The sequence below is a fragment of the Choloepus didactylus genome, chromosome 13, assembly GCF_015220235.1.
Source record: "Choloepus didactylus isolate mChoDid1 chromosome 13, mChoDid1.pri, whole genome shotgun sequence".
Lineage (NCBI taxonomy): Eukaryota > Metazoa > Chordata > Mammalia > Pilosa > Megalonychidae > Choloepus > Choloepus didactylus.
In genome coordinates this window covers 34465997-34610175 of record NC_051319.1, presented here as the reverse complement: position 1 = coordinate 34610175, position 144179 = coordinate 34465997, and the positions used below count along the sequence as shown (strand labels likewise).

At 38.5% G+C, this 144179-nt stretch overlaps 1 protein-coding gene across 1 annotated transcript; it reads left to right on the top strand.

The window, feature by feature from the left end:
• The first annotated feature begins 45621 nt into the window (after window positions 1-45621).
• Window positions 45622-83762, top strand: PCSK1 (proprotein convertase subtilisin/kexin type 1). Its single transcript, XM_037801439.1, has 14 exons — window positions 45622-45801; window positions 48974-49078; window positions 52256-52366; window positions 53969-54115; window positions 55386-55462; window positions 60674-60762; window positions 63196-63368; window positions 64348-64560; window positions 67036-67136; window positions 74746-74979; window positions 75919-76076; window positions 77402-77535; window positions 79083-79244; window positions 80711-83762. Exons 1-14 carry the CDS (start codon window positions 45622-45624, stop codon window positions 81086-81088), a joined length of 2262 nt encoding a protein of 753 aa, XP_037657367.1. The 3' UTR covers window positions 81089-83762.
• Window positions 83763-144179: the final 60417 nt, after the last annotated feature.

Here is a 144179-nt window from a genome sequence, read left to right as displayed (position 1 = left end):
CTGACTTTGAAGCTTATTATAAAGCCACAGTTGTCAAAACAGCATGGTACTGGCACAAAGATAGACGTATTGATCAATGGAATTGAATTGAGAATTCAGAGATAGATCCCCAGATCTATGGCCAATTGATCTTTGATAAGGCCCCCAAAGTCACTGAACTGGGTCATAATGGTCTTTTCAACAAATGGGGCTGGGAGAGTTAGATATCCATATCCAAAAGAATGAAAGAGGACCCCTACCTCACACCCTACACAAAAATTAACTCAAAATGGATCAAAGATCTCAATATAAAAGAAAGTACCATAAAACTCCTAGAAGATAATGTAGGGAAACATCTTCAAGACCTTGTATTAGGCGGCCACTTCCTAGACTTTACACCCAAAGCACAAGCAACAAAAGAAAAAAGAGATAAACGGGAACTCCTCAAGTTTAGAAGTTTCTGTACCTCAAAGGAATTTGTCAAAAAGGTAAAGAGGCAGCCAACTCAATGGGAAAAAATTTTTGGAAACCATGTATCTGACAAAAGACTGATATCTTGCATATATAAAGAAATCCTACAACTCAATGAAGATAGTTCAGACAGCCAAATTGTAAAATGGGCAAAAGATATGAAAAGAGAGTTCTCTGAAGAGGGAATACAAATGGCTAAGAAACACATGAAAAAATGTTCGGCTTCACTAGCTATTAGAGAGATGCAAATTAAGACCACAATGAGTTACCATCTCACACCAATTAGAATGGCTGCCATTAAACAAACAGGAAACTACAAATGCTGGAGGGGATGTGGAGAAATTGGAACTCTTATTCATTGTTGGTGGGACTGTATAATGGTTCAGCCACTCTGGAAGTCAGTCTGGCACTTCCTTAGAAAACTAGATATAGAGTTACCGTTCGATCCAACGATTGCACTTCTCGGTATATACCCGGAAGATCGGAAAGCAGTGACACGAACAGATATCTGCACACCAATGTTCATAGCAGCATTATTCACAATTGCCAAGAGATGGAAACAACCCAAATGTCCTTCAACAGATGAGTGGATAAATAAAATGTGGTATTACACACTATGGAATACTATGCGGCAGTAAGAAGGAACGATCTCGTGAAACATATGACAACATGGATGAACCTTGAAGACATAATGCTGAGCAAAAGAAGCCAGGCACAAAAAGAGAAATATTATGTGCAACTACCAATGTGAACTTTGAAAAATGTAAAAGAAATGGTTTATAATGTAGAACGTAGGGGAACTAGCAATAGAGAGCATTTAAGGAAGGGGGAACAATAATCCAATAAGAACAGATAAGCTATCGTGGGTAAATTTAAGGTTCTGGGAATGCCCAGGAATGACTATGGTCTGTTAATTTCTGATGGGTATAGTAGGAACAAGTTCACAGAAATGTTGCTGTATTAGGTTACTTCTTGGTGTACCGTAGGAGCATGTCGGAAGTAAAGTAGTTATCTTAGGTTAATTGTCTTTTTCTTACTCCCTTGTTATGGTCTGTTTGAAATGTTCTTTTATTATATGTTTTTTAAATTTCTTTTATTTTTTTTATTTTTTATACAGTTGATTTTTAAAAAAAAGTTTAAAAACAAACAACAAAAAAAAAAATGGAAAAAAATATGCAGAGCCCCCTTGAGGAGCTGGTGGAGAATGCAGGGGTATTGGCCTACCCCACCTCGATGGTTGCTGATGTGCTCACAGACATAGGGGACTGGTGGTTTGATGGGCTGAACCCTCTACCACAGGACTTGCCCTTGGGAAGACTGTTGCTGCAAAGGAGAGGCTAGGCCTCCCTATAATTGTTCCTAAGAGCCTCCTCCCGAATACCTCTTTGTTGCTCAGATGTGGCCCTGTCTCTCTAGCTAAGCCAACTTGAACGGTGAAATCACTGCTCTCCCCACTACATGGGATCGGACACCCAGGGGAGTGAATCTCCGTGGCAACATGGAATATGACTCCCGGGGAGGAATGTAGACCCGGCATCGTGGGATGGAGAACATCTTCTTGACCAAAGGGGGAAATGAAAGGAAATGAAATAAGCTTCAGTGGCAGAGAGATTCCAAAAGGAGCTGAGAGGTCACTCTGGTGGGCACTCTTACGCACAATATAGACAACCCTTTTTAGGTTCTAATGAATTGGGGTAGCTGGTGGTAGCTACCTGAAACTATCAAACTACAACCCAGAACCCATGAATCTTGAAGACGATTGTATAAAAACATAGCTTATGAGGGGTGACAATGGGATTGGGAAAGCTGTAAGGACCACACTCCCCTTTGTCTAGTTTATGGGTGGATGAGTAGAAAAATGGGGGAAGGAAACAAACAAACAGACAAAGGCACCCAGTGTTCTTTTTTACTTTAATTGCTCTTTTTCACTTTAATTATTATTCTTGTTATTTGTGTGTGTGTGGTAATGAAGGTGTCAGGGATTGATTTTGGTGATGAACGTACAACTATGTAATGGTACTGTGAACAATCGAATGTACGATGTGTTTTGTATGACTGTGTGGTATGTGAATATATCTCAATAAAATGAATATATAAAAAAAAGTTAAGTATAGAACTACAATATGACCCAGCAATCCTCGTACTCAGTATATACCCAAAAGAATTGAAAGCAGGGTCTCAAACAGATATTTGCAACCGCTGTTCATAGCAGTATTATTCACAATTGCCAAAAGAGGGAAGCAACCCAACTGTCCATCAACAAACGAATGGATAAACCAAATGTGTTATACATACACAATGAAATATTATTCAGCTATGAAAAGTAATGAAGTTCCAATACATGTGACAACACTGATGAACCTTGAATCCCTCATGTTGAGTGAAATAAGCCAGGCACAAAAAGACAAGTATTGTATGCTCTCACTGATGTGGAATAATTAGAAAAAGCAAAGTCATAACAGTCAGAATCTAGATTATAGATTACCAGGGGAAGGGATAGGAATAGAGAATAGAGAGTTAACGCTTACAATGTACAGATTTTTTTTTTTTATTTGGGACAGTGGTAATGTTTTGTCAATGGATGGTAGTGATGGTAGCACCACACTGTGAATATAATTAACAGTGCAGAATTCTACATTTGAATGTGGTTAAAGGGGAAATTTTAGATTGTATATATGTTATTAGAATAAAAAAATTTCAAAAGCCATGGAACTGCACAATATGAACATTAAACCTTAAGTTAAACTATAGACTATAGTTAATAGTTCAATTATAAGAATTTTTTTCATCAATTATAACAAATGTAGCACACCAATAGAAGGTGTGACTACGGTAGTATATGGGAATTCTGTATTCTATGCATGATTGTTGTCTAAACCCATATCTTCTATAAACAAAAATTAAAATTAAAATCTTGGGTCTTGCTTAAGAGGGACTCAGTGAAAGTCTGAGATATAATGAAATATACTAGTTATATGGAGAGAACAAATCACATATAATATTGATTCATTAAAAATTAATATTTAAGATTTACATTTTAATACACACCATCTTTATAACAATTTTAAAGCCATGTGTGTCATCCTTGGAAATTTTGTATAAACAAAAAATACATATATTTATTTGTCTCCTCCCTTTCTATTATGTTTGGGATGCTTCTTTACATAGATGTTTTTCAAACAACCACAGTTATGTCATCTCAATGCTAGAAAACTGTATCTGATGTAAGTGATATGTATATCATGTTTGTGTGAGTGTATGAGGGTATATATTATTTATACAGCATCTTGCCAGTTATTTTTCAATATATTCTATTTCCCCCATTGGAAAGAAATAAGGGGAGTAACTGACTCTTCAAGGTGACCCATCTAAGAAATGATTCTGCTGGAATAAAATGACTGAGTCTTCTAAATCACCAAAATATTGTTCTCTAATCTTAAAAAATTCCTAGACATAGAAAAAAAAATCACCTTGGCAGTTGAATCTTAATCAGAGGAATGAGGCCCCATCACAATGTACTTTTCAGCCAAGAGCCTAAGCTTATTACACACGATCCCCACCACGCGAAACATAATCATGCACGGTGTATTGTGACAGGTGTTTTTGAACATCTAGACTCTCAAATTAGAGTTGTACGAGCTACATGATGATATTGAGAAGAAACACTTGTTCTTGTGGGAGTGAGTGCATTTAATCATGCTGATGTTCTTTACCATGTATTTAGAAATTCAAAATCACTCAGTGGTTGAGCTGCAAAAAAATTACTTTTAGACACAATACTCATGATTGAATCATAGCTATGGTCTCCCTGTCAAATACTGCCTAAACAGTATTGGAGTAAGAGACCTACAGACAACATTCTTCTGTAATGGATTCTAAACAGTAAAAGTGCTTTTATCCATCAATTTATTTATTAAAGGCAGTTGCTGGGGAGAGATTTGCTGGCAGAAAATTTAAGTTTATATGTAAGTTAAGCACATACTATCTTTAGTTAAACTGGAACTCAGAAAGATGCCTATTTTCCAGAATAGATTTCCCTTATCTTTTATTTTCTCCAATTAGCCTTGGAATGCCAATAAAAAGATCTTTCTTTTTCCTTGGTATTTTCAGATTCTAGGGGAGGATGTTGCAGTGTGAGCAGCATACTAACTTAACCAAGAGCCATTAAATACACAAACAAAACTGCTCCCTTTCCATCCTCATTACTAAGTTTCTTCATGATCTGTCTTTAAATTCACTTATTCAAATTAACTAACTTTTAAAATCTTAAGTATTTTTATCACAGACATATTGTTCTCCAACTGGTGTCAAATAGTTTTATGAATATGGTGACTTATGACTCTAATGGGATTATAATCTTTGCATACTTGTAGCAATTACAGTGGGGTTGGAAGAGAAAGGCATACCTTTAGGCTAATGCTCCTCAGGGTGTGGTCCCAACATCATAAATGAGTCTGGTTATGATACAGATCCCTAGGTCAGACCCACTGAATCAGAATAACTAAAATATAGGTCCAAGCAAACTGCATTTAACCAGCTGATTTCTATGAATGTTACCGTTTGGGAACCTCTACTCCAGAGAAATGCCTTTCTCATCTAGAAACTCTAAACCAACATGTAATAATTATTTAATGAGAAGGAAACTAGCATTTACTAAGTACCTACTATAATATATAGGCTATATTATTTAAATTGCACACCACTATTCTGAAAAAGATAGTATTATACACACCCTAATGATGACAACATTGAGGCTCAGACACTAGTATAATTTTATGTTCCAGGATCCAATCCAGGGTACTACATGGAAAGACTTTTTAAGAAATGGTGATGAGAAAACTAGGTAGCCATTTGGAAAAATATAAAATTAGATCCATACACAAAACCAAACTCCAAATGGGTTAGGGATCTAAATGTGAAACATAAAACCATACAAATACTAGGAGAAAAACAGGAGTGAATTGATCTTTAATCTCAAGGTAGAAGTCTTTCTAACTGTGTTTCAAAATCCAGAGGCAATAAAATAAATGATTAATAAATTCGATTACAAAAAATAAAATATTTATGCATGAAAAGTCAAAAGATGACTGATGCACTGAGAGAAAATATTTGCAACATATATCACAAACAAATGACTAATATCCCTAATATGCAAAGAACTCTTAAAAATTGAGGGACAAACAGCCAAAACCAGTAGGAAAATGGGGAAAAGACATGAATAGAGAGCTCACAAAAATGATGTGAAAATGTCTCTCAAACATATGAAAAGGTGTTCAAAATCACTCATATAGATGAGTAAAAGTTAAAATGAAACTGAGATAACAGTTCTCGCCTTTCAGGTTGGCAACTATTAAAATGTATGACAACACATTCTTTTGGCAAGGCTGTGGGGGAAACAGCCTTACACGTCGCATGTGCAAATGCAAATTGGTGCAACCATTCTAGGGGAATTTAGCAATTTCTAACAAAGTTATATATGCATTTAAATTTTGACCAAAGAATCCTACTTCGAAGAATTCACACCTCCCCCAAAATACAAAAATACACATGTACAGGGTTATACATTGTTGCATTATTTGTCATTGCAAATATTGGAGATAATATAAATTTCCATACAAAGGAGAGTGGCCAAATAAACTATTGAGTATTATGCAGCAGTAATCAAAAGGATGAGGAAGATATTTATGAACTGATATGGAGTGATCATGATTTCCATGATATATTAGGTATAAAAAAGCAAAACGAGAGAGAGTATCTGTGGTAAGCTATCTTGTAAAAGAGATGGATATGAGACAAAATAAATATATCTGCTAATTTTTGGAAAAAAAATACAGGAAGGAGAAAACAGAAATTAATGAGTCTGGTTACCTACGAAGGGTGGGTAGGAATGGGGTGTAAAGAAGGGGAGAACTGAAACAGGGCAGAGGAAAGATCAGAGAGTGATACTACTCTGAGTGTATCCTTTTGTATAGTTCTGACTTTAGACTCTGGTAATGTTTCAAATCTCAAAAATAATTTTTAAAATTAATTAAATTCAGCTAGGATATGGGGGCATTCCAAAATGGAATGCAAACATTAACAGATGTACCTAATTTAACACAAATCAACAGCATAATCATACTGAAAGGGGTGGGGAAGAATAAAGGATAGAATGAAACTAATAATTTTGTAAAACATTATTTTCACTATATACTCTAAGACTAAGGACAAAAAGAACTATAAACAAATTATAGTACTTTAGTTAGTAAATCTGTTTTTCACATGGGTATGGGTTAGAAATTCTGAAACTTCTTTATGTGTATTCCAGGGCTGAGCAAATATAACATGGATAATGAGATCTGGGTTTCTCATGTTGGAGAAAGAAGTTACAAATAAGGAAAGAGGAAATGCTAGAATGAACGCTGTGGCGTTGAATTGGAAGCAGAAGTGTCATTATAAACTCATGGGTACACACACACACACAGAGATGGGTAATAGAAATCAATATAGATCTGTCCTATGTGTGTAAGTGTATCCACACATATATTTCCTAGAAGTATATTCACTAAAAATGCCTAGAAGCAATAACATTCCAGCAGCAATGAGTAGCCTTGCACCCAGATCTTGACAAAATTCAATATGCATCATGTTCAAAGCACAAATCCCCGTAACAAACAGGATTGAAGGAAATGCCCTTAATTGGACAAAGAGTATATATAAATCACCACAATTTGCATTATGCTTTACGGTAAAAATACTGATAGTTTTCCCTTTCAAGACAGGATATCTACGATCAACACTTTTATTTCACATTGTACTGGAAATCCTAATTGTTGCTGAAAGGCCAGGCAAGGAAATTAAAAGTATAAGGATCAAAAAGGAAGAGACAAAACTACCATGATTCATAGATACATGGTATGACATATTAAAAATCTAAAGGACTCTACAGTTAGGTTATCCAAATTATTAAAAAGATAGTCAGGCAAGTTTGCAGGATAGAAAATCAATATACAAAAATAAATTTTATTTGTATATGAAAAAACATAAAAATTTAAATAAAGATAGCATTTACCAAAATATTAAATACCTAGAAAAATCTACCAAAGAATGTCCAAGATTTCTGCATAGATAATTATAAAATTTTATAAGATAATCTTTATAAAATTGAATACCAAGAAATGAAATAAATCCACCAAACAGTGTGCCAGACCTCTTCAAAGATAGTTAAAAAACTTTATTTTAGGCTATCTCCAGATTCTGAGATGCTCATCCCTTTGTGTATAACCTGATTGATCCCTGGAACTTTGGGGATCTGTGTGACACCTGAAACTCAGAGCTAGAACTTGGCAGATATGAATGTCATTATTAGTGCATATACCAGCTGTTAAAAAAGCTGAAAAAGAGTCCAGACTTCAATTAGAGATATGAATAAAGCAGATGTGGTTAGGACTACAGCAAATCAGGCCAAAGGGTAAAGGACAATACTGACTGTGTTTTAAAACTTCAAATTACATGTGAGACCGAGGGAAGGGATATTTAGTTGGTGCAGGATCTATATTTCCTAAACAATTAAACTCATACAGTTTGTTCAAATACCATAATTACATGGACTTTGAATAGGAATTGAGACCTGGTAGGTTTGTATAGGTTAGTGTGAAATAGCAACACATCACAAAGTAATTTGGGCAGAGAATAAAAACACATATGCAGGGCCCCCCTGAGGAGCTGGGGGAAAATGCAGAGGTGTTGGGCTTCCTTACCTGGATTGTTGCTGCTGTTCTCACAAACACTGAGGACTAGTGGTTTGATGTACCAAGCCCTCTATCTCGGGACTTACCCTTGTGAAGCTTGTTACTGCAAAGGAAAGTCTAAACCTGCTTGTAATTGTGCCTAAGAGTCTCCCCCTGAGTACCTCTTTGTTGCTCAGATGTGGCCCTCTCTCTCTAGCTAAGCCAATTCGGCAGGTGAACTCACTGCCCTCCCCAGTACATGGGATCTGACTCCCAGGGGTGTAAATCTCCCTGGCAATGTGGGATATGACTCCCAAAGATGAATCTGGACCCGACATCATGGGATTAAGAACATCTTCTTGACCAAAAGGGGGATGTGAAATGAAACAAAATAAAGTTTCAGTGGCTCAGAGATTCCAGATGGAATCAAGAGGTCACTCTGGTGAGCACTCTTACTTACTATACAGATAACCTTTTTAAGTTTTAATATGTTGACTAGCTAGAAGTAAATACGTGAAATACCAAACTGCAAGAAAGTAGCCTTGACTCTTGAAGACGATGTATAGCAATGTAGCTTACAAGAGGTGACAATGTGATTGTGAAAGCCTTGTGGATCACACTCTTTTTATCCAGTGTATGAATGGATGAGTAGAAAAATGGGGACAAAAATTAAATGAAAAATAGGGTGGGGGGGATGATTTGGGTGCTCTTTTTTACTTTTAGTTTTTATTTGTATTTTTATTTTTTCTGGTACAAGGAAAATGTTCAAAAAATTGATTGGGGTGATAAATGCACAACTATAAGATGGTACTGTGAACAGTTGATTGTACATCATGGGTGACTGTGTGATATGTGAATGTATCTCAATAAAACTGAATTAAAAAAAAACACCTTTATTTTAGTTTTCTAGGCTGCTGAAAGCAGATACTATGAAATGAGTTGGCTTTAAACAATGGGAATTTGTTTACAGTTTGAGGTTGTGAGAATGTCCAAATCAAGGCATCATCAAGACAATGCTTTCTTTCCAAAGATCCTTGGCTCCTCTGTCACATGACAGCATCTACTGGTCTCTCCCTTCTCTTCCAGGTTTCATTGCTTTCAGCTTCTTCTGTGGTATTCATTCTCTCTCTCTCTCTCTCTCTCTCTCTCTCTTTCTCTCTCTCTCTTTCATTCTGCTTATAAAGGACTCCAGTAAGAGCATAAAGACCCATACTGATTGAGGTGGGTCACACCTTAACTAGAATAGCCTCCTCAAAAAGTCCTACTTTCAATGAGTTCACACCCACAGGAATGGATTAAATGTAAGAGCATGCCTTTCTGGGGTACATACAGCTTCAAACCACCACAAACTTTACGAGGAAAAATAAAGATTTAAATAATTAACTGACAAATATATTATGTCCATGGATTAGAAGCATCACTATTAAAACAGAAGACAATCCTCTCCATACTGATCTGTAAATCTAACACAATCCCAATCAAAATCTTTAGCAGGAATTTTGTTTGAATTAGATCAATTGTTTATAAAATTCAGTTGGAACAACAAAGGGTGGAGAAGAATGCAGCCACAGCTGAAGAAAGAGTTGGGAGTACCTGCTCAATTAAATGCCAATATCACCATAAAGCTAGAGCTGATTCTCTTGTGTTTCTTGACCTATGTGATGACCACACAGGTGTTTACAACCTACATTAAGTTATACATTTACTTTATTCACTTTTTTAGTGAATAGACCATTTTGATTGTTATGTTTCACAATGAAAGGGGTATTTGAAAAGAAATAAAAAACAGTTTTTTCTTTCCATTATTCAAACCAAATACATTCATGGGCATTAAGTGTTTCGGCTAGAGATGGCTCAAAGCCATGTCATATATGATGTGCTCAGTGATAGTTTTATCTGAGTAAAATTAGCTGAGGAAATCTCAGGTATACTGATGTCATCATGTAAGAATGGACTATGTAAAACCTAGGCTTTTTTTTTTTTTCTAAAATAGATTTGTATGCACATATTAAGCCTGCCGCTTGAATTCAATTAAATAAATACTCTTTATGTGAAATCCTACTCACACATGTCAGAAACAGTAAATACTGAAATTTTTGCCTGGATAAAAGAGCTCACAAGTAATAGTCGGAGGGAAACAATATAGAAAAATACTTTGTCTATAATTGCCTATTTCAAAAAGGAGGAAAGTTTATTAAAAGCCATATAGCATCTTTCTTTTACCAGAACACTTTCTGTAGTTCTTTTTCAATGTCAGCACATGAGTTCATATCCAGCTTGGGTAACCTTTCCTTAATCTCATTAGATTTAGAATTAGCTTTCCTAGAAAACATATCATATGTGTTTCTCAAGGTGTTTGGGGAGATTGTTGTCGCTTTCATTTTATCTTCCTCAATCACAATTATCTTCTTTGCTTCCACATCTTCCTCCAGATTTTTCTCCTCATCTTTCTACTTTGTTCTCCTTGTTCTCTCTTATCACTTTCTATGTCTTCAGGTCAAAATACAGAGGTAGAGGTGCAAGAATTTCAGAAAAAGAACAAGAGATACAAAAAGAGTCAAAGGATCATAGAAGATAAAAGAACGGAATATAAAGGAGAAGAGACATGGCGAGTTTAGTCTTTGGTAGGAAAAATGGAGGAGGAAGCAGAAACACAAAGACATATTTGGGGGTAGGTGATCTATTAGTGAGGTTTAATTTAATTGTGGGGGGGGCAGTTACCATCATCCATGCCCTATTACTTCAAATATGACTGACAAAGCCATTAAGAAAGCCTTTTAAAAGTGGGAGGGTACGAGAGCAACACACAAAAAATCAATTATATTCATATACATGAGAAAGTCAACAGACCAAAGAGTAAATTAAGAAAACAATTACATTTATAATAGCATCTAGAAATAAATTTAACCAAGGATATAAAAAGATTGAGGGCGGACTGGTGAGCTGTATGTTTTAGTTACTCCTCCAGGAAAGTAGGTAGAAAGCCAGGAACTGCGTGGACTGGACACCACAGAGCAATCTGACTTTGGGCATACTTCACACAACACTCATGAAAACGTGGAACTGCTGAGATCAGCGAAATCTGTAAGTTTTTGCAGCCAGGGGACCCGCGCCCCTCCCTGCCAGGCTCAGTCCCGTGGGAGGAGGGGCTGTCAGCTCCGGGAAGGAGAAGGGAGAACTGCAGTGGCAGCCCTTATCGGAAACACATTCTACTGATCCAAACTCCAACCATAGATAGACTGAGACCAGACACCAGAGAATCTGAGAGCAGCCAGCCCAGCAGAGAGGAGACAGGCATAGAAAAAAAACAACATGAAAAACTCCAAAATAAAAGCGGAGGATTTTTGGAGTTCTGGTGAACATAGAAAGGGGAAGGGCAGAGCTCAGGCCCTGAGGCTCATATGCAAATCCCGAAGAAAAGCTGATCTCTCTGCCCTGTGGACCTTTCCTTAATGGCCCTGGTTGCTTTGTCTCTTAGCATTTCAATAACCGATTAGATCTCTGAGGAGGGCCCTTTTTTTTTTTTTAATCCTTTTTTCTTCTTCTAAAACAATTACTCTAAGAAGCCCAATACAGAAAGCTTCAAAGACTTGCAGTTTGGGCACGTCAAGTCAAGAGCAGAACTAAGAGAGCTCTGAGACAAAAGGCAATAATCCAGTGGCTGAGAAAATTCACTAAACACCACAACTTCCCAAGAAAAGGGGGGTGTCCGCTCACAGCCATCATCCTGGTGGACAGGAAACACTCCTGCCCATCACCAGCCCCATAGCCCAGAGCTGCCCCAGACAACCCAGTGTGACGGAAGCGCTTCAAATAACAGGCACACACCACAAAACTGGGCGTGGACATTAGCCTTCCCTGCAACCTCAGCTGATTGTCCCAGAGTTGGGAAGGTGGAGCAGTGTGAATTAACAGAGCCCCATTCAGCCATTATTTCAGCAGACTGGGAGCCTCCCTACATAGCCCAGCAGCCCAGAACCGCCCTGGGGGGGACGGCACTCACCTGTGACATAACACAGTCATCCCTCAACAGAGGACCCGGGGTGCACAGCCTGGAAGAGGGGCCCACTTGCAAGTAACAGGAGCCATACGCCAATACCAAGGACTTGTGGGTCAGTGGCAGAGACAAACTGTGGCAGGACTGAACTGAAGGATTAGACTATTGCAGCAGCTTTAAAACTCTAGGATCACCAGGGAGATTTGATTGTTAGGGCCACCCCCCATCCCTGACTGCCCAGAAACACGCCCCATATACAGGGCAGGCAACACCAACTACACACGCAAGCTTGGTACACCAGTTGGACCCCACAAGACTCACTCCCCCACTCACCAAAAAGGCTAAGCAGGGGAGAACTGGCTTGTGGCGAATAGGTGGCTCGTGGACGCCACCTGCTGGTTAGTTAGAGAAAGTGTACTCCACGAAGCTGTAGATCTGATAAATTAGAGATAAGGACTTCAATTGGTCTACAAATCCTAAAAGAACCCTATCAAGTTCAGCAAATGCCACGAGGCCAAAAACAACAGAAAATTATAAAGCATATGAAAAAACCAGACGATATGGATAACCCAAGCCCAAGCACCCAAATCAAAAGATCAGAAGAGACACAGCACCTAGAGCAGCTACTCAAAGAACTAAAGACGAACAATGAGACCACAGTACGGGATACAAAGGATATCAAGAAGACCCTAGAAGAGCATAAAGAAGACATTGCAAGACTAAATAAAAAAATGGATGATCTTATGGAAATTAAAGAAACTGTTGACCAAATTAAAAAGATTCTGGACACTCATAGTACAAGACTAGAGGAAGTTGAACAACGAATCAGTGACCTGGAAGATGAAAGAATGGAAAATGAAAGCATAAAAGAAAGAATGGGGAAAAAAATTGAAAAAATTGAAATGGACCTCAGGGATATGATAGATAATATGAAACGTCCAAATATAAGACTCATTGGTGTCCCAGAAGGGGAAGAAAAGGGTAAAGGTCTAGGAAGAGTATTCAAAGAAATTGTTGGGGAAAACTTCCCAAATCTTCTAAACAACATAAATACACAAATCATAAATGCTCAGCGAACCCCAAATAGAATAAACCCAAATAAACCCACTCCGAGACATATACTGATCCAACTGTCAAACACAGAAGAGAAGGAGTAAGTTCTGAAAGCAGCAAGAGAAAAGCAATTCACCACATACAAAGGAAACAGCATAAGACTAAGTAGTGACTACTCAGCAGCCACCATGGAGGCGAGAAGGCAGTGGCACAATATATTTAAAATTCTGAGTGAGAAAAATTTTCAGCCAAGAATACTTTATCCAGCAAAGCTCTCCTTCAAATTTGAGGGAGAGCTTAAATTTTTCACAGACAAACAAATGCTGAGAGAATTTGCTAACAAGAGACCTGCCCTACTGGAGATACTAAAGGGAGCCCTACAGACAGAGAAACAAAGAAAGGACACAGAGACTTGGAGAAAGGTTCAGTACTAAAGAGATTCGGTATGGGTTCAATAAAGGATATTAATAGACAGAGGGGAAAAATATGACAAACATAAACCAAAGGATAAGATGGCTGATTCAAGAAATGCCTTCACGGTTATAACATTGAATGTAAATGGATTAAACTCCCCAATTAAAAGATATAGATTCGCAGAATGGATCAAAAAAAATGAACCATCAATATGTTGCATACAAGAGACTCATCTTATACACAGGGACACAAAGAAACTGAAAGTGAAAGGATGGAAAAAATATTTCATGCAAGCTACAGCCAAAAGAAAGCAGGTGTAGCCATATTAATCTCAGATAAAATAGACTTCAAATGCAGGGATGTTTTGAGAGACAAAGAAGGCCACTAATACTAATAAAAGGGGCAATTCAACAAGAAGAAATAACAATCGTAAATGTCTATGCACCCAATCAAGGTGCCACAAAATACATGAGAGAAACACTGGCAAAACAAAAGGAAGCAATTGATGTTTCCACAATAATTGTGGGAGACTTCAACACATCACTCTCTCCTATAGATAGATCAACCAGACAGAAGACCAATAAGGAAATTGAAAACCTAAACAATCTGATAAATGAATTAGATTTAACAGACATCTACAGGACATTACATCCCAAATCACCAGGATACACATACTGTTCTAGTGCTCATGGAACTTTCTCCAGAATAGATCATATGCTGGGACATAAAACAAGCCTCAATAAATTTAAAAAGATTGAAATTATTCAAAGCACATTCTCTGACCACAATGGAATACAATTAGAAGTCAATAACCATCAGAGACTTAGAAAATTCACAAATACCTGGAGGTTAAACAACACACTCCTAAACAATCAGTGGGTTAAAGAAGAAATAGCAAGAGAAATTGCTAAATATATAGCGACGAATTTAAATGAGAACACAACATACCAAAACCTATGGGATGCAGCAAAAGCAGTGCTAAGGGGGAAATTTATAGCACTAAACGCATGTATTAAAAAAGAAGAAAGAGCCAAAATCAAAGAACTAATGGATCAACTGAAGAAGCTAGAAAATGAACAGCAAACCAATCCTAAACCAAGTACAAGAAAAGAAACAACAAGGATTAAAGCAGAAATAAATGACATAGAGAACAAAAAAACAATAGAGAGGATAAATATCACCAAAAGTTGGTTCTTTGAGAAGATCAACAAGATTGACAAGCCCCTAGCTAGACTGACAAAATCAAAAAGAGAGAAGACCCATATAAACAAAATAATGAATGAAAAAGGTGACATAACTGCAGATCCTGAAGAAATTAAAAAAATTATAAGAGGATATTATAAACAACTGTATGGCAACAAACTGGATAATGTAGAAGAAATGGACAATTTCCTGGAAACATATGAACAACCTAGACTGACCAGAGAAGAAATAGAAGACCTCAACCAACCCATCACAAGCAAAGAGATCCAATCAGTCATCAAAAATCTTCCCACAAATAAATGCCCAGGGCCAGATGGCTTCACAGGGGAATTCTACCAAACTTTTCAGAAAGAACTGACACCAAACTTACTCAAACTCTTTCAAAACATTGAAGAAAATGGAACACTACCTAACTCATTTTATGACGCTAACATCAATCTAATACCAAAACCAGACAAAGATGCTACAAAAAAGGAAAACTACCGGCCAGTCTCCCTAATGAATATAGATGCAAAAATCCTCAACAAAATACTTGCAAATCGAATCCAAAGACACATTAAAAAAATCATACACCATGACCAACTGGGGTTCATTCCAGGCATGCAAGGATGGTTCAACATAAGAAAATCAATCAATGTATTACAACACATTAAAAACTCGAAAGGGAAAAATCAAATGACCATCTCAATAGATGCTGAAAAAGCATTTGACAAAATCCAACATCCCTTTTTGATAAAAACACTTCAAAAGGTAGGAATTGAAGGAAACTTCCTCAACATGATAAAGAGCATATATGAAAAACCCACAGCCAGCATAGTACTCAATGGTGAGAGACTGAAAGCCTTCCCTCTAAGATCAGGAACAAGACAAGGATGCTTATTCAACATTGTGCTGGAAGTGCTAGCCAGGGCAATCCGGCAAGACAAAGAAATAAAAGGCATCCAAATTGGAAAAGAAGAAGTAAAACTGTCATTGTTTGCAGATGATATGATCTTATATCTAGAAAACCCTGAGAAATCAACGATACACCTACTAGAGCTAATAAACAAATTTAGCAAAGTAGCGGGATACAAGGTTAATGCACATAAGTCAGTAATGTTTCTATATGCTAGAAAGGAACAAACTGAAGAGACACTCAAGAAAAAGATACCATTTTCAATAGCAACTAAAAAAATCAAGTACCTAGGAATAAACTTAACCAAAGATGTAAAAGACCTATACAAAGAAAACTACATAACTCTACTAAAAGAAATAGAAGGGGACTTTAAAAGATGGAAAAATATTCCATGTTCATGGATAGGAAGGCTAAATGTCATTAAGATGTCAATTCTACTCAAACTCATCTACAGATTCAATGCAATCCCAATCAAAATTCCAACAACCTACTTTGCAGACTTGGAAAAGCTAGTTATCAAATTTATTTGGAAAGGGAAGATGCCTCGAATTGCTAAAGACACTCTAAAAAAGAAAAACGAAGTGGGAGGACTTACACTCCCTGACTTTGAAGCTTATTATAAAGCCACAGTTGCCAAAACAGCATGGTACTGGCACAAAGATAGACATATAGATCAATGGAATCGAATTGAGAATTCAGAGATAGACCCTCAGATCTATGGCCGACTGATCTTTGATAAGGCCCCCAAAGTCACTGAACTGAGTCATAATGGTATTTTCATCAAATGGGGCTGGGAGAGTTGGATATCCATATCCAAAAGAATGAAAGAGGACCCCTACCTCACACCCTACACAAAAATTAACTCAAAATGGACCACAGATCTCAATATAAAAGAAAGTACCATAAAACTCCTAGAAGATAATGTAGGAAAACATCTTCAAGACCTTGTATTAGGTGGCCACTTCCTAGACTTTACACCCAAAGCACAAGCAACAAAAGAGAAAATAGATAAATGGGAACTCCTCAAGCTTAGAAGTTTCTGCACCTCAAAGGAATTTCTCAAAAAGGTAAAGAGGCAGCCAACTCAATGGGAAAAAATTTTTGGAAACCATGTATCTGACAAAAGACTGATATCTTGCACATATAAAGAAATCCTACAACTCAATGACAATAGTACAGACAGCCCAATTATAAAATGGGCAAAAGATATGAAAAGACAGTTCTCTGAAGAGGAAATACAAATGGCCAAGAAACACATGAAAAAATGTTCAGCTTCACTAGCTATTAGAGAGATGCAAATTAAGACCACAATGAGATACCATCTAACACCGGTTAGAATGGCTGCCATTAAACAAACAGGAAACTACAAATGCTGGAGGGAATGTGGAGAAATTGGAACTCTTATTCATTGTTGGTGGGACTGTATAATGGTTCAGCCACTCTGGAAGTCAGTCTGGCAGTTCCTTAGAAAACTAGATATAGAGTTACCGTTCGATCCAACCATTGCACTTCTCGGTATATACCCGGAAGATCGGAAAGCAGTGACACGAACAGATATCTGCACGCCAATGTTCATAGCAGCATTATTCACAATCGCCAAGAGATGGAAACAACCCAAATGTCCTTCAACAGATGAGTGGATAAATAAAATGTGGTATATACACACGATGGAATACTACACGGCAGTAAGAAGGAACGATCTCGTGAAACATATGACAACATGGATGAACCTTGAAGACATAATGCTGAGCGTAATAAGCCAAGCACAAAAAGAGAAATATTATATGCTACCACTAATGTGAACTTTGAAAAATGTAAAACAAATGGTTTATAATGTAGAATGTAGGGGAACTAGCAATAGAGAGCAATTAAGGAAGGAGGAACAAAATCCAAGAAGAACAGATAAGCTATTTAACATTCTGGGGATGCCCAGGAATGACTATGGTCTGTGAATTTCTGATGGATATAGTAGGAACAAGTTCACAGAAATGTTGCTATATTAGGTAACTTTCTTGGGGTAAAGTAGGAACATGTTGGAAGTTAAGCAGTTATCTTAGGTTAGTTGTCTTTTTCTTACTCCCTTGTTATGGTCTCTTTGAAATGTTCTTTTATTGTATGTTTTTTTTCTGTTTAACTTTTTTTTCATACAGTTGATTTAAAAAAGAAGGGAAAGTTAAAAAAAAAAAAAAAAGAAAAACAAGGAAAAAAAAAGATGTCATGCCCCCTTGAGGAGCCTGTGGAGAATGCAGGGGTATTGGCCTACCCCACCTCGATGGTTGCTAACATGACCACAGACATAGGGGACTGGTGGTTTGATGGGTTGAGCCCTCTACCATAGGTTTTACCCTTGGGAAGACAGTTGCTGCAAAGGAGAGGCTAGGCCTCCCTATAATTGTGCCTAAGAGCCTCCTCCCGAATGCCTCTTTGTTGCTCAGATGTGGCCCTCTCTCTCTAGCTAAGCCAACTTGAAAGGTGAAATCACTGCCCTCCCCCCTATGTGGGATCAGACACCTAGGGGAGTGAATCTCCCTGGCAACGTGGACTATGACTCCCGGGGAGGAATGTAGACCTGGCATCGTGGGACGGAGAACATCTTCTTGACCAAAAGGGGGATGTGAAAGGAAATGAAATAAGCTTCAGTGGCAGAGAGATTCCAAAAGGAGCCGAGAGGTCACTCTGGTGGGCACTCTTATGCACACTTTAGACAACCCTTTTTAGGTTCTAAAGAATTGGGGTAGCTGGTGGTGGATACCTGAAACTATCAAACTACAACCCAGAACCCATGAATCTCTAAGACAGTTGTATAAAAATGTAGCTTATGAGGGGTGACAATGGGATTGGGAAAGCCATAAGGACCACACTCCACTTTGTCTAGTTTATGGATGGATGAGTAGAAAAATAGGGGAAGGAAACAAACAGACAAAGGTACCCAGTGTTCTTTTTTACTTCAATTGCTCTTTTTCACTCTAATTATTATTCTTGTTATTTTTGTGTGTGTGCTAATGAAGGTGTCAGGGATTGATTTAGGTGATGAATGTACCACTACGTAATGGTACTGTAAACAATCGAAAGTACGATTTGTTTTGTATGACTGCGTGGTATGTGAATATATCTCAATAAAATGAAGATTAAAAAAAAATAATAATAAAAATAAAAAAGAAAAGAAAAGAAAAAGATTGAAAACCACAAAACACTGCTGAAAGAAATTTTAAAAGACCTCGATTAGCAAGATATCCATGTTCATGGACTGGAAGAATTATTTGTCAAGATGTTAGTATTACCCAAAGCAATACATATATTCAATGTAATTCCTATCAAAATTCCAATGACCTTTTTGCAAAAATGGAAAAACTGATCCATGAATTCATATTGACTGCAAGGGCCCCAAATAGTCAAAAAGATTTGAAAAAGAACAAAGTTTGAGGGATTGAATTTCTCAATTTAATTCAAAATTGTACTACAAAGTTATAATAACCAAAACACAGTGTGCTACTGGGATAAACATATACAAATAGACCAATGGAACAAAATTGAAAGTCCAGAAATAGACTCAGATATCTATGACCAATTGAGTTTCAACAAAAGTGCTAAATACATGCAGTGGGGAAAGAAAAATAGTCTTTTCAACAAATGGCGTTGGGAAAACTGGATAGTCACATCAAAAGAATGAAGTAGAATTTTATCTCATGTCATATACAAAAAATCAACTCAAAATGGATCAAGGACCTAAACATAAGAGATAATGCTATAAAACCCTTAAAAGATAACACAGGAACAAATCTTCATGATCTGGGATTTGGAAATGGATTCTTAGATATGACACCAAAAGTATGAGCAACAAAAGAAAAAAATAGATAAAAGGAACCTCATAAATATTAGAAACTTTTGTGCAAAGGAGATTATCAAGATAGTTAAAAGACAACCCAGAGAATGGGAGAAAACAGTTGCAAAGTATATATCAGATAAGGGCTTAATATCCAGAAGTTTTTTTAATAAGGAACTTTTACAAAACAATGAAGACACAACTCAATTTAAAAGTGAGCAAAGGACCTGAATAGACATTTCTCCAAAGAAAATATACAAATGGCCAATAAGCATATGAAAAGATGCTCAATATCATTAGTCTGAGGGAAATGCAAATCAAACCCACAGTGAGATACCACTTCACATCCACAGGAATGGTTATTATTTTAAAAATAGAAAAGAACAAGTGTTGGAGAGGATGCAGAGAAATTGGAACGCTAGGGCATTATTGTGGGAATGTAAAATGGTGCAGCCACTGTGTAAAGCAGTATGGCGGTTCCTCAAAAAGTTATATATAGAATTATCATGTGAGCCAGCATATACCCCAAAAATGTGAAAACAGAGTCTCAAATAGATTCTTGTACACCAGTGTTTATAGCAGTATTATTCACAGTAGCCCAAAGCTGGAAACAACTTGTGTCCATCAACAAACGAATGGACAAACAAAATGTGGTACATACACACAGTGGTATATTATTTGGTCATAAGAAAGACTAGAGTTAGGAGCCCTGCTTCAACATGGAAGAAACTTGAAAATGTTATGCTCAGCGAAATAAGCAAGGCATATAATGACAAATTTTGTAGTTATAGGAGATGACAAGAAATAGCAAGTTTTCAGAGATAGAAAGTAGATTAGAAGTTCCCAGGGGATAAGGAGAGGGGAGAAGGAGTATTGTTTATTTGGAATAATAGAAAAAAAATTTTTAAGTACTTTAACGTAAGTTAATATCAGATAGATTTGAGTCAATCTGAGTAATAGGCATTCTAAACAGAGGCTTACTTTTAAGAATGTAGTTTTAGAACAGGAATTAAGATAGCATTTTTTTCCTGGATAAGATCAGGAAATCAAGTTTGGAGTTTCAAAGCACAATTAGAAAAGCAGAAAGGGCTAGTACATTTCTTGTAATGTAGTTCCTCCAAGAAGCACTGTATTCCGAAAATTACAATTGAGAACCTGAAATGCTCCACAACAATGACATTTTCTCTGTCAAAAAGCAACCAACCCACAGTATTTGATTTCACCAAAAAGGACACTTGACATTTTCTGAAACTTTTCTAAACCCACCTAATATTTCACTGTGCACCATCAATTTACAAGAGAAAAATAAAAGCTGAGTTTCAAGTCACAAATCACCCAAAGAAAAATAATAATTATTAAATGTAATTTGATCTCCTTGAATGAAACTGGACAATCCATTGTTATCAAGCTCCTGTATACACATATCCGCCTGGGACACTGTACCACCTTCCCCAGAAATGGAATATTCATCAACAACATGGATATGGGTTATCATACTAACAAACATCAAAATGTTGGATTGTAAGACACATTAAGGAAAATCTCACTCGACCCTTTTTCATTTTTATTGAGAAACTGATACCTGGGAGTGAGAATCAAAATATGATGAATATTTATTGATTGTTTATTATGTACTGACCAATTCAAGTGTTTTATTATATTTAGTGTAGTTCTTACAATAAGGCTAAGTGATAGGCACTGTTAAAATCCCTATTTTACATTTTACAGTAAGGAAACCTCTATAGAGGGAGGTACTATTTGGGCGAATGATTACATTCTAAACTAATGTGCATTGAAATTGCAATTTGGTGACTTGTACAAGATCTCCACAGTATTTAATAACCAGTTACTTTATGTCAGGTACTGGGCTAAAGTGCTGAAAATGTAACGGCAGGCGAAACAAATGAGATTCTCTGAACTCGTGGAGCTTACAGTCTGGGATCTGAAGGAAGTCAATTAAGCAAGCAATAGTATCAAAACTTTTAACTGCACTGTAAAGGTAAGTGCAGGCAGACTATGGAAGGCAGGTAGCAGGCACATCTTACCTGGCTGGAGGGAGTCATTGCTGGGAAACAGGGCTGGGTATAGTTCATTCACAGAACTGGAACCCAGACTCCTTGTTTCCCAGATCCCTTGAAATCACAGAATGTGATGCATCCATATGATGGAATAAAGGGCTCTTTCCAGTACCTCACACTGTACCTCCATCGGGAAAAGGCCTACGCAGACATTACTAGGGCTGTGTACCTGTAATGCTCTGTTTAGATAATAAGCAGTTACAGTCAGTGGTGATCACGCTCCAGCAAATGGAGGGCTTATCTACTTCAAGCTAGGATTAAATCACTTGGGTACATCAGCCCTTAACACAAAACTTGACTTTGCAAATAAAAGCATGCATATATTATGCCCATGATAAGTATTAGAACATGGCCCATGTTAAGTGATATTCACTGACTGATGGTTAAGAGGGTAAAACCACCCCTGGATTCGGATAAAATATGTATTCTTGGCTTAATTGATTTAATCTGCAACCCCAAAATAAGATGGAAGAGAGAGAGAATCACTGGATAGTAAAACCATATGAAAGATCTAGGTCCTTTTACCAGCGCTAGGCCACTCCGGCATCATGCTGTCTAACCACTTCATGCCCACTAGGATGGCTATAATTAAAAAGATGGACAATAACACGTGTGGGGTGAAGATATGGAAGAATGGGAACCCTCATACATTGTTCGTAGGAATGTAAAAGTGTGCAGCCACTTTCTAAAATAGTTCTGACTGTGCCTCAAAAAGTTAACTACAGAGTCATCACTTGATCCAGCAATTCCACTCCTAGGTAAATAACCAAGAGAACTGAAAACATACATCCACACGAAAACTTGTATATGGATGTTCATAGCAGCATTATTCATAATAGTTCAAATGTCCAATGACTGGTGAATGAGTATACAAAATGTGGTGTATCCATACAATGGAATATTATTCAACAACAAAAAGGAATGTGGTATTGATACATGCTGCATAATGGAGAAACCTTGAAGACATTATGCCATGTGGAAGGAGCCAGACATAAAAGGCCACATATTGTATGATTCCATTTACATGAAATGTCCAGAATAGGCAAATCTTTAGAGACAGATTGAAGATTGACAGTTGTCAGTGGCTAGTAAGAAGGGTAATGGAGAGAGACTGCTAATGGGTATGGGATTTCTTTTTGGGAAGATGAATGTACTAAATTTAGATAGTGGTGATGGTTGTATAACTCTGTAAATATATGAAAAACTACTGAATTGTACACACTAAATAAATGAATTTTACAATACGTGAACTATACCTCCATAAAGCTATTATAAAAAAAATCTGAGGACATCCAGCTTATACAGAAAACATGAACATGGTTAATATTTTCATATATTCTGTCCCTCCAAATTGAGGAAAATATGACATCATTCAAGCCTAAAATATACTTTTGCCATAAATATGCAGCTACTTTACGCACATATTACTTTTTCCATTCCATTACCTGTGTTCTTCACTTCATTTCAATTTACATATAAAAATAGTTATTGCGTATCACTTTTACTTCTAACTTGGCTCTCTGGATTTGAGTTTTATTTCTCCTCAAACCTTGCTCTCTTTGCAAGTCTTTTCTCAGTTTCTTTTTCCATGTTTTCAACTGACTCTTCCCATTCTCTTGTGAATCTCCTAATATCCTTCTTCTTGGTTAGATAATGAAAACACTTTTCAGAGGGCAGCTGATAGGCTTGATGCTGAAACTCCAAAAACTTGAAGTGCATCTTCCTATTAGGTCAGCTCCTCTTCTAACTCTGTGGCATTGGGCCTACTTGTCGGTGCTTTTGTTGTCTAGCTGTTGACCCGTGTATTTTCCACCACTTTTGGTTGGATGAGTCTGGAACTGTTAACAAACAAAAGAAACCTGGTTGCTAAGCCTGGAAAGACCAAAGCTGTTCCCCGACTGCTTCCTGTTTGCACTGCACGGTGTGAGCAGAGAGGATGGCCAGGCCTCATTTTGCTTACGTCTGTTGGTGCAGAAAATGAGGAAGGCTTTTTGTATCTTGCTTACCCAGACACACTTACGCAAAACTGCTTTCAGGATCCATCTGTGGTAAAATCTGAAAATGTGCTATGCACAATTACACAAGCAAACACAATGTCCCAAGACAAATATGCCCTATTAGTAAGCAGGCCAGAATTGAAGTAAAAGCAGGTGTTTCCTATATTGGTTCTGATTGCCTACATGTGTGGCTACTCTGAAATTATTTCTTAATTACTCTGAAGGGTTAGCTCCAGCAGAGAGGGAAAGAGGGAAAGCTCCGCAGGAGTTTTAAGGCCTCTTTGGTCCTCTGCCCAATTAAAGCTTAAGCAGCTGAATCCTGTAATTGCTTAATTTTTTTTTTAATGAGTCATCACAGGTCATTTTTCTAAGCTGGCAAATTATATATTTCAAGTATTTTATTAATTTTCCTCTCTTAGTATTACTTATGGAGGATCAAAAGCTTTATTAACCCAGTTCATCTTTTTGATGAGACCCTATCTTGACTTTGTGCCACATGGTTGGTATGTAAAATGCTCCTGAAATTGTAACCATTATACCGTCATAAAAGAAATGAATTATTTAAAGAGATGTAATTTCCTCAACATGAGAAGGGATTCTGCCACATTTGTATTGCCAACACTGTACCAACCTAACCAGTCCTGAGATACAACCATTCATTTCTGGTAAATAGAAAAGATTGATAATTTTATTTATTTCTCAGCCTTGGTATTTACCATTGACAGGGCAGATGGGATAATGTTGAGAGCAAGGGTAATGCTCAATCAAGGAGACTATATTGGCATCACATTAGGTGCTACACAGATGAAAAAAATTACAAATTATAGTCCCTACCTTCAAAGATATTATAATTAACTTGGTAAGAGGTCATGTTTAGATAAAGGTGATGAAAAATATAAAGGAATGTATGCTAAATGCCAAAAAATATGATACATTTCCATGTTGAAGATATTCTTAGTAGGGTGAGATCCGTGAGGATGCGGACTGGATAACAAATGGCACAGGCGGGATGAGGTAACCTAGAAACTGGTCAATTTATTGAAATAGTACTATATGAGGAATAATTCTGAAAATTCTCCTGCCATCTGTGAAGAGTTTAAATTGAAGAAATTAAGGATTAAAAGAGGTAAACAATGTGGCCAACTTCCTAAATAGAGAAAACTGGAGTCTGGACTCAAACCTATATTTAACTCTAAAGCCTGTTCTCTTAACTGCATCATATGCCCTTGATTCTGAGATTCTGTCCATTCTTACATCTTTGTGCTTTCAGACAGTTTCTCTTATTACAATCTGGTGATAACATAGCAAGATTTGCTTAAGTATATTTATTTGGCAACAATTCAAAACTGGCAACTCTTGGTTTATCCTCTTCCCCACTCCTTGAATTTTACTGATCCATAAAATCCCAAAATCCAGGGGTTGGCAAACTTTCTCTGTACAGGACCAGGTGGTACATATTTTAGGCTTTGCAGATGTTGTGGATTGAATTGTGTCCCTCAGAAAGATCTGTTGAAATCCTAGCCCTGGTACCTTATTTGGAAATAGGGTCACTGCATGTGCAATTATTTGGAAATAGGGTCATTGCATGTGGAATTATCTAAGTTAAGATGAAGTCACCCTGGAGTAGGGTGGGCCTTTAATCCAATATGACTGGTGTCCTTACAAGGAGAGAGGAGATACAGACAGGCGCGGAGAGAAAAGGCAGCAGAGTTTGAATTATGCCACAAACCAAGAAACCCCGAAGATTGCCGACCACCTCCAGAAGCCAGGAGAGAAGCAAGGAACAGATTCTTCCTACAGACCTCAGAGGGAGCATGGCCCTTCTGACACCTTGATTTCAGACATCTAACCTCCAAATATACTGTGAGACAGTACATTTCTGTTGTTTTAAGCTGTCCAGTTTGCGATACTTTGTTATGGCAGCCCTAGAAAACTAAGACAGTATCTGTGGAAACTACTCAAGTCTGTTACTGTACTGCACATGCAGCCACAGACAGACATGCAAAGGAACCTGGTTGCAGTCCAACAAAATTTTACTAACGGGCACTAAAATTTGAATTTCAAAAATGTTCATGTGTCACAAAATATTGTTCTTTTGATGTTTTTTTCAACCATTTATAAATGTAACCACCATTGTTAGCTCTCAGGCTGTCCAAAAGCAAGCAACTGGGTGGGTTTGGCCCTGGGGCTGGTTTGGCAACCCCTGCTTTAGATGACAACAGATGGGGCAAGCCATTCACCCATCAGACAGCTTTATGAAGTTCACCAGAACCTGAGGATGTCAGTTTTTGTATAACTGTGGCTAATTTATTTAATTTTCATACTGATGACAATGACTCATGGAGGTAATTTGAGTAATGTTATAGAGAGTCTTTTAGAAATCAGGGAAGGGTAAAAACATGATAGAAGGATTTCTTTCTGGAATGATTATATAAAATGAATTACAGGAGCTTAAAGTGACAGGTTTCATTAATTTAATCAACAAATATTCAGGACTGTTAACCCCATGTTCCAGTAACAGGCAAACAAGGTCCCCACATTCACAGAGCTGACCTGGGAGTGTCAATATGTGGAAGGTGTTTAAAGCCACACTGTGGGGTGAGATCACCAAGCTCCAAAAGTGGGACATTTGCACTCTGTGGAATGTCCATTCTCAGTGATGTTGGGCTGGAAGGTCAATGTCTGCCCATCGCCGTCCTTGTGATATATTTACATCGTAAGGGGAAACGCAATACAGAGGCAGGGCTCTAAGTAGCAAATGTGTTACCTGTTTATTCTGATTTTATCTTCTCAAGTGAAACCCCTTTAATTACTAGAACCAGGATGTCAAGATTTGTTATCTTATATCTTTTTATAAACAATTCCGCCTTTTTTTCCCAATCTGCCTGGGATAAAAAGTCACCTATTGGTCATTCTATTTATCAGAGCATCTAATTACTGAGAATGAGGCTTACATGAGTGATATTTTAACACCCAATTTCTCTTCCATAGAAAAGGAGTTTCCACTCTGTTCATTCTTCACAGAAGTTGGGGACAAATGCGCAAGAGCAGAGTCTAGTCCGAGACAGGCTGCCTGAGACTCTGCCTGTTCTCTTTTGGCAGGATTTCACTCCTTCAGCCAGGTTTGGCTATTTTGCCATATCTTTGTAGTATGTGTATTATTATTTTTAAAATGGCTGTTTCAATTGTCTCACATTTTAATTTAAATTCATTTTGAAGGGAAACTTTATATCACTACCATAAAAGGAAAATTAATGTCACTTGTAGTAAGTAGAAGACACCAATAAAATAAATGCTCTGTTGCTTGCCAAAGGCTCTGAGCCAAATGCTTGCTTTCACTTTACTGGCAAAAGAGATTAGCAGGAATTTTAAAAGCATGTTAGCACGAAACTGAGCCATTCTCCTTGATGGTTATTGGGAGGATAAAAAAGGGAACACATCTTTCTTTCAGATTCAATATTACTTAATTCAGGTGATGGTGAAGTTATTTCAATTGCTACTGGTGGTATGCTTGGGAAATACCTGAAAATAAATTCTGAACGGAAACAATCTGTTTGGTTTATCAAAAAAGGGGACTGAATCTTCCAGAGTTGTGTATCTCCTTAGGCTCAGCACAGAGCTGGGTGCAGGACAGATGCTCAGGTTGTGATTGCCAACTTGATTTCTACAGCCACAACTGCACCTCTTCCTCTGCCAGATACCCACAAAATTGCTTCTTCAGTTTACAAGGAATAAGGCAGGGTGGGATGGCTGAACTGAAAAATAGTCCCATAGTGCTGAGATGACTGACAGTGAATCACCATATTAAAATAACATAAAAGTATTTAAATTGTATTAAAATGACATAAAAGTAGTAATGTAACATTTTTAAAGAGGAATTGCCTTTGGACCTAGGCTTAGGAACTCACTAGTTTCAGACCTCGGACTGGTTATTTTCTGTCTTGGGTTTCGGTGCCCTTGTCTGGAATACGGGTCTGATAATTTCTTTCTCCTAGGGATGTTGTCAAAATTAATGAGGTAACATAAACTGTCACATAGTAGGACAAAATAGGTCTCAGTAATTTGGACCTATTTTTGAGGACAAAACATAGATGGGCTACAGTAGTTCTAAGGTTAAGTCTTATATTTGAGAGAGAAAAATTATGTTTGGAGAATTAGGCAAGGTAAAAAAAGTCATTTATATAGACAAACTAGAACCCTTGAGGAAGTTATACAGGCAATTTAAATAAAAAATCCATCTCATTAGAACTAACCAAGGCCAGTTTGTATTGATTTGTTTTTGTCTTCATTCATCTGGATAATTCCTAAATCCTTCTCTTTGTGCCATGCGGATACAGGTTTAGTAAAGTTGAATAGAGGCAACATTGTGCCAACCTTGTTTCAAGGATGTAATTTCTTCATATTAAAGGATTATTTTTAGACTTAAAGTTTTTACTAGATGTCAAAGCATTTCTTCTGATCTGATCAATATACCAAAATTTTTTATTGAGTCTAGTTTACTGAAAAGTCATTGGATCATATTCCATTTGTACCTTGGAAACAATAACCACTTTCAGACTCAGTTTCCCACTTTAAGTGGGAAACACTGCCCACTTAAAGCAGCTCAGACTGTCATGGTCAATAGGAAAAACCACACCTGGATCTCCTTCCACAGTGCCTCATGCCCCAAATAACTCCTGTAGCTCCATTAGCACATTATGATGATATACCCAGGATTGCTGTGATAAATTGAATGTTGTGCCCCAACAAACACATGTTCTTAATCTGTGTCCCTGTGGGTGTGAACCCATTGTAAATAAGACCTTTTGAAAATGTTATTTTTAATGAAGGTATGACCAACTCAGTGTCTTAATCTGATTACTAGAGGCTTTATGAAGAGAAAGAAGAAGTTAAAGTCAGCAGAAATGGGAAGAGCAGGCACAAAAAAAGGCGAAGACTTTGCCTTTTGATGTGAGGCAGAGATGCAAGCCAAGGAACCCCAGGGATTGCAGCAAGCCAGCACCAGAATGCTACCAACTCTGGCAGGAAGCAAATCTTCTAGCTTCTGAAACTGTGAGACAATAAATTCCTGTGGTTTAAGTCAATCTATTGTAAGATATTTGTCATAACAGCCTGGCAAACTAAGACAATTATCATTTTTCTTTTTACATCATTTCTGTCTTGATTGCATAAAGAAATTCCATTCCCTTAAAATTCATTGTTTTTCTTACTTATAGTTCTCTCAAGAAGCATTGCATTATATTAACCATACATAGGCAATGGCAAAAGAAAGTTATCTACAAAATAATTTTGTATACCAATTATAAGTCTTATTGCTTGTATAATTTCCTTAAACACAATTAACAACTATGCTTAAATGAATGCCAATAGGACTAAAAAATGGTTTTACATGTATGCATAGTGGGGAAAATTAACTGCAACGACGACAAAGCAGTCAATGCATATTTGAATAACTGTTCTTCCTGTGTTTTGAGCCTCAGAAACAAGACTTGAGGCCCTACTTATCGTCAAACCACTCAGGCCTGCTTCTCTGTGTGTGTTCTTCCTTGACAGAAAGAACTGTTGGGGGTTATGCTTGTTCATTGGCTGAAAAGTCATTCTTTAATTACTCGAAATTTCTGTGACACCATTTTTAGAAGGCAAGTCAATTTCCTCTTATTTATTCAATATACATTTATTAAGGACTGGGTCATGGTAAGAACTGGGTTAGATTCTTGGAGGTAACATGGGAATGGTTGATGGTACACAAAGAAGTGTTATACCTGTTCGCTACTCTCCAAGGATTACCTGATGCATTAGAATATGGTAAGAGGAGATTTAGACTAATGGGTGATAACTTAGAGATGAATTGATGATAAGTAAATACAAAACCAAGAAACAAATACCAATAGCAATAATTAAGTCCCAGGAAAACAGGAAGTGTATAAGAAAGGAAAGTAACTATAGTAGACAATATGCCTTCTCCTCTTGCCTATTTTATCCCTGAATAACATTTAAATTCCAGAGAGGGCTTATACAGTTCCACAAGGGTGTATGTGTGTGTGTGTGAGTGTGTGTGTATGTGTTGGATATATATGGTCAGTAGGTGTTCTTGCCCTCTGCTGAGATCAGCTACTATTTAAATTGTCTTGTGTACACTTCGGACAATGGCCTTTATGCTCACTACTTCTTCTGCTAATGCTTGAGATCCTAACATGGGTTCAAACTTCTTTGAGACCACTGGTGCTCTCTCAACCATTTCCTTGCATCCTTGGGGCTGCATATTTTCAGATATCCCCATCCCACCTAGAAGCCTGACAGAAACTCAAAGGGGAGCCTCATGCCTGCTCAAGATTTGGATCATTTTATTTTACTGCTACCTTGCCATTGTGCTGTGATGCACATCTGTAAGGCTGCTACCACCTTGAATTCTCATTTTTAAGGCATTAGTCCCCTCTCTCCAAGTGTATTATTTAGCAAGCATGCACTAGAATGATCATTTGGATTGATTGGGCTTCTCTTCTAATTGGCCAACGTCTGTGCTATTCTGGTTGTCAAATATTTAGAATCCTGCCTCTACTTTCAAATTCCTCAAATTATAGAATAGAAAGTGCAGTATCCCTTCTTCCCCAAAGAATTTGGTCTTACAGGAACAGGGACTGAAGTTCTACACCTATATTCCACTGTTGCTTTTTCTTCAAGGTAACTCTTTCCCCCTAGCCTAGGCAGCCTTATCTAGCGTCCAGGATATGGAGACCTGACTCTTCATCTATTTTCTTTCCAATCTATTGTTTATGGCACAAACCTTAAGTCTGGCTTCCTTAGGGGCTTGGCCTCTAAAAACCCTGGATCTTGAATATTAACACCCTGTGCTTTATAGATTAACATCTCTGCATTGAGCCCCAATTTTTTTTTATTTTTAGAGATTCAAAAGTTGAGCATGCGCTGCTTATTTTCTTTTTGTGCCCCTGGCATAAAAATCTGCAGCCTCCCTGAAGCAATGCTTGCTATTGACTTAATAGGAGAGAAGGTTAAGGAACTCTGATTAATATCATGAAATTTTTTCCAGCCACATACACATATAAGTAGTGGACCTGTCCAGCTACTGCCTCCTGCAGACCCAGAAGAAAGCCCAGAAATTAGAGAGAAGCAATTGGCCAAGGTACCCTACAAAGTCACATTAATGGAAGAGTAGTTTGTAATGTAAATCAGGATTATGAGAAAATGGTTCTTTCAGCATAATAAAGTCAGTTTACATTAACAATAGGAATATGAACTTCTCATATAGACCCAAAGAGGGGTTTTGGTATCAAAGTAATCCTTGGAGTGAGCAATGTGTCTGGTGTTCTTTTGGACACTTAAAAATTACTGTGATAAAACAGTACAACACAAAGAGTGAACCCCAATCCAAACGATGGATTTTAGTTGATACTGATTATTTTTGGTTCATTGCTTGTAAAAAAATGTACTCTATTACTGCAAAATGTTAATAAATAGGGAAAACTAGGAGTGGTGGAAAAAGGCATATAGGGGAACTCTGTATCATCTACTCAATTTTCTGTAAACCAAAAACTGCTCAAAAGAGTCTATTAATTTTAAAAAACTGTTAATTAAAAAATCCAAGTAGAAGATTCTCCACCCCCACCCCCACATACACACCAATGGTATCTGGAGCTCATCCTTCCTCAGATCCCAGGATAAAAAAGGCGGGAAAGAGTATGCCTTGGACCTGCAACAAGTACACAAGGCTAAGAAAATTTAAAAAACAAAAACTGGCCTAATTCCAGGATAAGAGATGGCATGTTCCAAAAAATAGAGAGAAGAGTGGAACTTTGAGTGAGGAGATGGAGTTTAAAAAAGAAAAGGACTGTAAGAAGAAGAGAGGAGAGATAAAGTTGTAAAAACAGTAACCACTCAAAGTGACAGCCCCTAGAGGCCCAGAGCATCAGAGAGGGACCCATTGGGTATTATTAAGGCAATGAGGCCAGTTGTCTTCTCTGGGACAGGTTAGATGAGGCACCTACAAATAGCCTTATTTTTCAATCCTCCACCAGTCTCACTCTGCATGTTTTGGACTTACCACCAGAAGTCTGTATTTATGCTAAGTCTGGGGACCAGTGGTCAAGATGTTTCTTTAAAAAGGAAGGGAAGAGTTTCCTTCCTCCAAGGACATTGGTAATTGTCTTCATTGTGGTCTTCGGGCCCATGGAGGGCAGTATACAAGAATGGTGAAACTGATGACACTTATACAACAACTTTTGCTTATTAATTACATAAAATAGGCTGTGGACAGACCTAGGTGTGCATAAGTGGAAAATTCCTGCAGTTCAGGTGCAGAATAAAGTAAATTACATAAGTGTGTCAAAATAAAAATCTCGGGACAAGAATCTGGACAATAGGCCCAAATGTCAGGGTTGCTGAGTTGCAAAATTATTACCTTGATGTATGTTTGGGAGCAGTGAAATAGCCTGGATAGCAGAAAGAAAACAAGCTGCCCACTTTTTGACCTGGCCCTCTGAGACTTGTCTGATTTATCAACCCCTCAAGCTGTGGACCACCATCTTCTCCCTGGAGATATCCCTGGGGAAAGACATAAAAGAACCCAGAGGCCTTGCTTGGTCAGAAGCATCCTTGTCAACACTGCTGTTAAAGCCTTCTGAGGCTGGATGTGGCTTGTGACTAGAACTGATTAGTGTCTGTGAGATCTATTTCTGTCATTTTTGAAACTAGTTTCAGTCTTCTCAAATCTGGGCCAAAGATACTGTGATCTTGGGCAAACTGCTACATCTCTCTAAGCCTCAGCTTCCTCGTCTATAAAATGGAAAATAGTAATTTCTCATAGATTTTTCTGTAGGCATTAAATAAAATAATCCATTTAAAGCATGCATCAGATGAGTGAGGACAGAGAAAAACCATATAAGGACATGGGAACCCTTAGTTTACTCAACTAATCAAATATCGGGGGTCATTTAGACTGTGTCTATTTTTGGCTATTATACATTTGCGTAAAGTTAGCTGATTAAATATTCGTGTCTCCTTTCACTCCCTCCCCAAACCCCACAAAAATTGTGCAGGGACTTTTTAAAGGCATAAGCTCACAGAATGGGGAAAACAGGAACAGAAGAAATAGCAACAAAATTACAGAAGAAGAAAAGCAAAAAATTTAGCAGACCCTAGAAAACTGAAACTGTAGCCAACAGCAGGGAAATAAAAAAATAGCCTTTTCTATACCTCAGTCCCCAAACACAAAGGATTTGGCTGCACCTAATACCTCTAGAAGTTGGGGTGAATTATATAATCCAACCAGCAGCATGACATAAAATCAGAGAAGAATTCAATTTCTAAAAGGCCTTTAAACACTAAAACATGAAAAGTAGGAGAAGCCTATCACCAAGTGCCAGAACATCAAGACACAGACAGCAAGTACTAGGACATTATTAGTGATCTTTCTAAATTAAACAATCTTATGCCTAGCACTAATAAAGTGAAAAATCTGTTACATGAGGCTTATTAGCAAATCATGATCTCAATGCACCTGTTTCCAATGAGAACTGAAACGGCATGAGCCAGAAATGCAATCCAGTGCAAAGCACATCCTCTAACACCGTGGCAGCTTCTGTGACTACTCTGATTCAGCCAATAGAAATTGTTGACCAGCAGAATTAACTTTCTTTTACATTCATTTCTTATATTGTTGATTCATTTGGAATAGCCTAGAAGTTCTCTATGGTATTAGATGCTAAGAGTATTTTGATAAGATCAAAAATAAATGGAGCACTGAGACAAGAAGAAATCCTAGACCTAATATTTCACATTCTCTACAATAAGCAGATAATCGAGACTTAAAGTGTTCTTAAAAAAAAAATCTGCTTTATTTTACGTCTAATCTTAAACTATGCCTATGCCTTTCAGAGGTATGCAGAGGGCAGGCAATTTTCAAGTGAACTTGATTTATGTATTTCAAACAATCATCTCTTAATGCCCAATAGAATCACCCAGCAGACATTTAAAACATGATCATGTCGCAGCTATAGGCCACACCAATTAAATTACAATCTCTGGATTTAGGGCCAGGGAATCAGCATTGTTTAAAAGCTACTCACATGGTTCTAAGGTGCCATAAGAATTGACAATCACTGATAAAAATAATCAAATATATAATTCAGGGTAAAAATACTTCAAAGTCTGTGCTTTGGATTTGCCATTTCTATTTCTTAAAAAGCTGATAATTGCAAAATATCTACTGGATTCTAAATTATGTAGGTGCAGTATAAAAATAGGTGACCACACCTGGTTAACTTGACTGGTTTCATATTTGGCAGTTAGCTTTCTTGTCTACTTTGCCAGAACTTAGGTGTAATAATTTGGGGGTTGAGGTGGAAGTGGGTAATGATAACATCTTTCCTGGAATACCTGACTGGCCTTGAAGCAAAAGATCAATAAAAGTAAGATTTCTATTGACTTGCAAGGATAATGATCCTATATTTGCTTCTGCATTTTCGTAGGAAAGACTTTAAAACTTACTGTCAGGGCATTAAATTTGTGGCTAGCTCTGGAAGCAAGCATGGGTTATTTTACTCTTTGTGAGAGCGCTGTAGTCCAACAGCAATGCATGAGCAAATGAGCACTTCAACCTAATAATTATCTTCCTAATTGGCCCCAGGGAAGTTACATATTTTTTTTCTTTGAGTAATTACTCTTGTTTTTTCCCAGGTTCAGTGGCATTTTGTCTAAGAGATAAGAATACAGCCAGCCTAATAGTGGAAAATAACCTCAGGCAATCTATTTGAAATGCTAAAAAATGAAAAAAAAAAAACAAAAACAAAACAAAAAAAACAGTGAGAGGAGGAGAAAAGGATGCAAAGGAAGAGGAAGAAGAGGAGGAAGAGGAAGTAGAGTAGAACAAGGAAGGGAAGAGGAAGCAGGAGGGTAGGAGCCAACATTAGTTAAGGGCTTTTCACACTTTCTTATGACTCCAAAGGCATTTATTAAACTTTGTAGATCCTTGGGCCCCACACCATTCTAAAATCAGACTGGAGGATGGTGCTGGTGCTCAGGAATCCGCATTTTAAATCAGCACCCTGGGGAGCACAATCAAGAGCTTAAAACTTATTGGGCCTACAATATGCTGCGCACTAATGCCAGGGATGCAATCCATTTTAACTCAAATTATTCCACATAAATGGAAGGTAGAAGCACTGCAGACCCAAGTGAGTTCTAGTTTTAGTTCTATTAGATTAACTGAACTCCAGTGGCCTAGTCTGCCTGTGACTTAGTTTACTCACCTGTGAAATGGGAATGGTAATAATGGTGTAGTGAGAAGCCTTTATGCCAGTAGATGTGAAATCCCTGTGAAAAGTATAAAGTACTATATAAGTGTCAGGTATCATTATACTCCTGCAATCATAGCTTACATGGACTAGATTCAAACCTTTCTCATGAAATTACAAAATGGAAATGAAGTAATTGTTTCACTAGTTGGTCACATACAGGCAGAATTACAGGTTGGTTCTCCTGCCAGGAGGGCAAGGTGGAGGGGTCAGCACGTAAAAACGTGCTCCCTTTGGCTGCTTTTGCTCTGTGCCTCATGATCTGACTCTGCTGATGTTGACTGTTGAACACACTGACTCCTCCCTTCACACTTAGTATCTTTCTGGCATACTCAACAATGTCCAGTCAACACAGGACATTATTTTGTTTCAATGTACCACTTTTAAAGAAGTGTTTAGATGGAGCAACTCTCTAGCTCTCCACCCTTTCCTTAGCTCAGTTACTGCTTATTGTCTGCTAGGAAATCAAATGCAAAGTGCTCCAGAAAGGAAGTATCCGGTACCCAAATCAGACATTTGAAATTAGCTCTTTAAGCCCTGGGTAAATTACTTCATTTTTCTGCTTTTAAGGGAACAGGGACTAATGAAATCTGTGCTGCCTCTTTCAACAGGCTGATGGGGAAAATCCATAGAGAACACGTAAGACTATGGCAGAAAGAAGGAATAGAAGGAGCACACTGGAAATTCGTGAGTAGGAAAAGAGGAGAGACAGATGTGTGAATTGGGAACCTGAGCTGGGCAATTAACCTGCACCCATAACCACACTACCTCCTCCGCATTCCAGGATTTGAAACACTATCTTAAAACAAACTGTGATGTAATCAGGATGCTATTCTTTCAATAAAAATAAATATCATTTACTTGCTCCAGACAATGTTGCAAGTATGCTACATATAATAACTCCATGAGGTAAGTCACTATTATATCCCTGTCTTATAAATGAGGAACCTAAAGCAAAGATGTGTAGGAAACATACCCGAAAGTCCCTAGTAATAAATGGCAGAGCTGGGATTCAAGCCCAGGTAGTCTGGATGTAGAGTCTGCTCTTACCTCTATGCTTACTGCTTTTTGAAGTGGTGCTCATCTAGAGTTTAGGCCCAGTTTGGCAAACGGTGTCAGTTTTTTTTTTGGTCAACTCTCAACTAGCCCTGCTAATAAAATTAAAGCCACTGCCCTCAGTTGCCTCTGCTTTGTCCAGCAGCATAAGAGCTAAGAAAGGAGAAGCTGGATTGTCAGCCACTGCATGTATTAAACTCTCACATCCATTTCTTCTCTAGTTTTCCAAATGCAAAACCTCCACATTTCCTTTTCTGTAGGTGTGGTCTCATATTCCTGATTAATCCAGACTAGAGTGTCTGGAAGATTTGAGGAGGCTTAAACTGACCCCTTCACCCTGCTGTCATTCTCACCTTTCCCCTCCCGTCCCCAACCCCAACTCCATGGCACACCCACCAATCCTTCTCCCAGTTTCATGGGCTTGGAATGAACTCTTGCTACCTGTTTGTTTCCTCCCAGGATGTAACAACCCAGACCTGGCCAATGCACTCCTATGTTTGCCTGAGATGGGGGACCGACCACTCGTTGCCTCTCCTGCTGAGAGTAAACAGCTATGGCTGCGGCACATGTAGTATAGGAAAGTGCCTGTGGGAGGCCCTGGGGAAAGGGTTGTAGACACATGCTCAGAGGAGTCAGGCAGATGATATAATCAAATAGTAAATCAGGCCTAAGAGAATATTTTCTTTAAATACTTGATCCTCTCTGCCATGTGTTTTTTTCTCACTTTGGATAAAATTAAGGATTCTTGAATTTTACTAAAGGAAAAAAAGAGGGGAAGGGTAATGCAATTGCAGAAATTGACACTTTGTCTCAGTGTCTGAGAGTTGTGAGGACAACTGTTGCCTTAAGGGAATTTGGACCCATCTTTTTTCCAGTTTTCCAAGAGAAGCCATAAATCAGATTTATAAGGGATCTGAGTTTACCATAAACTAATTTAGAATTTTTTAACTAGTGGACAGGAATCTGCTTTAGCAGATTTGTTTTCTCGTTCCATTTGGTGATGGCCAACAGAGTCCAAGAGGGCAGAGCAGAGATAAGCAGCTGAAAACTGAGTTGTCTCTGCTGAAGTGTGAAACTTGAGTGGCTACCTCAGCATCAGTTGTAGGATCAGATTTTCTTTCTAGATGGTGCCACTGAGGGACGAATGCTGGACTGAATCTAAATTCAATTTTGCTTCTCCTCACTCATCAGTGAATACTGGAATTAATCTGCTTATTGTTTAAATAAATATAAAACTTGAAGGATTCATTGAAATTGTTGTTAACAGTCAAGGAAAACAGGCTTTCAATAACTATCTCTAATTGTGGTTAGAAGAGTGGGCAACCTTGATTCCAGCTATGACCAGCAAGACATACAGTCAGTAAGACTGAAAAGCAAGCAATCTCCAGATGTGTGGAATAAGTAGTGAAGGTTACAAACACAAATGTTCACAGAAGTGAAATTATTTTCATTTTCTCCCCAAAAATATAAATTTGAAGAATACTAATATGTTAAAGTTTCTCTTTTCATGATTCAACAATTATTTTTTGCATTGAAATTATCTTTTTCAATAGTAACTTTATAGTGGAGAAACTTGGCAGATACCACCTTAATTAATCAAGTGATCAGAGATAACATCACCAGTAATTAGACATTAACGTGTACCACTTGATACAATGCAATGAAATGGCATAACATCATTTCTTGTCAAAAAGGTGTAAGTCCAATCTAATCATGAGAAAAAACACCAGATAAAGCAAAATTGAGGGACATCCTATAAAGTAAGTGGCCAGTATTCCTCAAAAGTATCAAGGTCATGAAAGACGAAGAAAGACTGAGGAAATGTCCCAGATTGGAGGAAACTAAGGAGATATAACAACTAATTGCAATGAGAAGTCTCAATTAAATCCTGGGCCATCAAAAAAAAAACTATATTATAGTGGGACAGTTGTAAAAATGTGAAGAAGGTCTGTAGATTAGTTAATAGTATTGTATCAATACTAGTGTCCTGATTTAGTGAATATAATGTAGTTATTAAATGTAAACCTTTGGGAAAGATGAATGAAGGGTATATAAGAGCTCTGCGTTGGAACTTTGAATAGGAAGTGAGATACGGTAGGTTAGTATAGGCTGGAGTGAAATAGTGACACATCCTAGAGTAATTTGGGCAGATAATAAAAAATATATTTACAGGATCTGGGGGAAGGTGTGGATGTGTTGGACATCCTCACCTGGACTGGTGTTGATGTTGTCACAAACATTGGGACTGGCGGTTTGATGTGCTGAGCCCTTGAGCATGGGACTTGCCCTTATGAAGCTCATTACCACAAAGGAGAGTCTAAACTTGTATGTAATGGTGCCTAAGAGTCTCCCCCTGAGTACCTCTTTGTTGCTCAGGTGTGGCCCGCTCTCTCTCTAACTGAGCCATCTTGACAGGCGAACTTGCTACCCTCCCCTCTACGTGGGACCCGACTCCCAGGGGTGTAAATCTCCCTGGCAACGCAGAGTATGACTCCTGGGGATGAATGTGGACCTGGCATCGTGGGACTGAGAGTATCTTCTTGACCAAAAGGGGGATGCAAAATGAGACGAAATAGTTTCAGTGGCTGAGAGATTCCAAATGGAGTCGAGAGGTCACTCTGGTGGATGTTCTTATACACTATATAGATAACACCTCTTAGGCTTTAATGTATTGGAATAGCTAGAAGTAAATACCTGAAACTACCAAACTCCAACCCAGCAGTCTGGACTCCTGAAGACAATTATATAATAATGTAGATTACAAGGGGTGACAGTGTGATTGTGAAGACCTTGTGGATCACACCCCCTTTATCTAGTGTATGGATGAGTGGAGGAATGGGGATAAAAACTAAAGGACAAATGCGGTGGGATGGGGGATGATTTGGGTGTTCTTTTTTCACTTTTATTTTTTATTCTTGTTCTGGTTCTTTCTGATGTAAGGAAAATGTTCAGAGATAGATTGTGGTGATGAACGCATAACTATGTTATCATACTGTGGACAGTGGATTGTATATCATGGATGATTGTATGGTGTGTGAATGTATTTCAATAAAACTGAATTTAATAAAAAAAAATAAGAGCTCTGCATACTATTTTTGCAACTTTTTTTTTGTAAATCTAAAATTATTTTAAAATTAAAAAGTAAAAAAATAATCTTTTTTCATACCCTATCTCTAAATCTATTTGAAACAATTTAAAAGGATTTAAATCTCTTACATGCTATATTCATACTAGTTTTATTTAAATTACTAATTTAACACTGATGTTTGCTTTTAAATTTTGAATGATGCTTGAATGCATAAGCTGCAGGAGGGCTAATGTTCAGAAAAGGAAAATAGGATTGTCAATAGCTGTTCTTTGCTTGCTTTCTACAGCCAAGGGGCACAGTGTTTGTTGTTAATGTTCCTCAATACCTTTTTCTTACCTTATTATAATAGACCTCCAACCCACCCTTCTTTTGGGGAATTGCTTTTTCTTACTGAAAATACTGAAGTAATGATGTGGCTGCAAGTCACAGTAAAACTAATACCCTCCTCCTTCTTTCAACCATATGGTCGGCTACATGACCTAAGTCTGGCCAATCACAATACTACAATTCACTGGCTACAGTGATTGATCCAGGGTGAACAAATGGTCCCAGCCTAGCCTTTACAATTCTTCTCTAGGATTCTTCAGACTGAGCATGGAAAGAAGGAACTCATTTTAAACCTTTTATCACAAACTGTAAAGCTATCTCAGAGGTATCAATAGTCATTTACTTTACCCTGTGGATAAATTTGCAGATGAGATCTGCAAATGTGTAGAACCTGAGAAATAAGGAAGGGGAAGGGCAGAGAGAAGGAGAGGGAACTGGAGAGGAAGAGGAGGAGAGTATCAGCTAATATTCTGTTTAATATCTGGGCCCAGACTCCTTGACCAGATCTATATTTCTTTTTCCAGAAAAAATTGCCAATAAATTTCCACCAACTCCCTTTCTTGCTTAAGCTAGTTTTAATTAGGACACAGATAGAGTGGCAGAAGGATAATTTCCAAAACCAGGTGAAATTCCTGCTCTAATAAGCACAGGTTTGACCAACTATACTGCAATTAATCCTGATTGCCATTTTAAAAAGAATGTTTAAAAAGATCCTGGCCAGGCAAGAGGAACAAGAATGCAAAAGTACTGAGGATGTTTAGCCTAAAGTATAAAAAGTCAAGGAAGACATAATGATCTGTATTCAAAGTCTAAAGCACTGTCACGTAGCAAAGAGATTGAGACTTGTCAGTGTGGTGCCAAAGGACAAAATTAGCATGCTTGACTGGATATAGTTAATGACAGAAGATTTATGTGATTATAAGAAAGTACTTTGTAACCATTTGAGCCAATCCAAACTAAGGAATGGCTGCATTGGGAGCATCATGAATTACCCAACCATTTGATAGGACTATCATAAAGGGATGCCATACATATAGAATGATGTTAACTAGATATTTCTGAAATTTTAATTGCATGTGAATAACCAGGGAATCTTATTAAAAATGCAGTTTCTGAACCAGTGTATACTGGGGAGTGAATCATGTCCCCCCAAAGACATGTTCAACACCTAACCGAGGTCCTGTGGGTGTGAACTCATTTGTAAATAGGATTTTTGAGTATCCTATTAAGATGAGACCAAATTGAACCTGGTTAGGCCTTAATCCAATATAACTAGAGTCTTCAGGAGCAAAGGAAATTTGGACACAGAAGCATAAGCCACAGAAGGAGGTAGAAGGAGACAGATCTCCATGAGAAGGAGGATTTCCAGCGAGCTGCCATCAGAATGCTACAGCTTTGGAGAAAGCATGACTTGCCAATACCTTGATTTGGGACTGCTAGCTGCCAAAACTGTAAGACAATAAATCCCCATTGTTTAAGTCACCCGGTTCTGTGGTGTTTGTTATAGCAGCCCTGGCAAGCTAAGACAGTAGGTCTGGGATGGGGACTAAAAGTCTGCATTTCTAACACACTTCCAAGTGATACCTATTATGCTGATGCATGAGCCACACTTTGAGAAATAAGTACTAGATAATTTTTCAGGTCCCTTTCAGGACTGCAAGTCTATAATTCTTATATTAAAATACTCTTCAGGTATAAAGAAATCAATTATATAATGAGTTTTCCATATGAAAACGACAGTGTTTGTGAGCAAAGAGGAAGCAGAAGAATTGTCTGGAAGCAGAAGGAGAAGCAGAAATATTCTAAAATTCACCTAGCAAATGCTTATTTTAAAGGACTCTGCTGTAAAGAAAAATCGCTAATAAATGCTTATAAATAAATACATTTAATTATTTATTTTCATTAGAAATGTCCAATCATTTTCAACAATAGAAACCAATAGCACTTATTGCTTCAATTCCAATAATTCAGTTCAATTCTATATCAAATTCAAGATTTTGAGTGTTTGCCTAGTTCATTCAACAAAAATTCTCCGTAATTATTGTCCACTCTCAGAGTCTTCCAATGTACTGACTCTGCTTTGTTGGTCTCTTACAGCTATTTGAATAGATCAGAGCTTTCCAACCGCTGGAGTTATAGATGTTCCTCACGATATTTGATTTTATCCTTCAGGAGGGCAGACAAACAGCTTGATCCTGGGTTCCCAGAAAGAAGACCCAATCAGATTGGCAATTATTCTATCATGATTAGTGACACTGGACACTTATTCCTCTAGCCTCAAGACACTGAGCTCAACCAAGCAGGGTCCCTACCTTTAGATACCAGTTCAGTAACCTGCTGCAAGCATGTCCCTTTCTATAATAGAGTTGCTGGAAGAGTTCATATTCTGGGTACTTAAGTAGCATAGCATGTTCAGCCATGGGAGGAAGGATAATGAGAAAGCAAGTCAGGGATGCTTGACAGATTTATCTTTAGGTTTGGCCCCAATATCAATCGTCCCATATATTTGATGCTTTTATCTATTTGTGGTAAAGTAGGTGCATGGTAACATCTCTAAAAATCATGTGCATTCTTCAATTTAGAATTTCAATAATATTTTGTAATTCTTGATGTGTAAAATTTAGGTGGACTCTAAATCTATTTGCGTCTCAAATACCAATGGTAAATTTGGCAAGAAAATAAAAAATTTAAAATCAAATGTTGCAAATTTTTCAATGGTTGTAAAAGTGTTTTCATATATGTTATTTCCAACTTTGCACACAAAATTTATCATAAAGAGTAACTATCAAGAATTTGAAAGGGTCTTCAATAAAATGCCTTGATCAGAAATGGTATAAAGCCTTTCATGCATCATACCTGAAATTAAAAATTTATGTCAATATAAGCATGTTCACACTTGTAAATTTAAAGTTATCCATACTCAATTTTAATATATTGTCAAAAACGTTATACTTTATTTTTCTCAGCATAAATATGTAATAAAATATAATGATTTCTTCACCAAGCCTATGTCCCCAAATCCCCTTTGGTTTACCCCAGGGTTCCACACAAAAAGAATGATTTTTTATGTTGGGAAACACTGCCATAGGAAGGTTTGCCTCTATAATATGTTCTGCTACCCAATCTCTTCTAGTTTAATTACAGATTAATTAACTAATTACAGATTTGGCTTAACATATGATCTTTAATTTTGCTGCCTACAGGAAAGGAATGTCTACATAATAACTAGAAAATGTTAAACCTAAGTTATTTCCTCAACCCTTCTCTTATGCCTCTTGACAATCTTGGCATATTATTAGGAGGGCTAGAAATGTTCTCTTTTCTGACCTGAGTGGTTAAATGGTGTTCACTTTGTGATAAATTATTGCAAACACTGTTCAGTGTACTTGAGAGTACATGCGTCTTACTTAACAGTAACAAAAGGTTTAAACAATTTGTGTCTGAGACTAAAGACATATGATGGTCTATAGATTTCCTCTATGGAGAACATATAGCAAAACATATTCTATATAGCTGAACATATTCTTGCTTCCTACTCATTCTATCCTTGCTCTTACTACTCCCCAAGAAAAATAAATGATTATCTGTATCACTGGGAAATTGGAAACAGTCATGAAAGTCATGATACTCACTTGATAATTCATAACAGAAACACAGTCCTCTTTGGTTCCTGAATTATCATGTTTTCTACATAAGTTAATCAGATGAGTAAAATACTATTAAAACCAGTTTAAGAGTAATAATTGGTTCTTCCAATTCATAATATAAAATATGACTCTGATGTACATAGAGGTTATTACTATGATCCATGTAGTAGGATGGATATGAAACCAGCCCTTGCTATGAAGTGCTTTGATATCAACCAGGCCTTAATATGAGAAAATAAGATGGATTCTATATTTATTTGAGCCCTAGCCATGGCAAACATTTATTTTTTTCCTGCATCCTAGAAACTGTGACAGATCAGATTCATAGGACAAAATTTAGGCAATTTCAGAATAAATCACAGATATATACTGTGTGGATAGAGATATTGTCTTCTCACTGTTAGAATTTAATTGGCTCTGTTGAGTGTATCACTCAAATGTTTATTCTAGCTCTGTGTGGTGTTCCTTTTAAGACAAATTTCTTATTTATAAGACATTGGCCTTCTTGCCAATACTCAGCTAAATGATTTTCTTGGACAATAATAAGAAAGGAACAAACATGTTCCTGTTCTAACCACACCTATCATTAAGCATTTGTCATGGGTCTCATTGGCCTTGCTGGCACGCAGTTAACATCTGTCTGCTCTGAGAATGAAACACCCTAGAGAGCTTGAGGCCACAACTCAGGCTGAGAAATGAAGTGAAAAGAAGACAGCTCACGAAGCCATTAACACACGCATGTGGATTTACAGAGCAGAGAGCAGAGCAATCAATCTGAACCTATTCCATAACATGTCAATGAGATTTACACACATTGTAAAAGACTTAACTGCACATGGCTTAGTTAAGAAACTTTAAGTTGAAAGAAATTTTTTATATAGTTCATATTTCTTCAAACATGGAGGCAAATGAGGAATTATTAATACTGAGTCCCATCCCCTGAAGTCCTGTCTCATTTACTTCCTGTAGAGAATATCTCTTGCATCCTTTCTTCACATCCTTAACATGCCTTCCTCCCAATCTCTGTCCTTCTTTCTTTCTCTAGAACACTGTGCCCTCTTCCTCCACCCCTCCACCTGGCGGATGGGAGCTTTAAAAAGGAGAAGGAGAAGAAACCGTCCTTAGACGCGACACACTTGCTCACTCTCACCCCGCTGCAATTTTACTTCAGGGCTAAGTCCAACGCGTTCCCGCGAGCTCGACACAAGATCATGAGCCTAACCACGTTTCTCCCTTGCAGTCTTTTGAAATTCAGAAGAGGAGGAAGGCACAGATCAAAAGGAAACTAGCTTGATTCTGGCCAGCTGCAGAAGGGCCGCGTTCCTTGGTGCACGGAAGGAAGCAGCAGCTTAGGCAGCTGCCCCGTGCGTGTCGCTGTCCAGTCATCGGTGCTGAATCCTAGACCCTAGGGGCATCTCCCATCAGGTTCGATCCCTCGAAATCCGAATAGGTTCCGCCATGGTACGCAACTCATTTCCCTCTGGGAGCTTGATTCAGAGGTTTGCTTATTCTCTTTCCACAGGATGAGAGTCTTCCACAGACAGACATGGTGAGTCTAATGGGAAAGTAATGGCACAGCTTAGCTTCAACACCAAAGTGAAGAGCTCTTTCCCTTTCTGAGTCAATACAGCATTTGGGACCCTAGACCTCCCTGTTGATTAATTATTTTTCTGATAAGCACTAGAAAGGTGGTGATTTTACAGTGCTCTGCAATACCAGGAATCAAATTTTAATACTTTGTGACTGAGGGTGAAAAATAGTGGAAGAAGTAAACTTGTAAACTAAGACGGTTGCAATGATTAAAAATAAATTTTAAAAAGGATTGCTTTAACCTTGTCTTGGAGATGCACTCATTTTCTTAGGCAATTTACAACAGAATTTGGACAGTAGTATCTTCCTTCTCTGCTCTCCCCACTTCTGTCCGATTTGAAAGACCCAAGAGTCCTGTTCATCATAGCTGATGCTGATAACCACAGGATCATTATAAGAATCCTTTCTCCCCTCCCGGCCATGGAGAAAAGCAAATAAATATAAAGAACGGACAGAAGGGAGGGGAAATGCCCCACCCCTCCCCACCCCACAGCCTTTGCTTCTCGGTAGTTATATTCAAATGGGGCACTTCTTTTTAAAAAGGAAGATGTTTCTCAAGGCTACAGAATGTACTGGTAGACAGGGAGCAGAGTTAACCGATCCCAGCAAACGGTTCCTTCTTTTTCTTTATCTCTCCCCGTTTATTTTAGCCGCTTCTCCGCCCCGCCGGGAATACCATTCAGATCTCAGTCCAGGTAGATCTGACGTCAACAGATGGCTTTCGTCGATTTGACGTGTAAACACTCATTTCCATTCCAGCTTGCAAGAGCTGGGGCTCCACTCAGCCTGTAGACCAAAGCGCTGCACTGAGCGCTCGCCGCCGCCCAGCCTCTGCTCGCGCGCCTCCTATCTCCTTCCAGAGCAACCGAGAGCTAGAAGTGGTCCAGAGCCCGACGGTGGGAAGGGCGAGTCTTTCTGGCTTTTTTCCTATCTTGCCTTTCTTCCCTTTCTCATTTCTACTTGTGTGCTAGCGAGTATGTGTGCCATGGAGTGGAAAGCCTGGACTCTACAGTGTACTGTTTTCGCCCTCTTTTGCGCTTGGTGTGCATTGAACAGTGTAGGAGCGAAGAGGCAGTTTGTCAATGAATGGGCAGCAGAGATTCCCGGGGGACCAGAGGCAGCCTCGGCCATTGCAGAGGAGCTGGGCTATGACCTTTTGGGTCAGGTAAGAGTTTGCACTTTCAAGAAACTTTCTGGGGCTCGAGAAGACCGGAGGGACTGGAGTGCGCTCCTGGGGGCAAGCCCCAGGTTGCACTCCCCTGCGCCCAGTGTGGCAAAGAGCAAGGAGCTTCTCCAGCTTTTGTCCGTGGCGCGCTTGGAGAGAGAGAGGCTTGAAATATTTACTGCTTGGGCTGGGCGCAGCCAGGCAGAAGGAAGCCGCTGCAGCTGGGTAGAGCTTATTCTTGCCGTTGTCTGTTTTAGAATTGAAATCCGTTCCCGCGCGATTTGGAAAAACGATCCCTCCACACTTGTTCAGGGAACTTGAGGAGCACGCAGGCTCTCGTCACCCAAGTGTCCCCAGGAGAGGCGGTGCGTTCTGTCCTCCAGGACCCAGCCGGTCTGCGTCAGGAACTGGCTATTTCCTTCTTTTCAATATGGCAGTATCAGTTTCAAGTACTGATGCAAGGAGCCAAGCAGGCTTGGTTGGGGGTGTCCGCGATCAAGCCTTTCGGGGGCACACCCAGGGTGGTGGGAGAGAGTCAGCGGCCAGGACACGAGTCCAAGAAGCTGGGGGTCAGTGGAAGGCCTAGGGAGCCGGCGCCAGAAGAGGTGGGTGAAACACACCGGGACCGACTCTCCATGCCTCTCCGTGGAGTTCCAGGATTTCACCGCAACTTGTTCGACCAGTCCCACTGCAGAGTCGAACTCGCGAATTAACTGTGAGAAAGGGACCTGTTTCTTTCTTGTTCCTTAGCTAAGTGCGTAATCGCTTCCCCTGGGGTTTCAGTCTGTGATGGTAACTGTTGCTGGTCCAAGTGGAGGCTGCGCTAATAGATCGCTGGAAGGGGGATGGGGAGGACTCTGAGAAGGCAGGATGAAGGGGCTGCTTAGCTGCGCAACCCCGAGGAGACCCAGCGGGTGCGAGTTTTAATCGAGAGCTTTCCCTTTCCTTGGCTCAGATTCAAGCCCCCTCCCTTGCCTTGGAAGTTGGTGTGCGTCGAACAAGGGGAGGGGGGAGTTTTAAAACATTTTGGCGCGGTTTTTTTTTTTTTTTTTTTTTATGGGGGTAGTGGTAGATGCAGCTGAAGTCACGGATGAGTAATCAGCGTGGGCGTTGGTGAGTCCATAGATCGAATTCATTGAGGAATGCGCCTTTCCTTGCCAGAGGCTTCATTCTTCAACTTTATGAGCCATGTTGTCTTTGAAATGCCCGGCAGGAAAGCCAGTACACAAACTGAATTCCCGGTGTCCCAGTTGCAGATGGAGCCTTGTGCTTTTGCCCGACCATTGATCCGTTCCAGATTTGGTGTTAGGGGCTGAGGAATGAAAAGAAAGGAAAGAAACATCCTCAAGGAGTCGTCTAGAGGAAACCGGTTTAGAAACAAATGATTGGAATTGAATGCCATTTGTGTAGTAATAGAACTTGTACCTGGTGTCTCAGTTTTTATTGATTGAAGGAATCAAGATGGAAGGGGATTGGAGATGGATGAAAGAAGACTGCCCAAAGGAGAAAATATTTGCACAAGGTTTAGGAAGAAGAGTATGAGGTTACCAGGGGAACATGGTGAAATTGGAGAAGGTACCCCAGGCATAGGAAACAACTTGTATGAAGACAGGTAGACACAAAGAAGCTTAGTAATAAATGTAACTGCAAATAATTTGTTGGGAATTGTTGGTACCTAAAGAGAGAATGAGTAGCAGATGGAGCTGTACTGGTGGGTACTATAAGCATATAGAAACTTGTGTGTCCTATAGAATCAAATCTGGGGATTTAATCTGATATCCCTTGGGCAGCTACGATAAGGCTCAATATCATGAATGGTAACTGTGGAAGGAGATTGGGGAAGAGAACAAAACATAAATCCCTCTTCCCATACTCACCTTGCCACAGACATGTATCCAATGATGGACCATCCATTATGGAAATTTCCTTTCAAAATAAGCAAATATAAATCCCCAAACTAAAAATCAATACATCAGTATTTTTGCTGGGATCTTTGGGGAGGAGATGGCATAGTCACAGAAAGCTTTAAAGCAGTGGAAAAAATCTATTTACATATGATTTCTCCAGCTATTTCCAGTTAAAATGGTATTAATAATGAAAATTTTTAAAATAATAATTCTTTCCAAAAGACTGTTAGTATTTTCTTAGTTTTGCTTATTTCCTTTTACACAAACATAGCATCGCTGTCTTGGGATCTCTTATGTCCTAAGGATAAAGCTAAGATTAAAGAGTGACCAGTGACCAGGAGCAAAACAAGTTGATAAGAGAGACAGAACCAAGCATTGGTGACCTCCTTCCCAACTCTGCTTATAGCTTATAGCACATTCATTTCCTTAAGTTCAGTAGGCTTGGGGCAGGGCCCAATCATCTCTATTTTGAAAATTCTCTAAATGATGAAAACCACAAATTTAAAGAACATGCTTGTTCTGAAAGAACATGTTAATTGACTGTCTCTTAATTTAAAATATACAGGGACTCTACAGGACTTGATAGCTTTGAATGAAGTACTATTTTGAGTAAAGGAATACTATTTTAAGAGAATAATGAACATAGTTCTAAATGGACTGAATGGTACTGATAGACTCCCGAAGAGGTCTGCACACACTCAAGTGGAACACTTGTCCTAAATGTGGCATGCTTTTTCCCAAAAGCCTTGAACTAGTGGAAAATCACATAGTCACTGCTATTAACTGACGATAATTATCACCATGGACTTGATGGCCTATTTTATAACAACAATGAATTGTTTTAGCTGAATGTGGCACAGATCCTATATAGTGCTGAAGGAGTTTGCTTGCATTTACAAATTCTTGTTCTCTTCCAGAATAAATTTGATTAAATGGGTATTTTTAAAGAAATGTCTACATAGGCTACACTGATACATAGAAAAACAAATACGGTTCCTGTAAAAGGTGTGAAACAAAGGTACCACCAGCCCCACAAGTACACTGTGAGCCCAAGTGATAATATCCTGAGAGTTGTCTCACTCAACACATTGACAGGAGATAGAAGGCCTCTATCATTGCCTTCCTCATGGAGGAAAAAGTTAACTTTGAATTCAAGCAATGGGCTTAATAAAAGTTATCTATCTCAAAGTTAGTTGAGTTTCAAACTAAACCATATATACTTCTTTTAGAAAGTGGATTTTTATTTTAATTTCTTTCTTTTATAGATTGGATCACTTGAAAATCACTACTTATTCAAACATAAAAACCATCCCCGAAGGTCTCGAAGGAGCGCCCTTCATATCACTAAGAGGTTATCAGATGATGATCGTGTAAGTGCTGTGCATTTGTCTTTGATCTAGTACCTGACTTAACTGCTTTCTCTAGGATTTCCAAAAAGAGCAAAAACATTTTCCAACTATTATCCTCTTTTATTGTGATCAGGATTATTTACCTGTAGTGTTTCTCTCCATAGGGTTGTAATTTCACATAATATTGAGGTTAGACTAGATAGGTAAGAGTATGAAAGTGAATACTGCAAACTAAGTGGCAGCACTAATGAAAATGTTGATACAATCAATCAACAACTATTTATTAGGTGCCTATTATTTACCAAATACTTTAATATCCAATGTAGGGATGCCAAAGAAGTATAATATATGAACCCTGCTTTCAGTAATATTTCATTGGAACTGAGAAACATTCTGCCATTCCTATTTTGTTTGGTTATATAGGGGACTAGTATTTATGTAAAAACTCTAAATCTGTAACTTCATGAGGTAAATACTAAGCATTGTATCGTTTGATACAAAGCATTTGATCCTCTTTCATCCTGGTTAGTGTACAGAATCAAGGTTTAGGCAAAAACAGTAAATGTCCAGAACAAATACAGTATAGGTAAAAAGGGTGGGGTCACTTTGAATGCACATTTAACGTACATATTTACTTTTGAAGTCTATTTTCAAGGCCAGTGTACATATTGGTAGAAAATGTTGATTGTGTTGAGTACTGCAATTTGCAGACACAATGTTGCCTTTTTTGAAAACGTGCCAGCTATCATACTGCGAAAGTTTCTCCTGGCTGGCCTGATATCTATACACATGATTTGTGTTGCCCAGGACACCTAGGGAATTATGGAAACATGCTGGAAGAGAGCACACATCCTCTCAACTTCCCAGAAAAAAAATTATAAGTGGCAGAATGGTGATTGAACTGTTGAAAGTATTTGGAATTCATGAAGCCTGTGAAATAATTTGCTGTTTTATTTCTTGTTCAACTGATAGATTTTTTTTTTTTTTAAGGACAATTGTTGAGGGTGGGGAAAGATTAGGACTGACTCATCAATATCCTAAGAGAAGCAACCACACCCAAATAAGTAGTGCTATATCAGGACCGCAGTTAGCGACCCATGTAAGCGTCCTTGCTAGGCTTTTGAGTCAGATTATTCGATTATTCCTAGATGTGGGAGACCAGGTTGGAGGTCTTGAATTTTACATTACAAGTTTCTTGTCCCATGAGGTCTTGCCTACCCCCTTTCTAAAAGACAGGTGGCTTATTGTATGAGGGGTCTGAAAAGTAGGACGACTTCCTGTAAACCTAGATGACTTGCCTAGGTTTAGTCCTTGGGCAAAGCAGAAGAGAGATTTCCTTCTCTTTCTAAATAAGTGCATGTCAATCATTAATGCACAAAAAATCAGACTGACCTCACTTTTCGTCTCCATAAGAGAAAATTTAGATAGAGTGAAGCATATGTGTCTGTTATTCTTACTCAGTATCTCACTAAAAAGAGCAGATGGCACAGTTTTATTCTTTAGATGTCTCATTGAAAGTTAATTGATTTGGGCAGGGGGTGGAGACCACAAGACATAATGAAGAAGAGCTAAGAATTTTAAGAGCTTACTTTGCAACATAATTTCCTACAAAAAGGAGTCTATATAATTCTAAGAAATATTATCCCCCAGAATACTTTTATTTTAGCTTGGGGCACATAAAAGCTTGCAGTGGAATGCTGGAGTAGATGATCTCTAATGCTCTCCCCAGATCAAACGGATTATTTACAATTAAGTACACGATCCCTAGTATATACATAATAGAAAGACACCACCAATTTGCTCTGTCCCATTTTATCTGCTTTTCTAGAGACTAATATGGGTTTCTGAGTAATGACTATTAATCATAACACTGTTTCCTACAATTGGATGTTTATCTGATCATATGGCAGAGTGCCTCTTCTAATATTTCATTTTTTAAAATTGCCATTGATTTTCATTTTATTGTTCTTTTTTTGTGGGGAATAATATTCTTTCAAATTAGCCCTGTGGAATAGGCTATCTTTACAAGTCTGTTAATGAAATCTCCAAATGTAAGTGACCCATTTCTCCAAAAATTAGTACTTGTTCCCTAGCAGCTGACTTCCAAAAGACCAACCCAGATGACAGTGTATTCCAAGCATTGGGGTATTTTAAACCAAAACAATTAAGCTTGAAAATACAGACACTTTAAAAATAAATTATACTGACTAATTTCTAGCTCTCAAGTCCGTCCCAATGTTTATAATAGGTTTGCAGTGTATTTTCTAATTGAAAATTCAGGGCAGTCATAGTGGATGGTTTTATTCCATAGTTACTAATTATTTTTTGGTTTTTATTTCTATATCTGGCTCATGAAAACTCTCCCATTAACAATATCTCACCACACACTGGACTGCCATCATGGATACAACAGGGAAGATGTGTTTGGGGTAGGAAATAGTCATGTTGCCCAGCAAAATAAGAGCATGTCATTATCTTGTCGTGAATATAACCACAAGGCAGCCCCTCGCCCTCCCAGAGCCTCAAGTATAATAGGATTATGCCATAAATGCAGGCAGGTAATTTTCATATTGTCAGATCTCTTTGCATAATACATGAGGCTGAATTAATGGTAAGTGTGCATGGCGAGAAGTGTTCATTCATCATCCTGGATCTGTTTCTTATATTAAATACCCTTAAGCACAGGGAAGCCAGAGTTTCAAGTTTGTAAAGATAGCCCCTTTATCATCTTTATGTAACATTTGTGATTTCTACCTTTCCTATGTAAAGAAAGAGAAATTAAGCCATAAGATCACCATGACAGCAATCTGGAATCCCTTAGCTTGTGGGCTCATTCCATGAAAATGGACAAATTTTCAGCTACAGAGCCCTGAAACTTCAATATAAAAATAGGTATTATGGTCCATTTACTGATAAAAGTATGCTGACCCTTTACTTGCACTGTAAGCACAGTGTAAATAATTTGAGGGAATCATCACTTCATTGACTGCTTTTCCTTCCCCTAAAGGTACACTTTACCGTAATAGAGGAAATGTAATCTCTCCAGTGGGCAATCCCTTCTTCTCACTGCGATGCCAGTTTGAGCTGTGGTCAAATGAAAACATTGTGGAGCTGCCTGAACTCTGATGGTAGTTAGAGGGTGATCGCATAGAGGTGGCTGTTTGACTATTGATTTTTTTGCTATAAAAATCCTTGTAGGTGATATGGGCTGAGCAACAGTATGAAAAAAAGAGAAGTAAACGCTCAGCTCTGAGAGACTCAGCACTAAATCTCTTCAATGATCCAATGTGGAATCAGCAGTGGTACTTGGTAAGTACCTACAGAAAGGCTGTGTGGGGACCCAGGCTTTTATATTGTTGCATCTACATGACAGAATATTTTTTTATGATGGATAATTCAGCAGAGGGCTATGTTATCTGGAGATTAGGGCTGATGAGACCATCTATGATCTTTGGATCTTCTGTTTTGCTGGATGAGGATGTCTGAAACAGATCTTTAGCTATTATAAGAGGAGGGGTGGTTGCCTCTTTGTCCTATTAAGCTTATCTGGGGTAAGTGCGGAAGATTCTTGCCTTATGTTGTAGGTTAGGGGTCCCAAAAACAGTACTCACAGCAAAAATCATATGTGGTCAAAGTTACTTTTGAGAACCCTTTAAATCACTCACAGAGTGGCAATTCTTACATGCCACAGCTGAGATTCCCTAAACTAGGTTAAAGGAAGAATCACAAGGGAAATCTGTTTGCAGATGTCTAGATTTAGTCTTGTTGGTATGTGGGTGTCAAGTGGAGAAAGCAGAAATTATTGAATACTTGTGAATTTACTATGTGCCAAATATTATTCTAAGTGACTGAAATGAATTAACCCATTTAGTCCTCTCAGAAACCTTATGTTGAAGATATAATAATTATGCCCATTTAACTGATGGAAAAACAGATACGTTGGGCAGTTGAATAACTTGCCAAGATCACACAGCTATTAGTGGTAGGGCCATAATTCATGGCTTCAGAGGCTATGCTCTTAACAACCATACTCTATAATTGTTCTTGCTTTGGCCAACAATCTGTGTGTGGTTTCCAGACTTCTGGTAAGTTCTTGATTTTCCAAATCTCTTTCTGTGAAGCATCAGCAAGAGGGCATCCATTCATTGACACTTTTGATTGCTGTTTTTATAAATTGCTTTCTCACCTCTTCACCAGATATCTGGCAATATTCTTATGTGTCTCTCACATGCTTGTTAGAGATATTCTCTTCTCTGTGTTCCCTTTCTGCACGGCTCTTCTTTCCTACAGTCCCACACACTATAAGTTTCAGAAAAATTATCTGAAAAAGAAAACCCTAAATCTCTTCTGACATATTCTTACTCCCTAAATCACACACAGGCAATATGGAAATAGGCAATTAAATTACAAGTTCTGGAGAGACTACAGTCTCCTGGACTTTCCAGGTTCTGCTTTTGCTTTTAGAAGAGAAGTTATAAAACATCCATGAATGACGGTGCACCAGATAATATAAAGGGATATCAATGTGGCAATAGAGGCTCAGAGTTTTTGAGGCAATGGAAACATGGGACATCAGATAAAGCTTTGATAGACGAAAAGCTTGAGCATGTCATTATAAATTAGAGAAAATTAGGGGCAAACTTCTTCGGAGCCATGTAGTTCTAAGGGAAGGGGCTCAAGGTGATTCATTCTTTCAAGTGATTTTCCATTGAACACTGGGAAAAGGGCAGCACTCTGTTGATTCACATGGCTCTACCCTCACTGTTTTTTCTATTTAGCCTTATTTTCTTCTTCTAAAGAATAGTGTGACCCAGGAAAAGGAAACATGGGTCTCCAGATCAGAGCTTACATTCTCATTTTGCAGTGAGCAAATCATGTTTTTACCAATACTTCTTTGTTTTTCTTTACCAGCAAGATACAAGGATGACTGCAGCTCTGCCAAAGCTGGATCTCCATGTGATACCTGTTTGGCAAAAAGGCATCACAGGCAAAGGAGTTGTTATCACTGTACTGGATGATGGCTTGGAATGGAATCACACAGATATCTATGCCAATTATGTGAGTCTGGGGGCTCTCTACAAAGACATGCAATTAAGGGTTTCCTTCCTTTCAAGCAGGAAGCTGCTCTGACCTCAGCCACAGTGATAATGAGCCAAGGCTTTGTCTGTCCCCTCACCCTCCCACCAGCACATATGAACTTGTTTTGTACCAGCGGGCATTTAAAAAACTCAGTGTAGCCAGGGATTTACAAAAGCATGTGTGTTGGGGTGGGGGTAGGGGGTAACTATACCGAATAAATTAATAAAAGCCATTGAGGCCTGAGCCACTCGTCCTTGGGGCAAGCAAATCAAGTCTGATGCCTGAAACCATTTTCATAGCCTTCCTCCTGATACTACTTAAGGATTAGTATTGCTGACATTGTGAAGTTGTGTGACTGTGATTCTCTTCATGAAAATTCAAAGTGTACACCTTACAGTGCAAAACTGCCAAGCTAAAAGAAATTTTACTAGAAAAGTGAAAATAAACAAATGAAAACTGTTTGTATGTTTATGAAATTCCTCATAATTTCTCTTAGGTCTTTATCAGGGTGGTGGATTTTTTTCTAAGATTATTCCTTGTCTTTCTCTTACCCTTTCTACCCATCCAACATGCCCCAGTCATGTTCTAAAGCTAAGGATCAAAGGGAAAGGAGGGATGAAAAAGATTAGTATAGAGTAGAAAGTAGGAATTATTGAAAGACATGGAAATAACACTGAGAAGCAGCAGAAGCAGTGATAGAATTCTTATGTGGGAAATGTTTAAGTGCAGCAATCTGGTGGGAGAAAGGGGTGGGACCTGGAAGCTACTTTTGACTTTCAAGCTTACTCCTTTTACTTAAATTAATTGTTTAGGGTACCTGGGAAAGCTGAAGGAGATCATGGTGAACCTGAGACCCGCCTCACAGTCACATCTTTGTACCTATAAGATGGGTGTCAAAGTGTCACTAACAAGCTCTGTGGCCTTAGCTAAGTCATTTAACGTCTCTGGGCCTCACTTTTCCATCTGAAAAATCAGGTGGTTGGACTAAGTAAACTCTGCTTCCTTCCAGCTCTAAGATCCTGTGAGCTTCTGTGAGGTATAGATTTGATAAGATTCACTGAGAATTGGATGCTGGCTCTCTTTATTGTGTTCGTCATCTCTGCCTGGTTTATGATCAGCAACTGGGCAAGAAATCCTGAAATGCAGACTTTTGAGCTGTCAGCCAGGTTGGGAATGGGATACGAACAGAAGGCTTGGGAAGTTCTACTTTTATTATGATGCTACTGAGTTATTTCTGTTTTCTTTTTAGGATCCAGAGGCTAGCTATGACTTTAATGATAATGACCATGATCCATTTCCCAGATATGATCCCACAAATGAGAACAAGTGAGTAAATGTGCATTTTTTTCAGAATAAAGTACTTTGAAATTGTTCTATCTTATTTGAGAAAATTATACTATAAATATGAGCCATTTTCAGCTCTCAGAAAATGTTAATGCATACCTTCCATATCACAATGTTTAGTAGTTTTTGAAACAGAAAGCTTTTATTTTTATACTCCTTTTGATTTATAGAACCTTATTTCAATTAAACTTTTTTCTTATATTAATGAATTCTCCCCTTAAATATTATTGAAAGAGTTGCAGCATTAGAAAGAATGTTTGGGACATAAAGAGTAAGTAAATTGAGCCTCCCAACCCCCTGAAATTCCTCTGAGTCTTTCACTTTAACAACATACTTGATGTTAGTCATTTAAATAATATAGATGATCAAGATAACAAATCCCCGCAACTTCTGGTGGTGGCTATAATCACCTTTACCATTTCCTCCTGAAGAGCATACACAGACACCAGACAAGTGAAAGGCACCCTGAGGTCTGGCCCCCAAATCTAACCCAGTCTCCAGGGCCTTGGACTGGTTAGAAGCCTGCTCCTGAGTCCTTGCTGGGTATTTTAGAGCTAAAGGGAAGAGAAAGGGGAATAGCATCTGACTCCTAAGTTAGCTATCTCTCCTTAGCAGCCACAGGGTGATGGGGAAGACCAAGAATCACACCTTCCAAAGCAGGAGGCCAGAAGAAAGTTCCAAAGATAAGAGACCTCCAATCCTCTTTACTAGTCCCAAAGAAATTGCACCCTCTAAACATGTGGACTCAAATGTCCATGTGCATTTAAGAACTCATCTTTGTTCATAATGATATCCCTCATAGACTTCAAAGGACATTCAAAGTTTCTTCTTCATTTGATCCACTCAGAAGAGACTTGCACCAAAATAGATCAAAGTCAAGGTCAAAATTAGGAGTTGGTGATAGGAGTGGGGACAAAGAACAAAGCAACTAAAAGCTCTTCGTGGATATCACATAAACTGCTTCTCTTTCTCTGTGGATGGCTGTCTTGGAGTATTAACTAACTTGGTTCAGACAAGTTGTCTCTCTCTTTTTCTCTCAGAATTCCCATGTGGCTGGTACAGTAATACTGACCTATACTTGTTTCTTTCTTTGGATGGTTCCCCCTCCAGAAGGCCAAGCAGAACTCAAGGATAGAGGCTGAGGCATATTGACTCGGGCTCATCTTCTGGGTGTATATGTTCCCTGGGGTAAATGGGGAGGTTTGTGGAGGGTTCAAAGATACTGCTTCTTGCAGGGCCACTTATTTCTTCAAAGGATTCAAGCAAAGGTCTTTACCTCCAGTACACTCTAGAGGTTGGAACGTTCCAGTATAGGTACAACAGGAGATGCTGGAGGGCCCTCCCTTGGGGGAAAGTGGGACCATCTCAGGAACTTTTAGATGAATCCAGACACATTTTCAGCCATATTTCTGAGTCAGGGCAGTGCAGGAACAGCCAGAGCATTTATCTGTTCTTTTGAAGTACTGGCCTTGTAATTTTTGCCTGGCTGGTAGTCTTGACTTTGCCAATTACTAGTATAGAGGGCAACCTTGGGGGAATCATGTATCTTTCTCTGCCTTTATTTCTTTTGTCCCCTAAAATGGGTGATGAGGCACCTGCTCCCTACATTCCTGAAAGGAACTTCCTGAGGAAATGGGTGATAAGTGCTTAGAAGAAAGGGGCACCCTTCTTAGAATGGAGTTAAAATGATGATTCTTATTCCATCCCTTTGGCCAAGGTTAAGATGGAAATTTGCTCCCAGTTATATGGGAGTAGCTGAGGAGACTTGAAGAAGGTGTCAGCCTCCTTCCTGAATGTGGTCCCAGGATCCCACCACTTGTGTGGTGGCTGCAGGATAGGTGAATACCTGGTGAAATGATATTCTCTGGAGTTTCTACTCATGAATAGGGGGGCTCAAGGCTCCCTTCCGCAACCCCCCAAAAAGAAGAATCTCACAGCACTTATAATAGCCACATTATTTCCTAACTCAGGAAGGTCCAACAGCCCTAAGGAAGCAGCCACATAATAATATTTACTTCATGCCTGAAAACTCTGGACTTCCCAAGCCTTGTCATGGACCTTCCACATAGCATAGAGTTAGGGTGATATGGTTATAGAATTAAGAGCACAGACTTTGGAGCCAGATTTAGATCACATCTTATATCTGCCGTTTAATAGTTGAGTGACCTTGAGCAACTTAACTTCTTTGTGTTTTGGTTTTGTCATCTATTAAAAAAGAGGAATAGTGGTATCTATTTCATTGGGTTATTAGGAGGATTAAATGAGCTTACATGTGTAAATGGCTTGGACAGAATCTGGTACATAAAAAACATTAAATAAGTGCTATGATAATGACGATGATGATGACAATGAAGGTGATGATGATCAAGGCTTCTTATTCAGCAATGGAGGTATATTCTTCATTCAGTGAGAAATCCAGTTTGACAAGAGTAATATGATCCAATAGGAGCAGAAGCAGAGACTAATCAATTCTCTGAGCCAATTCAGAGTGTACTATTTGAAAATGACACAAGAGTAGCTATCACTCAGAGTCCTTTTGACTGTCAACCAAAAGGTAGCATCCCTATCATTTATCAGAAGGTATAATACAAAATAGAGTTACGAGTCTAGTATGTTGTCAGATATAAATCACTTAGGCTTGGGAAATAAATATCTCTGTTTTGTCTTGGCCTTTATAATTGGAGACCCATTGTCCCTCAATTTCAAGGGCATTATCTCTCCAAACTATCTGTGCTGTGGCTGTACTTTATTGCAATGTAAATGAGATTAATGGGAGCAGCATTTGAATGTTCTTCTGCAAACCAAAAAGGAATCACTAAATTGTAAAATCTTAAAAGTGCAAGTAACTCTTGCTATTAAGCTGACATGAATCTGTATTCAGTATTTCAACACCAATTATGGATTATTTTTCTAGTTAAATAACATGTGTGACAAGGATATTTTAACCAGAATAATAGTAGTCTTTAAGCTATCTTGTGGAATAATTTTAAGAAAATCAACTTGTTTAAAAGCCAGTTACTACCATTGTTCTAAAATAATAGAGGGTTCTTTTATCTTAATGCCTGATTTAAGGAAAGAAAAAGAGCTTCAGGTCTATAAAGAATAACATAGAACCAGTTTGATAAAGTCTTCCCTTTTACTCAAGGTGTCAAGGTGGAAAGTGAGGATGAGAAGAGGAAAAATTATCAATTCATATTTGAACCACGATCCCACTGCAGCTTTCAGTAGAAAATAGTCCTCAGAGATAAATAGTGGGTGGAGTTATACTGTATTCCTTTTAGGACAGAGGCACAAAGCTGTGAGTATCTGCCAGCAGGCTAATTCTGTTGGCTTAGGCTGGAGACTTAGCATTGGATTCTTTTGCTATCCTGGGCCCTGTCTCCCATCCTATGTAAATGGGAATACAGGCATTGGTGACTTCTGGGAGCACATTTCCCAGAGGATACAACTGAATTTCTCCTAACAAAGTTAAAGAAGGCTAATCCATCAACAAAATATAAGATGCTTTCTATGTGTTCATATGTCTACACATGTCTCAGAAAGTGACTGTTCATTTGGACAGCTTCATTTGAAAGGAATAGAATCCTAAGTCAAAGCTTAAATAAGATTTTTTTTTTTTTTTTTTTTTTTTTTTAATTTCATGTAAGGAATGCTCTGGCTTCAGGCATTGCAAAATCCAGGAGCTCGAGTAATATATCACATCAACCATTCTCTCTCCATCTCCTAGTGCTGCTCGTTCTGCTCAACTTCATTCTCAAATAGAATCCTGCCTAGCAGTGAGATTCACATAACTCACATGGTACTTAAAGCTAAGATTTCAGGGAAAGGGTATAATTCTCTTCCCCAGAATCTGCATCAATCTTTGAAAGTACTCTGGGAGGAGGGGCCCAGATCCACGATTGAGAGAATTATGAGTGAGGAAGGACCATTACCCATAAGAGGAACACACTTGGAGACAAAAGGAAGCAGATGTCTGCCACATCAGGGAAGACCTTGAATTAATGACAATTACATTGTTTCAACTTAGGATTTCTCACCAGTATTAACATGAAGGAGCAGGAACAACATTTAGTGGAAGGAGACCAGGAAATTAACTTTGGCACTTTAGGGAGGAAAAAAAGATAAGTGAAACAGAATTATTTTGGATGGCCCAGCCAATTTAGGACTTTTATACTCCATGCAAGTCTAAATTAGTAGATGGCCAGTGTGGTAGTGTCTAAAAGAAGCTGGCTGATGCAGTTGCTCAGAGCTGACCCCTCTTCCTCTCTTTTCTTCCATGTGAGCATGTCTGATCAACGACTTCAAAAAGTCAGCAACAGCCTTCATCCTGCTCCCAGATGTTTCCACAATGAGAGAAAGTCGTTAAATAAACAAATCCACTTTAAAGTTCTCTTGACTTCTTGGCCCTCCTGAGGTCAGAGTGATGGTGGAAATGACAATTATTCCCAAATTCCAGAAATGATTCTTGAATAGTGGAATTTGGTGCATTTTCAAGATTGATTTTTTTTTCCCCCAAATACACTGAATTCATATGGCAAAGCCAACCTTGTTCAGACTTCTGGCTCCATCCAGAGTTACAAGAGCACCGTAGTCTCCCAGTTAGCCTATAGTGCTTTGTTAAAACTCAGACTCCTCTTGGCATCAGGAAACCCTCTGAGGTTTTGGTCTGGTGCATGGTTAGAGGAAGGGAGGAGGTTTTGAGAGGAAGACCCTATTCTATCATATCCTCCTAGAACTGGTCCAGGATACCCTAATTCAAGGCAGTCAGTAGGAGGAAAAGTGAAGAGCCACTTTACTACCAAAAAAAGTATGGAGCAGAAGTAATTTCTTTGAAACGGTTTTCTGAACATGTCAGTGTGCTCATAATCGTATCAATAGTTAACACCGAGTTCTTACTATATGCCAGCCTGTGTTCTAAATGCTCTACATACAACAGTTCATATGATCCTCACAATAGTCCTTTGAGGTTAAGTAACATACTGGAGATCACAACTAGCTAGACTGTGAACTCCCATAGTTTGGCTCCAGTACCAGTGCCGTTATCTGAACACACACTTCATCTAACACCAATAAGAAGAAAACCAGCAACAAGGCTACAAGAAGTTAATATATCCATGTACCCCGAATTCAAGTGCAAAGTTAATGTTTAGTCCTCATTTATGTTTTAGAAGTCTTATTTTTTTATATCCTCAGACATGGAACCAGATGTGCAGGAGAAATTGCCATGCAAGCAAATAATCGCAAGTGTGGAGTCGGAATTGCATACAATTCTAAAGTTGGAGGTAAAGCAGAGGGTTGAATTCTGTTGTTTGGTGCCTTAATTTGAGGCTTGCTTCATCCAGTGTAAATAGGATGGGGTTTTTCTTTTCAACAACTAGAGGAGGAAACAAACTCCATGCAAAATTTGCTGTAGGAACTTGAGTGTGATTTGCAAGCAAATCAATGGATCTGTGTTCCTAGAAAATGGATAGCTGAATATAGCCCACACATCTTTGTGGGAATAAATAGACATGATTACCAGCTTTTGAACCAAATCTAATTTTCTATATATTCAGATTTAGAAGGGCTTGTTATTGAGTGCTAGGAACAGAAGGAAAGGGTAAATTTAGACAGAGACATTCCCTGTTTTCTCAATTCTGTAGAAGTTCTTTATTTTATAGCAATGTACAGTTTAAAAATGAAAAAAGAATATATACTTGTTATATTATAAGTCAAGTAGTATTTGATAGCAAGAATTTAGATTCTTTATTTGTTTCAGTCAGGGTCCTTACAGTAAATACATGGTAAGCCCCATAAGGGTAATTGAGGACAATTTAATAAAGGAACTGTTTACAAGGCTAAAGAAAACCAACAGGAGGCTAGCAAATGTAGGCAGATATTACCACCTTTAGGCCTAAAGGAACCAGGGGAAGGAGAAATCAGTGGAATCCAGAGATAGAGCTGTGGCCATAGGAGAGGGCCAGTGGGCAGGAGCAAAGCCTTGAATACAACAAGGGAGCTACTTCTAGGCATGGAGGGATCCAGGGGAACAATTACTTCACTCTGCTCTCATCCCTCAACGGCCTGCCAGTGTCTTCCGTTGGCTGAACCCAACAGGAGGGCAGGGATTAAGGCAGTCCATTGATACAGTCCGTGTTCTGACTGTAGACAGTGGATCTTTGAGGGCTTACAGAGAATGTAATAATTGCCTCTCTTCTTTATACTATCCCCAGTTCAGGTCTACTGGTTATGCTATGAAGTTTTAATTTAATTTAGTTTCCAAAATTATACCAACAAAAAAAGATCATCAACGGTAGAATATGTCAATTACAGTAAAACCCTCTTAAACTATTCATGAGTTCATCTTCAATTTGGTTATGTATTCCTTTTCAGAAAACAAATAAATACACACTGACATACATAATACATTCTTACTAATACAGCACACTTTTAGAATCTTCAGTGTCATTCCTGACCCTTTGATACTATTATCTTAAAAGTGCATCATGCTAATTTAAAGAAAATGAAAGCAAATATGCAAATAATATAATCACCTAGAAAAGGAATTCACTTTTTATGTCATGATGAACTAAGTAACTACAGATTGTGAAATCACCCAATCCTTTCATTTTATAGAGGAGGAATCAGAAGCAAATTTCTCAAATGTAGCAAAAGCTAGTTTGTGGCAGTGTAGAACTAAAAATCAAGACTTCTGATTCCAAGGCCAATGATTTCTTTTTCATTATTTCACCCTTTGGTATTCTAGCCCCAAATGAATTTTTAAACACATTTTTTACAAATGTGACTACAACTTGTCATGTCAATTACATGTTTGTTTTTCTTTTAACCTTTGTTCCATAGTAAAGAATAATGTCAAAATCCAAGGCTCTGCACTCCATTGCATTATCATCCTAAAGCCAGGAATAACCGGGTAGTTGCCTGTATCTGTTTAAATTACTTTTGCCTTCCTGGCTCTTGAATTTATGAGTCTGATGATGGGCGACAGCCTGTTGGAAAGCACAAAGAGCTGCTGTGTCTACCTTCTCCTGATGAAAAATGATTCCCCCTCAGGAGTTAACTCCATGGCAATGATTTCATCCTTGACATTACTTAAAAGAAAAGGAAGCATGTTCCTTGGAAATGTTTCTTAACAAACATAGAAAAGAATGGCCTCTGGGTGCTTAGAAACAAGCGTTTTCTCCCTATTTGTTAGCTTCCTATTGTCTCTATGTCTTTGCAAGCTGCACATTTTCTTTATAGGGTCCTTTTTATGGCAAGCCTGGGTCCCAGCCATTTGCTGTACAGTCATGAGCAGACATGTGGAGGGAAGACAGATGGATCTTTCTGAAAGTTGTTCTGTCATTTTCAGGTTGTTAGGGTAGTGGATGGAGGGGAGACTGGAGACGTTTTATAATCAACCTCAACCATAGGCACTTCCTCTCAATTCAAGGATGCTACTCTCCCTCATCCTCAAGGGTAATACTGGGGATGGAGCCTTGAGTGGGATGAAAAATATGGCACCTGCACAGTGCTGGTTATCTCTAAGGGGCAGAGAAGAAAGCTTATGGAGGCCGTGGCTTGTACCTTTCTTTGTGCTGTTAGCTTCTCGGTAATGGGCATTTTGACTATCCACTGGTTACTCTGTTTTGAATCTTTTGAGAGTCCTTTAAAAAATGTGAATATGAAGACCTACATGTCCGCACTGACATCAACTTACCTGTTTTATTGCTGCTCAGGCATAAGAATGCTGGATGGCATCGTGACCGATGCTATTGAGGCCAGTTCAATTGGATTCAATCCTGGACATGTGGATATTTACAGTGCAAGTTGGGGTCCTAATGATGATGGGAAAACTGTGGAGGGGCCTGGAAGGCTAGCCCAGAAGGCTTTTGAATATGGTGTCAAACAGGTGAGATGAGACCTAACCTTTGGACATAAGGAGAAGGGAAAAACACATTTATATGGAAAGAAATGGTTACGTGTTTCTAGTCAATGCCCTTTACAATTTTACATGCATTGAGAGACTCAAATCATTCTTCAGAGGAATGGAAGTTAAGAACTAAGAGTGTTTCAGTTTGGGTCTGACATTGAAGAGTGAATCATTACTTTTAGGATATTTGCTTTAAAAAAAACTTACATTTCTAGGCATTTCTTTCCCCTTTTTTACTTTCCTGCTGCTGTTGGGATTTTATAGTACTACCCAGACTTCTTCAGGATGCTCTGATATGCATTCTTAAATATAGCAATGTACTACCTTCCATTGTGCAAGTGCCCTTTGAATACTTAGACCTCAGTTATGTTGGTCTATCACTTAGTTTACTGCATTTTTGCATAGATTCTATGGCTTTGTACTCCACAGGAGGAAGCAAAAGTAGAAACTTCGGAGAGCACAAACTGAAAAATCGTAGAAAGGGTGGCCTTGACGAATTCCATTCAACTGAATGGTCCTTTTTAATGCAGCTGCAAGGCAGATCTGAATAATGCCTGATTTGGGCATTCTATGTCAGCCAGAAAATTCAAGCAGAAAGACAGGAAGTTCAAAGTTACAAACATAAGCCAAGGAAAGAGTGAAGAAGTATGAGTGAGTGTTAAAGGCCAGATTACAAATCTTCCTAAAAAAGAAAAGGATGAAAGAAAAAGTGCTTGCTCGGCCCCAGCCGGGAGAGGGCCCAGATGAAGAGGACTGACAGGGCTGAGAGCCCCAGGGCTTCTATTCCCAGTCCGGTGAGAACGGCAACATTTATGCTGGAAGACCTAGTGTTGAAACTAGACCCCCAAATAATGGTCTTTGGGAACTCCATGCAGGTATTTGCTTGTTGGGATTTTACTGGGATGTGAGGATGATCCCAACAGATAACAGTTGTTATATATTCTGGCTCTTCCTTTAGGGGAGACGAGGAAAGGGCTCCATCTTCGTCTGGGCTTCCGGGAATGGGGGCCGCCAGGGGGATAACTGTGACTGTGATGGGTACACGGATAGCATCTACACCATCTCCATCAGCAGTGCATCCCAGCAGGGCCTGTCTCCCTGGTACGCTGAGAAGTGCTCCTCGACACTCGCCACATCTTACAGCAGCGGGGATTATACCGACCAGCGAATTGTATGTTGTTTTTGTCTACCTCTCTCAGTTTCGGTGGAAGAGTGCAGCTTGCTTTCAGAGTGAGCCTCCTAACTGACCTTTGGTAAACTTGATTTGCTTAAGCTTGATGTCTCCATTGGGGAGACTCACACTTACTCATTTGAAAGGCTGGCATATATTGGGAAGTTTTCTCTCTCAGGGATAATGACACTTCTGCCAAGCGGATCTTGCCTCTCTGTCATTTTTCAACTCAGCCCCAAGAAGCCACCAAACCTGTCATTACATAGGCGAGATTCCAAATGTCTATTCTGCTTGTCTGCTGCCTCCCTGGAATGGCCTTAAAGGAGATTACAGGGTTGTAGGGGCTTTATTAGTCTTGTACTTATTGATCCATCAATAGCAGGGATATGGTCTGACTTGCCCTTTGGCAGATGATAAAAAATACCGAGCTTACATACACCAGCTATGTCTCCTAAGAATGGACGACCTACAGGAAAATAACAGTCTACATTTTCCCTGAGGTGAACTTCTCAACATCCAGATAAGCAGCTCAGGGAGGTTATAGGCTTGGAGAGCTCCTCCAGCCCACGCTGGGCTGTGCCTTTGCTTGCATGAGTCAGACTGCCAAGGGCAATTATTGGATTTCCCTTCAAGGGCACAATGATGAAGGGCCATTTGGGAGCTTTGAGAACAAAAAGAGCACTTTGAATTTAAAATTTTAAAGCCCCAAATTTAACTCTTGATACAAGAAGAACCAACTAACTAAAGTATGTACATCTTAATCTCAAATAACGGGCCATTATCCAATTAGATCGTGGGTGCATCCCCTAATGCTTAGACTTTGGGATGTGTGTAAAATTCCTTCTGATGGCATCTCAACACAATCTTCCGCACTATCTGCTTCATGCAGAAACACTATTCTAGTACCCTTCCTGTTTCTGCAACCTACTCTAGACAGTAAAACTGGTCTCCACTTAAAAAGCCCTGGCCTTCTTCACAGGCCCATATCTCCAGTTACTCAAATAATAGACAGTGACATTCTACCCAAGGGTTCTTTACAGCAGGCATACTGTGTATGATCCTTGAAAGGAGCATATCTGACATATTCCCCACTTGTGTCCAGAGTCCCTGGCTGGGTAGGTGTCCAGGGCTGCCTTTCAGAAAATGGCTTGTTAATGCATTTCAGAACTACCATGCCATAGCTTGTCCTTTATCTGAGCTACCCTGCACTGAAGCTGGAGGAAGAGTTTCAGTCTTTGTAAAGATCTCTCCTTAAGTAAATCAGCCATAGGAGAGATAGCTGGCGGATTCCATTTGAGATTGTTGCAATAACCTCTTGCAAACCTCTTCCTCAGCACAGTCATCTCTCTGAGGGCTTACTTGCGTCAACAGGTAAAAAGGGCAACCTTGCTTCCACAGCCCCCCGAGGAGCAGAGCCACCGTAACCTGAAATTCAGCAACTCCAAGTGGGAAGTCGAAGGAGGAGATAATAGAACAAATTATTTTTTTACACCTCCCTCCCACACATTGGCATCTCTAGCTAAAAACCATAGTGCTGGAAACTGGGTGGGTGTCTTGTTAATAATCTTTTGGCCCAATTACTTGTTAAACCAGCCACACTATGGTTCTTAAAGGCAGACTGATTGGAAGCCTTTCTGTTTTGTTTTGTTTCTTTCCCCTTCATCTTGGCAACCAATATGTTGCCCTAAAGTTAGCCTGAATAATTCCTTACATTCAACAATATTGTGTAAGAATTCACGGACATGATCTAATTTAATCCTCAGAACATGAGCCAGGATGTGTCAACCTCATTTTAATGATGGGAAAACCAAGTTATTTGCCCACAGTATACATTTTTATATGCAGCAGTTCTAGAATGTGGATCCAGATCTAAGTCCAGAACACTTTCCATTTGAAAACTCATCATTTTCATCAAAGTGCAAACGTGGCTGCTAACACACAGGCGTCAAATCAAGTCAACAGGGAGAGCAACCTGCACACAAAGCACATTTTGTGCAAGCATTTCAAATCATCGAGATCAGGATGGCTTTGTGTCCTTTTGTGGAAGAGACAGCCACATGTCAATCTTAAGGCAAAAGGGAATTTTGCATAAAGCAGGATTTCTAAATATGCCAGACCAAACACAATGGACCTGATGATTAATGGGCCAGCATGATTCACTGTGACTTTGAAAGTCCCATTTTTATAGACAGCACTTTGTTTGGGAAACTCAGAAGGGAAAAAAACTCGTAGTGGGAGTACTTCATCCCCAGAAAAGGCATCTTGATGCCAGAATTATAGATAAGTTGCATGTAGAGGAGAGTGAATTAAAATATCGGCAGATGGCAAACATCCGCCTGTTTGGAGGAGGAAGTGGGACGCGGACCAGCTGAGTTTCCTGACCGTGGCAGAAAACTTGGTAGGGTTAACCCCGGGAGATAGGATCACGCTCCTCACATGTTCCGCCTGCCTTTGTCTCCTCCTGATCCCATCCAGACCAGCGCCGACCTGCACGACGACTGCACCGAGACGCACACGGGCACTTCGGCCTCCGCACCCCTGGCTGCCGGCATCTTCGCTCTGGCCCTGGAAGCCAAGTAAGGCCCGGACAGCTTCTAATCGCCTTCACTAACGCTTCATTCACCTTCTTCTTTTTAAGTGACATATACTGTTTTTTGCATACAAGGGTACAGAAGAAGATTTGGAAAACACAGAAACTAGGAAAAAAGGATGCAAATAAATGCTTTTCCTGCTACTTTGAGATAACCATTGTTATCTTGGTTTAGATTTGATACTTACACTTCATACACAATTGGGATTATAATATACAAATTATTTTGTAACCTGTTTTATTAATCCACCCAATATATATTAAGAGCATTTTCTTTACCTAAAGCAATGGTCCTTGACCTTTAAAAACCCATGGTCTTCCCTCCCAGTTCCAACCCACCCTCCCATCCCCAACCCCCACCTCAAGGCCTCTTACTTCTGTTTATTCCTAACAGGCAAGAAGATTTTGTCCAACATAATTTCCTGTAGGTAGTATGAGAAACAACGACTATATAAAACATCTTTTTTTTTTTTTTTTTTTTAATTATATAGGCCCAGAAATGGAGTTGATCTACCCAGGTTGTCAAGAGAATTAAAAACAGGATTTCTGTCTTTTCTTAGTGTTCCACTGTAAAAATGCAAATTTTATCAAAGTCATCTAATTATGCTTTGATAAATACCCTTATCCATTCATATTGGTTAAATTTTTCAGGATAAGCACTCAAAATTGGAATTTCTAGGTCAAATGGCAGGCATGTTTTAATGATTTTGATACATATTGACAAATCTCTGCCTAGATAGACTGTACCATTTTATGTTCCCACCAGCAGTATATGTGTGAAAGGGCCAGTTTCCTAAACCCTTACCAAAGCTACTTTTATTATCTTTTAAAATGATTGCTATTTTGATTGGGGAAAATATCTCTTTTTAATATGCTTTTTTACTAATGAATCAATATTTATATCCTTTGGCCATTTATCTTCCAAGATTGCTTGTTTATGGCTTTAATTTTGTTTTATGGTCTTGGTTTAGAAAAGCTATTAATGCTTTGTCAGTTTGACATTTATCTTTTAATTTGTTTATACGTAATTTTTAATGTAATGAAGTTAACATGTATATGGTTCTTTTGTTCAGTCTGTTTCTTTAAAGCTTCTTCTTTGTTTGGGGCTCAGAAAAACCTTCAAAACACAAAATTAGATAAACATTTATGTCTTTTTTTTTTAAATGGTTCCTTTACCATATTTAAATACTAAACCCCTGGAATTTATTTTAGTGTATAATGTTAAAAAGGAATTTAACAATTTTTTTTTGTAATAGTTACCTAATAGTCCAATACTTAATAGAGTGGAAAAAATTTAACTATTTTACACTCCACATCCACAGCATAATTTTATTTGTCCTCATTCTCTCTATTGTTGCATGGTAATAGTAAATCTTTAAATGCCAAGATGGGTGCTGTGGTTGTATGTTAAAAGAAGTGATTAAACATGTAAGTTACTATTATACTTTCCTAATAAGGAGGTTATTCTAGAATATACACATTCTCTAGATGGTGGACAAGTAATTCCCTCACGTCGTGTTTGGTATATTAGGGTCACAGTAGCAGAAGAGTAGAACATCTTGGCTTGTGCCACCAATGGAAAAGCCCTGAAGTTGCTGGGCCTTTGTGCAGGAGAGTCCACCTCAGTTCTAGGAGCCCTGGGTCTTCTTTTGGAGATGTGATTTAGTCCTGGTGTATCAGCTGTGAGATGGCCACATTGGGTAAGCAAGACAGGCCTAGCATGGCTTTTATCAAGAGGCTACCTACTTGGAGGTGCTTAGCAGATGTCTACTTAGGGAAGAAGCAAATAAAGGTGTTCAATCAGAAATAGAAACTTGAAGCTCTTGGGCCCAACCAAAAAGATATGTTAAGAATCTGAGTTCACTTGATGAACAGAGGGCAAAGGCTACAAACACAAGCTAAGGCTGGCATTAGCAGATACAAGCCCACTTTGAGAGAAAGTAGGCAAGCAATGAAAAGTGCAGGGAACATCTGGCTTCAAAGTCTAGCTATGCCACCAGCTGTATGACCTTAGGCAGGTTAATTCACATTTGGAGACTCAGTTTTACCATCTATAAGATGAAGGGATCATATCAGATGAGTTTTTCCAGATCTCTTCCTTTTATAAGTTTCTCAGTACTAAAATCAAAGATCAAAGATGTCACCATGTATAAATCATCCAAAATGAGTTGTTGGGGTTGGTGCTGAGGGGTGTGGAGTGGAACAGAGTAGGATCCTATGGAGGCAAGCATTTACACACAGGTGGTGAAAAGGCTTAAAATATTTATGATTTCAGGATGTAGGCTGTTAGCCCCAGGGAACTGTTAACAGAAAACTATCCTTAAAAATGTAATCTAGAGCCTTTCTTCTCTACCTAACACCTATCAGATGACTATCATATACATAGCCAGACCTAGTCCATCCTTGTATAGTGACCAATGTAGTAGAAACATCTATCTAGCTTAACAGATACAGTGTTAATTTCACATAAAAACTGATTTTTTTTAAAAAAATATAATCCCTGGTTTCTAACGCTTCAAACTTTCTTTTACTGTACAAGGAGAAAATGATATAAGAATGTTCTAACCTGCTTTACCTCAGTTAGTCTCTGATGGACTATTTCTAAAGCACCATGAATTGCTATGAAGTTCGTGGATAGGCTCCCAGGGGTCTATGAATCTCCCTCCCTGCAACTATATGCAGGATGTTGTGTGTGCATGTGCGTATGGCATTTTTCTGCAGAATGATTTGTAGGTTCTGTTAGATTCTCACAGTGTCCATGATTTCAGAGACATTTATAATAAGGATGTACTTCCCTACATTTTGACTCAACTCATTAGTAAGATGGACATGATCTGTATTAACGTATCCTTCCTGACAAAGTATATAGAGATTATTGGGATGTCTATTCTCAATTGGACAGTTTTCTGAATTCTATCCCAATTGTCTATACCAGATGATTATTTCAGATAATCTGAATTCCAGAATTGCTATATGTGTGACCAAAGTTTTATCCCTTGACAGTCAGGATTAGGAGAATCATTTACTCATGTGTCATTTCTCAAGGAACACATAGAGATTAAAGAAGAACTCTTGGCTATGGAGATTGAGGAGGAACTCTTGGCTAAACTTATCAAGAATAATAATACCCAGTATTTATCAATTTCTTACTATGGACCATTTACATGTAGATCTCTTAATATACAATCTTTATAATCCTTACAACATCCTTATGAGATAAACAGTATTACCCGCAGTTTATAAATGAAGAAACTGAAGCTTAGAGAGGTTGAGAAATGTAACTAAGATCCCATAAAGAGATTCAAACCCAGATCTGTCTGACCCCAAAGCCTGTGCTATCAGCAGCTACGCTATGCTGCTCCCACAGCCCTGCGAACAAGAGGAAAAGTTGATTGATAAGCTATCATACCCTCAAAGAAAGAGCAGTTATATTAGAGTCCTCTAGGGAAACAGAACAAACAGAAACTATCTGTAAATATTAAGAGATTTTTTTTTTTAAGAATTGTCTCATGTGACTGTGGGTATGGGCAAGTCCAAATTCCATAGGGCAGGCCACTAGCTGGGAACTCCAATGAATGTTTTCAATGAATTCCTCAGGAGAAGTTGGCTGGCTGAAGTTTAGAAGAAAATTTTCTCTTCTGATGGCTGAAATCTCCCTTCCACTTTTAAAGCCTTCAGCTAATTGGATGAGACCTCTCTCATTGCTGAAGGCAATCTCCTCAGTTGATTGTACATGCAATCAACTTACTGATTATTTAAATCCATGAAATGTCCTCACAGTAACAATCAGGCCAGTGCTTGCTTGACCAAACAATGGGCACCATAACCTGGCCAAATTGACACATGAACTTAACCATCATAGAGGTTAAGAAGGTTGAGGCCTAAAGGAATATTGTAACTCTCATGTTTTTATGAGTCCCTTGCCACAAGCAGACTACTTACTCTACCAAATTATATGTGATATAGCTGGAGAATGGGGAATGGAAGAGGAGAGAGAAGGTGTAAGACTTATACAGAGGAATATTTTCTTCCTTAGTAGAGTGTTTCTCAAACATCAGCATATATAAAAATTATCTGGGGAGTTTATTTCATACACATATTCCTGGGACCTATCGCCTGCCACTCATATTCAGAGGTTCTGGGGTGTAGCCTAGGAATCCACATTTTTAACAGGTATCCCAAATGGTTTTAATGCTGTAGTATATTAACCAAACTTGGAGAAACAACTGCTATAGAGTTACTTTTACAGCTGTGTTTTCCTACAGCCCCATCCAGCTGTGATTGAGAAGCTGCCCATTAGGGTACTCAATACACATATCCTGGAGATAAATAGACTAAGAGAAGACAGGAATTCCTTGGATAAATAATTCCTTGTGACACTATTATTATTTGATACCTCAGAAAGAAGACAGATAATAAACTCAGTCTTCTGTGGAGACAGCAAAGGAGTCAGAATATTTTTTCACAGAGAAAGAAAATTCTGAGGTGGTACACTGAATCCCCTCACACCTTTGGAGATATCAATCTTCTGTTTTTATTAAAGACTGGAGAAAGGGAAATGGACTTTCAGTGCAGCAGGAAACCTTTTAAATCACATCAAAGTCTTGACTCAGTGGGTTGTGAAATGTTGAGAAGAGTTTCCAAGTTAGAAAATCTCCAACATCTGGGCTCACCTAGGTGTAATTAGAGCTGAATGAGGTGGCCCCTAAGACTTCTTCATTCTAGAATTTTGTCTCTAGGTGAATTTACCTCCATCTCTTCTAATTAGAAGCAATGGTTAATTTCAGCCTTTAATTCCATAACCCTTATTTTCTATAAACATATCTTTGATTAGCAACCCAATACAGTTTTTTAAAATTTAATTACTGTGGATGCTGGTGAGCACTAATTAACAAAGGAAGGCTGTCAGGACTGAGCTGTGCTATTGTTAGCAGCTCCTTTTCATTTGTAAAATGTAATCACATTAAAGAACTGTCAGTAAAATAAGCTTAATTTTCTTAATTGCATGACAATGAAGACCCCTTGAATATTTTGCAAATAGATCAAAGAAAATTTTTAAACAATGAAAACTGCAACTCTATAGAAAATAAATGCTCTCCTATAGTAATCTAGAAAGCCTATGCTCTGTATGTGGTTCTTATGATTATCAGGATCCTGCCTAAGGTCTCCTCAGTGCACACCTGCATTGTGTTCTGTGGGCCAGAACAACTTCCATGTGCACACCTGCTCCCTGGTGATGCAGATGGAAAGCTGGGGTGTTGCCCATTGACAACCTTAACAAGAGGCTTTCACCTAAAAACCCCTTTGAGAGACTGGAAGGAAGCAAACATTTCAATAAAATATTTTATAGCAAAATTAATTCCTACATTAAAAAATAGTCATTTATGCTAAGTTAGTTAATTCTCCCCTCAATGTGGGATGGCTAACGTGGAAACTACAAAGAGGAATTTATAATATTAGGCAGATAGAAGGTCTGAATAATAAGGAATTCTGGAGTTTGTCTTATTCAACCTTCTCATCTCATATGTGAGTCAGCTCAGGTTCCGGTAGATGAAGTGACCTTTTTAAGGTCACACAGATTTTGGTGGTAGAGAACAGTCAAAAGTGCTCTCTGTTGCTCCCTACTCTGCCCCCATGATTTGAAATGACTTGCAACTGTCTTAATTGGCTATATGTTTGTATTCTTGCTACCAACTCCTGTTATTTTAGCTGTACCATAGAACTGGCTAGAAAGGTTTCCTCAGATTTAACATGTATAAAAATCATGCCCAACTCTCAGATATTTTGATTCAATAGGCTTGGAGTAGGACTCAGGAATTTTCATTATTTCCAAGTGTACAAGTAATTATGATCCAGTGGTCTGGGACCCTCTGAAAATCACTGAACTGGAGACTGTCTAAGGCATCCATCAGTCATTCTCTGGGGATAAGTGATGTGTTTAGTAATTTCCATTGCCTCTTTCTTGTCATCAGGAGACTGCACATTATGGGCTCTGGGGAGAAGACAGCAAATTGAGCCAGAATCCCCTGATCATCATTCCACATCCTAGTGATAAGATAGGCACTTTGAGGAGTGTACACTTAGGCATTCATTTATTAAATCATGTCTTTATTGGGTTGATGGAAACATTGCAGATCCCAAAGCCAAAGAAAGCTTGAAATCTTGAAAGAATCTGACTAATGACTAAAACAATAAGTTTTAAATTGCATTCAGGGCTCATCAACACTTACAGACATTTAATTACTTAACCAACTAGTATTTATTCAGCATATACCCTATGCCTGGCATTGTTCTGGGTGTTTGGTACACATCAAAGAACAAACTAAAGAATGATCTCAGCCATTCTCATGGCTAAATTCTAGCAAGGGAGATGGATGATTAATAATACACAAATGAGTTTCCCAATTTCTTAGGGGTGAAAAGTGTTATGGAAGAATAAAAAGTATAGCAGGATAAGAAGCATGTAGGGAGAGTTACAATTTTAAATATGGTGACAGAGGAGGCATTGTCTTCATTATAATAGACCCAACATTCCCTTTCACCTCTGATTTATCTATAATAGACCAATAAATTAATCTTACCAAGACTATTGATTTTACCACTTCCTTCCTCAAAAATCTTTGATAATTCTCCAAAATGCCCAAAGAATAAAATATAAGCTCTGTATCCTGCCATGCAGGGTCCTCACCACTATAGCCCAGTATTCTTGGTTGCCCCTTCCCTGTTCCAGTGAACCAGACAATTCCCTGTAACCTGGCCACACCCTGTACTTTCCTACCTCTGGGCCTTTGCTCCAGTTGTCATATCTCTTCTTCTCTATCTCCAACTCTTGACAAATTTATCCATTCTTTCAGTTCAGCTTAAATGTTTCCTCCCAGGAAAGCCTTTCTTGATCTTTCTAGTCCAAAGAATTCTTTTTCCTCCAAACTCCCACACTGCATTATGCCATGAAGAAAGCATGCAACAGATATATTATACAGTAGTTATAAAGAGACTTAGTTCTTCAGGTGGATTGTAATCTTGAAAAAAAGAACCAACTCCTTGAATATCCCTCCAGCATTTAGCATAGTGTTTTGCAAGAGCAATCCCAAGTTGCTAAGTTCCTTGACACTTGTGATATGTAGAGAAAAAAGGCAAAAATGTTTAAGAGCAGGAAGCAGCCTGTGTCTTTAAAATCTGACTTGTCCTAAGAAGGAAGTCATCTGTGGATTCATGATGTTGAAAGTGCTAAGGCTGTGAATGGACAACAGAAGACTGAAAGACACAAAGGAAGTATTGTCATTATTTAGTTTTTGCTCCAGTTAAATTTAAGTAATTAGAAATTGGATTCCAAGTCCTACTACACTTCTTTACATCTTCTACAATGCTAAAGACTGAATTTTTCTCATGGTAGTGCTTATCTTACATGGTTTGGGGAGAAGTTTTCAATATACTATTGGTATATTACCAATAGTAATATACACTAGACTTATATAAGTACAATTGCAAAAGTTACTTCATAATTCCTGAATGTAGATACCTGTTTTTAGTACTTGCTTTTGCAAGGAAACTTCATTTTTGTCCCTGAAAGATACTTTGGGTCACTTTCACTCCAGCCCAAATCTCACCTGGCGAGATATGCAACACTTGGTTGTCTGGACATCTGAATATGACCCACTGGCTAATAACCCTGGATGGAAAAAGAATGGAGCAGGCCTGATGGTGAATAGCCGATTTGGATTTGGGCTGTTAAATGCCAAGGCATTGGTGGATTTAGCTGATCCCAGGATCTGGACCAGCGTGCCTGAGAAGAAAGAGTGTGTTGTAAAGGACAATGACTTTGAGCCCAGGTAAGTGTCTCCAGGAACTTTTAAGCAAACTCCTTGATTATAGTGTTTAACACTCTATTTATTTTCCCACCTACACTTCTGAAGTAGAGGGAGATGAAATTTACCAGTGTTCTCTATGGGTCTCCATGGAGAATCACTGAGAGATCAAAAATCTTCAAATCATGCTAGCATATTTGCATTTTCCTCTCATTGTCTTTCTACTGTATACTATTAAGTCTAAAGTACACCATAATTTTATGTACCACTAAGAAAAATCACTATGACCAACCATCAGTTTTTAAAGTTTATCTCAAATTTGATGATTAAAAATGTTTTTTAAAAATTGCATCTTAGAATTGAACAAACGCAGTACCTGCCAACTGGTATTGCCCAAAACCTACTTCCAAAATAGTCTCACTTCATGCCACAGTGCTATGTGATTCATGGCTTTCCTTCCATGAAGGATCTTTGTCATAAATGCTTTTATATAAACATTTATTGATTCTCCCACCATATCTCACCACAGAAGCAGAATCTAGTATGACTGTTTAGTTGTTTCCATCAAGGCAACTATGATTATAATGATACCTGCTCACATGAAATAACCAAGAGTGGGAGGCTTGTGGGGCATGCATTTGGGAAGGCCTTGTAGATAAAAACCGTTTCTTAAGAGATTCTTTTTTGATACAGCAGTATGAACTACTGTTCAACGTATCCAAGGCAAACACGCCTGAATTCTATTCCATGACAAACTGTACTGGATTCAAGTTCTATGTTCTTTACCACATTAATATTCATTAAAATTCATTTATAGCTAATCCCAAATTGGGTTCTACTCATAACAAGGAGAGACAACAAGCTTAGCTAAGCATCTAGTCATGGGTGACAGGTACATCTATGCATAAAATGCAAGGAAGAAGAGATATACTTGATTCAAGGATGATTCTTCAATGTATTTAGAGCCCTGAAAGCTAATGGAGAAGTTATAATTGAAATTCCAACAAGAGCTTGTGAAGGACAAGAAAATGCTATCAATTCCCTGGAGCATGTGCAATTTGAAGCAACAATTGAATATTCTCGCAGAGGAGACCTACATGTCACACTCACTTCTGCTGCTGGTAAACAACAAAACTTTTCAAAAGTTTCTTCTAAGCCATTTCTTTAAATGTTTAAGTGTCAATTGAATGGTTCTGAATCAAAGATTGTTTTTGTTCATTCATAAGACTGTCTCCTAATTGATTTTCTCAGGTCTCAAAAATATGCTTATTTTTCATTTTTCTTGGTATCAAATCGCCTTCTGCCCTCATTATTCCCACTGGGTCTTAGATAAGCACAGAATGAGGCCTACTGAAATAATCCCAATTGATCAACTTCTCTGGAGTCACTTGGACAGATTTGCAAACTGTTTGCAAAGTCACTGGCTTATCATTCACTTCTTTTAGGTAGTATGTTAGTGAAAGCTATGCTGATAATTAAAGTAATTGATAAGGCATACAGATTTATCTGGCACATCCAAGGAATCAGTTGAAAAATTGGGAATTCTGATCCATGAAAGAGGGCAAATTTTCCCTAATATTATGATTAAGGCCAAGAATTGGCTATATGGACATTTGTGCTTTCCTGAGAGGGTGCTAATTCAGGTGAGATAGTGCATGGAAAAAGGGCTTATTAAGCATAAACCACAACCCAACCAAGAAAAGCTGTCACAATACTCTTCCAGTTTTAGTAGGACTCCACTAACTAAATTCAATTTCTACAGTTGATGTATGATTGGATATGAACTTCCTAGTGGTTTGGAGTAGGTTCTATTAACATTCCGGTTATTCTTCTAAGAAGTCTTGGAATTGGCCTATGTTGGTGGAATAGTTTTTTCATTGATGGGCCTAATCATCTGACTCTTTCATTTAGAAAGCAATATTATTTCCTAAGCTATAGAGGGCTTGGACTTCAGAGTTTAGAGTTGCCCCATCACTAGCTTTTATGTAACAAAAGATGATTAAATTATTATACCTTCCTTTTTTAATGTCTTTACTAGAGTGTAGACTTAGGCCTCCATTAAATATTCAAGACTTCCTTTTAAAGTTCAAAATGAAAATCCCACTATAATATATTTTAAATCCTTGAATTTCTTCTTTAATCTAGTTTGTAAATGTGGTTCTCTGAGTTCTTCTTGTTCAAATAAACCTTAATTAATATATCTGTTCATTGCTTATTCCATAAGTATTTATTGAAAACTTATTATATGCCAGGCAATGTGCTCAGTACTGTGGATAAAAACATCATGATTTCTTTTGAACATCTTAACTCTGTTCTTATACTAAAAGAGAAAATCAAGAGGATTAATCTCTCCCAGCTTTCATTTTCATTTATCAGGTGCTGGAGAATATCCCACTATCAGAATCATGAGGTCATTCATTAACTTGTCATTGTTGCATGAAAATAGGAACCAGTACTGTACTTTTGGCTGAAAGAGAACGGGATACTTCTCCTAATGGCTTTAAGAATTGGGACTTCATGTCTGTTCACACGTGGGGAGAAGATCCCATAGGCACCTGGACATTGCGAATTACAGACATGGTAAGTATGACTGAGAGGATGAAGAAACACCAGCTCACTTGTAAGCACTTTTAAAAGAATTTTTAAGGTTGATGTCATCATTAATCAGGGCCCTAAAGAATTTGACCATTCCTTAGTAGAACTAAGGAAAAAGTGTAGTGTTTCAAGGCTCATTAATTTGGTTATGTAGATAATTAAAAAAAAAAAAAAAAAGGCACCACCAGTCCTACTATAAGAGGGAATAAAAGATGTATGGCTACACAATATGCCAGAGTATGGGAGAAATCCAGTTGTTCCCATGAACATGATCTATTGGCCTGTATTTATATTCACAAAGATAGTCAAATGCTCAGACCAATGTTGCTTTGGCACTTTGCTGGGGTCACGTGAAGACCCCCTTACTATTAATTTCTGCAGTAGCATCTAGAAATAGCTTATTTGTTGGGTAAAATGCTTATTTGCCATGGCTATTTTTAGTTTCCGCCATAAAACTAACCAAAAAGCATTTCTTATTTCTCTTTCATTCTGCTTATTAACGCTCTATGACATCCTTCTGAAATTGTAACACACAATCACAAAAATGAAAGGAGAGAGCAGTGTTTGAGCCAAAATACAGCTGAATTATTTATTTTTGCATTATTCCTCCAGTATTCTCTATAGGTGAGAAAATAAATGAATGTTTTGGCTCTGAGTTCCCCTAGCAAAGAGATTTATATGCAACAGCAGCACCGCATTTCAATTTCTAGACGCTGTTTTAAAAGAAATGATTTCAAATTCCCAGAGATGTCAATTAAATTAATATAAATTTGTAGTCATTGTTACTTTTATTCTCTGAGAATGGCTTTCTCCTAAAGACTGCTAAAGTTGTGATTTAGAAATTGAAATTATAAAACTTCCCACTTGTATAGGAAATCAAGAACATGTTCTTAGTAGGTAATCTTATTCTTGACCTTATCTTTATTCATTTTTTAATTCTATTTTGCCATCAGGAAGCTAAGAAAATTCTATTTACCAAAATGTGACTATTGTATACAATGTCTGCAAAATCTGACTCTAAACTTACAGATTTTAAAAAGATATTTTACATTTCAGCATATTATTTATAACATAATGGTTGAGCCTCTAAAATTATTACTATTTCCATAAATATACAGTTTTTAAGGTCTGATTAAGGATCTAGACTGATCATAAAGGCTGTATAGAGGCTGAATTTTCTTCCCATTGGAATGTTTCTATAAGTCGATATTTGGGAAATAAAAATCTATTTATAAAAGTTATAGTTAACTTTTTAAGAACATATCCAATATGGAAAAAAAAAAGTTCATATACAGAGTCCTTGTTTTTGAATTACCAAGGAATTAATCAGGTTTTGAACCTGTAAACTATTGATTTTCATAGCAAGAGAGAATCCACTGATTATGTCTTTGTACATAGAGCTCTGCATATGGAGTACATACACTTTTAAAATTAGATTTTAACTATAAAATTCCTTTTGGATATTTTGAATAAGTTTACATTATATTATTCAAAACACACACAGCTAAACTTTTTTTATGCTTATTGATTAGTCTGGAAGAATGCAAAATGAAGGAAGAATCGTGAACTGGAAGCTGATTTTGCATGGGACCTCTTCTCAGCCAGAGCACATGAAACAGCCTCGTGTATACACATCCTACAACACCGTTCAGAATGACAGAAGAGGGGTGGAGAAGGTGGTGGACTCAGGGGAGGTCTGTGTGGCTCTCTTCTTGGCATGCTCACCTTTGAACTGTAGTGGACAATGTAGTCAGAGAGGCTGTACCTGACCTTTAAGCAGGGATTAAGACAGATGTGGACAGGGTGGGAGGAGAGGGAAGAGTGAGGTGGCAGCTTACCATTTATTTTGCCTCGGATGAAATCCTATTATTTTTTTCCTTTGTTATTTCATCCAGAATTTAAACATTAAAATTAATAAATTCAAAATTATTACACTTCCTAACATGAATTTTCTCCATTTATGACAAGTATCAACTTGTTTAGAAAGCTGTCCATGCATGATCATACCTATACCTAGCATTTGTGCTGCACTGAGTTTTTAAGCATTTTCATGTTATTTCACTTAACCCTGTAATATAGGAAGGGCAGATGCTATATGTCCATTTTGGAGAAAGAAAACCAAAGTTCTGGTGGCCAAATCATGTGGGTTTCTCTTAACTAATACTTCTTGGCAACACCAAACGGAGCTATAAAAATCACAATTTCTCTCAGAAAATTGAGGAAGAAAGCTAAAGTCAGTTATGAGTTCTTGGGTCTCAGTCTGCTGAGGCTGCTAGCTTCTCCCTCGACAGCAGGCAGACACCACGTTTTCTTTATGTCTGTATCTCCCAGCATCTAGATATAGTAGGTAGGTCCTCAGAATTTATAGAACGCCTGCATTGAATGGGTCTAGCTCTGTGCCGGGCATTTTGGAAAACACATAGTATTTGCCTTCAAGAAATGTGTAAACTATCTGTGGAAAGGCCTCAGCTCAGATTCTGGCCCCATTTATACTCTTTATTGCAGCTTCTTTCCAGGACTACAGTCATGGGGTCTTCTTTACCCTACTGGAGGTGGGGTAACCTGGTGGGTGTTTCTCCCTTGTGATTTTTTAAGAGGTATTACACAATTCAGTACACAAAGTATTGAAATATTTCCACGGTGGCTGACAGTGAGCCACTTCTCAGATCACTCAGTTCCCTCCCACCTAGTCACCACTCCAATCTCCCCCTGACCCATCCTTACAAGTCAGCAGCTAAAAGCATGGCTCCTGACAGGACAAGGTGTCTCGTGGACCCTGCTCTGCCACAGCAGCATTTAGTGTTGCCTTCTGTATGAGTCATTGACTATTTTAATATCATCTCCTCCACAAAAATGGATTCAACTACAGCAGTGCTGATGAGTGAAGGAGACCGCCATGTCCTGAGCACTTACGTACGTTGTCAAGTTTTATCTTCAAAGCCACCAGGAAATGGAGGTATTCTGATTCCCATTTTACAGGTGAGGTTCAGGAAGATTAAAAAGCTTGTCAAGGATGTATAACTCTGAACCTCAGGCTCTTTCTGCTGCCCCCACTGCCTCTCAAGGGGCAGGCACTAGACATGTGTTAGGGCTGCAACCAGCATGCATTTTGGTAAATAATGAACCTTCCTCCCTTTGATGGTGGCATTCTGTGTTTTAGGAGCAGCCCACACTTGCGAGCCTGAATGAGAACCCCCAGGTGTCCAAAAGCCCCAGCAGTGGCAGCGTGGGGGGCAGAAGGGAGGAGATGATGGAGGGAGCCACTTCTGAGGCCATGCTGCGGCTTCTTCAAAGTGCTTTCAGCAAAAACTTGCCTCCAAAGCAGTCACCAAAGAAGTCTCCAAGTGCAAAGCTTAACATCCCCTACAAAAATTTCTATGAAGCCCTGGAAAAGCTGAACAAACCTTCCCAGCTTAAAGACTCCGAGGATAGTCTGTATAATGACTATGTCGATGTTTTTTATAACACAAAACCTTACAAACATAGAGATGACCGTCTGCTTCAAGCTCTGGTGGACATTTTGAATGAGGAAAATTGAAATAAGGTCCTGAGTTGGAAATATTCATACTTCTTCCTGCCCTGTAAATTTTGCCTGTGTCTGAAGTGGTTGTTTTGTCATTGACCCTTATGGTTATTATATCTTTTGTGATACTTTTTCTCCTCAAACTGTACATTTGAAGGGGATGAGCTCAAGAAGGAAATTTATCTCTCTGAATTGATCATAGCACTTTCAAAATCCATCTTCGCTGCCTGCACAAGTAATGGGTTTCTTCTTTATGGAGTCACAATTCACATGTGTTCCTCACACCACCCAAGAATGCCTCCTTGGGCCCATTCATTTCATTTCTCAAAAGGAAAGGCAAAACTTGGGCAATAGATTGATTTGGAAAACTAAACTGCAAAGAAAAAGAGAGAAAGAAACCTGTTGCTGTAGCTTGTTCCATCTTTGCCAAAGGGTTCTTCAAATATGGATGCCAAGGAAGCGTTTAGAAAGCCTCTCACGACAGAATTCACAGTTAGACCTGTGGTCTTTCTACTTCAAAGCACTACTCATTCAAGGGGTAGCAGTCTTGTCATTTGGGGAAAAGCTGGATGATCTTAGACCTTGAAATTTGTGTTATCTGATTTGAGCAGCTTTAGAATGTTCCTATTTGCTTGGTGTACCATGCAGAGGTCTCCGTGGGTCCAAAGATGATTGTGACACATGCTGGGTGCTCAAATCTTACTCTCATGGCCCTTCTTCTGAAGTGTTCCTTACCTGCCTCCTTTCTCAGCCACAAACTAAATATTGAGAGAACTAATTTATGCCACTTTCTCAGAACAAATTTTAGTTGGGGCTTGGCAAATACCTAGTCACACTTTTGTTTTAAACAGTAATAACAGGAAACCATTCATAATGAGGAGCACCAATGTAAGTAACAGGAATACATTCATAATGTGGAGAACCAATGGGAGCTTTTGTTTGTTTTGGTATTTTTGTGTTTTAAGCTTTGTACCTTAGAACAGGTTTTCCTGGATTTTTGAAACTAAGTTCATTTCTTGACCCTGAAGACTGTTCTCCAACCTGAGCAGCTGATAGTATCCAAATGTTCACCGAATCACTTCCAATCTTGAAATCAGAGGACACAAACTGGCAATCCACAGGCCTCAATTGTCTCTCTAACAGATTTTGTTTGGTAGGCAGAATGTTTTAAAAATTTGAGTTAAAATTGAAAAAATGAGATTTTGCATAGAAACCTGGTTCTCAGGCCCATCTTTCCTCATGGCGACAGCTGGAGCTGAGCAGTGGCTGCCTAACCTGGTTAGAGAGGAGGCACCCCCTGCGGCACCCTGCTGCATGCTACCTTACAGGGCCACCTTACTTGTTACTTGTCAGGATCCCATAGGCATTTGATTTTGCACACCCCTGCACTACAAGAATGTGCGCAAAGTTTAAATGTCTTTGTGGAAAGAAACATCCTCAATTTCTTTCAGGCAGGATCTGTACAATCATCAATAATTATGAGAATTTGCCATGATCTAGTTCAGTTAGGTTGAATTTATAGGGAGACATAAAGGTATTTTAGGCCCCTGGAAGTAGCCCTGAAATCTAGTTTTACATATTCATTAATCTCAACTGGATGGTGATTTGTACTAATCCAATTAATTGCCAACTCCCTAGCCTCCCGCTCTCTCTGTGCTCACCAAGGCCTAGTCACTTTTAATGCCGGCATTTTCCCATTGAGTCTGTTGTTTGCAATCCTTCCATAAAGTTGGAACTACAGAAGGCCACACTTGACGTTGAGCTGTTCCAAGAAGGCACTAGGGACTGTCACCTGTTTTGGCTTGAAGTGTGGTGGGGCAAACATTCGCTCCCTATCCTACCATTTGAATTTGTGCAGAAGGAGAGTATTTGCAGAGCCCAGAGGCTGTTCACTTAAAAGAAATACAGTATCTCATCCTTAGAAATTTCACATTGTTTCATGTAAAGTGTAGAATGTTGAATATTGTAGCATATCAAAAAGTGTTAAAGTTGAAAAAGACCAGAACATTAGGAGTTTAATTTTCAAGTAAATTTCAAGTAAAAAAAACAAAAACAAAAACTGAGGTCCAAAAACATCAATAAATGGTAACAAATGAAAGACCTGGGACTAAAACTCTTCCTTTCCGCATTCCTAATCCAGTGCTAAATGTATGGCACTTTCTTATTAATCCTTTCTAACAGTAACTTTTCCTGGTTAAAATGCTGATCAACTCATTGGGTTGTAGCCAAAATTTCACTCTAGAGAAGCTTTAATAGTGAAATAAAATTGTGTTTGATTGTTTCCAACCTGGAGTATATTGTTCAGATGCAAAATATTTTTATTGTCAGTCTTTCGTAGTGCCTGTGTGGATTTTTGTGAAAATGTATGAGAGGAAACATTAAATATTTCCCTTGGAATTTTAAACTATATTTTCTTTACAGGTATTTATAATGTACCAATGCTTTTATCAAACAGAATTTTAAAAGGCATATTAAATTATATTAAAGAACCAAAAGTTTTCTTGAGAATAAGAAAGTTTGATCTAATAAAATATTTTTTGAAAGGCATGTTCCTCTGTCAATGAAAAAAAGTATATGTATGTGTTGTGATATTAAAAGTGACATTTGTCTAAATAGCTGAATATAGTGTGTTAGCTGAGTTTAACCTGTGTGTACTTAAGGGAACTCTCACATTATACACTCGATGTATTAACCAGAAAATGTAAAATATGCTCATAAATCCAAAGAATAAATGATTTCTCATTAAGTTAAAATGAAAAAAAAAAGCTCATGTTTCCAACAAAAATAGGTTTTCCCTCTCTTACTTATTATGTTTCCCAAATGGACTGTATAAAAGAAAAATTGAAGGTTTACATTAAGAAATTAATTCCTTTTAAGAAAAATGTTTTTTTTAAGGAGGTAATTTAAGCATCTACTTGAATAGGTATATTTCATTTTCCTTTATAGTGCAATCTTTCACTTTCTAAACAAAACAGTTGTACAACTGAGCCTTAACTGTAGTATTGAGAAAAACAACAAAAACTAAAGGGATGTAGTATTTGTGAGAGAAATGATTTGCAATAATTCACTAAGCATAATTTTGTTTATTGACCAAGGTAAGGTAAACTAAGCATTAAATGCTTCCCAGAGGCCTGCTTTTGAGAACCCTCCAATTCCCAACTTTATCTCCTGCCCTCAGGCCAACTTTTCTCTCCATCAAACAGACACCATTCCTTTCTCCTCAGTTAATATTATTTGCTCAAACTAAAATAATCTTCTGGGTATTCCAGAAGGACAGTTATAACTGGATTTTGTCCTTCATGTCCAGCCATCTTCAATTTCTTCCCGACAGGATGGATTGAATATGTCGTTTTCTTTTTTTTTAATTCAGTTTTATTGAGATATATTCACATACCGTACAGTCATCCAAAGTGTACAATCATTTGTTCACTGTAACATCATATAGTTGTGCATTCATCACCCCAATCTATTTTTTGAACATTTTCCTTTTACCAGAAAAAGTGAAAATGGGAATAAAAAATAAAAGTAAAGAAGAATACCCAAAACACCCCCACTCCCACCCTATTTTTTCATTTAGTTTTTTGTCCCCATTTTTCTACTCATCCATCCATACACTGGATAAAGGGAGTATGATCAGTAAGGCTTTCACAATCACACTGTCACCTCTTGTAAGCTACATGGCTATACAATCATCTTCAAGAGTCAAGGCTACTGGGTTGCAGTTTGATACTTTTGGGTATTTGCTTCTAGCTATTCCAGTGCATTAAAACCTAAAAAGGGTTATCTATATAGTGCATTAGAATGCCCACCAGAGTGACCTCTTGACTCCATTTGGAATCTCTCAGCCACTGAAACTTTCATTTTGTTTCATTTTGCATCCCCCTTTTGGTCAAGAAGATGTTCTCAGTCCCACGATGTTGGTCCATATTCATCTCCTGGAGTCATATTCCACGTTGCCAGGGAGATTTACACCCCTATGAGTCAGATCCCACCTAGAGGGGAGGGCAGTGAGTTCACCCGCCGAGTTGTCTTAGCTAAAGAGAGAGAGGGCCACATCTGAGCAACGTAGAGGTACTCAGGGGGAAACTCTTAGGCACAATTTTAAGCAGGTTTAGCCTCTCCTTTGCAGCAATGAGCTTCACAAGGGCAAGCTCCAAGATAGAGGGCTCAGCACATCAAACTGCCAGTCCTCAATGTTTGTGAGAACATCAGCAACCATCCAGGTGAGGAAGCCCAACACCTGTGCATTTTCCCCCAGCTCTTCAGGGAGCCCCTGCATATATATTTATACCCTCTGTCCAATATTAGTGTCGCTATTTCACACTAACCTATGCAAACCTACCAGGTCTCATTTCCTGTTAAAAGTTCCATGTAATTATGTTATTAGAACAAATTGTGCGAGTTAAATGGTTTAGGAAATATAGATCTTGCACTGACTAGACATCTCTTCCCTTGGTCTCACATGGAATTTGAAGTTTTAAAACACAGTCAGTATTGCCCTTTACCCTTTGGCCAGATTTGCCCTAGTCCCCATCTGCTTCATTCGTACCACTAGTTGAAGTCTGGATTCTTTTTTCAGCTTTTTTAATAGTTACTATATGTGCTAATACTGACATTCATATCTGCCAAGTTCTAGCTCTGAGTTTCAGGTGTCACACAGATACCCAAAGTTCCAGGGATCAATCAGATTATACACAAAGGAATCTCGGAATCTGGAGACAGACGTTACAGTTCAGGAATAGATGTGACTGCTGTAAGAGCTTACAATCTAGTGTTCCCCTGATAAGCTGTGCTCTAAGGTTCAATTCTGAGTTTACACATTGTAGTTAGTCCATATTGGTGAGGCATTATAGTGTTTGCCTTGGTTTCTGGCGCAGTTCACTGAAAATACCGTCTACGGGTACCATTCACCTCCTTGAGTGTCTCACAGCGTCAACTCCTTCTCAAAGTAACTCAGTGTTTCATTGTATGCACACACAACAGTTCACCATTCTGTTCCTCAGTTGATATACCCTTAGGCCACCTCCATCCATTGTAAATCATGTATACTCTCTCCATAAACACCAGTGTGCAAGTGTCCATTCATGTTCCTGCTCTCAGATCCTCCAAGTAAATGCCCCCTAATGAGGTTGCAGGACGTTATGGCACCCACATGCTTAGCTTCCTGTGGAACCACCCCACTGTCCTCCAGAAAGGCTATACCATTCTGCCTCCTAACCAACAGTAAATATATGCATCCCTCTCTCCATGTTTTCTCCAGTACTTTTATCCCTGTTTATATTTTTCCATACAATTTTATAGAGCTATATTCACATACCATATAATTATCCACAGTATACAATCAGTTGTTCATTGTATCATCATACAGTTTTGCATTTATCACCACAGTCAGCACTTGAACATATTGATTACTACAAAAAAAAGTTTTTTAACAAATAATAAAAAAGATAATAAAAAGAAAAATAAAATACCATGCAATACAATATGATAGTATGATCAGACAACACCACCACTACCAAGAATCCCATATCCCTCCCTTTTATCCCCCTTTCATACCTATTTAGCTTTGGTAGATTGCCTTTGTTACAATTAATGAAAGCGTATTGCAGTGTTACTGTTGACCATAGACTCCAGTCTGCTTTGATTATATTTTTTCCCCACTACCATCCCCTTTCCAACACTCTGCATGGTTGACATTCATTTGTTCTCCCACATGCAAGAACAGTTTTATATTTGTATATTTAGTCACAATCTTTGACCACTCCAGTTTTTGTTAAGTTAAACAGTTCCAGTCTTTACCTTCTATCTTTACCCCAGGTGTCACACATGCTCCTAGCCCACCTCTTTCAGCTTTATTCATAGACATCCTTGTTCAGTACAGTTACAATGTTGTGCTACCATCACACAGTATTATGTTATCAATTTCTGAGTTTACACAATCAAGCCAACTGAACATTCTGTAGTCCTTCAGCATCAAATGCCTGATCTCTACCCTCTTCTATCTACTGGTAGCCTGTGTTAACAGCTTTTAACTCTCAAAGTTTGCACATTAATGTTAGTTCATATTAATGAAACCATACATTATTTGTCCTTTTGTTTCTGGCTAACTTTGCTCAACATAACGTGCACAAGATTCATCCACGTTATTATATGTTCCATGTCTTTGTTCTGTCTTACAGCTGCGTAGTATTCCATCATGTGTATGTACCACAGTTTGTTATTCCACTAGTCCTTTGATGGACATTTGGGCTGTTTCCATCTCTTGGCTATTGTGAATAATGCCGCAATGAAACATCAGTTTACAAATGTCCATTCATGTCTTAACTTTCAGTTCCTCTGAGTATATACCTAGTAATGGAATAGCTGGGTCATATAGCAAATCTATACTTAGCTCCCTGATGAACTGCCACACTGCCTTCCAGAGTAGTTGCACCATTCCACATTCCCACAGTGCATAAGTGTGCCTCTTTCTCCACATCCTTTCCAGCACTTGTAATTTTCTGTTTTTTGGATAGTGGCCATTCTGATAAGTGTGAGATGAAATCTCACTGTGGTTTTGATTTACATTTCCCTAATAGCCACTGAAGTTGAGCATTTTTTCATATGTTTTTGAGCCCTTTGTATTTCCTCTTCAGAAAAGTGTCTGTCTTTGTCTTTTTCCCCTTTTTTAATTAGGTTGTTTGTCTTTCTGTTGTTGAGTTGTAGGATTGCTTTATATATTCGGGGTATTAAACCCTTATCTGATACGTGTTTTCCAAGTATTGTCTCCCACTGTGTAGGCTGCCTTTTGACTTTTTTGACAAAGTCCTTTGATATGCAAAAGTGTTTGATTTCCAGGAGATCCCATTTGTCTATTTGTTCTTTGGTTGCTCACGCTTTGGGTGTAAGGTCTAGGAAACCACCTACTATCACAAGATCTTTAAGAAATTGCCCTATATTTTCTTCTAAGAGTCTTATGGTCTTAGTGCTAATGTTTAATATCTTTGATCCATTTTGAGTTAATTTTTGTATAAGGTGTGACTTATAGGCCCTCTTTCAGTCTTTTGGAAATGGATATCCAGTTTTCAAACACCATTAATTGAAGATGCTGCTCTGTCCCACTTGCTTTAGCTTGACTGCCTTATCAAAGATCAGTCATCCAATGATGCAAGAGTTTATTTCTGAACACTCAATTCTATTTCATTGGTCAATATCTCTGTCTTTATGCTAGTACCATGCTGTTTTGAGCATGGCAGCTTCGTAGTATGCTACAAAGTCAGGCAATGTGAGACCTCCCACTTCGTTCCCCTTTCTCACGATATTTTTGGTTATTCAGGGCACCTTGCCCTTCCAAATAAATTTGGTTATTGGTTTTTGTATTTCTGCAAAGTAAGTTGTTGGGATTTTAATTGGTATTGCATTGAATCTATAAATCAGTTTAGGTAGAATTGACGTCTTATTTATATTTAGTCTTCCAATCCATGAACATGATATGTTCTTTCATTTTTTTAAGGTCCTGTTCAATTTTGTTTAGCAGTTTCTTGTAATTTTCTTTGTATAGGTCTTTTGTGGCCTTTGTTAAGTTTATTCCTAAATACTTGATTCTTTTGGTTGCTATTGTATACAGAATTTTTTTCTTGATATTTTCCTCTTGTTGCACATTACTTGTGTATAAGAAAACTACAGATTTTTGCATGTTGATCTTGTAGCCTGCCACTTTGCTGTATTCATTGGTTAGTTCTAATAGCTTTGCTGTAGATTTTTCTGGATTTTCTACATATAGAATCATGGCATCTGCAGAGAGTGAAAGTTTTACTTCTTCTCCAATTTGGATGCTTTTTATTTCTTTTTCTTGCCTAATTGCTCTACTAGAAATTCTACCACAATGTTGAATAACATTGGTGACAGTGGGCATCCCTGTCTTGTTCCTGATCTCAGACGGAAAGCTTTCGGACACTACCCATTGAGTATGATGTTAGCTGTGGGTTTTTCATATATTGCCTTTATCATATTGAGAAAATTCCCTTCTATTCCTCTCCACTGTAGTGTTTTCATCAAGAAAGGATGTTGCATTTTGTCAAATGCCTTTTCTGCATTGATCGAGATGATCACGTGGTTCTTCTGCTTTGATTTATTGATGTAGTGTATTACATTAATTGATTTTCTTGAGTTGAACCAGGTTTGCATACCAGGAATAAACCCCACTTGGTCGTGATGTATAATTCTTTCAATGTGCTGCTGGATTCGATTTGCAAGTATTTTGTTGAGAATTTTTGCATGTATATTCTTTAAAAAGATTGGTCTATAATTTTTTTTTTTTTTTTGAAGTATCTTTGTCTGATTTAGGTATTAGGGTGATGTTGGCTTCATGGAATGAATTGGATACCTTTCCCTCCTCTTCAATTTTCTCTGAAGAGTTTGAGCAGGATTGGTATTAATTCTTTCTTTTTTTTTTTTATCTTCATTTTATTGAGATATATTCACGTACCATGCAGTCATACAAAACAAATCGTACATTCGATTGTTCACAGTACCATTACACAGATGTACATTCATCACCTAAATCAATCTCTGACACCTTCATTAGCACACACACAAAAATAACAAGAATAATAATTAAAGTGAAAAAGAGCAATTGAAGTAAAAAAGAACACTGGGTACTTTTGTCTGTTTGTTTGTTTCCTTCCCCTATTTTTCTACTCATCCATCCATAAACTAGACAAAGTGGAGTGTGGTCCTTATAGCTTTCCCAATCCCATTGTCACCCCTCATAAGCTACATTTTTATACAATTGTCTTCAAGATTCATGGGTTCTGGGTTGTAGTTTGATATTTTCAGGTATCCACCACCAACTACCCCAATTCTTTAGAACCTAACAAGGGTTGTCTAAATTGTGCGTAAGAGTGCCCATCAGAGTGACCTCTCGGCTCCTTTTGGAATCTCTCTGCCAATGAAGCTTATTTCATTTCCTTCCACATCCCCCTTTTGGTCAAGAAGATGTTCTCTGTCCCACGATGCCAGGTCTACATTCCTCCCCGGGAGTCATATTCCACGTTGCCAGGGAGATTCACTCCCCTGGGTGCCTGATCCCACGTAGAGGGGAGGGCAGTGATTTCACCTTTCAAGTTGGCTTAGCTAGAGAGAGAGGGCCACATCTGAGCAACAAAGAGGCATTCGGGAGGAGGCTCTTAGGCACAATTATAGGGAGGCCTGGCCTCTCCTTTGCAGCAACTGTCTTCCCAAGGGTAAAACCTATGGTAGAGGGCTCAACCCATCAAACCACCGGTCCCCTATGTCTGCGGTCATGTTAGCAACCATTGAGGTGGGGTAGGCCAATACCCCTGCATTCTCCACAGGCTCCTCAAGGGGGCTCTGCATATTTTTTCCTTGTTTTTTTTTTTTTTTTTAAATCAACTGTATGAAGAAAAAAATTAAAAAAAAAAAACATACAATAAAAGAACATTTCAAAGAGATCATAACAAGGGAGTAAGAAAAAGACAACTAACCTAGGATAACTGCTTTACTTCCAACATGTTCCCACTTTACCCGAAGAAAGTTACCTAATATAGCAACATTTCTGTGAACTTGTTCCCACTATATCCATCAGAAATTAGCAGACCATAGTCATTCCTGGGCATCCACAGAACATTAAATAGCTTATCTGTTCTTCTTAGATTATTGTTCCCCCTTCCTTAATTGCTCTCTATTGCTAGTTCCCCTACATTCTACATTATAAACCATTTCTTTTACATTTTTCAAAGTTCACATTCGTGGTAGCATATAATATTTCTCTTTTTGTGCCTGGCTTATTTCACTCAGCTTTATGTCTTCAAGGTTCATCCATGTTGTCATATGTTTCACGAGATCGTTCCTTCTTAGTGCCGCGTAGTATTCCATCGTGTGTATATACCACATTTTATTTATCCACTCATCTGTTGAAGGACATTTGGGTTGTTTCCATCTCTTGGCAACTGTGAATAATGCTGCTATGAACATTGGCGTGCAGATATCTGTTCGTGTCACTGCTTTCCGATCTTCCGGGTATATACCGAGAAGTGCAATCGCTGGATCGAATGGTAACTCTATATCTAGTTTTCTAAGGAACTGCCAGACTGACTTCCAGAGTGGCTGAACCATTATACAGTCCCACCAACAATGAATAAGAGTTCCAATTTCTCCACATCCCCTCCAGCATTTGTAGTTTCCTGTTTGTTTAATGGCAGCCATTCTAATTGGTGTTAGATGGTATCTCATTCTGGTCTTAATTTGCATCTCTCTAATAGCTAGTGAAGCTGAACATTTTTTCATGTGTTTGTTGGCCATTTGTATTTCCTCTTCAGAGAACTGTCTTTTCATATCTTTTGCCCATTTTACAATTGGGCTGTCTGTACTATTGTTATTGAGTTGTAGGATTTCTTTATATATGCAAGATATCAGTCTTTTGTCAGATACATGGTTTCCAAAAATTTTTTCCCAGTGAGTTGGCTGCCTCTTTACCTTTCTGAGAAATTCCTTTGAGGTGCAGAAACTTCTAAGCTTGAGGAGTTCCCATTTATCTATTTTTTCTTTTGTTACTTGTGCTTTGGGTGTAAAGTCTAGGAAGTGGCTACCTAATACAAGGTCTTGAAGATGTTTTCCTACATTATCTTCTAGGATTTTTATGGTACTTTCTTTTATATTGAGATCTTTTGTCCATTTTGAGTTAATTTTTGTGTAGGGTGTGAGGTAGGGGTCCTCTTTCTTTCTTTTGGATATGGATATCCAACTCTCCCAGCCCCATTTGTTGAAGACAATTATGACTCAGTTCAGTGACTTTGGGGGCCTTATCAAAGATCAGTCGGCCATAGATCTAGGGGTCTATCTCCGAATTCTCAATTTGATTCCATTGATCTCTATGTCTATCTTTGTGCCAGTACCATGCTGTTTTGACAACTGTGGCTTTATAATAAGCTTCAAAGTCCTCCCACTTCGTTTTTCTTTTTTAGAGTGTCTTTAGCTATTCGAGGCATCTTCCCTTTCCAAATAAATTTGATAATTAGCTTTTCCAAGTCTGCAAAGTAGGTTGTTGGAATTTTGATTGGGATTGCATTGAATCTGTAGATGAGTTTGGGTAGAATTGACATCTTAATGACACGTAGCCTTCCTATCCATGAACATGGAATATTTTTCCATCTTTTAAGGTCCACTTCTATTTATTTTAGTAGGGTTATGTAGTTTTCTTTGCATAGGTCTTTTACATCTTTGGTTAAGTTTATTCCTAGGTACTTGATTTTTTAGTTGCCATTGAAAATGGTATCTTTTTCTTGAGTGTCTCTTCAGTTTGTTCATTTCTAGCATATAGAAACATTATTGACTTATGTGCATTAGTCTTGTATCCCGCTACTTTGCTAAATTTGTTTATTACCTCTAGCAGCTGTATCATTGATTTCTCAGGGTTTTCCAGATATAAGATCATATCATCTGCAAACAATGACAGTTTTACTTCTTCTTTTCCAATTTGGATGCCTTTTATTTCTTTGTCTTGCCGGATTGCCCTGGCTAGCACTTCCAGCACAATGTTGAATAACAGTGGTGACAGCGGGCATCCTTGTCTTGTTCCTGATCTTAGAGGGAAGGCTTTCAGTCTCTCACCATTGAGTACTATGCTGGCTGTGGGTTTTTCATATATGCTCTTTATCATATTGAGGAAGTTTCCTTCAATTCCTACCTTTTGAAGTGTTTTTATCAAAAACGGATGTTGGATTTTGTCAAATGTTTTTCAGCATCTATTGAGATGATCGTTTGATTTTTCCCTTTTGAATTTTTAATGTATTGTAATACATTGATTGATTTTCTTTTGTTGAACCATCCTTGCATGCCTGGAATGAACCCCACTTGGTCATGGTGCATGATTTTTTTAATGTGTCTCTGGATTCGATTTGCAAGTATTTTGTAGAGGATTTTTGCATCTATATTCATTAGGGAGATTGGCCGGTAGTTTTCCTTTTTTGTAGCATCTTTGCCTGGTTTTGGTATTAGATTGATGTTAGCTTCATAAAATGAGTTAGGTAGTGTTCCATTTTCTTCAATGTTTTGAAAGAGTTTGAGTAAGATTGGTGTCAGTTCTTTCTGGAAAGTTTGGTAGAATTCCCCTGTGAAGCCATCTGGCCCCGGGCATTTATTTGTGGGAAGATTGTTGATGACTGATTGGCTCTCTTTGCTTGTGATGGGTTGATTGAAGCCTTCTATTTCTTCTCTGGTCAGTCTAGGTTGATCATATGTTTCCAGGAAATTGTCCATTTCCTGTACATTATCCAGTTTGTTGCCATACAGTTGTTCATAGTATCGTCTTATAATTTTTTTAATTTCTTCAGGATCTGCAGTTATGTCACGTTTTTCATTCATTATTTTGTTTATATGGGTCTTCTCTCTTTTTGATTTTGTCAGTCTAGCTAGGGGCTTGTCAATCTTGTTGATCTCAAAGAACCAACTTTTGGTGATATTTATCCTCTCTATTGTTTTTTTGTTCTCTATGTCATTTATTTCTGCTTTAATCCTTGTTATTTCTTTTCTTCTACTTGGTTTAGGATTGGTTTGCTGTTCATTTTCTAGCTTCTTCAGTTGATCCATTAGTTCTTTGATTTTGGCTCTTTCTTCCTTTTTAATATATGCATTTAGTGCTATAAATTTCCCCCTCAGTACTGCTTTTGGTGCATCCCACAGGTTTTGGTATGTTGTGTTCTCATTTTCATTCGTCTCTATATATTTAGCAATTTCTCTTGTTATTTCTTCTTTAACCCACTGATTGTTTAGGAGTGTGTTGTTTAACCTCCAGGTATTTGTGAATGTTCTAAGTCTCTGATGGTTATTGATTTCTAATTGTATTCCATTGTGGTCAGAGAATGTGCTTTGAATAATTTCATTCTTTTTAAATTTATTGAGGCTTGTTTTATGTCCCAGCATATGATCTATTCTGGAGAAAGTTCCGTGAGCACTAGAAAAGTATGTGTATCCTGGTGATTTGGGATGTAATGTTCTGTATGTGTCTGTTAAATCTAATTCATTTATCAGATTGTTTAGGTTTTCAATTTCCTTATTGGTCTTCTGTCTGGTTGATCTATCTATAGGAGAGAGTGATGTGTTGAAGTCTCCCACAATTATTGTGGAAACATCAATTGCTTCCTTTACTTTTGCCAGTGTTTCTCTCATGTATTTTGTGGCACCTTGATTGGGTGCATAGACATTTATGATTGTTATTTCTTCTTGTTGAATTGCCCCTTTTATTAGTATGTAGTGGCCTTCTTTGTCTCTCAAAACATCCCTGCATTTAAAGTCTATTTTATCTGAGATTAATGTGGCTACACCTGCTTTCTTTTGGCTGTAGCTTGCGTGAAATATTTTTTTCCATCCTTTCACTTTCAATTTCTTTGTGTCCCTGTGTCTAAGATGAGTCTCTTGTATGCAACATATTGATGGTTCATTTTTTTTTTTGATCCATTCTGTGAATCTATATCTTTTAATTGTGGAGTTTAATCCATTTACATTCAACATTATAACCGTGAAGGCATTTCTTGAATCAGCCATCTTCCTTTGGTTTATGTTTGTCATATATATTTTTCCCCTCTCTCTATTAATATCCTTTATTGTACCCATACCGAATCTCTTTAGTACTGAACCTTTCTCCAAGTCTCTCTGTCCTTTCTTTGTTTCTCTGTCTGTAGGGCTCCCTTTAGTATCTCCAGTAGGGCAGGTCTCTTGTTAGCAAATTCTCTCAGCATTTGTTTGTCTGTGAAAAATTTAAGCTCTCCCTCAAATTTGAAGGAGAGCTTTGCTGGATAAAGTATTCTTGGTTGGAAATTTTTCTCACTCGGAATTTTAAATATATCATGCCACTGCCTTCTTGCCTCCATGGTGGCTGCTGAGTAGTCACTACTTAGTCTTATGCTGTTTCCTTTGTATGTGGTGAATTGCTTTTCTCTTGCTGCTTTCAGAACTTGCTCCTTCTCTTCCATGTTTGACAGTGTGATCAGAATATGTCTCGGAGTGAGTTTATTTGGATTTATTCTACTTGGAGTTTGCTGAGCATTTATGATTTGTGTATTTGTGTTGTTTAGAAGATTTGGGAAGTTTTCCCCAACAATTTCTTTGAATACTCTTCCTAGACCTTTACCCTTTTCTTCCCCTTCTGGAACACCAATGAGTCTTATATTAGGACGTTTTATATTATCTATCATATCCCTCAGGTCCGTTTCGATTTTTTCAATTTTTTCCCCATTCTTTCTTTTATGCTTTCATTTTCCATTCTGTCATCTTCCAGGTCACTGATTCGTTGTTCAACTTCCTCTAGTCTTGTACTATGAGTGTCCAGAATCTTTTTAATTTGGTCAACAGTTTCTTTAATTTCCATAAGATCATCTATTTTTTTATTTACTCTTGCAATGTCTTCTTTATGCTCTTCTAGGGTCTTCTTGATATCCTTTGTATCCCGTACTATGGTCTCATTGTTCATCTTTAGTTCTTTGAGTAGCTGCTCTAGGTGCTGTGTCTTTTCTGATCTTTTGATTTGGGTGCTTGGGCTTGGGTTATCCATATCGTCTGGTTTTTTCATATGCTTTATAATTTTCTGTTGTTTTTGGCCTCTTGGCATTTGCTTAACTTGGTAGGGTTCTTTTAGGATTTGTAGACCAATTGAAGTCCTTATCTCTAATTTATCAGATCTACAGCTTTGTGGAGTACACTTTCTCTAACTAACCAGCAGGTGGCATCCATGAGCCACCTGTTCTCCACAAGCCAGTTCTCCCCTGCTTAGCCTTTGTGGTGAGTGAGGGAGTGAGTCTTGTGGGGTCCACTTGGTGTACCAAGCTTGCGTGTGTAGTTGGTGTTGCTTGCCCTGTATATGGGGCGTGTTTCTGGGCAGTCAGGGAGGGGGGGTGGCCCTAACAATCAAATCTCCCTGGTGATCCTAGAGTTTTAAAGCTGCTGCAATAGTCTAATCCTTCAGTTCAGTCCTGCCACAGTTTGTCTCTGCCACTGACCCACAAGTCCTTGCTATTGGCGTATTGTTCCTGAGACTTGCAAGTGGGTCCCTCTTCCAGGCTGTGCACCCCCTGGTCCTCTGTTGAGGGATGACTGTGCTATGCCACAAGTGAGTGCCGTCCCCCCAGGGCAGTTCTGAGCTGCTGGGCTGTGTAGGGAGGCTCCCAGTCTGCTGAAATGATGGCTGAATGGGGCTTTGTTAATTCACACTGCTTCACCTTCCCAACTCTGGGACAATCAGCTGAGGTTGCAGGGAAGGCTAATGTCCACGCCCAGTTTTGTGGTGAGTGCCTGTTATTTGAAGCACTTCCTTCACACTGGGTTGTCTGGCACAGCTCTGGGCTATGGGGCTGGTGATGGGCAGGAGTGTTTCTTGTCCACCAGGATGATGACTGTGAGTGGACACCCCCCTTTTCTTGGGGAGTTGTGGTGTTTAGTGAATTTTCTCAGCCACTGGATTATTGCCTTTTGTCTCAGAGCTCTCTTAGTTCTGCTCTTGTCTTGACCTGCCCAAATTGCAAGTCTTTGAAGCTTTCTGTATTGGGCTTCTTAGAGTAATTGTTTTAGAAAAAGAAAAAAGGATTAAAAAAAAAAAAAAGGGCCCTCCTCACAGATCTAATGGGCTATTGAAATGCTAAGAGACAAAGCAATTAGGGCCATTAAGGACAGGTCCACAGGGCAGAGAGATCAGCTTTTGTTCGGGAGTTGCATATGAGCCTCAGGGCCTGAGCTCTGCCCTTCCCCTTTCTATGTTCACCAGAACTCCAAAAATCCTCCGCTTTTATTTTGGAGTTTTTCGTGCTGTTTTTTTCTTTGCCTGTCTCCTCTCTGCTGGGCTGGCTGCTCTCAGATTCTCTGGTGTCTGGTCTCAGTCTATCTATGGTTGGAGTTTGGATCAGTGGAATGAGTTTCCGATAAGGACTGCCACTGCAGTTCTCCCTTCTCCTTCCCGGAGCTGACAGCCCCTCCTCCCACGGGACTGAGCCTGGCAGGGAGGGGTGCGGGTCCCCTGGCCACAAAAACTTACAGATTTCAGTGATCTCAGCAGTTCCACATTTTCATGAGTGTTGTATGAAGTATGCCCAAAGTCAGATTGCTCTGTGGTGTCCAGTCCACGCAGTTCCTGGCTTTCTACCTACTTTCTTGGAGGAGTAACTAAAACATACAGCTCACCAGTCTGCCATCTTGCCCCGCCTCCCTAATTCTTTCTTGAATGCTTGGTAGAATTCACATGTGAAGCCATCTGGTCCTGGGCTTTTGTTTTTTGGGAGCTTTTTGATGACTGATTCATTCTCCTTATTGTGATTGGTTTGTTGAGGTTGTCTAGTTCTTCTTGGGTCAATGTTGGTTGTTTATGCTTTTCTAGGAAGTTGTGCATTTCATGTAAGTTGTCTAGTTTATTAGCATGTAGTTGATTATAGTATCTTCTCATTATCTCCTTTATTTCTGCAGGGTCAGTAGTTATGTTTCCTTTCCCATTTCTGATTGCATTTATTTGCATTTGCTCTCTCTCTCTCTCTCTCTGTCTTTTTTTGTTAGCCTAGCTAGGGGTCCATCAATTTTGTTGATTTTCTCAAAGAACCAACTTCTGGTTTTGTTGATTCTCTGTTTTCCTGTTCTCCATTTCATTTATTTCTGCTCTAATCTTTGTTATTTCTTTACTTCTGTTTGCTTTAGGGTTAGTTGGCTGTTCTTTCTCTAGTTCTTCTAGGTGGACTGTTAATTCCTCAATGTTACTCTTTCTTCTTTTTTAATATAGGCATTTAGGGCAATAAATTCCTTCTCAGTACTGCCTTTGCTGCATCCCATAAGTTTTGATATGTTTTGTTTTCATTTTCATTTGCCTCAAGGTATTTACCAATTTCTCTTGTAATTTCTTTCTTTACCCACTGGTTTTCTAAGAATGTGTTGTTTAGTCTCCATATATTTGTGAATTTTACAATCTACTGTCTGTTATTTATTTCCAACTTCATTCCTTTATGATCTGAGAAAGAGTTTTTTATAATATCAATATTTTTAAATTTGTTAAGACTTGCTTTGTGACCCTATCCTAGAGAATATAGTAGTCTATCCTAGAGAATATTCCATGAGCACTTGAGAAAAATGTGTATCCTGCTGTTGTGAGGTGTAGTGTTCTATAAAAGTCTGTCAAGTCTAGTTCATTTATCATACAATTCAATATCTCTGTTTCCTTGTTGATCCTCTGTTTAGATATTCTATCCATTGATGAGAGTGGTGTATTGAAGTCTCCAACTATTGTTGTAGAGTCATCTACTTCTTTCAGTTTTCTCATGGTTTGCCTCTTGAATTTTTGGACACTCTGGCTTGAGGCATAAATATTTATGATTGTTATGTTTCCTTGATGAATTAACCCTTTTATTAATATATAGTGTCCTTCTTTGTCTGTTTTAATTGTTTTACTTTTGAAATCTAATTTTTCTGATATTGATATAGCTACTCCCACTTTTTTCTGGTTGCTGTTTTCAGGAAATATCTTTTTCCAACTTTTCACTTTCAGTCTATTTTTGTCCTTGTGTCTAAAGTGAGTTTCTTGCAGACAGGATATAGATAGGTCCTGCTTTTTAATCCATTCTACCAGTCTATGTCTTTTTATTGGGGATTTTAATCCATTAACACTCAGTGTTATTACTGTAAGGGCTGTAGTTTCTTCTACCATTTTGTCTTTTGGATTTTATATGTCATGTATTATTTTTTCCCTCTCTCTCCTTTTACCCTGCCTGATAATCTTCATTTCTATGCTCTTCTCCAAACCTCTCTCTCCTTCCTGTCTTTTCCTATCAACATGTAGCACTCCATCTAGCATTTCTTGTAGCACCAGTCTCTTATTCACAAACTCTCTCAGTGTCTGTTTGTCTGAAAATGTTTTTCTCTCCCTTATTTTTGAACGACAGTTTTGCCAGATATAGAATTCTTGGTTGGAAGTTCTTCTCTTTCAGTATCTTAAATAGATCATACCACTGTCTTCTAGCCTCCATGGTTTCTGTGGAGAAATCTGTATATGGTCTTACCGAGCTTCCCTTGTGTGTGATGGATTGTTTTTCCTTGCTGCTTTCATAATTCTCTCTCTGTCTTTGACATTGGGCAATCTGATCAGTAAGTGTCTCGGAGTAGGTCTATTGGAATCTATTCTGTTTGGGGTGTGCTGTATTTCTTGAATCTGTAATTTTCTGTCTTTCATAAGAGTTGGGAAATGTTCAGTGATTATTTTTTCTATTATTCTTTGTGCCACCTTTCTCCTCTCTTCTCCCTCTGGGATACCCATAACACATATACTGGTGTGCTTCATGTTGTCACTCAGCTCCCTAAGACCCTGCTTGTATTTTTCTATGCTTTTCACCATCTCTTCTTTTGTGTGTATGAATTCAGATGTCTGGTCTTCCAATTCACTGATCCTCTCTTCTGCCTGTTCAAATCTACTGTTGTATGCCTCCATTGTCTTTTTCATCTCCTCCATTATGCCCTTCATTCCCACAAGTTTTGCCATTTGTATTTTCAAGTTAATGAATTCTTCTTTATGGTCAGCCAGCGTCTTCCTTATATCCTTCATCTCTTTTGCTATATCTTCCCTCAGTTCATTGACTTTTTAATTGATTTAGGAGATTTGTTTGAATATCTTTAATTAGTTCCTCCTTCAGTTCATTGAATTGATTTAGCATTAGTTTCCTTGACTCCTGTATCTCAGTTGAACTATTAGTTTGTTCTTTTGGCTGGTCCACATTTTGTGTTTCCTAGTATGGCTTGTTATCTTGAGCTGTCTAGGCATCTGACTTTCTTGATTCATTTATTCTGGAGCTCATTTTCACTCTTTTACCTAGGGTTTTCTTGTTGGTTGGTTTTGTTCTCTAACCTTTGGTGGTTAGTTCAGTTTATTCTAGGCCTCTAACTTAGATTGTATTTAGTTATTTGGAGTTTTTCAACTCTTGTTTTTCTGTTTCTTGCCCTGCCTCTATGTGGCCTTTTTGTGTAAGCGTCTCCTCAGATATGGTCAATCCCAGTTAGGTTTTCCAAGTCCAGAGAGGCCCAGGTCTCAGGAGAAGGGTATGGAGTTTCCTTGGAAATGAAACCCTCCTTTGAGGCCTTGAGACTCTGTGCTTTTCCTCTCCTGTCCAGCAGGTGGCACTTGCCAACCTGCAGCTCACCCACCAGTGTGAGGAGGTATGGCCCTTTAGTTCTCCCAGTGACACTGACCCTGTTGGGGGTGTGGCTGACTGAAGCTGGTTTCTGAATTCCAGCCCCTGGGGTCTGAGTTCCCCAAAGGAGGGCTGCCACTGGAGCTGGGCCATGCCCCCCTTTTCTTGGGGAAGTTTTCATTTTTAATGAATTTTCTCTGCCACTAGACTTATTGCTTTGTCTCTCAGAGCTATCTTATCTCTGCTTTTGCCTGGGCCCAAACTGAAAGTCTTTTAGGCTTTCTGTAATGGGCTACTTTGAATAGTTTTTTTTTTTTTTTTTTTTTTAAAAAAAGAGAAAAAGATTAAAAAAATAAAAAAGAAAAGAAAAGAAAAAAGAAAAAGGGCCCAGTATAGACTATTTAAAGAAAAGCCCTTTATTTCAGATCTGGAAGTTCTGATGGGCTATTGAAATGCAAAAAGGCAAGGAGTTGGAGGTGATTGGGAACAATCAAGAAACCAGAAAATCTGGTTTTTCAGAGAAGTGCCCTGGCCCCCTGGGTTTGCATATGTACCTGATTCCCTTTGAGTCCAGCCCTTCCCTGTATTATGTTTACCCCCAACTCCAAATGTCTCTGTTTTCATTTTTGTTTTTTTGTTTGTTTGTTTTGTTTTGTTTTTTGTTTTTGCTAGATCTGTCTTCTCTCCACTGGGCTGACTGCTCCCAGATCCCAGATTCTCCAGTGTCTGGTCTCAGTTTATCTATGGTTGGAGTTTTTGTTCAGCAGTCTGAATTTGTTAATCAGTGCTGCAATTGCAGTTCTCCCTCCTGGTTCCCTGCACCAATGGCCCCTCCTCCCTTGGGATTGTGCTTGGCAGGGAGGGGTGTGGGTTCCCTGGCCGTGAGAACTTACAGGTTTCACTGATCTCAGCTGCTCCATGCGCTCATGAGTGTTGTATGACCTGTGTCCAAACTCATATTCTTCTGCAGTGCCTGGTCCACACAGTTCCTGGCTATCTACCAGCTGCCCTAGAGGAGTAACTAAAACCTACACCTCACCACTCTACCATCTTGCCTTGCCTCTCTGTTTTCTTTTAAATGTCCATTTGGTAACTAATGGATGAACCATGTGCAAGAGTACAAACACAAATACACACACACATCCTAAGGATGAGCAGTTAATTTTTAAATACAGTTTTATTGAGATATATTCACATAACCTACAATCATCCACAGCATACAGTTATTCACAGTACCATCATATGGTTTTGCATGCATCACAATAATCAATTTTTGAACATTTTCCTTACTCCAAAAAAAGAAAAATAAAAGTGAAAAAAAAATAACTAAAACATTTCATCCCCCATCCTACCCTATTTTTCATTTAGTTTTTGTCCTTCTTTCATTTAATTTTAGTTCTTCTACTCATCTGTTCATACACTGGATAAAGGGAGTGTAAGACACCAGGTTTTCACAATCACATAGTCACATCATGTAAGCTACATAGTTATACTATCGTCTTCAAGAATCAAGGCTACTGGGTTGCAGTTTGACAGTTTCAGGTATTTCCTTCTAGCTATTCCAATACACTAAAAACTAAAAAGGAATATCTTTATGGTGCATAAGAATGCCCTCCAGAGTGACCTCTTGACTCCATTTGAAATCTCTCAGCCACTGAAACTTTATTTTGTTTCATTTGCTTCCCCTTTTTGGTCAAGAAGATTTTCTCAATCCCATGATGCTGGGTCCAGGCTCATCCCCGGAGTCATGTCCCATGTTGCCAGGGAGATTTACACCCCTGGGAGTCAGGCCCCATGTAGTGGGGAGGGCAGTGAGTTCACCTATTGCATGGGCTTAGAGAGGGACAGAGAGGGCCACATCTGAGCAACACAGAGGTTCTCTGGAGGAGAGTCTTAGGCACAATTGTAAGTAGGCTCTCCTTTGCAATAACAATCCCCAAGATTGAGGGTGCATTCTACTAAATTGTTAGTCCTCAATGTTTGTGAGAATATCAGTAATAACCCAGGTGGGGAAGTCAATATTCCTGCATTTTTCCCCAGTTCCTCAAGGGTGGCCCTGCAAATATATTTTTATTCTCTGCCCAAATTACTTTGGGATGTATTGGGATTTCACACTAACCTATAAAAACCTACCAGATCTCACTTCCTATTCAAAGTTCCATGTAATTATGGTGTTTGAATAAACTAACTGTACAAGTCAAATCATTTAGTGTGGTGCAGAAAATATAGATCCTGCACCAAATAAATATCTCTTCCCTTGGTCTTACACAGAAGTTGAAGTTTTAAAGCACAGTCATTGTCATCCTTTACCCTTTGGCCTGATTTAAGCAGTTAATTTTTAAATATAAATTTTAACCCACAAGGAAGAAGGGAAATGTTTCCTAACTGCCTCATAATTTCCAATGCTATAACATTAATATATATATATGATAGTTTGGATTATTCACCCTACTATCTTTGCCCCTGTGGACAGAGTATACTTTCCTGACTCATTGACTATGTGATTTGCTTTGACCAAGGGACTATTAATAGACATGATGCAAGCAAAGACCTTAAATGTACTTGCACAGTGTAGCTTGGCTGTTGCTTTTCAGTGATCTCATGACATAAGAGGAGTATCCCCCAGGGGGCCACTGTCCCTTCAGCCTGGTTTCCAGAATAAATATATTTGGAGCAGATCTACATCAAATTCACATTCTAGAACCAAGTCCAGCCAACTCACAAATAAAGTACAGCCACCTGGATGAGTGCAGCCTAAATAAGGTGAATGTGTTGACTTGCCAGCTTGTGAGTGTGAGAATAAATGCTTGTTGTAAGCCAGGGAGTTTTGGGGTGGTTTGTTACAAGGCCTTACTGTGGGAACAAAATTGACTAATAAAAGATCTATTTGTTATTACTCCATCAATACTGTCTCTTTCAAATTGTGCCTTCTGGAACTGTGAGTAAGAAAAGGAGCCAATATTAAACCATATATATCTCTTAATTGCTGTTTCCACAGCTAAACAAGTTTGAAATTCTCATTTTAAAGGCCTGTCGTGGCTTAGATCTTCTTGAAAGCAAAGTCTCGGATAATGACTTGAGTACAGGTCATTTACTTAGAGGTAATAGCAGGGAGCAGAAGTGAATCACATCGAAGAGGAGCATGGAATTGGTGATCAATGTCTATCGATAGCCACACAGACTTTCCCCAAAGTTGGAATGGATGTTGCAGCTGATACTGGTGTGGTTAGAAGACAATTCAGAACATATACCCATGTGTGCCTTCTATCCCCTCCTCCATCCCAATGTCTTTCCTTTAGCCTCCCTCAGAACTTAAATATAACTTTGTGTAAGGGGAGAAAGCTTGATTAGCTAAGATTAAGTTCCCATCACCCACTATAAAGGGAACTCTTTACAAAAATAAAATTCTGTTATAAAAAATGAAGTAGTTCTTGCTTACTGTGCTAATTTGGATATATTATGTCCCACCAAAAGCCATATTCTTAAGTGCAAACTTGTGAGGGAAAAAGTATTAGTGTTGATTAGATTAGAATCCTTTGACTGAGTGTTTCCATGGAGATGTGACTCAATCACCTGTGAGTGAAATGTTTGATTGCACTATTTCCATGGAGGTATGGATCCCTCCCATTCAGGATGGGTCTTGATTTAATCACTAGAGTCCTATAAAAGAGCTCACAAACAGAAGGACCTCAGAGCACCTGAGAGTGACATTTTGGAGAGCAGCTGCAGCCAAGAGAGACATTTTGGAGAGAGCCATTGAAAGCAGACTTTTGCTGACACTTTGCTCTGGGGAAACTAAGAGAGGACAAAATGCCCCAAGAGCAACATTTTGGAGAATGCACAGGAGCTGAGAGAGGAGCTGGAACACAGCCGGGGATCAGCAGATCCCAGCCACATGCCTTCCCTGCTAACAGAGGTTTTCCAGACACAATTGGCCTTCTTTCAGTGAATGTATACTTGTGTTGATGCCTTAATTTGGACATTTTCATAGCTTTTGGACTGTAAATTTGTAACCAAATAAAACCCCTTTATAAAAGCCAATCCATTTCTGGTATTTTGCATAATGGCAGCATTAGCAAACCAGAACACTTACCTTTGGCTCACAATTTGTACATAATACCACGATAGCCATATATAGATATTTCATAAGCATTGTTCTATTATCAGTGACAAGATGGTGACTACAGTCTGTATGTATCTATCATTTTCAGGGCACATGATTTGAGGCAGAGACTACTTTCCTGGTTTCCATGCTGGGCCTCTAGTCAATTTCACGTACGCATATCCTACATCTCCACATAGCCCCATACTCTGGGTATCTTCATGGAATGTTTACCTGAAGAGGGGGCCGCAAGCTCAAAATAAATTCCTTGTTCTTAGAAATGGGTAGGGGAAAAATATCCTCAGATTTGTTCCTTTGGGGTTGTCATAATTTTGATTTTCTCTCCTACTGTTACTTCCTCTTTCCCTATCCCTAATAGCTGAAGAGGCAGGTGATTTATAAACCTGGGTGCCCTTTTGATGTGAGGAAAGCAGCCTTTAGGCTTGATTCTGTCTTAAATACTTAAAGTTACTTTTTTCATCATCACTTCTCCTTTTCCAAATACCACCAGGGCTCAGTCCAAATTTCATTCTTGGGGTGGGCCCAGAGCCCTGCCCTCCAGCCCCAATTTTCAATTTCTAGTCACATTCACAGAAAAAAAACATTAACTCGAGTATTCCATGGTAGTGAGCATGATGCCAGTCTGAGATGAGGAAACATTTCTTGGACAGGATAAATTTTGAACTGAAATTTGTAAGATAAGAAGGATCTGAAATTAAAGAGAAGCATATAGGTTGTTTCAAGTTCTCTTGCCACAGAAACCAGAATGAAGAAAGCCCACCTGTGAGATTCTATCCATCCCAATTGGCTTCTCATAGGTGGATCAAACTCACCTGGTTTATTGAGTATCTACCACTGAGGCTCTGGTCATTCTTTACAAGCATTTACTAAGCTTTCAAAACATGAATGAATGGCCCAAACCTGCAGCCACCTTGTTATGTTGCTATTTTTGCTTACAGAATCCAAAATGCCATAAGCCTTAGATTTATCAATTAGTTGCCATAAATTATACTATTGTATTCATTAAAAGGCAAAAAAAAAAAAAAAGTCTATGAGTTTAACAGCAAAACAAAGTGGCTAGAGGTCCCTCGTCCAAGGTCACACAGCTAAGCTTAAAGCAGTCTACTCAATCTCATCTTGTCTCTGCACCACTGTTTATCTTTTTAGCTTTACTTCTAAATTTGCAAGCTGATACCTTAAGAGGCAAACTGATTCTCCCAGGAATACCTAGATAGATTTATACTGGTTCATTACCTCAAATTTTGGAAACGCCAATAAATTCAGAAGTGAGAGAAGCAGCTCTCTTTGTCAATCAGCACTCCGTGATCTATCTTGAAATGAACCAAAACACTCAGGAGAGCAACAAACCAACCCCAAAGCTCAGACATCCTTTGGCTCAACAAGTAGTCCCATATGAGTTCATGTGTAGTCTAGACCCCAGGGCTGCCAGAACATCTGAAGAACCAGGATAGCACTAGTCTGGGCATCACCTCTAGGAGTAGTCGACCATGTTTGTCCATTTTATCTCTCTTTCCATTCCTTGACCTTCCTACCTTGAATGTAAGGTGCCTTTTTAAATTTAATTTTAAAATTTCTCCAAGTGTATTCTTCAGCATATTGATCAGTTGTGTGTGCGTGCGTTTAAAAAGGATTCTCTGGTCATACACATTTGAAACAATGACTGAAAAACTGAATTTTCTTATTTCTTCACTGAAGGACATCTCAGAAGTCCTTTTAATATACTGGTGTGCATTGTGACTCTTCAAGATAGGGATACATTTCTTAGCATTTCTCCAAATGGAATCCCTTTTCTTGGAGTATCTTCCAGAACTAGTATTCTCTCATATCACTTGGGGAGGTATTAGGTAATAATTTCCCAACTTGATTCCGGGTTCTATCAGAAATAAGGCTTAAGGTCACCATGTGCCTGATAATTACTGAAAACTTAGAGTTCATGCCTTCTTGCCTCCATACAAAATGCTGCAGAGCAAGTCAGCTGAGAGAAAACAGCTGCAATCTTATCAATGAGGATAATGAGTCAGAGCCCACCAGCAGTGATGCAAGGAGAGAAGCTGGAACTCATCTTCATGTGAGGAGATTGATGCGGGACACGTCACTTGTGTCTATAATGGATAGAGTGACCATTGTCCTAATTTGCAGAGGACAGTGTCAGTTTATCCCTGTTGTCCCAGCATAATTATTATTCCAAAAGTGTCTTGTTGAACAATAATTATATCCTGTTATTAGAGCACAGATGTGGATAACCTTCTTGCCTTGCTGGTGATAATACACTTCCCTCAGTTGTTTTCTTCTCATCAAAATCAGAGATTCTGAGAATTGGAAGGATCATCTATTTTTTTCCACCCAGTTTCCTAAACTTGAGAAGTATGCTGGGGAGGATGTTGGGAAAAATGTTGCTCTCTAACAAACAGAGGTAACCCCTACTCGTCTTTGTCCAGATCTCAAAGTGTCTGTATGGGATGCTTGGGACTTGGACAGCCACCTTGGGCCCTCCTTTATAAGGTAAATCCATTTCTGAAAGAGCTCTCAAAATTCTATAAACTTCAGTACCCATAAAACTTGGATGTGCCCTGCTCATCTCCCAGATCTAAGTCACCAAATCTATGAACTCTATCTGCTAAATATCTTACAAAGCTACCTACTTTTCTCCATCTTCATTGACACCACCTTGGTCTACACTGCCATCATCTTTCACCAAGCCTATTACAAGAGTTCTCCTTGGTCTCTACTCATATTGTGATGTTACTAAATTGTATATCCTGTCATGTCACTCTCTTCTTTACAACCCACTGTACTTAGAATAGGATCAAACTGCTTAACCTGGGTTGGATGTCCTGGATAATCTGGCCCTCATCTGTCCTATGGCTTTGTGTCTCTTACTGCCTTTTACTCCCTGGGGTTAGCATATGGCCTTCTTTCTGTTACTACAATGCCTCCAAGCTATTCTCTGGGACAAGCTACTCTGCCAGGGACGCTGTTTCTCCATCTATTCTCTAGCTAATTCTTTCCTATTCATCCTTCGGAACTCAGTTTAAAAACCCTTTCCTCAGGGAATCCTTCCCTAACTACTGTCCAAGATTAAGTCAGAACCTCTGAAATATGCTTCCTTATAGCATTATCACAAGGGTAACCAAATACATAATTAATTGCTTAATGTCTGTCTCTCTGGATGGAACATATGCCCCACTAACATCTCTCGTGTTAACTGCTGTATCCAAAAGATTAGCACAGTGCTTTAATCAATAAGATTGATACAATAAATACTTATGGAATATTTCAATGAGAATTTATTTTCTTTACAGGACAATGGTGTGCCTTGCAAATTGGAAACTGGGGAGCCAAATTGGCGCTTCTTGTGCTGTAATCAGTAGTTCTAGCATTTTCTGCCTACAGATACAGTGTAAGTACTAACTCCGAGCACAGACTCTAGAGTCAAGCTGAGATGGGTTTCAGTTCTGATCCTATCTACTACTGGCCAGCTGGGTGACACTGGATGAATTATTCTTCCTTTCTAAGTCTTGGTATCTTCAGCTGTAAAATGGGAATAGTAATTATACTTACCTCTTAAGGTTGGTTGTTTGCTAATTCAGCAAATATTTATTAAAAACCTACTATGTGTCAGGCACTCTGATAAAGGCCAGAAAGAGATTAATGTAGAATATGGGCATGGTCTCTGCTCTCCGAGGCACTGTTTTTATTCATCTTTGAATCCCCAGCCCCTAGCACAATGCCTGGTATGTAACAGGTATTTAATATGTATTTATTGAATTAAATAACATTGTCCCTTATTATCTCATCCATATAACATCCAGATGAGATGAAAATGGGTATGAGCAAAAGTAGAGGATTCACTGGGTGGCATACAGAGTGCTAAGCACAGCACATGGATCGGTTCAATCAATCTTCATTCAACAATGTAGATCCATTTATTATCCCCATTTTACAGAGGGTGAAATAGCAGCAAAAACAGCTAAAGCCACTTGTTTAAGGTCACTTAGTAAGTTGTGATGATGCATTTGAGCACAGACAGCTTCACTACAGTGACAGCACCTCAAGTTGTATCAAACTCTAGCTGAGAATCCAGAGTCCCATGGAGGGAGGAAATGAGGAAAGAAATTGAATAGTCAGGAAGGAAAATATTGACATCAGGAAAGCAGCAGGCAAATATCTTTCTTTCTCTGGCTATTTTCATCCAGCTACTTAGTTATCTATGAAGACCTTGCACATCTTTGTCCCTTTTCTGTTATTTATGCTTTATGCTAGATAATAACAGTCTTAACTTTATCGGGCTATATAGTTTATTCAACTCTACATTAAGTGTCAATGATTGAAGAACCGAATCATAAGAATGCCATATAATTTTATGTATTTTGATAAGAAAATGCACTTAAAACCAAATAACAGTCTGTTGATTATTCCCACACTGATTTCAAAGTACTCTGATGAAATAACATAATAAAAGGTAGACAAAGAAAGAAGCCATATGTCAGATGTATTAAAGACAAGGAAGCCAGACAGAAGGCTACTATCTAAGATCAGAAAAGCGTGTGTGACAAGGCAAAGCAAACAGCTTTCCTAGGAGACCAAGGGCCCTTCACTGTCACGACAGCCTGTGGTGGATGTGAACCAAGAATTACAAAGGCTTTTTAAAGCTTTCTTTATTTTCCTTTCTGACTTTTCTTAATCAATTATTTGTGTGACTGTTATTGATCATTTTCCCAATTTTACATTCAAATTAGGAGACTATTCTAATCTGTCACTGAATACATAACTTGCTTGATAAAGTCTCATGATATTCACATGTAAAATTCTCAATAATTCTCAACAATTCGTCAGGGCAACAATTCTTAAAAGTTTTGGACTTAGGTGTCCTTTATTTATTTTTTTTTTTTTTATCATCATTTTATTGAGATATATTCACATACCACGCAGTCATACAAAACAAATTGTACTTTCGATTGTTTACAGTACCATTACATAGTTGTACATTCATCACCTAAATCAATCCCTGACACCTTCATTAGCACACACACAAAAATAACAAGAATAATAATTAGAGTGAAAAAGAGCAATTGAAGTAAAAAAGAACACTAGGTACCTTTGTCTGTTTGTTTGCTTCCCCTACTTTTCTACACATCGATCCATAAACTAGACAAAGTGGAGTTTGGTCCTTATGGCATTCCCAATCCCACTGTCACCCCCCATAAGCTATATTTTTATACAACTGTCTTCGAGATTCATGGGTTCTGGGTTGTAGTTTGATAGTTTCAGGTATCCACCACCAGCTACCCCAATTCTTTAGAACCTAAAAAAGGTTGTCTAAAGTGTGCGTAAGAGTGCCCACCAGAGTGATCTCTCGGCTCGTTTTGGAATCTCTCTGCCACTGAAGCTTATTTCATTTCCTTTCACATCCCCCTTTTGGTCAAGAAGATGTTCTCCATCCCACGATGCCGGGTCTACATTCCTCCCCGGGAGTCATATTCCACGTTGCCAGGGAGATTCACTTCCCTGGGTGTCTGATCCCACGTAGGGGGGAGGGCAGGGATTTCACCTTTCAAGTTGGCTTAGCCAGAGAGAGAGGGCCACATCTGAGCAACAAAGAGGCATTCAGGAGGAGACTCTTAGGCACAAATACAGGGAGGCCTAGCCTCTCCTTTGCAGCAACCGTCTTCCCAAGGGTAAAACTTATGGTAGAGGGCTCAACCCATCAAACCACCAGTCCCCTATGTCTGTGGTCATGTTAGCAACCATGGAGGTGGGGTAGGCGGATACCCCTGCATTCTCCACAGGCTCCTCAAGGGGGCACTACATCTTTTTTTTTTTTTTTCCTTGTTTGTCTTTTATCTTTTCTTTTTTTTTTTTTAACTTTCCCTTCTTTTTTAAATCAACTGTATGAAAAAAAAGTTAAGAAGAAAACAAACATACAATAAAAGAACATTTCAAAGAGACCATAACAAGGAAGTAAGAAAAAGACAACTAACCTAAGATAACTGCTTAACTTCCAACATGTTCCTACTTTACCCCAAGAAAGTTACATAATATAGCAACATTTCAGTGAACTTGTTCCTACTACATCCATCAGAAATTAACAGACCATAGTCATTTCTGGGCATCCCCAGAACGTTAAATAGCTTATCTGTTCTTCTTGGATTATTGTTCCCCCTTCCTTAATTGCTCTCTACTGCTAGTTCCCCTACATTCTACATTATAAACCATTTGTTTTACATTTTTCAAAGTTCACATTAGTGGTAGCATATAATATTTCTCTTTTTGTGCCTGGCTTATTTTGCTCAGCATTATGTCTTCAAGGTTCATCCATGTTGTCATATGTTTTACCAGATCGTTCCTTCTTACTGCCGCGTAGTATTCCATCGTGTGTATATACCACATTTTATTTATCCACTCATCTGTTGAAGGACATTTGGGTTGTTTCCATCTCTTGGCAATTGTGAATAATGCTGCTATGAACATTGGCGTGCAGATATCTGTTCGTGTCACTGCTTTCCGATCTTCCGGGTATATACCGAGAAGTGCAATCGCTGGATCGAATGGTAACTCTATATCTAGTTTTCTAAGGAACTGCCAGACTGACTTCCAGAGTGGCTGAACCATTATACAGTCCCACCAACAATGAATAAGAGTTCCAATTTCTCCACATCCCCTCCAGCATTTGTAGTTTCCTGTTTGTTTAATGGCAGCCATTCTAACCGGTGTTAGATGGTATCTCATTGTGGTCTTAATTTGCATCTCTCTAATAGCTAGTGAAGCTGAACATTTTTTCATGTGTTTCTTGGCCATTTGTATTTCCTCTTCAGAGAACTGTCTTTTCATATCTTTTGCCCATTTTATAATTGGGCTGTCTGTACTATTGTCATTGAGTTGTAGGATTTCTTTGTATATGCACGATATCAGTCTTTTGTCAGATACATGGTTTCCAAAAATTTTTTCCCATTGAGTTGGCTGCCTCTTTACCTTTTTGAGAAATTCCTTTGAGGTGCAGAAACTTCTAAGCTTGAGGAGTTCCCATTTATCTATTTTCTCTTTTGTTGCTTGTGCTTTGGGTGTAAAGTCTAGGAAGTGGCCTCCTAATACAAGGTCTTGAAGATGTTTTCCTACATTATCTTCTAGGAGTTTAATGGTACTTTCTTTTATATTGAGATCTTTGGTCCATTTTGAGTTAATTTTTGTGTAGGGGGTGAGGTAGGGGGTCCTCTTTCATTCTTTTGGATATGGATATCCAACTCTCCCAGCCCCATTTGTTGAAAAGACCATTATGGCTCAGTTCGGTGGCTTTGGGGGCCTTATCAAAGATCAGTCGGCCATAGATCTGAGGGTCTATCTCTGAATTCTCAATTCGATTCCATTGATCTATATGTCTATCTTTGTGCCAGTACCATGCTGTTTTGGCAACTGTGGCTTTATAATAAGCTTCAAAGTCAGGGAGTGTAAGTCCTCCCACTTCGTTTTTTTTTTTTAGAGTGTCTTTGGCAATTCGAGGCATCTTCCCTTTCCAAATAAATTTGATAACTAGCTTTTCCAAGTCTGCAAAGTAGGTTGTTGGAATTTTGATTGGGATTGCATTGAATCTGTAGATGAGTTTGGGTAGAATTGACATCTTAATGACATTTAGCCTTCCTATCCATGAACATGGAATATTTTTCCATCTTTTAAGGTCCCTTTCTATTTCTTTTAGTAGAGTTATGTAGTTTTCTTTGTATAGGTCTTTTACATCTTTGGTTAAGTTTATTCCTAGGTACTTGATTTTTTTAGTTGCTATTGAAAATGGTATCTTTTTCTTGAGTGTCTCTTCAGTTTGTTCATTTCTAGCATATAGAAACATTACTGACTTATGTGCATTAATCTTGTATCCCGCTACTTTGCTAAATTTGTTTATTAGCTCTAGTAGGTGTATCGTTGATTTCTCAGGGTTTTCTAGATATAAGATCATATCATCTGCAAACAATGACAGTTTTACTTCTTCTTTTCCAATTTGGATGCCTTTTATTTCTTTGTCTTGCCGGATTGCCCTGGCTAGCACTTCCAGCACAATGTTGAATAACAGTGGTGACAGCGGGCATCCTTGTCTTGTTCCTGATCTTAGAGGGAAGGCTTTCAGTCTCTCACCATTGAGTACTATGCTGGCTGTGGGTTTTTCATATATGCTCTTTATCATGTTGAGGAAGTTTCCTTCAATTCCTACCTTTTGAAGTGTTTTTATCAAAAAGGGATGTTGGATTTTGTCAAATGCTTTTTCAGCATCTATTGAGATGATCAATTGATTTTTCCCTTTCAAGTTTTTAATGTGTTGTAATACATTGATTGTTTTTCTTATGTTGAACCATCCTTGCATGCCTGGAATGAACCCCACTTGGTCATGGTGTATGATTTTTTTAATGTGTCTTTGGATTCGATTTGCAAGTATTTTGTTGAGGATTTTTGCATCTATATTCATTAGGGAGATTGGCCGGTAGTTTTCCTTTTTTGTAGCATCTTTGCCTGGTTTTGGTATTAGATTGATGTTAGCTTCATAAAATGAGTTAGGTAGTGTTCCATTTTTTTCAATGTTTTGAAAGAGTTTGAGTAAGATTGGTGTCAGTTCTTTCTGGAAAGTTTGGTAGAATTCCCCTGTGAAGCCATCTGGCCCTGGGCATTTATTTGTGGGAAGATTTTTGATGACTGATTGGATCTCTTTGCTTGTGATGGGTTGGTTGAGGTCTTCTATTTCTTCTCTGGTCAGTCTAGGTTGTTCATATGTTTCCAGGAAATTGTCCATTTCTTCTACATTATCCAGTTTGTTGCCATACAGTTGTTCATAATATCCTCTTATAATTTTTTTAATTTCTTCAGGATCTGCAGTTATGTCCCCTTTTTCATTCATTATTTTGTTTATATGGGTCTTCTCTCTTTTTGATTTTGTCAGTCTAGCTAGGGGCTTGTCAATCTTGTTGATCTTCTCAAAGAACCAACTTTTGGTGATATTTATCCTCTCTATTGTTTTTTTGTTCTCTATGTCATTTATTTCTGCTTTAATCCTTGTTATTTCTTTTCTTCTACTTGGTTTAGGATTGGTTTGCTGTTCATTTTCTAGCTTCTTCAGTTGATCCATTAAATCTTTGATTTTGGCTCTTTCTTCCTTTTAATATATGCGTTTAGTGCTATAAATTTCCCCCTTAGCACTGCTTTTGCTGCATCCCATAGGTTTTGGTATGTTGTGTTCTCATTTTCATTCATCTCTATATATTTAGCAATTTCTCTTGCTATTTCTTCTTTAACCCACTGATTGTTTAGGAGTGTGTTGTTTAATCTCCAGGTATTTGTGAATTTTCTAAGTCTCTGATGGTTATTGACTTCTAATTGTATTCCATTGTGGTCAGAGAATGTGCTTTGAATAATTTCAATCTTTTTAAATTTATTGAGGCTTGTTTTATGTCCCAGCATATGATCTATTCTGGAGAAAGTTCCGTGAGCACTAGAAAAGTATGTGTATCCTGGTGATTTGGGATGTAATGTCCTGTAGATGTCTGTTAAATCTAATTCATTTATCAGATTGTTTAGGTTTTCAATTTCCTTATTGGTCTTCTGTCTGGTTGATCTATCTATAGGAGAGAGTGATGTGTTGAAGTCTCCCACAATTATTGTGGAAACATCAATTGCTTCCTTTAGTTTTGCCAGTGTTTCTCTCATGTATTTTGTGGCACCTTGATTGGGTGCATAGACATTTACGATTGTTATTTCTTCTTGCTGAATTGCCCCTTTTATTAGTATGTAGTGGCCTTCTTTGTCTCTCAAAACATCCCTGCATTTGAAGTCTATTTTATCTGAGATTAATATTGCTACACCTGCTTTCTTTTGGCTGTAGCTTGCATGAAATATTTTTTTTCCATCCTTTCACTTTCAGTTTCTTTGTGTCCCTGTGTCTAAGATGAGTCTCTTGTATGCAACATATTGATGGTTCATTTTTTTTGATCCATTCTGCGAATCTATATCTTTTAATTGGGGAGTTTAATCCATTTACATTCAACGTTAAAACCGTGAAGGCATTTCTTGAATCGGCCATCTTATCCTTTGGATTATGTTTGCCATATTTTTCCCTCTCTCTATTAATATCCTTTATTGTACCCATACCGAATCTCTTTAGTACTGAACCTTTCTCCAAGTCTCTCTGTCCTGTCTTTGTTTCTCTGTCTGTAGGGCTCCCTTTAGTATCTCTAGTAGGGCAGGTCTCTTGTTAGCAAATTCTCTCAGCATTTCTTTGTCTGTGAAAAATTTAAGCTCTCCCTCAAATTTGAAGGAGAGCTTTGCTGGATAAAGTATTCTTGGCTGGAAATTCCTCTCACTCAGAATTTTAAATATATCGTGCCACTGCCTTCTCGCCTCCATGGTGGCTGCTGAGTAGTCACTACTTAGTCTTATGCTGTTTCCTTTGTATGTGGTGAATTGCTTTTCTCTTGCTGCTTCCAGAACTTGCTCCTTCTCTTCTATGTTTGACAGTGTGATCAGTATATGTCTCGGAGTGGGTTTTTTTGGATTTATTCTATTTGGAGTTCGCTGAGCATTTATGATTTGTGTATTTATGTTGTTTAGAAGATTTGGGAAGTTTTCCCCAACAATTTCTTTGAATACTCTTCCTAGACCTTTACCCTTTTCTTCCCCTTCTGGGACACCAATGAGTCTTATATTCGGACGTTTCATATTATCTATCATATCCCTGAGGTCCATTTCGAGTTTTTCAATTTTTTTCCCCATTCTTTCTTTTATGCTTTCATTTTCCATTCTGTCATCTTCCAGGTCACTGATTCGTTGTTCAACTTCCTCTAGTCTTGTACTATGAGTGTCCAGAATCTTTTTAATTTGGTCAACAGTTTCTTTAATTTCCATAAGATCATCCATTTTTTTATTTAGTCTTGCAATGTCTTCTTTATGCTCTTCTAGGGTCTTCTTGATTTCCTTCATATCCCGTACTAGGGTCTCATTGTTCATCTTTAGTTCTTTGAGTAGCTGCTCTAGGTGTGTCTCTTCTGGTCTTTTGATTTGGGTGCTTGGGCTTGGGTTATCCATATCGTCTGGTTTTTTCATATGCTTTATAATTTTCTGTTGTTTTTGGCCTCGTGGCATTTGCTGACCTTGATAGGGTTCTTTTAGGGTTTGTAGACCAGTTGAAGTCGTTATCTCTAATTTATCAGATCTACAGCTTCGTGGAATACACTTTCTCTAACTAACCAGCAGGTGGCGTCCACGAGCCACCTGTTCTCCACAAGCCAGATCTCCCCTGCTTAGCCTTTTTGGTGAGTGGGGGAGTGAGTCTTGTGGGGCCCAATTGGTGTCCCAAGCTTGCGTGTGTAGTTGGTGTTGCCTGCCCTGTATGTGGGGCGTGTTTCTGGGCAGTCGGGGAGGGGGGGTGGCCCTAACAATCAAATCTCCCTGATGATCCTAGAGTTTTAAAGCTACTGCAATAGTCTAATCCTTCAGTTCAGTCCTGCCACAGTTTGTCTCTGCCACTGACCCACAAGTCTTTGGTATTGGCGTATGGCTCCTGAGACTTGCAAGTGGGCCCCTCTTCCAGGCTGTGCACCCCGGGTCCTCTGTTGAGGGATGACTGTGCTATGTCACAGGTGAGTGCCGTCCCCCCAGGGCAGTTCTGGGCTGCTGGGCTGTGTTGGGAGGCTCCCAGTCTGCTCAAATGATGGCTGAATGGGGCTTTGTTAATTCACACTGCTCCCCCTTCCCAGCTCTGGGACATTCAGCTGAGGTTGCAGGGAAGGCTAATGTCCACGCCCAGTTTTGTGGTGTGTGCCTGTTATTTGAAGCACTTCCGTCACACTGGGTTGTCTGGGGCAGCTCTGGGCTATGGGGCTGGCGATGGGCAGGAGTGTTTCCTGTCCACCAGGATGGTGGCTGTGAGCGGACACCCCCCTTTTCTTGGGAAGTTGTGTTGTTTAGTGAATTTTCTCAGCCACTGGATTATTGCCTTTTGTCTCAGAGCTCTCTTAGTTCTGCTCTTGACTTGACGTGCCCAAATTTCAATTCTTTGAAGCTTTCTGTATTGAGCTTCTTAGAGTAATTGTTTTAGAAAAAGCAAAAAGGATTTAAAAAAAAAAAAAAAAAAAAAAAAAAAAAAAAAAAAAAAACGGCCCTCCTCAGAGATCTAATGGGTTATTGAAATGGTAATAGACAAAGCAACCAGGGCCATTAAGGAAAGGTGCCCAGGGCAGAGAGATCAGCCTTGCTTCGGGATTTGCATATGCGCCTCAAGGCCTGATCTCCGCCCTTCCCCTTTCTGTGTTCACCAGAACTCCAAAAATCCTCTGCTTTTATTTTGGAGTTTTTCGTGTTGTTTTTTTTCTATGCCTGTCTCCTCTCTGCTGGGCTGGCTGCTCTCAGAGTCTCTGGTGTCTGGCCTCAGTCTATCTATGGTTGGAGTTTGAATCAGTAGAATGAGTTTCTGATAAGAGCAGCCACTGCAATTCTCCCTTCTCCTTCCTGGAGCTGACAGCCCCTCCTCCCCCGGGACTGAGCCTGGCAGGGAGGGGCGCGGGTCCCCTGGCCGCAAAAACTTACAGATTTCGCTGATCTCAGCAGTTCCACGTTTTCATGAGTGTTGTATGAAGTATGCCCAAAGACAGATTGCTCTGTGGTGTCCAGTCCACGCAGTTCCTGGCTTTTTACCTACTTTCCTGGAGGAGTAACTAAAACATACAGCTCACCAGTCTGCCATCTTGCCCCGCCTCCCTTAGGTGTCCTTTAAACTTTTAATGTGTAAAGTGGGTTATATCTACTGAAACATTCTGTATTAAAAATTAGGATTAAAAAAGTTTAAATATCTATTTAATTCATTCTAAAATTACAGTAACAAACACATTGACTATTGATATAAACAACAAATTTTTATGAAAAATAACTTTTTCTAAAAACAAAAATTAGTAAAAGTAGCATTGTTTCAAACTTTTGCAAACTTTAATATCTGGCTTAATAGAAGAAAGCTGGATTCTGCTGTCCACTCCAGCATTCAACCTGCTGCAATATGATGATTTGGTTAAAATACATGAAGAAAATGCAATCTCACATAGATATAGCTAAAAAAAAAGGGAGGAGTACAATTGTGGATATTCTTCTTTAATACTACACCAAGACTCTAAAGTAGTTTCTTAAAGAGTATTTAAAATGTTCTGAAACTGTATCAATAAAATTTTTGTACTCTCTTAAATTAAATCTATTGGTTTATTTTGAAATTTGAATGGATCTTTTACCCACACATAATTTTTTAACATAATGCATAGTTATTTGGAAAATATGGACTCTGAGTTATACAGATTTCCAAATATTGACACACTTCATCATGCAATATCAAAAATATCACAATAGTTTCATCATCTATTTCATTAAAAAGTCTTTACATATTAAGAAGCTGTTCAGCTCATGGTGGAAGTTTTCCAAAAGTTTAATTTTACTTGAAAGCTCAAATTTTATCACTGGCAACAAATACTATCAGTTGGTTTCCTTGAAGTGACAGTCTCACTTTATTCAGTTTCAAGAAAATTTCTGCCAAATACCATCAGAATAAACATAGTTGGTCTATTAGTTATTCTTTCATGACTTTCATGGTGTCATGAAAAGAAAAACAGAACAGTTAGCTTAGCTTATAAGCCAAATTATTGCACGAATGCTTTTTCTTAAGATAACCATGAGGATTCAGCATGCAGCAAAAGTGCTTTATACGTGCTTCCATTTTATCATCTAAATTATGAGACACATACTCAATGGTCAATATTTAATTTTTACTGCTTCAGCAAAAGTATTCTTAAGTGTAGCTGGCTTTTTAATTTTATTTTATTCTTACTATGAGCGCATGATGGTAAGGCATACAATGACCAATGACTGTTAGTATAGTTTGGTACCATCGCCTTGATTCTTTCTAAGGTGCCACCACTGCTTTTGCACCATTGGTGCAAATGTCAACAAAATGAAAAAGGCAAATAGTGTCTTAGAATTATCAGGAAAATCGTTTTGGCTTTGCAGAGCCCCTTAAATGGTGTCAGGACTCCCAAGAATCTGTGAGCTATACTTGGAAAACTGTTGTATCAGAGAATTTTCAATATTAAGGGCGATTGTTCCTTTTAGACAAACCCATGTTATATAAGCTGAGGACCAAGGAGAGACATACTGAAACAAACATGACCCTGTTCAAGGATCATTTAGGACAGGTTGCTGTATTCCTGATCTGCCCACTCCTAGCACCAAGGAAGTGACTGCCACCATTGGGAGGGCTCACCCAGACTCAGATTTTCTTAACAATTTGGGCACACCTTTGTTCTTTAATAAGAATGTCAGAGGGTTGGTTGAGAAGAAATAAAATTACACTATGGAATAAAACATGTAAATATAAATATGTTGCGTAAGAGGAGAAAAATATTTATAAAAAAAGTAACTTCGGTACAAATAAAACAACAAACTCCACTCATGATAGTTCTTCTATTAATTCCCAATCTTGACACAATAGGAAATTGATATCTAGAATGGTGTCTGGACAGGATCTATTTTGGTCCTAAAAGTCTTCTTTTCCTGTTTCCTTATGATGATTCAGCATGGTCTACTGATCTGCCTCCACGGACCATGACAGTTCCATTACCACGGAGCACTCCAGTGCGTTACAGGCAATCGCAAAATTATTGCCAACACCAAAGTTACAGGTAATTGTAAAAAGTTTTTAACCGCATATTGACAATTCCTTAAAATTCGATATTTGAAATTTACATATTCTACTCCATTTTTATTGCTCTAGGTATTTCTTTTAAGCTTCTGTGTATGTTAATACAAATGTAGGTACTTTAGGAGATGTGAATCTTCCAGTGTGAGTAGACTCATAAAATGCTTGTTTCAAGTGCCTCATTCTCATGTAATAGAAGAGGAAATATAAATAGTAAATGAACCTAAAAGGAGCAAAATTAACTTGATTAGTATTTTTAGTGCAACACCTTTTTCACTCTTGCTGATCAAATTCATAAGATTTTCTTATTTATTTATTTATTTAGCCAATACTCAAGATTGATGTGGGTATTGTGACATGGACTTATATGTTAATAGTGAGAATGTCCACTAGTACCAGGAGCTCTCAAAAGTTCCTAGTCATTGACTTTACAATACAATGCTAAGAAAATATTCTAAGAAAATAGGTAGAAATTTGGGCAAAAATGTATATCCAGAGATGCTCTTCATAGAAACACTTCTAAGTTTTCTTTAGTGAACTTATAGTGTGTACCCAAACTCATAAAAATTTTCATATGCACAGAAAAAGAATGAAAGAAAATACATAAAAATTAATGAGTTATCCTGGATGATGATTTGGGACAATTTTTAGTTTTCTTCATGCTTTTCTTTATTTTACAAATTCTTGAAAATACTCAAGATCTTTTCACCCAGTGCCTTTCCTTGTACAGCTATCAGGAAATTTGGGGGTAAAAATCCAGTGTTTACACAAGTAAACAAGATCTTCCAAATGCTACAACTCCTGACAAACTCTACTCAATTGTTTTATTATATGGTCACTTCCAATCTTCCATTTCTAATGCCCTTCCTATCTATTGTAGTCGAGGTTAAACAACCTCTCTGTTACAATGTTTCCTTCCCATTGCTCTGGCCAGGGCATTTAGTGGCAAATTGCAGGATCATTTCAAACTAATTTAAGTGAAATAGAATTTATTGACATAAATGATGAACTACCCCCAGAATCTCAAAGAGAGCCAGAGAACAAGGCTTGGAATGCTAGGCAGCCAGGAATAAGCAGCCGGGAACAACTTCATCCACCCACGGGAAAATGTTCTGGTGAAAACATCACTGCTGTCAATGACCACCACTTGGCACTGATTGTGCCTGGGACTGGATGTCACACATGCCAGCAGAGTAACCTCAGAAGAACCAGAACCCTTCTGTGCCACTGCACTTGCTAGAAAATCAGTCTGTTTCTGATCACATCCTAACATTGCTCCCTTCCTCATCACTATTTTGTAGGAAGTACATCTACGCAGGGAAACCTAGGTTATGTGCCTGTACCTTAGGCAACAACGGATTTGGGAAATACAGGAAAAGGAAAGTTTCCTTATCTAAAGAACTTGCTTACTTTTTTTGCATTATGCCTTGACAAGGCAAGTTGGAAAACTATCAAGACATAAGAGAATGTTTCCAAAAGATGTTGAGCAGCCACAGGTTCCTACTGTACCCATTAACACATGGATTATTCAGATTGAAGTAGATAGCGCGGTGAGCCAAAGGAGGGCTCTGGATCTGCAGTGTTCTCTTTGTGTACCATACCTACTCTTTCACCTGAACCTGATGAAATTATTTTAGTTCATAACACATTCTCTCTCTGCATCAAAAGTTCCAGAATAGAGCAAATACTCATAAGCATATAAAGGCTTTTTCTGGGATTTCCTTTTCTGAACAACTTGCTTATTTTCTGGAAATGGCTCTGAATTATGTGTCCTAAATATTTCCTGCTGCTTTCTCACTTGTCATATCAATAAGAATCAGGGGGAAAACATTCTCAACCCAAAAAACATATGGTTCAGGCAGGCATAGTTTTGGTGCTATGGAAACTCATCCTTTCTCCACCAAGAACATTTCAATAGCTGGTGATTATCCAATTTTGAATGGTGCAAAACAGGTTCTCTACATAAGGTGCCCAATCTTAACATTTTTACATGTGTTTTATTTCAATTCCCAAAGCTAAATGGAAGAGTAAATCCTGCTGCTTACACTCAGAACAGGCAAAATATCAACTCTTTTCACAAAACAACTAGTTCAAGAAGATAGGCCAAAGATAGGAACAAGGCAAGATTTCTGCTATCTTGGTGGATTGAGATTTCTTAGTCAGGCTTCTTCCCACCAGTCAAATAGTTGGGAAAATAATCTGTTAAGTCCAACCTCCAGTGATTCAAAGAACGGCAAGCCTTCCCATTGCTCCAGTAACTCAGAATCCACAAATAGGAAATCTCATGTTCCATGGCCAGCACCACCAGTCTCATGGATGACAACACTGCATACGCTGTGCTGTTAACCATTACAATTCCATTCTCAAGCATCAAATAATTCACAAGTCTGTCTTCAAAGATGGTAGCAGCTTTTGTTTCCTACGGAAATGTCTACAGAGTTGCAATGCTTCCAAGATTCTAAGAAATTTCCTGAAAGCCCCACACCTTTGCCACAGGAAAACATGCTGTTCCTGAGAAAGACAAATGGCTACATTTCTCTGTGGATTATTTTTGGCAAAAGCATAGAAGATTAAGTTGATCTACCAGCATTGGAGAGTTCTATTGCATTTGTCCATCCATTATGGCAGAGAAAAATAATGCATTGTTACAGAATCTAAGATATTTCATGTCCTGCCCTGCATGTTACACAAAGAGCCTATTATCCATTATAAACAGTCTCTGGGTGCTCTCTGACATCTCATTTCCAGCTCACATGTAGAAATGATCCTGAAGCCTTAATTGCTTTTCATAGGTCATCTTCACTGTTATCCAGTGCTCTTTGAGGAACAAAATAAAAAAGCCATGTAGGGTAATCAGCTGTCAGAGGGCTCACTTTTCCTTGTAAGACAACACTGTCTGTCAAATTGAAAGAAAGTATTACAGCAGGAAGATATGCAGACCTGCATTCAAACAGAAGCAAAATATTTCTATATGAGAAAGAAAGGAAAGACAATGGATGATCAGCCCAAAAGAGAAAGGGATGTCCTAATTAGCAAACAATTTATTTTCCTACCTGTGTCTGAGCATTGTGCTAAATAAATTCAAAACTAAATGCCAAAGCCAATGAGGAAAGAACTCCTGAGTTCAGCTTGGAAGCGTGATCAAGAAGAACAAAGATAATTTAGCTATGGGTTGAAAATGGGGTTTCAGTGATGGTGAGGAATTGAAAATAACCATGAACTTAACAGGAACATCATGTGGTGGCTCCACCTTTGTTTCTCAAAACCTGGGCAAGGATTCAGATTGGCAAGGGAAATCTGTTAAGCTCTGTTTCATTGAGTTGTGCATGAATTGGTGAAAGCGGCATCCAGGAGCTCATTTTCTAAGATGATGATACGGAAGGTGCTTTCTTCAGTCTGCGTAATAGGGCCAGAACCAAAGATGAAACAGAAATAAGACACCAGCAGGAAAGTGGTTGGCTCTGTGCATAGAGCTCAGGCTGAAGGTAAAGGGAGAAGGGTCACAGAAGGCATCAGAGATAAAATAGTTGGCCCCAAGATGGAGCCTCAGGAAGGGCAGAAATCTTTAGGCATGTGAGAGAAGTCCCGGCAAGGTTTATTACTTTTGAAGAGACAGAAGTAACACTTTAATCTGGAAATAGCCAGCCCCCCACAACTTGCTACCTTCACCCTGGCACCAGACATACTCATCCTCTGTTCAGGTCTCATGATATTTGTATCAGTGGTAAATGTAGAATTCCCTGATGGGCTCTGGTCTCTCTAGAAGTGTTCAGCTATTTCTTTGGGCCAGTGGGGCCCATCCTTCCAAAGTTCTCCTATAGCTTCTCTTGTCTTCTGAGGACAGCCACCAGATGTTCATCAGCTGGAAGAGTTGACTCTGGTCAAGATCTGCTCAAATTCTGAAGGCACAACTTAATGCACATTAAATTCATGGGCCAAGAGAAAAAATGTAAGGGATCAAAGAATAAAGATCTCAGGAAAATCTATGCTAAGGAATACAAGAGCATGAGGTGTGTCCAGGGGGCACTGGTACTGAGGGAGGCATTTGATGTTTGATAAACAGTTGCTACAGCAGTCAAATAAACCTGGGTTCAAATCCTAGCCATTCCATTTATTGCTTGTGAGAAAATTACTTAAACTCTGATAGCCTCAATGTTTCCCTAATCTCCAAAATAGGAATAATCTGCACTTCATAGAATTTACAAGAGAAAACAAGTGCAAAGCATCTTAGCACAATATTGTTACTTAATAAATGTTACTTTTTATAAAAGGCATCTGAATTGGAAAAGAAGACGTAAAACTCTCATTATTTACAGATGACATGATTCTCTATTTGGAAAATCCCAAGAAAGCTACAACAAAGCAAAGTGGTAGGATACAAGATCAATGCACAAAAATCAGCAGTGTGTCTATACACTAGTAATGACCTATCCAAGGAGGTAATTAAGGAAAAATTCCATTCACAATAACAACAAAAAAGAATCAAGTATTTAGGAATAAACTTAACTAAGGATGTAAAAGACCTGTGCACCAAAAACTGCAAAACATTGCTAAAAGAAATCAAAGAAGACATAACTGGGTGGAAAGACATTCTGTGTTCATGGATAGGAAGGCTAAATATTGTTAAGATGTCAGTTCTACCCAAATAGATCCACAGATTCAATGTAATACCGTCAAAATTCCAGCAACCTACTTTGCAGACTTGGAAAAGATAGTTATCAAACTTATTTGGAAGGGAAAAGGGCCTCAAATAGCAAAAAGTATCCTGAGAAAGAAGTATGAAGTAGGAGGACTTACACTTCCAGACTTTAAAGCTTATTATAAAGCCACAGTGGTCAAAACATCATGGTATTTGCGTAAAGATAGACATATTGATCAATGGAATCAAATTGAGAGTTCAGAAATAAACCCTCACATCTATGGTCAATTGATTTTTGACAAAGCCCCATAGAACTGAGACAGAATAATTTGTTCAGTATATGGGGCTAAGAAAACTGGATATCCATATCCAAAGGAATGAAAGAGGACCCCTACAACACACCCTATACAAAAATCAACTCAAAATGAATAAAAGACCTAAATATAAGAGCCAGTATCATAAAACTACTAGAAGAAAATAGAGGGAAACATCTTTAAGACCTAGTGATAGGAGGTAGCTTCTTAGACCTTATACCCAAAGCATAAGCAATGAAAGAAAATACAGACAAATGGAAACTTCTCAATATTGAACACTTCTGTGCTTCAAAGGATCTTATCAAAAAGGTGAAAAGGCAGCCAACTCAATGGGAGAGAATATTTGGCAACCATGCATCTGACAAGGGTTTGATAGCCGGTATATATAAAGAAATCCTACAACTCAACAATACAAGGACAAACAACCCAATTATAAAATGGGTAAAAGATATGACTAGACATTTCTCCAAAGGGAAACACAAATGGCTAAAAAACACATGAAAAGATGTTCATCTTCATTAGCTATTAGGGAAATGCAAATCAAAACCACAATAAGATCTCGTACACCTATAAGAATGGCTGCTGTTAAACAAACAAGAAACTACAAATGTTGCAGAGGATGTGGAGAAATAGGAACACTAATCCACTGCTGATGGGAAAGTAAAATGGCACAGCCCCTTTGGAAGACAATTTGGCAGTGTCTCAGAAAACTAAATGTTGAATTGCCATATGACCCAGCAATTCTGCTACTCGGTATATACCCAGATCTGAAGGCAGGGACATGAATAGACATTTGCATACTGATGTTATTAGTGGTATTATTCACAATTGCCAAATGATGGAAACAGTCCAACAGTCCATCAACAGATGAGTGGATCAACAAAATGTGGTACATATAGATAATGGAATATTATGCAGCAGTAAAAAGGAATGAAGTTCTAAGCATGTGAAAACATGGATAAACCTTGAGAACATAATGCTGAATGAAATAAGCCTGACAAAAAGGGACAGATAATGTATGATTTGACTAATATGAACTAAATAGAACATGTAAACTCAGTCTTAAAATGTAGAATATAGGGTACCTAGAGATAGACAGAAGTTAGAGAAGAGGGAGCAGTTACCTAATATATACAGAATTGTTAATAAGGTTGAACTTAAATGTTTGGGAATGGATAGAGGTGATGGTAGCTCATTATTGGGATTATAAGTAATAGTGCCATATTGTAGTGAAGTTTGATTGGAAGTGGTTGTTTAAAGTTATGTATGTCACCGATTAACACTTCAAATATAAATAAGTTCTTGCATGAACTACTACAAATTAAAAAAAAAATAGAGAGTCATATGGAAAAAATATAGCTATTGCAAACAATGGGCTTATAGTTAACAGTAATATTTTAATATTCTTTCTTCAACAGTAACAAATTTATTACACCAATACTATGGGTCAACAATAGGGGTACAGGAAGATTTGGGTTTTATTTTTTATACTTCTTTTTGTTCTGGAGTAATGAAATGTTCTAAAATTGATCATGGGGATGTATGATTACATGGTTACATGGTTACATGGTTACTGTGAGCTAGTCATTGTATACTTTGGATAGTTTGTATGGTGTGTGAATATATCTCACAAAAATTTAAAAAATGAAGAAAAAGTCCTGTATTAATAACCTAAGCATGGTGGCTGCCAGAATAAACCATGGTTTAATAGTCCATTTACTCATAACAATGTAAGTCATTAAAGTAAATAATAAAATGTATTTCAATAAAAGTAAGGGATGATAACCTGGAAAAATGTCACTTTTTAAAAAGAAACTTAATCAAGGACAATTTATTGGAAGGAAAAATTAAAAAAAAGAACTAGAGAAGTTTATATTAGTGATAAAAAAGGCAGTTTAGTTAAAGCCATAGTGTTAAACTGCCATTTAGTTCTACATTGATTATAAATCCTCTTTAGTTCAAGTTTTCTTTCTTTGTTTCTTCAATCCTGTTTTTAGCTTATAGTTATGGATTGCTTTTTAAAATAATGATGATTAAGACTAGTATAGACTGGCCACCTAGGCTCGTGACCAAAACTCCTTCCAAGGTGTATAACTTAACACTTTCAACCAACATGTGTTTATTGAGCATTGTGGTGGTTTGAAAAACAAGTTCTTAAAGCTAATCCATTCCTGTGGGTGTGAACGCATTGCAAGTAGAAACTTTTAATGAGGTTACATCAATCAAGAAGGTGTGGCCCACCTCAATCAAGATGGGTCTTAATCCTATTACTGGAGTCCTTTATAAGCCACGTGAAATTCAGACAGAGGGAAAGCAAGGGAGCAACAAGGATCTGGACATCAACAGAATCAAGAAGAAAAGGGAACAACCCAGAGATGCCACCATATGCCTTTCCATGTGACAAACTAAGAACCAAGGATCACTGGCAGCCAGCCCCAGAACACCAGTCTTTGGGAAGAAAGTATCACCTTGATGATACCTTGATTTGGACTTTTTTTCCAGCCTCAAACCATAAGTGAGGATATTCCCATGATTTAACCCAACCCAGTTCATGGTATTTGCTTGAATAGCCTAGGACACTAAAATAAGCACCTACTATGTGCTAAAGACTATGCTAGGGAATGAGGACCCAATACTCAGAATCGTTCCTTCCTTCCCGGAAATTATAGTTGAATGAGTGAAAGAGACACAGCGCTTCCTCCTGAAAGACGGCTGATAACTGAAGGGAAATGCTGTTTTTCACTTTTAGAGTCCAGACACCTTATAGAATACTTCTTCTCCATGTCACTGGCAATAAATGTATCTAAGAAGGAAGGAGAAAAGAAAGGGAGAAAGGGAGACAGGGAAGAAGTGTGCCTATCAGAAAATAAAGTAAATTTGAATACCCTAAGCCTCTTCCCCATACCTCTTTGACCTTTGACAGAAATACAAGTAGATTTACCTTCCCTACAGGCAGCCATGGTATTGCAAAGTACTTACAGGTGGTGGAAGTTTATTGAGAAGCCTTGCTAATGATGACCTTCCTGGAAATTTCACTAGAACCTTTGAGGGTTTTCCCCCACCTTTGAGGCAAACATGCTTTATCAGCTTTTCTACATAACTACCTATGGAAATAAGCCAATTATGGAAAAATGACTCTATTTACTTACCTCCGAGCTATAGATGGCCTGGTGAACACTGTGAGCTAATGGAAAACTAACACACGCTAGTACAGGGCAACAGCTGTTTCCATTGTTAACAGTGGCCTGCAAGACACAGGTGTGTGTCATGGGCCGTTATGTAGACTGCCATCTGCTCCATGGCTGTTCTTTCACTTCCTTTAAATGAGAAGACAGAAACCAAGAATTGAAAATGTGAGTAAGAGTATTACAGACATCAACATTGCTTCTTTTGGCCTCCCTAGCTGGGGAGATTTCCAGTTAGATTTGTATCATCAACAGATGAATTTATAAGACATCATGTCAAGCTTTCTCACAGCTAGCTCTTCTATGGAGATCTAGGAAGAATACGTTTTCTTCTGTAGTATTTCTTGCAGATTTGTTGTTTCACGTACTCTCATAATTCCACCACATTTAATCTCTTTAGAGTGACAGTTGCACCAAGTAGCAGAGGCAGTCATGATGGGCACTTATAATTCAAACTCTTTACCATGCTGCCATTCCAAACATGGAGAGGGCAGGATAAAGCAACAGTACTCTCAACTCCTAGGCCTACTATTTACTGTAAGTCAATGGTGCTTTCTCTAGACTGCTTTTATAGACTGGATGCAGCTGTGGGGATGAGAGTTGAAGAACCAGTCTCTGCGGTTTGAGGGGTGGCAGGCCCTTAGGCAGTCAGTCTCTTTAGTTTACAAGGGTTCATAATGCCTATTGTCCTCAGTTTGCAGTGTTTCTTAATCCCAAGAAATTAAGCACAATTCCATCCAATGCCCTGATATACGTGTTTTGCTTGCTTTTTGACTCTCAGTTTTGCCCAGCAGGGACCACATCTATTTTAGTCACTGTTTTATCTCTGGAGACTTGAATAGTGCCTGGTACATGAAAAAATTCTGGTCCGGTTCTACTACTACCATCATGGTGTGATCTTGGGCAAGTCATTTAACTTCTTTGGACTTGAGTTTCCTCACTTAATATTTATTATTAATTTTATTAATATGCAGTAAGCTATAAAATATGTTCAATACCTCTTATAATCAGTCTGCAGTTTTTCTATATCATTAAGAAGATGGTGATGATCCTAAACCATTTGGATCCTCCATTATTTAGCTTAAATAATATGAAAATGCCATTTGAAGGTAAAATATAGTTGAATAGCAGCAATTTCATATGATTTAACCTGATTCATTATATAAATTTTTATTGAGCACCTACAAGGTATTATTGTCAGGCAGTGATGAGCATTAGGAAAGAAAATAAAACAGAATAAAAAGATAGAGAATGACTCTTTTAGAGGACAGATATGCCATACTAAAAAAGGTTAATATCCAGAAAATAGAAGTCTAAAAAAGAAAGAGGAAAGAATATGGGGGTGGGGGAGGGGAGAAGAGCAGTCATCAATTAAATAATTAAAGGAATTATTGACATACCAATTATACCTTTTCAGAACACTGGCCAAAAAGGAAAGAGCACTTCCAAAGAGGGAAAAATGGGTTTCACATAAGAGCAATAGGGGGGAAATGGAGCAATATCTTTGAATACCAGAAGATCTTCTTTCTAGCTTGAAGTTTCATACCCAGTCAATTAACTGTGAGTGTAGAATAAAATTCTTCCTAGATATGCCAGTTTGCAAAAACACTACTTTGCAAATGTTCTCAGAAAAGTACTGTAAGATATAATCTTTTAATACATGGAAGCAAGTCAGAAAGAAGACAGAGGGTCCAAGGAGGTCCAAGGAACAGAAGGTGGTTGAAAGAGGAAACAAGAATCTGGGGAGAATCTCTGCAGCAGGCTTAGAAATTTGCCATTCTCGATCTTCTGACTCTGAGAGAAAAAATTGAATGTGTTTGAATATAACAAGAAGAGATTTATGCAAAGGGAGTGAGTTTGAGACTAATTATATGGAAAATTACACATATTTTTAAAAAGACAATAACTCCAAGAAAAAACAGTTGTGCAGGAAAGGAAAAGTAATTAAAGAATACTTTATACGTATAGTTCAGCTGTAAAAGTATTTGCGTGGTCATGCTAATGTAAATAATGAAAATTAATATAATCAAAATGACATTATATGTGGGTGAGAATATGATGGTGGATGGAATATAAAAGATACTAGACTGTCATCTTCCATAGTGGAAAGCCTGTGTTTATTGCCTAAACCCAAGAATTAAGAATACACACACACACACACACACACACACACACACACACACACACATGTAAATACACATTTACACAAATTTATGTATTTATATGTATATATAATTATTTTATCATATTTCAACATCTTCATAATCAGGATGTGTCTCAACCCATGGTGGGTTGTAGTTAAATTGGCAGCATTTGGTGCAACATATAATCAAGGGCATTGATTCAGTGCAATGTGGTCAATATCAAAAGAGTCAGTAAAAGGAGTTGAAAGTGGCTGGCTGTGGAAAGCAGTAAACGAGAGGAAGGAGGGAAGACACTTCTGTTTTAGGAACAATTTTTTGGAATTATTTGAGTCTTTGTAAGATGTGTATGCATACATTTTTAAAAACAGAATGTTAAAAATGTTCTTCTTGGCTGCTTTGTGGAGACATGTCTCCAGGAGGACAATATTGGAAGCAGGGAGATAAGTAAGGGCTCTTGCTTAGTCCCAGGGACTGTTGATAGCTTGAGCTAGATTGAGAGCAATGGAGGTAGTGCTAAGTGGTCAGATTCTGGATATATATTTAAAATAAAGCTGCCCAAATTTACTGATGTACTGATTGAGGAATGCGAGAGAAAGAGCAGAGTCAGACATGACTCCAAGGTTTTTGGCCTCAGCAACTAGAAGAATGAAGTCGCAATTTCCTGAGATGGGACCACTACAGGAAGAGAAGGTTTAGGAAGGGGGAAGAGCAAGAGTTCACTTGGGACATAGTAAGAATGGATGCCTATTAGAGATCTAAGTGGAAGTGAGGAGTAGGCAAATTATATATACAAGTCTGGAGCTCCAATGGTCTGAAGATAGAATTTGGGTTTTTTTTGCCTCCCTCCACCCTGTTGTAAATCGTACGGTCATTTTTTGCTCGCTTTTGTGCATAGTAATAAACAAAGTCTTAAGCTTTGTTTATGCACTTGCTCTAAGAGAAGCCTTTAAATATTGATGTCTTTATCAATCAATATTTGCAAGAGTTTGCTTCCCTTCAGTATTGCCAGCAAATGGCCACGTGAGACTGTTCAGAAAACCTAAACACTCCTTACCTATATTTTGGTTCTTTTAGGCAGAATTATTCTGTTCTGAGTGCTGTGTTAAAAGGGAAGTTATCACCCCTTTCGGTGGGAACAGAATACTTCCTACTTGGAGAGAAAAGTAAACCAGATCTCTTATGGCACTGAACCATGGATGCCACATTTCTCCTGTAACACAACTGAACATGTCCTGAAAATAGTTTCCTATTACGTTGCTAGTCATTTACATTATACCCCATTTCCAGGAGCCCCTACACACACCATACACACATGCCAAGGCAATTAAAGATAATAAATTCAATTCATCAGATCAAGCAACTCCTGCTTCCTTTCTTCAAAGTAACACTAACGTAAGCCCTGATTTTATACTCTCATCACACTTTTTAATCCACATTACACATTTCTCTTTGAAGAACATTCCAAGAGACCCAAAGGAAATCCTTCTTTTCTAGCCAAGAAAACATGTGTCAACATGATAAAGTCCTAGATACCTTGAAGAAAGTTTCTTCATGAACTTGGATTCTAACCAGTCTTTGGCCCACCTGCTGGGGGATGGGTGTATCTGACAGAACCTTCCAATGTTCTAAGTATAGGGATGGTCCTTGAAGACGTGGGTGGCAGTGGTGTGCACACTCACAGGCTAACCCCAGATGAGGCAACAGGGAAACACCCAGCCAACGGTTGTTTCCTTCTCTGTGATTGGAGGCACTTCTGTTAGTTCACTCTTCTTTGATTCTTTTAGAAAATCAGGGGAACTTTCCATTTTTAGAAAATTTATAATTTGGTAGTTCTAATTTCTCTACCTCCTTTTCTATCCTTAAGCACTTAAAACAAAATATTTGACCATTTTTATAGCAGTTTATAGTTAAACATAAAAGAACAAGTAGTCTGTTTTCACCAATTTCTAGTGACAATTTAAATACTATTTTCTACCAATTTTTTCCTGTTACACCCACACTACTTTTTCCCCCTAATGTTTCTGTCTTGTAAAATGACTCCAGATATATAATACAGGTGTGCAGTAGACGTATATATACTCTATCAGTCAGGATAAGTTGATTATGCTATGGTGACAAACAAGCCCAAATCTCAGTGGCTTAAAGACCACAAATGTTTATTTCTTGTCCATAATACAGGACCCTCATATGCCAGCTAGGGCTCTGTTCCATGTTACCTTTCTTCTCTCAGGGCGCCAGCCTGACAGAGCAGCCACTGTCTATATTCCTAGTTGCCATGGCAGGGTAGAGGCAGCATGGCAAAAAAAAAAAAAAAAAAAAAATTCACTGATTCTTAAACTTCCACATGGAATGTACACACACATAACTTAACATTTCTTTGGCAAAGCAAGTCACACAGCCAAACTTAACTTCAGAGGAGCAGGGAAGTATCATTTTCTTGCAGGTGGGATAGTGAATATGTGTAAACAGGTATATAGTCTGTTCAAAAGAATTATAATGCATCTGCTTTTATATAGAAATCCCTAGTAATAGAGGGAATTTCTGTTCATTTAGAAAAACAACTAAATTTTGAGATCTAAACAAGCCATTACTTCATCCTCACTCTGTATGTTTGGCTAGCAGCTAATGGTGTCACATTTTTATAGATAAAGAAAGGTCATCACCTCATTAAGTGAATAAATTTTGGATCACGGGGAAATGTGTGACATCGTTACAAAGTTTCTTCATTTATAATGAAGGTCCGTAAATGTCCCCAGGGGAAGCCAAGAGCCAATTTCAGGATGGAAGAATCAGTTCCAGTTGTGATTGTGCAATGCTAATTACATGATTGTTTTGCAACACTCCTCCCTAATGTCAGGAAACATGCTGTTCCTTTTAACACAAATTCTACATGGCTCATGAAGCCTGGAAAGGTGAAGTTGGAGTGGAAGTATTGAAAAAACAGGAGGTCAGATATCAGTCTTTTTACATTATAATTTGACAAATCAAGCAATCAGATCCTAATAAATTGTCAGTTATACCTCTACAGTTTATTCCATCCTCATCTTTCCATTCCTGGTCACTTGTATAGTTTAGACTCATGTTATTTCTACCTTGACTACTGAAATAGCCCCCTATTTTTCTTCTTGTCATCAATCTCTCCGTCTCTATTCCAACTCCCACATAGCAACCAGAGTTATCTTAACTATAGTCTAGACCTGATAGTGAAAGTTACACCATCAGGAAGGAGTTTGCTGTCTCCCCACCACTTATAGAATGAAGTCCAGTCCCTTAGCACATCTTTCAATCAACAACCTGAGACCCATCTACTTTTCAGTCTTTATATTCCAATCCACCATCTCAGGTTTAAATGAAGTATGTAACCGACAATAGGGAAAATTTCTCAGTTGCAAACATGCTCTTATTTTGAAAAATAAAAACCTGCCCACTCTTCTCCAGAAGTGTACATCTCTCTCCAAATGGTCTCTGAAAGGGTAATGATAACAGTTAGGCCTCCTGATAGAAATGGAAGACAAAAATATCTATAGCAAATTCTTGATGAATAGACACATGTTGCATTCAAAGACAAAATGTAGATCATTTAAAAATTACAGCAAAACATTAAAATAAGTCAGACTGAGGTCAAGAAGAGAGGAGATGATAATATTTAGTTGTGTTCATGGAAACATGGTGAACTATTGTTCTAGTTTGCTAATGCTGCAGAATGCAAAACACCAGAGATGGATTGGCTTTTATAAAACGGGGATTTATTTCGCTACACAGTTACAGTCTTAAGGCCACAAAGCGTCCAAGGCAACACATCAGCAATCGGGTACCCTCACCGGAGGATGGCCAATGGCCTCCGGAAAACCTCTGTTAGCTAGGAAGGCAGCTGGCATCTGCTCCAAAGCTCCGGCCTCAAAACGGCTTTCTCCCAGGACGTTCCTCTCTAGCAAGCTTGCTCCTCTTCAAAACATCACTCCCAGCTGCACTCTCTTTCCTCTTTGAGTCAGCTCATTTATATAGCTCCACCGATCAAGGCCCACCCCGAATGGGTGGGGCCACGCCTCCATGGGAACATCTCATCAAAATTATCTCCCACAGCTGGGTGGGGCACACTCCAAGCAAATCTAACCAACACCAAAACTTCTGCCCCACACAAGACCACAAAGATAATGGCATTTGGGGGACACAATACATTCAAACTGGCACATTCCACCCCCTGGAACCCAAAATGACATTATCTTTCCAAATACAAAATACATTCATTTCATCACAACATCACAAAAACTTATTTCAGTAACAAAAATTAAGTACAAAATCCCATCAAAATCAATTTAGACGTGGTCAGTCCCAAGGCACAATTCCCCTCTAGCTGTGGATCTGTGAACCTAGAACAAGTTATGTGCTTCCAATATACAAAGGAGAGACATTCATAGGATGAACATTTCCATTGCCATAAGGAGAAACAGTAAGGAAAACAGGGTTAACAGGAGCAAAACAGTTCCTAAAACCCACAGGACAAAGTCCATTAGATTTCAAAGTCTGAGAGTCATTTACAGAACAATGTTGCATCCTTGGGGCTTGAGAGAGTGGGAGCCTAACCCTTCCCAAGGGCCTTTTCTGCAGCCCGGTCCTCTCCAAACACTTAGGTGAGTGCTCCAACATTTCCACACATTGGGGAGACCACCTTCTCGGCCCCACCCTCCTCAAACATCGGGGCAGCTCCCGGATTCCCTTCCATCTCCGGGTCACACGCTCAACCCCTTCAGAACAGTGTGGTGGCAGCCAGGCTCTCCCCAATTCCCTGGAAATGTGCTCCACCCTCTTTGGGACCTGAGGTGGCAAAACTCTTCCAGAGCATCGAGGCGGAAAGCCCGCCCTCGACCTCCAGGGCAAACTCACCCTTTCCATGCATGTGGGCTGCTCTGCTCTCCCAGCCCTAAACCTCTTGACTCCAGACCTCAACCTCCATGGCTCTGTCTTTGAAGAGATTTTTCCTTTAATTTTTTCCTTGTCTGTCTCCTCCAGTCCAGACCGGCAATGGCTCCATCTATAAAGATCTCGCAAAAATTCTGTTGGCTTTGCATGAAGCATGCAGGGGTCAAAGCCATCAGACAATAGGAGTTTCCACAAATCCTTTCTGCTTAACTCCTTATCCAATCTTGGCTTGTCCTCAGGTTGGGCTGTAGCTTCCGGGATTCCACCCACTGGAAGCCCGTAATTTTCCAAGCCATCAACTTCTGGTTTCTTTGAACCCAAGAGTTCAGTTCTAAGTTTCTCTCTCTCTGCTCGCATTCTACTATAAGCTGCAAGGAGAAGCCAGGATACGCCCTCCACACGTAGTCTGGAGATCTCCTCAGCTAAGCATTCCAAGTTGTTGCTTCCAGATTCTTCCTTCCATCTGACACCGGGACTCAATTTTGCCAAATTCTCTGCCACTTTAAAACAAGGATCGCCTTTCTTCCAGTTTACAACACATTCATCATTTCTGTTCAAGTCCTCATCAGAAGTATCTTTAGAGTCCATATTTCCACAAACAGTCTCTTTAAAGCAGTTTTGGCCTTTTCTGTCAAGCTCCTCACAACTCTTCCAGAAATTCCCCCTTATCCATTTAAAAAGCCGTTCCAACATGTTTGGTATTTGCAAACTCAGCAGCAAAAGCACCCCACTTCTCTGGCACCAAAATCTGTCCTAGTTTGCTAATGCTGCAGAATGCAAAACACCAGAGATGGATTGGCTTTTATAAAACGGGGATTTATTTCGCTACACAGTTACAGTCTTAAGGCCACAAAGCGTCCAAGGCAACACATCAGCAATCGGGTACCCTCACCGGAGGATGGCCAATGGCCTCCGGAAAACCTCTGTTAGCTAGGAAGGCAGCTGGCATCTGCTCCAAAGCTCCGGCCTCAAAACGGCTTTCTCCCAGGACGTTCCTCTCTAGCAAGCTTGCTCCTCTTCAAAACATCACTCCCAGCTGCACTCTCTTTCCTCTTTGAGTCAGCTCATTTATATAGCTCCACCGATCAAGGCCCACCCCGAATGGGTGGGGCCACGCCTCCATGGGAACATCTCATCAAAATTATCTCCCACAGCTGGGTGGGGCACACTCCAAGCAAATCTAACCAACACCAAAACTTCTGCCCCACACAAGACCACAAAGATAATGGCATTTGGGGGACACAATACATTCAAACTGGCACAACTATATTAATACCTAGATATAAACATATCCTTAAAATCAATACCTCAGTTTAGACCAGAGCAACAAAGCAAGTTCAATTCCAGTTAGGATTTACTTTAATTCAATTTCACAATCATCCCAGCTGATTTGCCTTGGGTAAGGGATAGCTAACACTGATGATTAGTAAAGAATGGTGTCCTCATTGGCTTATTAAAAAAAAAAAGGAGATCAGAAAAAAATTGTGGGTGAGTGTATTTGTGTAATCCTCTGTGTTTCCTCTTCCCCAGTCGAAGCCCTGCTCCAATCCTTCATTCTATGCTTGCTCCCAAACTCTTCATTTTATCCTCCAGGAGCTCCAGCTCTACCTATGATCAACAATTCTTCTATGTCTCTCAAAGCATAAATCTTCCCTCCACCTTCTGTTCATAATAAACCTGAGAACATGACTTCCCTTACCTCCCTTTCTAACAGAAGTTGTATATTTCCTCATTTCCCAAGTATCTCAAGCTTGGAGGTGAGTTCATGTTCCAGATTAATATTTTTCCACCCTCTGCAAATCTTGGACTCATTGAGCCTCACCTAGGCTTACCACTCTCTGTCCATCATTGTTGTCATCTCTCTACCTCGTACACTCTCTATCCTTTCTTTTAGATACTGTCCAACTTCTATAACCTCTTACTTCCTCCAACCCATAATTCTTAGCAGATGACTTTGCCTCCTACTTAGGGAAAACAAGCCATCAGATTGGAACTAATAACTTCAACTTGCCACCGCCAAATCTTTAAACTTTATCTTTCTCCTCCCTCCTGTTTCAATGTGGAGATTGTCTGTTACTATCAAAAGCAATCTCTCCAACAGGATTGATTCCTCTTCTCTTGTCTTCTCAGGAACATTATCTGTGAAACTTCTCTCTCTCTCTCTCTCTTCTAGCTTTCTCTAACTAGCATTTAGCCATGCTCATGTCTCTCTTAACTCAACAGTATAAAACTCTTCTTTAAGCCCATAGTCCTTTACATCCATTGTCCTATTTCTTTCCTCCCTTATACTGTTAATTTTCATTAATTGACTTTGTTTTCTTCCCTCCCACAGTTCATTCTAAATCTGGCTCCCAGGCTTACCACTTCACTGACATTGCTGTTGTCAAGGTTATCAATGACCTCCATGATTCTACATTCAATTAATACACTTGAGTTCTGAGCTTTCTTAATGACTTAGCACCTGCCAATTCAATAGAATAATCCCTTTTTCTTAAAACATTCTCTAGCATCATCTTTTTTAATAACTCCTTTTCTGTGTCATTTATTGGCAATCCCTCCTCTATTGACCATTAAATATCGGGGTCTAGTAGGGAGAGCTCTGTCCAACGTTCTTTGCTCTTCTCATTTACCCCCTCGCCACATCACTCATTCTTCTGTCTTGTAGCAGACTGTTGGTGCTGCCCAGATCCCCCTCAGATCACTGTTACCAGTTTTCTGTGCTCCTTCACTGGTCTGCTTTTGCTTCCAACAGCTCTTCAGAGGTCTTTCCTTGGAGCTTTGGAGCTAGTCCTAATGCACTGCTGGGATGGCTTTTAGGAACCTAGGGGATGTTGGCCTACATTAAATGGAGATGCCAGAACTGCCTTAGCAGAGTGCTGAGGAAGTTATCTAAAGGCTCAGAGATGTGGCATGCTAGAACTGTCTTATTATATAATACCCAAGACCTACCTTGGGAATGATGGAGGAGGAAAATACCCAGACCTAGTCCACAGATGGATTGGTATATTGGTACGAGCTAAAAATGGACTGCTTCTGCACGAAAGTCCCATTTATAGGGGAGCAAGCTTTGATTAATGCACCTTGTCATCCACTTCATGTGAAGAGAAAAGTAGCTCAAAGGAAGGGTATAAATAGACTACTGAGCACTGGAAGTGGCTTGTTTAGTTGTCATGATCCTGGAAGAAGCAAGACTGGAAGATTTGGAACAAAGAGGTCTGGGGTTGAGATAGGTGCCTGGACCTATTGGGAGAGGGCACTGAGTGGGTAGACAGGTACATGGACTTGTGGGATTGGATACATAGTGTGCATCACAGTTTAATGTACATCAGAGAGCATCCCCTGTAAAAGAGGCACAAAACAACTGATTGGACAGGATGACTTGGCTAGTAAATGTCAGAAGCATCTGCTTTTGGTCATACCCAGCGCCAGCACATTGGGCCTCTTTACAGAACAGCCATGGAGGCAGAATTGGAGGCTTTACATGAGCCCAACAGCATGCGCTCCTTCTCACTGATGCTAATCTAGTTACTGCCACTACTGAATGTCCAACTCATCTTAAGTAAAGATGCTGAGACCCAGTATGGTACTTTGTTTCAGACAAACAGGGCATTTAGTTGTAAGTTGATTACATCATATCCTTTCTACCCTGGAAAGGGCAGTGGCCATCTTGTCCAGGAATGGCACATTTTCTAGGTATAGGTTTGCCCTTCCTTCCCACAGTACCTCAGCCAGAACCACTATCCAAAGGCTCGTAGACTACCTGATTTCCTGACATTGAATCCTGAATACTATTGCCTCAAACCAATGACCCAGCTATGGATCCGGAGGCCACACAATGATGCATTAACATGGGATCCACTGGTCCTCCACATACATCATCCAGACTTTGCTGTCCTGATAGAGTTGGAACAGCCTCTTGAAGGCACAGCTGAGGTGCCAACTTTCATAAGACACCCTCTAAGATTGGGGAGTTGTTTTCGGGATCTGCATATACCTTATACCAATGGTCGTTATGTGGTGCTATGTCTCCACTAGGCAGAATATAAGAGCAGAATTAGAAGAAGTCCACTTACCTCAATCCCAGTGACCCACTTGTCAGACAGGAAATTTGTGCTTCTGGGGAACAATATCTAAAAGGGTTTTAATTATCATCATATGCTGAAAAATGCCAAATAATCATCTGACCTTCTTATGAGTTCGAAACGTGAATATCTAACAATCTACTTGATATTCAAACCATATACCTCACAGGCACCTAAAATCTATCATGCTCAAAACTGAACTTACCATATCTTCCTTCCTCCAGTATCTCATTATAAGTGAATAATGCTACCATATACCCAGGAGCTCAAGACTGAAAACTGAGAGTCTTCTTTAAAATCATTCTCTTTTTTAACCACCATATTCAACCAACTATCAAGTTCTGCCAATTCTATCTTCTAAATAATCCTCCCATTTTATAATAGGGAGGGTATTAGTACTTCTCTCTAATCCTACTACCACCACCCAAGTTCAAAATGCCGTCATTTCTCAGTTAGACCATTGCAATAGCCTTTTTGATGGGCATCTTCTAAAATGGCCCCAAGAATCCCCATCTACTGGTATTCACGACCTTGTATAATTCTTCTCTTGCTTCTAACAAATAGAATATGGCAAAATTATGGGATGTCACTTTCAAGATAGATTACAAAAAGTCTCTGGCTTTCGTCTCATTCTCCATCTCTCATTTTCTCACTTGTTTGCTCAAAGGGAAGCCAGCTGTCACATTTGTGAGCTGCCCTATGGAGTGACCCATATCACAGGAACTGAGGAAAGCCTCTGGCAACAGTCAGCAAGGAACTAAAGTCCTCAATCCAACAGCTCATGAGGAACTGAATCCTGCCAATAGATGTGTGAGTAAGCTTGAAGAAGATCCTTCCCCAGCTGAGTATTCAAATGAGACTGTAGTGACAGCTGACAATTTGATTGCAGATGAGTGAGATGCTGAGCCAGTGGCACCCAGCTAAGCCATTCATGGACTCCTGTCCCAGAGAAACTGCTGTAAGCTGCTAAGTTTTTGGAGTAATTTGTTACTCTGTGATAGGTACCTTATACTTTCTCCTAACTAGTCTCCGCTTTGCACTCATTCTTACCTTCTCTGATCATTCTCCTCCCAGAAGCCAAAGCCGTATTTTAAAAGTGAACATATGACCATCATTTTTCTAATTAAAAACCGTAAGTCACTTTTTATTGCTGTTGGAATTAAGTTCAAAATCCTCACCCAGGACTCTGAGGCCTCTACAATCTGGCCCTTGCCTGCTTTCTGAGCCACATCTCATATCACTCTCCTCCTCACACACCCACTCCAACTCCTTCTTCCAGGTTTTTTAGTGGTTATTGTTGATTATTTTTTATGCACCATGTTTCTTGCTATCGCACCCTCTCTCCCCTCTGCCTGGAATGTGTATTCCCTTATTCTTCATCTGGCTCATTGCTACCCTTCTTTTAGATTACCCTTCAGATGTTACTCCCCTCAGCAGGCTTCACTGATCCCATCCCAGATTAAGATAAGCCTATCTGCTATACACTCTCATAACACACAACGCTAACATTACAAGGGGCACTTGTCATTATTTGCACTCTCTGACTTTCCTGCAGAACTGCAAACTCCCGGAGGCCAGAGAACTTAACAATGTCTCTGAGGCACATGAGCGCTTTATAAATAGTTAATGAAGAAAGGGAAGAAATAAACAGAATGACTGATAAAAATATAATCTTTCATATTGCAACTATAAAATATGGCAAATTATTTCAAGTCACTTTAAAAAATAGGAAGCACACCAAAGGCATCCAATGCTTAATATACCAATTGTTTGAAAAGATGGATTGTCCTTGTGAAAGCCTTTTCAACCTATGACATGAAAGCAGTGTGAATTACACCAGATTTTAGACACTCAAGTGCATATATTTGCTTAATCACTCTCTCTCAACAAATATTTATTGAAAGTCTTTTCTGTGACAGGAGTTTTCTAGGCCTGGACTATCAAGGAAAATAATGAGGTTTCTGGCTTAAGTAACTGGGTGGATGTTGGTGCTGTTAACTGGGATGGTAAAGACTAGGGAGGGAAAGGTTTATGGGAAGTGTGAAAATACTTTAATAAATTATGAACATGCCCATTATGGTTAACAATTCTTGTTGCTTCTATTATTGAACCAATATCATTATTTACTAAACGATAAGAAAATTAGGGGGAAAACTCCTGGAAACAAAGTTCAAAAACCAGAGACCTAGTCTTGGTAGTTTAGCTAAATGGCCTTAAGCAGATCTTTTCCTTTTTCTTGGCCTCATATTGCCCATTTGTAAAATAAAAGGATTGATCTAAATGTCATATTAAATCTCTTGTGGCTTGAAAATTCTATTACTGTTTCTGTCCAAATTTTATAACTGCATAAACATTTTCCGAGAGCAGGAATCTAGATTCTATAAATGTAGTCAAATTTCATAAGAATTTGGAGGGCTTTGCAGAGAATGATTAAGTAGCTGGAAATATATTGTGACTATGACCCAGCAATTCCTCTCCTAGGTGTTTATCCAAGAGAAATGAATACTTATGTTCACACAGAAATCTATATGCCAATGTTTATAGCAGCTTTATTCATAATCACCAAAAATTGGAAATAACCCAAATATCCCTCAACTGATGACTGCATAAACAGACTATGGTACATCCATATGATGGAACACTACCCAGCAATTAAAAAGAACAAATTACTAATACATGCAACAACACAGAAGAATCACAAATGCACTATGCTAAGTAAAAGAATCCATACTGAAAATGCTACATACTGTATAATTCTATTTATATGATGTTCTGAAAAAGGCTAAACTATATGGATAGTGGGGTGATCAGTAGTTGTCAAGGATTGGTGTGCAGGGAGAGTCTGACTACAAAGGGGTAGCAACAAAGAACTTTTTGGGGTGATGGAAATATTCTTTATCCTGATTGTAGCAGTTTTACATGACTCTAGGCATTTGTCAGAATTTATAGAACTATGCATCAAAAGGAGTGAATTTTACTGTGTGTAAAGTTTTTTAAATTATGGAAAAATATAATGTGTCCCAAAGGGTATTATATATGTGCTTCCATTAATTAGGAATGGCAAGTGAAAAGGGTAGATCAAAAGTAGAGCAAATATAAGGAACCCAATGCTAAGTCCAAAAGCTCCAGGTTTCTCTATTGAAGACCTCAAATGAGCCATTAATCAACATAAAATTCTCATTAATCCCACAATCCTTTTCACTAACAGACTTGCATCAATAAAACAGCATAATCCAGGAAATCATCCATGTGTTTATTTAGGAATCATAGGTTAAGGACTTTATTGGTTAAGAACCTGTTTTGGGGAAAGGGAAATTAATGTCAATCAGGTCACTAGTTGCTGAAACTATCCTCTAGGAAGACTGGGAACATATCATCTCCCACGGCTATGGCAGATTGAGTAAATCTAAAAGGGAGAAGTCAAAATCTAAACTGGAAGAGAAAGAGATTTCCAGAATATAAATAGAATTTCATTTCTTCACCAACCCTCAGACACATAAACACATCCTCAAGAGCAGCACAGAGCAGCAGAACAGATCAAAGAATCTCTCAGGACTAACTGAACCATCTGTGTCGAAATGCTGACCCCTTGTGTCTAGAAGACATTAAATCATATGATTTATTACTTAAATCTGGTTTTTCAGCTCTGTATGGTTAAGTGATAATAAAAGAACCACTACAAATAAATTTCAAATATAATTCAGCCTGGGAAATTATGCCTGGCACAGAACATACGTGTCACCTCTGCCTGAGTCCACCTCGGTCTCCCTGCCACTCACTTTGTAGTTATTTGCTTCTTCCATTTCTCCCAGGAAGAAATGTGAGCATCAGAAGCAAATTAAGCCAGCACATCCACGCAAACCCAAACAAAAACTGCCTGTGGACAGAAAGGAAAAGTAGAGCATATTTCATTTCTTATTAGGTCACAGTCCAATTGTTAGAATTTTTATTTGGGCTACTACCTGATTTCTCATCGATTCTAATCCGAATTCTTTTCATGGACGTATGAGTCAGTGCTTGCTTTCATGGTTAACTCCTGAATTGACTTCTCAGACCACTTAATTGTTTGTTACTGGAGGGGTCATGAGATTGACATTCAAAAAAGATAACTACTCGTTAATGAGAAAAAAAATTCTTATTAGAGGAAATTGTCAAATGTTACATTTGCTCATCCGTTCATTCAACAAACATTTGAGCACTGACAGTACGTCAGACTCTAAGGGAATAGCCCTCGATTCCCTCCCAATCCCAACACTTCCCTCCGATGCACACAGCCTCACCAGTGGAAACCATGTGGATAGTTTTTTTATTGTTTTGGGGCTTATTGTATTGTCCTTTAATATTGCTCTTCTAACATACATAATGCTGGTTTACATTAACATTCCACCCCCACAGAGGCTGGATTCTTAGTTCTGTTGAGCCACAGGGGTAAATTTATAATGACATCCCTTTAGGTAGGGGTTTCAGGCCAAGTGTTTCAGTCTTATTTCATTCACTCCTCATTTATCCAACAAATGCATATTGAGCATTTGTCTATCTAGGTGCTGAGACTAATAAACAGAGATGCCTCCCTTCTTGGAGCTCACCTTCCAGCTGGAGAGACAGACAATATACTAGAGTAAATTAGTGAGTTATATAGTATGGAAGAGCAGGATAAGGTAGATCAGTGGGAAGGGCAGCAATTTTAAATACCGTGTTTGATCAAAGCTAAGGCAGTATCAACTGTAAATCACATCATTACTTTCTAGACAACTAAGAAAATACAATGCCAATTAACCTGTGCTGAAATGCCTAAAATGATAGTCCCGTGGCTTTTAAATTTCTTTTATGTATTCCCAAGGATGTGGAGATTTCTCCTGGTTTCAACTGCCATGCTTAGCAAATCATGGGCCATCCTTTTGTGTGTATCTCAGTAGCAAAATGAAACTCAGCTTCATCTACTTGTGGATAGCCTTATTTTGTAGGCCCTGAAAAGCACATATGGTTGTTGCTTTAAAAGGAAAAATGGAAAGGAAAAAAAAACCTGTTATGTATTAACATCATGATTTGAAAACTACAGGATATTTTAACTTATTCCCTAAAGTAGAAAGGACCTAATTTCAGAATACAGGGCAGAACTTTAAACTGAAGACATTTAGCTTCAATTTTAAAATATTAACAAATTGTCCTTATTTTCTCGTTTTGCCATGGATAGTTGAAGAATCTATTTCAGTCAGGTGCTAGTACTGAGGTGGTCCATTTGGGAAATTGTAATCTAGAGCTGAGGTGTTCAAATTTGTTGTTTATGTACCACTTAAAAGATTTTTAAAGTCTATGGCATCTTCATTTTTAAGACAAAGTTAAAATTTCTCATTGTCATTTAAATCATTGCAAAACATGTATAGATGTTTTGTAGATATTGCTATTTTAAAATAAGACTGCTATATTGCTCTTTTAAAAAATATGGAATTGCGATCATTTTTCCAGTCACAAAATATTTGCATCAGTACCAAATATAAGCCCAATTGCTGTATTCTCACACCTTTATTCATATTTATTCATTATTGTGTCTCAATGTTCACAGTATCATATATTTTTTTAATTAGATAAATTTAATTTTTTGATATTTTTCTCACTAGCATTGGAAGTTCTGATCAGATAGATTATAGAGGAAAATTTTAAACTATAATTATTTTAGCATGAATAAATATATGAAATTATCTATACTATTCTGTTTTTTTCTTTTTATTTAATAGATTTTATTTTGAAATAAATTTAATCTTACAGGAAAAGTTGCAAAAACAGTACAAACCCCATACACAGAACTCCAGCATACCCTGACCCCCCTCCCCTGATACCCCGATCCACCAC

Excerpts from the sequence above, each read along its gene's own strand:
- PCSK1 (XM_037801439.1), top strand. The coding sequence starts at position 45,622 with ATGGAGTGGAAAGCCTGGACTCTACAGTGTACTGTTTTCGCCCTCTTT. Across the intron at positions 45,802-48,973 it reads GCTATGACCTTTTGGGTCAG|ATTGGATCACTTGAAAATCA; the intron begins GTAAGAGTTTGC and ends TTTCTTTTATAG. Across the intron at positions 63,369-64,347 it reads TTGAATATGGTGTCAAACAG|GGGAGACGAGGAAAGGGCTC; the intron begins GTGAGATGAGAC and ends CTCTTCCTTTAG.